A 144,179-nucleotide genomic window follows, 5' to 3' on the forward strand; every position below is an offset into this window, starting at 1 on the left:
GTTGCATTGGAATTCCACCTCTGAGAGTTTGGTGGCCAGTTCGTTTAGCTGAGATGCCAAAGCGGTCAGCGTGAGGTCCTTTTGGACTCTTTGGCTCAATTCCACCAACTTGCCACTACTCTGCTCAGCCATGTTCGTCTAAGTGGATAACTCAATGAAAAACAAAACTGAAAGTAAAGTTAGTGAACTACGACTAAGAAGAACAAAAATTCTACTAATCTAAAAATTCTCAAATAACACCACTCCCTGGCAGTGGCACCCTTTTGATGCTTATTGTGACCAACGACACTATCCTACGGTATGAGTGTCTACGATCGTCAATAATATAGTAACCCAACCAAGGGTTGGGGTCGTGTCCCAAAGGAGCGGTTTTGAGAATCAGTAGCCAATTAGAATTTCGTTTGAATTAGTCGTAGCTAAAAACATTCGCGATTAAATACATTGCAAATTAAAGGGGGTGACATAGAAGTGTCAAATATCAAAAGGGGTTTTGTAACAAGTGATAAAACAACAAATTAAACAAGAAAATCAAATATGGGGAAGGTTCTTGGGATGTGACCGCAATACAAGTTGAGATAAATCATTGGATATATGCTTTCAATGGGAAATTTGCAAGACAATAGTGACTAGGCTAAGCTTTAAATGGAAATAAGTTCCCTCTCGGGAAACTTACCCCGTTTCAAATGCATTCCTCTTGGACACCCATTTGCCGCATAAAGATCAGCCTACGTCTTACCCCACTCACTCTTTCGAGCTGAGTGTTAGGATATGGGACTAGGGCTCACTCTCTCGGGCTGAACCTCATGTCAACCCACTCCTTAGGCCATCAGTCTAGTGGTTTTGGTTTTGCGACCTCCCTCTCGGGAAAGCCAAAAACACATGGGTGGATTTGTATTTGCAACTACAAACCCTTTAGATTAAACCACTACCACTAGGTGAAATCACCATTAAAATACATCTAACCTATTAGCAAGCAAGACCCAACAAGAATATCAACCCATATTTGCTAAATCACACCCCAAGAATGGGGTTTTTTAGCCACACATCAAGAAATAAGAAATTATACCTAACATGAGAAAGAAATCAAATGGGTATAAGAAATTAAACCTTGAATTAAGCTACAGAAGAAGAATAAACAAGACCCACTTCCAACTTGGGGAAGATGAACTCCTTTCTTCAAGTCTCCACAAAACCCTCTCCAAACTTGAGAGAAAAATACTATAGACTAATTCTAATTTTTACTCTAAATTTTTTCTCCCTTTAGATTACAACTCTAACTAGTATTTATAGTTTTCACAGATTGTGCTACGGAGGATCGTTCGGCGACATTAATCGAGATCGCTGATGAACTCGGCGATCCACCCTTTAATCAGCTCATCGCCTTCAGTGTCTTGCCTTCAACATCCTCATATTCTGGATCATTGGGTGGTACAGTACTGCTTCGCGGAACTAATCGGTGACTCGCCGACTGCTCCTTTCCTCGCCTTTTGATCCACTTCCTTCAAGGCTTCGCGTACTAGAACAAAGGGCGGTGCATGTCAATTCGGCGACTCTCCAAGTTGGACTCGGCGATCTGCAGACTTTCATTTCTTGTTCTTTTCAGCCCTTTTTACTCCATTTTGCGCCTAAGTGTCCATGCTTCCAGTAAAACTTCAAATACCTGAAACTTAAGCATTTTAATCAGGTATTGAGATAAAACAAGCATTCGAGGACACTATTTCTATTAAAATAAAGCTCTAAATGAGTCCAATTTGTGGTCTCATCATCGAACCAATGATATACTTCTACTATCCCAAACAACACCAAATCTTCCATAACTGAAATGACCAAGTCTGCCCAAGGATCCTACCCTATCAAGAGGACATTGTAGGATGGGTACATCTAATCCACCACTAAGGATCCACCCATAAAAGTGAAAACACATGTGGGCATATGCAGCGAATCATACTCCAAACTATGTCTTAAACGAAATGGATGGTTACATAAGAATATACGGAATCAAGGTCGAATAACACAAGATACTCATTTCATAGTTATCATATCAATCATTACCATTTAGTTGAGTCCATCTCTTTGATTTTTAGCTACCCATAATCCACCAGTCTAGTTTTATCACGGTTGTTTCCATATTCAAGTTATCATACCCCACATACTCTTCACATTATTCCACTAACGTCAACCCTCTAAATACTAACAGAATATTACAACCACACCAACAAAAGTTTCACTCGTATCAAACTCTTCTTAGCAAACACTTTGTCGCCTTCAAAAATTCCAAACTATGGCTCCCTCTCTTTCATGTAAGCATTTCATGATAAATATGGGTCTCACCCAAGGCTGAGCACTAATTCTAAATTTGATAGTACATTTCCATCGAGATAAAGCTATTAAATCACACACAATATCAACTCCACGTAAATTTTCACATACCATGTTCCAACTACCATTCCACTATTTATTTTTTCATTATGACTCTAGCTCCTTTAAATTTTATCCGAGCGGTGTCCCAACATCTCCTTAGACTTTCCATACAACTACACTACTCACCAAATAGTAACAAACCACAACTTTAGATACCTACAAGTTGTTATTACCATATCGAATCCATTTAACTGAAAAAATCATTATCATATGCCCGCATCCTTGTCATAATCCAACATGAACTCTTATTACTATTATACTTAGTAGCAATTCCCATCATCTTGAAGTCAAACATATCATTGGCATGACACCTTAAACCAAGTTATGCCAATCAAATACGAAGGACTAACTCAATCTTATATGCACTTTCTTACTAAAATCCTCAATTGCCTTCACACAAGTATACTCGTTAGGACTTCTTTTACCCATAAGCTTGGCATTTCAATATTGATCCACTCTCTTGGAGCTTACGGTGAAATCACCAGTCCTCATTTAGAAACCTAGGGATACACTTCACAACCTAACACATTAATACCGTAAGAAACATCCACCACTAAAATCTTCTTTATAAACAATGCTTTACCCAAACGTCTGTGGTAACAACTAGTTGGTTTCTCAAATGTGAATGCAACATCAAATCTTATTATATAAATATGTTATACAACTAATAGCTCTTTAAGTATTTAGTATTCACACTTGACAATCGACGTATTCGTTTCCATATACCACTAGTATCATATCGTGAAAGTCCGTTAGATCCACCACTAGAACACATCATACCTACTGAAAAGATCATACTCAAATAGCCCACACATTTCTATCCGTTGAATAACTGCAAAACATTATCAAATCCATTCCGTCTCTATCCCAAGAGATATGCATTTTTTCTTAGATCAGGTCTATAGCAAAAGTAACACACTCCTTAACTCTAACCAAGTAAGCATCGATACTATTGTGGTAGTCGTATGATGACCCTCTTTGATAAACACTTAATCTTTGAAATCTTGGTAGAGATTCTGACGTCAATTGGCGCAACATCATTCTCATCATTCGCTAAGTAATCCATACATGTTATGACAACTTTACTACCTGCATTTTCCAAAGTTGCAGTGTTCATTATCTAGCCATCTCTTTAATTATTCCACTTTGAATTGTCGAACAACTCTAGATATTGCCTATGCCACACAACTAATGTTCCCGTTTCTGGGTAACTAACCATAAAAAGATAACACGTTCATGAAGTCCCTCAAAACACTGTTCAACCTCATCATTTTTTTTATCCTCAAAGTTCATCATCAAACCATAACCTCACACAATTTCTTTGAATCGCTGAACATTCCAAATCTGACCACTCATCCTTTAAGTATATCACTTCCACCTTAGTACCAGATCTAACATCCAAACCATACACGATACCAACCACTCACATGAGGAACAACGCACGAGTCACCACTATAAGTGAGAGTGAATGGAAAGAAGCAATAAGAATCAAGATCGGACCACGCACGATAGAGATTCAAAAAAGTAAAGATTTTTCCTAAAGGTCACTGTAGCCTCTCAAAGATAAGCAGCAGACGTCTCTGCGTTAATCCTCGAGACTCTATAAGACTTGGCGTGTACACACGTGAAACCTATGAGACTATGGCTTTGATATCATTTTGTCACGACCCTAAAATGGACATGATGGCCCTCGTTTTATCCCACAGAGATAAATCAGCCTAAAACTCAACCATTACGATAAAGTGTGGAAACAAACTATAAATAAACATCTAATACTTTAATATAATGCGGAAATTCATAATCGACTTAAATATACCCCAAAACCTGATTATCATGTGTACAAGCTTCTAATGTGTTATAGCAAAATTGAAAGAAAATACCTGTTTCAAATGACATTATTTCTAGAAGAGAACAAGATCATAAATAAGGAGAAAGAGGGTCTGCTAAGATAACAAGCAGCTACCTCACAAACTTCCACAAGAAGTCTCAGACAAGAAGAGAAGAGAAAATATCACGAAGGTCCGGGCTAGTAACCTACAAAAACGTAGAAGCAAGGGGTGAGTACCAAACCACACGGTACTCTACAAGTAAGCTTCTAAACACAAGCTAAGGGAATAGAATACGGGTACTCCTTACCACCCCAATCAAACCTCCACAACTACAACTTGTATAAAACCAATCCAACCTAACAGTTCACAATTTACATAGCTCACAACTCAACAACACTCTAACAATTACATATCCTCAACAACAAACTCAATATTCATCAATCACAAGTTCCAAAAAAAGGTCACTCACAAGATCAACAACACACAAGGTCAAGTTCACTAATGATAAAAATGTCCAATGCAATGAAATGCAATGTCAAGTATATTATGCATGTCTGACCTAACGATACACACCCGTTGTCCCTCAGTCCTAGACCTATGGAGGACATATTTGTCCATGCATCTGTTGCAGCGTGTGACACATTGCTCTATAATAGAATCCATCACGGCATGCGACATGTCTCTCGATAATAGTATTATTCGTCTCGGCCCGTGACACGTCCCTCAAAATTGTACATCCTCTTTAATTTCTTATTCTTACTCAATTCACTTAACACTTATCACAACCATGTCTCAGAACCAATGCAAATGACATGTTCACATAAATAATGAGGAGATGATCATTTTCATAATAATGCACAATTCACAAAACAACAATCGTGATACAACATCAACAATGAGTCAATAAGTCTTTCAAACCATTCTCAACACATCACACACCAACAATTAATCACATTGCCTTATATTACCCCCTTTTCATCATTAGAATTATTCAATGTGGACAAGTCGACCCATAACCAAGTCCCATTATTCCCCAACACATACAACAAGGAAATACATGATTTTATACACTTAACAAGGGTTTAAAAATCCACTTGCCTCAAACAATTGAGTAATTACTCCGGGACTTGAGTCTTCCTCTTTCGTTGGACTTCCAAATCAATACAATCTATTCAAATAAATAATCAAAATAATATTTCAAAACTAACAACACCCATATTACTATGTGTGTAGTCTAGACCCAAAAGCTCACTCAAATATGTAGTCAAGTTCCTAATCTTGATGTCAATTAACATGTCAACTCTCATATTCTCCAAATTTCAAGCCTAGAGTTAGGACTTAATTCCTTCAAATATCATAAATATAATTGTATTCATATAATACAATACATCTAATATTTAATTACCTATCTTTATATATCAAAACTTAAATCATAATGTGATAACCAAAAATATAAAATTCAATCCCGACTAAGTTTGAACTCAGTAACGCATTGCAAAAACAATTGTGAAAGAACCTAACCTAATTACATTGCTTTAATCACTATATATCCCTCCCACCAATGATTGGCTCTCATGGCCAATCATTAGGCCATCATTACCCATTGAAATTTAATATCCAAACATTATGTCATCACCTACCACGTAATTGACCAAATCAATTCAACCCATCCTAATATCAAATGGTCACTATATTAATTTATGACTCCAAATACTAACATGATGCACAAATTGAGAACCTGCACTTCGAAAGGATAATGATGTTGTGACTCCATTCCAATCAGTTCTTGCATGAAATTGGTGTTATTATTTATAACCTATTAAACCCTTTCTACTTAAATTTAATATATGGGTCAAGTGATATAGGGATTTAAATAATTTACGGACTTAGTTGATTAGTCACAAACTAAATTAATTATCTAAAAATTATCCATTAATTAATTAACTATAGTTAAACGAATAGTTTAAAATTCTCAAATCAACTTCACTGACTGACTATAAATTACTCGGGGAAACTATCGGGAGGGGTAAAATGACAATTTTATAAAAAATTCCAAAAATGACCTTTCAGGTCATTTTACTTTCATTAGACAACAATTATATGATATGTATGCGGCAGAAAAAAGGAGAATACTACAATTTCGCAAAGATAAGGTAGAAACTTAAAGAAATGAAGTATTTTTCACCGTATGTGTTGTTGTTCTTATAATAACATTAAATTATTCTACTATATATATATATATATATATATATATATAAATTAAAGAATTGGTCAAGCTATTTTTCTTTAGAACTAATTTTTGATGTTATATTTTTAATCTCTATAACATTCTACTTATAACAGTGTTGTCATTCACTATAAAAGTACATTTTTTCGTAAAATTATCTATCTATGATACCCTTACTCAAATATTAATTGAGTAAAAATATTTTTTAAGAAATATATATTACGTATAAAGATAAAATATTAAAATATTTATGGTAATCGTTATTAGTATCATGCACACACTAAATTTCAAGCATGAATATTTAACAGAAAAATTGTACTTAAATGGTGTTCACCGTTTATGGTCATAACTTTAAAAGGAAAGGCTACTGGAGAACTTTTTATATTGACACTTTTTTTTCTATTTTGTTGGTTAACTTTGATTACAAAATTGAGTGAAGTAAAAAATAATATTGCTAAAGAAATATCCCTTTCTCCCCATATTTAAACTTTGGATGTAATTTGAAATGTTTCAATGATATTTATTTATTTTGATCTCTAAAGACAAGTAACTCTTTGACAATCTGTATTAATAATTTAAAAGCACTTTTTCTATGCTCTTTCAGTTATAATCATTTACTAAAAAGATTTAATTTAGTAATATTCATTTTACAACATCATGTACTATATGATACGATCCACACGTGCAATGCACATGCCGTGAAACAATGTATGTGTATATATATAAATATATATTCAAGTAACTGAATTGTTGGAAAATTATTCGAACAAGTTTATCCATCGCTAACATTATAATGTTACATTAAAACATGGAAATCGTTCTCTTCTTTTCTTCCTAATCTATCTATACTATCTTAAAAGCACGAACTTCCTAACTTTAATGTTAAATTACTATAATACCCCCAACTTAAGACACCCAACTCATTATATATTCTATATTTAATGTTATATTTATATACACTATATTATATTAAATGCAAACACATTTTCACATTGATGGGTAATGACTTTTCCGAAAGGTTGTGTCTTTTTTTTTATAGAGTTGTGACTTTTTCGATGAGTTATGACATTTCTGAAAAGTTGTGATTTTTCTGAAGGATTGTGACTTATCTGAAAAGACATGATAAGCACCTTTTTCATACTATCCTTTGTTGTCTATAAATAGAGAAGGTTTCTCACACTTTTAAACTACGAATTTTGTAAGTTTTCTATTCTTCTACTTAAAACAAGAAAGATTGTGAGAGTTGTTCGATTATGCAATGACAATATATATTTTTGTGGGTAAATTAGATAGATCAACAAAAATTGATGAAAAAAGGAGAATGAAATAACTCAACTTCAAACGAGAAGAGTATCATGATAATTAATATACACACTCATTTTCATAGCCATAAAATATACTTTTGCAGCAACTCTTCCTTGACAAGAAGTTCAATGCTTGTTCGTTGCACAAACTATAACTTGGTGTTCAGAATCTGAAAAGTCTCGAACTGTTGGAGAAAGAGTATTTGATCAATAACTTTTTTGAAGAATCCAAAATACATTTAATAAGTACTCTTTCATTTTCAATTTATTTGTTGTACTTTTATTTTTATTCAGTTTTATATAGAATGTTCTTTTTTCCTTGGGGGTGAGGACACGTCTTTAAGACTACAAAGTTAAAAGACATTTTTATATATTCTACATATGATCCTTAAATTAAAAGTCTTCTTTATTTTTAAAATTTTCATATAAAATTAAAATTAGACCTATTTATATCTATCTTTTTTATTTTATCTATACTACCTTAAAAGAATGAATTAATAACTTAAATGTTAAATTATTAGAATACCCCCAACTTAAAACACCAAGTGAAGTATATCTTCTATATTTTATATTGTATTATATTTATTTATGTATATTATATTATATTAAAGGCATACAACTTTTCACATTGAAGGGTTGTGACATTTTCGAAGAGTTATAACTTTTCTGATGAGTTGTGACATTTGTGAAGGGTTGTGACTTTTCTATAGGGTTGCGACTTTTCCGAAGAGTTGTGACATTTTCGAAGGATTGCGACTTTTACAAAGAGTTATGACTTTTCCGATGAGTTCTGACCTTTCTGAAGGGTTGTGACTTCTTTTTTATAATGCACCACGAGCAATTTTTCATACACTACCCTTTGTTAGCTGTAAAAAGAGGGCCTTCATCAAATTTTAAACTACATTTAAAAAAATTATTATTATTATTATTCTTAAAACACACAATTTAGTATATCTTCTATATTTTTATGATAAGAAACAATATGCACATACTAATACTACACATTTTAAACTATAAATGGAGGGATTTCCTCACATTTTTAAACTACAGTTTTTTATGTTTTCTATTCTTCTCTTCTTAAAACCTCATGTTTGATTTACAAATGTTGACAATCTCAAAGTTCAGTGAAATTAGAACACTCCATAACATGAATGTTAAATTAATCTAATACTCCAACTAAAACATCTAATTTAGTATATCTTCTATATTTGATATCAATATTAATTTATATTATATTATATTATATTAAAAGTAAGAACATCTACAAAACAATAATAAAAAAGTAATGCACTATGAGGAAGGGAATAGAAAGTTTATTTAAGAGGTGTAACTATGAGATTTAAAGAATGACTAATTTTTTATTTAGCAATATTCATATTATTTTTAAAAATAGTGTGGTACATGGTTTGATTTTTAAAAACGTAGAACTTCACTTCATAAGCCAATGTGCAAAATGTGCCCCACACATGTGATTCAATATGCGCCAAAGACTCGTCTAATGGCTTGACAGGTAAAGTGAGATTCCATGTGCAATCTGGATTTTAGACAAAATGATTGTACCATTAACTGTATGAACAGCATATATCTTTTGGCAATTCTAGTCATTAGCTTATCATCCCTTCTTTTTTTCTGGGAAGAAGTTAGGGATTATATATTACAATATCACTGCACAATAATGATCCGTAAACTATCATAATTGGACATCCCGAAAGAGCAAGAAGGAAAGGAAGCACACACTCTCACCTCTTACGTTGGTTATATCAAAGAAATAATTACAAATTTACAAGTAGAAAACTAAGCTTTTCTCTTTCGCAGTCTTCCCATATCAAAATCCATAAGCCTTGATGAGGACGCCATGGGAGAAGTTACTGACAGACCAATGGATTCGGGAATGTCCAGATCAACTCTCATAGAAGGGCCAGAGATTGCTCGTTTAATGTCAGTCTCACTCAACTGATGGGCTTCAGCTTTCACTTTGGCAATCTGCGTCATGTCAGTAAAGTAAATGAGTAGTATTTAAGCTGTCCGCCGGTCACATTCACAACCCTAGTTACTCAATAAGGTAAAAACCGCTAGCATTAAAAGGTGAAAGCTTTACCAGTTCAACATGGTGACTGGACAAACATGCGCTAGAAATCCTTTTTTGTAGATCCTCTACTTTCTTTGTTTGGTAATCAAGATTCTCCATTTCACTCCCTTTCTCACCCAGTTGCTGGTACATAGCTGCACAAGAAAAAAAGTAAAAATCGACCAACAAAAATTAGTTCAACGGACCAAGAGAAGGAATTTAAGATAAACTCGTCTTAAATCCAAATCAGGCCTTGCAAGAAGCTTGTGCTAGCAAATTACACTCTCTGTTGCCACATCTTAACAACATCGTCTTACCCTCAACAAGAGGACTGATGTACCACCACACAATTATATTAGTCAGTGGCGAAACTAGAAATTTTATTAAGGGTGTCCAAGTATTACATAAGCATAAATAAAATAAAATTGATGAATGAAAGCACTGAAAAATTTAAAATTGAACTACGTAATATTAATATTCCTATTTTAAAAATCAAACCACATAAGATTTAGCTTTAATATTTGTATTTAATTTATTATGAAATGAACAAACAAACCAAAAAAAGGGGGGAGGGGGGAGGGGGGATTCAACTTAAAATGAAATCATTTTTACGTTTTAAGTTTTCACTGATCTCTGGTGACGACGACAATAACGAGACATGAATAATGAAAGCAAAATCAAATGTTGTCTTCTTTTGTTCGCTTTTAGCAGCGTTACTGAAATATTTTAGCAGAATCAAACTCATGGAAAATTCAATTAGCTACTAAGTTCTCGTTTTTATTAGATTTTTAAACTGTAGATTTCTAACTAAGAATTATTTTCATGTATAACATTTGAATTGATTCAAAAATAACAAATTTATGTACTATTATTTAGAAAGTAATTTAATTCAAGTTATTTAACTTAGAGTAATAATAAAATAGGAGTTCTTTTAAAAATGATTATAAAAGCACAGTATGTGCAAGGATTCGAACCCACGCCAGCATTGTGGGCTTTACTGGAAAGCCTCAAACCACTGGGCCGCGCCACCTTGTTGTGTCAAGGGTGTCCAAAGTATTAAATTTAACCGCTTCAAGTTTCATTTTACTCATATATACGCCATAATTTTTCGGTGAAGGGTCTCCAATTGGACACCCTTAGGACAATGTAGCTCCACCACTGATATTAGTGAATCTCATGCAATATTCTTCTTGCAATATATTTTGCATAAAATGACAGGACTTGCACAATTTCTTTGACTTTGACATGTTCTCTAGTTCCATTAATTAGCACAATATCGTCATCAAATAGCATACACTATGTAACCTCATTTTGTGTAGTTGCTTAGCTCATCCAAATTTGACTAAACAAGTATGGGCTCGACACTAATCATTAGGTAATCCCACAGTTAAGGAAAATTCATTTTCATCTCCTACATTATTCCCACGCTAGTAACTACCACTTCATACATGTCCTTTATGAAATTTACTTAAATATAAATTCCTTTCTTCCCCAACACCCACCAAAGGACGTTTCATAGTACTTGATCATATGCTTTCTCTAGGTTGATCAACATAATGTGTAGTTCTTTCTTTATATCAAGAATATAGTCACTGTTGTAGATCTACCAGGCATATATTCAAACTAGTTCGTCACTCTTGTAGTGTTCCCAAGTCTACATTCCATCACTCTTTCTCAGACCTTCATAATAACTCATAAGTATAATACGACAGTTCGCACAACTTTAAATATCTCCTTTGTTTTTATAAATTGAAATCAGGGTATTCTTTTTCCACTCATTGGTATCCTACCATTTGTTATAACATTAAGGGGTCGTTTGGTTTGGGAACAAGTTATCCAAGGATTAGTTATCTTGGGGTTAGCTATCTTGGAATAACTTATCCCACCATGTATATAGGATAACTTATCCATCACTATGATATAAATGGTGGGATATGTTATCCCAAACATGACAACCACACAAGATGCAAAAATTTTATGCCATCACTATTTGTGTGTATCCCTCACACCAAACGACCCCTAAATAGCTTTGGAGAACCATCCAAGTCAAACCACTACAAGAAAATTTAATACCTCTATGGGGTTATCATCTGTAACACAGGCTTTGTTCTCATATTTTTCATGCTATTCTTTACTTGTGACAACCTTATTCTACAAGTGTTCCTATCTTGCACATCCATATCCAAAAGTTTTTTCTTGTGGTTTGAATTGAACAATTAATCAAAATGCCTCTTCATCACTCTCAGTCATGCTAGTTTAACATTTCTTCCCTTCTGCTTGTGTCCTTGGTTATTGTGAGAAATATAGGAAAAGAATATTATTGAATTGTTGTTGTGTCTACATTATTACATTGAGACCCTATTTATAGACCCTAGAATACAATCCTTTACCAAGAAGGATACTATTTAGTATTCCTATTTCTATTTCTATTCCTATTCCTATTCTAATAGGATTGTATAAACCTATTCCTATTCTAACACTCCCCCTCAAGCTAGCGCATACAATTCATGTAGAGATATCTACAAGTTGATCACTCGACTTTACAAAATTGACAATCAATCTCAATGTGCTTGGTCTTATCATGAATTATTGAATTTGATGCATAATGCTGATAAGTGATAAAACTATAGTGTTGAACTTTCCAAAACAAACTTGCAAAGACTGTTTCAGACCATAGAATGATTCACATAATCGACATACAAGGCTACTAAACTCCCCCTGAGCAACAAAGTGCTCAAAATCTAGTATAAAGTATATGGATCATGTTGGAATCAATAGATGAGTCGATATTAAACAAGTCACCGAAAAATTGGTCGGAACATGCTCATATGCCGGAGTATTAGATTTGATGGCTAAAAGTGGTCACAATCTAAGAAATAAAATAATATGGGTAGGGTCGGAATGATGACACGACTCAACTGGAAAAATAGAAATTATATACGAAAGATTGGATTGACTGCACGATCCTATTGAAAAAGAGAAATAACATGAGTAGGGTTGGAATGATGGCACAACCCTACTGGAAAAAAAGAAATTATATGGGTAGGATTGGAATGATGGCACACAACCCTACGCAAATCAGATTTGAGGAGTCACCGGAAAGACAAATGGAACTACGCAAATCAAAATTGAGGAGTCACCAAAAAGACACATGATGCTATGCAACTCAGATATGAGAAAGTAGTTCGGAAAAATCCACGGTACTACACAAATTAAATATGAAAAGTAGCCCGGAGAGATGCATGGTACTACGCAAACCAAATCTGAAAAAAAGTAGTCACCGGAAAGATCGCACGGTAAGAGCAAATTAAATATGAAAAAGTAGTCACCGAAATGATGGCACAGTGCTACACAAATTAAATATGAAAAAAAAAAGTCACCGAAAAGATACACGGTGATCCAACTTTTGCTAACATAATTGTGGGCCAGACGAGCGGCATATATGAGTAATAGCCGGCAGCGGGAATTGAAATTAAAAAAAAAAAAGGGAAAATATAAATAAAAGATTGTCTACACAAAGTTCAAAAAAATATTTTAAAAAATTAAAATACTGCAAAGTGAAATTTAAAAGAAGAACTGAAAGAAACCTCAAACGAGGCAAGCCAGGGCAAGGAGAAGTCATCGAGAAATGCTAAACAGGGCAAGGAAGGGTTGGTTATGGTTTGTCCTGCCCCTTTGCAGTACCCTTGTGACTTCAAGAAGAAGAAAAAAGGAAGTTATGTACACCAGAAAAGGAAAAAGTAGGAAATGAATGGAAATTCTAGACATGCATATCTCTTTTAGCTAGGGAGAAAAAAAGATGGGCTAAATTTGTTATAAAAGAATTTTCAAAAAGGCTGAATAAACAGGGTGAAGACAAAAAGTTGCATGAAGTGGAAAGCTTGACTTTTAGAAATATAGAACTATCTTCCCTGAACAAATACATGTGCAAACATATATATATTTGATACATATTAAAGGATACCAAGAACTCTGTTGCTTTGGCCATTCAAAAGAATAAACCAGAACAAAGCATGAGATATACGTAGGTGATGGCACATATACAACAGAAGAAGTAGGTCACATGAAATAAATGATCGAGAGTGTGAAACCTGTCAAATTTGATAATACCCAGATCTGAGTTGGAATATCATTAAGCTTCTTAGCTAATGTAAGAGAGGACCTCAAGATCTCCCTAGCTTGTACAGTGTCGCGGAGGGCAAGTCCTAGATTCCCCAATACAGTCAAATATTGTGAAACTAGTTGCAGATTCCCCAAAGTATTATGTGTTGTCTGCAAGCCAAACGCTAGTCGATTTCTGCGGTAAGGTAACAAATCAATAAGAATATAGCAACAGCAACTACTACAACTACAGTGCTACAATACAAAGCTAGTTGGTGTCGTCATACAAACCCACACTACCATCTCTTTATCCAAACACATTTTACTCCAATATAAATCAATTTGTGAATTTTCTAACAGTAAAGGTTTTCTAAATTTGATAGTAACATACAAATCTCTAGAAAAAGTAAAATGGATCCTATAAAAATATTAAGGGGAAGAGAGATTTAGAGAGCTAATGTCTTATCCCTTCCATGAAACTAAACTTGCATTGAACCTTGACACAAATGAGTTACAAGAATCACTTATTTATAGATGTCAAAATACTGAACAGAATATAGAAATATGTGAGCATATTTATTTTTAATTTAGAGAATGGTAAACATTTTTGTATATTAAATATAGATCGACTCCGCTCAAAAGTGTGGAGGTCACCCATAATTACAAAAGAAAGCAGAAAAAGCACTCTTGGTCCTTTGTCTTCTCACAAGGAATCTAATACATTAAAAATTGATTCATGATCTTCTAGGTACATCCCTTTACACCAAAAATAAAAAAAGAGCTAAACACTTCATTTCAACTTCTGTATATTACTAGTTTTTTTCTGCAAAACATATCTGGTTCCTATCCCCATATTATCCACCAAATGCAAGTTGGGACAAGCCTCAATCTCACTTTCTGACGGGATAGGTGGCGTTCACTACTCTAGCAAATTAAAATCTCAAGAATTCCTCTTGGCATAACCCATTGGAGTCTCCTCAGATTAGTGAATATCATCTATCACTGTGAAGTCAACTTGCAGTGTAAAAGAGATGATTTATGGTCTCTGCCTCCCCTCCAAACCTGTAGCATCTAGAACATAGTTGGTCTCCTGTATTGATTAGATTGTTTTGTGTCAGAACTGCCCCTTTTGCCAGCAACCATGTGTAATAAGCGACTTTGTGTGGAATTTTCACCTGCCAGATCGATTTCATGCCACACTCCATTCAAATTGTTAGCATAGTCATATTCCCTGTAAACTGATATAACAGTGAAAGCAATATGGTCTTCACGATTAAATGTCCCTTTGAATTGCTTCAAGGTGCTACATAATTCTGCTAGTCTCCTAACTTCACAGTCAAGCAACATTCTCCTCAAAGTAAGATTCCATTGTTGGTTGATCCATACTTCCTCTACTGTTGCTTCCTGCTGCTGGTTTATGCTGTGAATATCAGGATAGAGCACTTTCAGGTGTCTGTTCGTAGCAAGTTATCCTCCCGGAAGGATACCTTCATGCCACTGCCTATCCTGAAACTGGTTTTTATTGTGAATTTTGGCCATAGTGTGATGACCCGCCACATTATCACACTACCTAACTGCTAATTGGCACATATTTTTCAGTGTATGATACTTTTATAGGAAGGAAACTAGCTCTTGGTGGAATATCTAAAGCTATACAAAGTTCCTTGGGAAAGCGCTAAATATTCACAAAAAAAACCTTCCAGATAACCATTGATCAAAATGGAAAATTTCACATTAGAAATGCAAAATTTAATCCAGTTGACCCGTTTATTACCAAACCCCACATCTCTAAGGACTTTTGACAAACACTACCAATTAACATGATCATAATCCTTTTCAATATCCAACTTACATAGTATCCCTGGTCTCCTTGTTTTTGTTCTGGAGTTAACTAGTTCATTGGCCAGCAAAACTGCATCCAGAATCTGTCTCCCTTTAAGAAAACCCATTTGTGCTCATCCACCAATTTTCCAAGGACTCTCTTCAATCTTTCAGTAATCCGCTTGGAAGTAATCTTGTAGACTCCCCCTATGAGACTGAGGCCTGAAATCCTTCAATTCTTCTGCACCATTCTTTTTGGGAATTAAAGCAATGCAAGTTGCATAGAAAGACTTCTCAAAGAGCTCAGTTTGGTGAAAGTTCTAAATGGTTGCCATTATGTCATCTTTGAAAATTTCCCAACATTCTTTGTAAAAACCCATTGTGAAACCATCCAAGCAAGTGCCTTATCAACAGCACAAACACTGATGACTGTAAAAACTTCAGCCTCTTGAGGAAGGTTTTTGCAGCCATTTTTTCTCCTCTTCATTGATTTTCTGGCCCCTGGATAATTGAAACGCCTCTCATGTTTCTGATTCTGTACATAAGTTTTTGTTGTAGTCCACCATAACTTTTTTTGTCTCTAAATCTTGAACCACTTCGGCTTCATTTATTTTCATTAAAATTTAGACGTCTGAATATAAATGCACATCTAAATAATTACGATGTTGTCTCTAGATCTGATCACTGATTGATTAAAACTGTTTGTTTTTCAACATATGAATGTACATAATCTATTTAAATGTACATAATAACTATACACTTCAAATAAAAATTAACTAAATACTAAAAAAGAATTAATAGAATACAATTATTATTTGATTAAAACAAATGGAACACGTATACTTGCTAGTGGTGATGGCAATAGTTATTGTTAGAGGCTAGTAATGGATGGTGGCAGTTGTGACGGTGGAGGTGGTTGGTGTTGTGGTGATGACCATAATGGTGGTAATTGGTAGTGGTGTTGGTGGTTGTAATGAAAAAGTTGGTTGATGTTAGTAGCAGCAGTGTTGATGGTGGTGGCTGAAGAATGTGAGGTGGTTGGTGATGTGTTTGTGGTAGTTGGCGGCGATACTAGTTATGATGATGGAGGTGACTGGTAGTAGAGATTGACCACAGTAGTGGTGGTGGCTTATAGTAGTGATGGAGGTGGTGGTGGCAACCACAAAGAATGTGTGGTGGTAGTTGACAGCATTGCTAGTTGTGATGGCAGATTTGTTGGTAGTACGAATTGACTATAGTGGTTGATAGTGATGGTGGAGGTGGTGGCGGCTACAGAGACAAAAATGGTGGTGAAATGGATATATTCATTAATGATGGAGGAGGTAAGTGTGGTAGCAACTGACAATAGTAGTTAACAACGGTGGTGATTGTGATGACAGAGGTGGTTGGTGGTAGACGACGGTAATGTTGGTTGACAATGGTGGTGGTGGTGGTAGAGCTGGTTAGTGGTGGTGACCAATGATTATGGATAGAATGATAGTGAATATTATCCACACAATAATACCTTTTAATGATTTTAACACTATGTTCTAGTTCTTAATGATTAAGACCTAGTCAGGCCCATTAAGTGGTTAAATTTTAATGAAAACAAATGCACTTAATGATCTATTGTCTGAACCATTCAGATACAGACCTCCATTAATTGCAAACAAATGAGGCCTTCCTCTCCCACTTTTTAACCTGTCAATTGCATTATATCTCTTATAGGCAGTAGCCATTCACTGAAAAAATCTGGTATTTTTGTATCCTTGCTTAGACCACGATACCCTAGATTTCCGTCTCCAACTCGCTTCTTCATTTTTAGCAAGCACCTCCAGTTCTACAAAATTGTTGCACTGATCAACATGTCATCTTCATTTAAATCTGTCATCTTGAATCTAATCCAAATCAGCTATAAGTCATTCAAAAGACTATTTTTCTTGTTAACCAGAACCCCAAAATTTGATCTACTCCATTCTTTGAGCTTATTATTCAGCAACCTTAACTTCTTGCCTAGCTTAAAGTCGAGACAGCCTTGCACCTCAAACTTGGAGAACCATTTCTGCACCTGTTCTTTAAAACCCTTCACCCCTAACCACCAATTCTCAAGTGTGAAATAAGACCTCTTTTGGATCCAATTCCCACACTCCAAAGGAATTGGAGTATGGTCAGAGTTAGCTCTACGCAACAAATTTTGTCTGATGTCACTAAAAGTTTTTTCCCATTCGCTAGTGTTGCAGCACTGTTATGATAACTCCCCTAAAACCATGTAATCTTTCCCCATTCAGATGAGGGCCAAGAAGTTCATGTCGTCAATCCAGTCAGAATTCTCTCATAATATTTGTTATTCTTGTACTGTTTCTTCTTTCCCCCGTGTATCTGTGTATCTGTTGGTGTTGAAATTAAGGCTGGGCACCGGACCGGGTTGTACCGGTACCATTCCGGTTCGTTCTGGTCCAGAAGTATTCGGGACGGAATGGGACACCGTGAGCCGGTACACGGGACGGAACGGTATCACGATTTGATACCGGTGTACCGGTACCGGTATATCCCGGTTTATTCCGGTTCCGGTCCGGTTCCGATTAATTTTTTTTATATATATATATATATATATTTCCAAGTCCAACGGCTGAAAGTCCTCCTAGGGGTCAGCAAAGGCTGAAAAGCCTGCTGCCCCTGAGGCCCTGCCCCCTGCCGATCAGTCCCATCCCCGGTCCCCACTCCCCACTAACCAATGGCAAGCAGCCATGCACTGTCCAAGCCCCCACTCCCAACGGATTTATTTCCAAATTCCAACGAGCAATGACTATAATTCTATATTTTCCAATTCCAAGTTTCCAACACATAATCACAAATTCTAAAAACTATATATACTCCCTCTTTTTATATTTTTAATTACAGTTTATATATTTACAGTATTTAACAATTAAGAATTAATTTCTCTCAACTCTCAATCTTTCTCAAAGTTTCATACTTTCAATATTCAAGTTTCAAATTACAATCATATTATTTTGTAATTGTGAAGATTTCAACAATCATTTGGTGAATTTTGGAGTAGGAATCTTCTTCAAACTTCAAGTTTCGACATCAATTTTTCAATTTTCAATTATAATCATTTGTTCTTTACACAAGCGTTTGGTAACTTCGTTCCACTCTCTAATCTTATATTTATTTTTTGTATTTATTATTTGTAAGTTCTTGTTAAATTTCGTATTTCATAATTTATAATTTTTTATCATGGAGTCTTCTAAAAAAAGTGGAGGTAAAAAAGGTATTATACACGGAGTAAAAAATATGCTTACAAAAAGTAAGAAGGGTTCTAGTTCTTCTAAATCTAATTTTCCTCTTGTTAGAATGAATACTAATGAATTTACTCATGTGAATGAAACTAGTTTTTCTCGTCCCGGTCCTATAGAAATTAATTCGGATACACCTATAATTCCCGAAGAGGTTTATGAAAGACATTATGGTAATTATCAAGAAAATGAAGAAGAAGAAATTGATGAAGAAGATTTAGATGATACACCGACTAGTCCCGACCTCAATAGTACTGAAGTTTCACCTTAGGAGGACAATCCTTCGGTTGGAACTAGTCGTCCCCCTATTGTTCCAACTAGAGGTAAGACCAAGGTACAACGTGTTTTAAAATCACATGTGTGGAAATTTTGTTATTTGAATGAAGAAAAAACTTTTAGTATATGTAATATTTGTAAACAACATTTTAAATATACATCTGGTGGGAGTGGAGGTTCAACGGGGGGATTAAAAAAACATTTGATTAATAAGCATAGTAAAGAGTGGTTTGCATATATATCTTCTCTTGATGTTTGTGAAAATTCTAACATTGAAACATCGGTCAGAGGGTCAAATATGGTTCAAGGTGAATTAAATACTTTGAACCCAAGTGGTCCTCTTACACATCGAACCTATAATAAGGATCGTGATCGTGAAAATTTTGCTAAAATGGTTGTTGTTTGTGGTTTACTTTTTAGTTTTGGAGAACATCCGGGTTTTATTGCATATATTCGTGATACATATAATCCTAGTTTTAAAGGTTTATCAAGAAGCATGGTAAAAAGAGATATTTTTGAATTTCAAGAAAAACATTGTCAATATTTGTGTGCTTATTTTGAAATAATGGATTGTAGAGTTGCTATTACCACTGATATGGGTCGTAGTCCTAATGGTTTTGATTATTTAACTGTTATTGCGCATTGGACTGATTATAATTGGAATTTACAAAAAAGAATTATTGGTTATAAAATTTGTCAAAAGAAAAAAACTGGAATGTATATTGCTACTACTGTGTTGGAAATTTTAGATTTTTTCGGTCTTTGTAATAAAGTCATTAGTATTACTTTAGATAATGCTTCTGCTAATTTAAATGCTATTAATATGCTAGAACCTAGACTTTGTCCTATTAGTAAATATGTTTTTCATGTTAGATGTGTTGCACATATATTAAATTTGGTTGTTAGTGACGGAATTATTTGAAAATAGTTGTGATAAAGTTGATAATGCCTGTTTTTATATTTTTCATATGAATAGTAGTAGTAGAATTAATCAATTTAAAGAGCTTTGTAATGCATGTAAACTTTCGTTTAGAAAAGTTCCGAAGCATGTAAAAACTAGATGGAATTCCTTTTATGAAATGCTTGAAGTTGCTTATACATATAAAGAGCCTATTATTATGCAATTTAATAGTCATAATGCTTATCCTGAAGTTAAACTTAATGATAGTGATTGGGATGAAGTAAATGAACTTAGAATATTTTTGAAATCGTTTTATGATACTGCTAAAAAAATTTCTGGAATGTATTATCCTACTATTTCGGAAATTTTAATACATATATGTGAGATTTCATATATCTTTGCTGAATATAAAACAAATGAATTATTTACCATTGCTATTGACGTTATGATTACAAAATTTAAGAAATATTTTTTTCTTATCCCTAAAATTTATTTAACTGCAATTCTTTTCAACCCCAAATATAAAGAATATGGTGCAAAAGTTTTAGTTGAATGCATTTATCAAAATTTAGATATTGGGTTCAGATAATATTACAAACGATGAAGGTATACCACAATTATTGAACTGGTGGAGGGCTCGTGGAACTCAATTTCCAAAACTTAGTAGGATGGTGAAGGACGTGCTTGCAATTCAAGGATCATCAGTTGCTTCGGAGGCAGCTTTCAGCGCGGCAAGATTTCAAATTAGAGACCACATATATTCGTTAGCAGAAGACAGTTTGGAGATATCGGTGTTGTTTAGAGATTGGATAAATGCTGAGCGGAGAAATCAAGGACTTCCAAAGTTGGATAGTCAATTTGAACTTTTCATAGATTCAGCCATTGGATGTGGTAGTGACGATGGCATGGAACTTCAAGATCGTCAACGAGCTTTACCAAGACCAGTAATTGATTACGGTCAATCTATAGCTGAGTTAGAGAAAGGATTTACGGGACTATACAACTATTAGTATTACATTTGAGGCTTAGTTGAAACAGAACCCTTCCTAGAAGGTGGCTGCGTAAACTATGCACTCTACTAATAGTTGTAAATTGTAATTTGTAATACAAATTTAAATAAATTGAAATATTGGATTGATATTTTTTAATTTGTGACTTTGTGTCATTGTTTTATCCTTATTTTTATTTAATTTTTTACAATTACAAACTTAAGTTATTTAAATTATAAGTTATAAATATAACTTATAAGTTATAACATATTAATAAGTAATAACTTAACTTGCATACTTCAAAAGATTCAAATATTTAAAACTAAGCTCAAAAACATTTTTTTTTTTAAAAACTTTATTAAACTTAACTTGCAAACTTAATAAGTAAAAAATAAAAAATAAAAAATTTAAAATAAACTTAAGTAAAACTACATTATAAATTTCAAAACTATTAATTTAAACTTAGAAAAATAAAAAAACATTAATATTTTTGTATTTCAAAAAACTAAAATAACTAAATTTTTTTTTATCATTTTTCGAAATGTCGTTCCGTTTATCCCATCCCGTTCCATTCCGGTCCGTTCCGGTTCCATCCCGGTATATAGTGGGACGGGACGGAACCGTGTATCCGTACCGGTAATTCCGGTCCGGTTCATCCCGGTACCGGTCAACAAACCGGTCAACCCATCCCGTTTCGGTCCGGTACCGATTCATTCCGGTCCGGTGATTCCGTTCTGGTCCGACGCCCAGTCTTAGTTGAAATCTCCACATGTGACCCAAGGTCCATCCAACATTCCCTTTATTGTAGCAATCACTTCCCAGCATTCAGCTTTATCCCTCCTAGTGTGAGGAGAGTACACACCTGTAAGGGACCAACTGAAAAAATCCTGAATACTGTGTATGTTACTATTTACATTATCCCAATAGATGTTTGGTGGGTTCTCCCTGAGTTGATAGCTCTGAAAACCCAATTTTATCAACTACTATGTATCATGTAAATAGTATCATGCCCATCTATTATCCCAAATACTTTGTATGATACTGGTTACATTACCCCCAAACTTTGTTTCTACCAAGATATACACATCTGCACCCCAGTGATTAATCAGATTTATACCTGAGCGCACCCCCTTCCCCTCTTTTATACTAATTTATCCCCCACATTCCAAGACACAATTTTTATCCTCATTTATGAGTGATGGTTAATTTCCTCCCACTGGTTCTAGGTTCACCATCCTTGAACTTCATGTCGAAGATCAGATTCCCGAGCTCTTTGGAATTGAGTTGTTATTGTTGTTTTTTTTTTAATAAGAGAAAAGGTTTTTTATGGTTATTGTTGTTTTAATATTTTCCCTTCCCTACATGTCTCTCCAAGTATCTCTTTTGATACAGTTTCACGCATGAAGCATAAGCCTCCATATCACACCCTCGGATAGCTGCTCCAAAAGCTAGCCCAAGTTTGATCACATAAAGGTGTACCCAAATGGTAGCCCTTGTCTCTATTATCTCTTCTGAAAGATTCTCTTCTATGCTCAATGGTACAAGTTCATTGCAAGGGAGTAGTTGATTTTCAAAAATTTATAGAAAGGAAGAATCTGCTTTGCTGCTACAAGCAACCTCCCCCTCAATAGTTAGAATACCTTCTCCTTGAGTTGCATCCTTTGTCTGAGCCTCCTCAATCCTCTGATTTGCTATATTTGGAGCTTTTGCTGCCATTTGCTTGTGTTTTCCAAGTACCTAGTTGTGTACCTTGAGCTTGTGTTTCATTCAGATGTACAACAAGATCCGTGTCCCCACTTCCACTAGCCACATGACTTTTGACGTTTTCTATTGCCCCTTCCTTGTAAACCTCGATATCCGAGGTTTTCTCTGCTGCTATACCTTTTCCTCTTACTGAATCTATGTCTCTGGTTTCCTTAGTAGTAGGTCTGACCTCTGTAACATCAAGTTGTATGTCGCTTTCACCTCGATCAACCCTATTCTCCACCTCCGTAGATTTGTAAGTCATCGGCAACCACCCATACTGGAAGCGAGTATATCAAACCATTGTCGATGATCTCCATCTTCGTCAGAATCCTCCATTGGTCCTTTACTCTGATTCTAGCCCTTATCACATGAATTTTTATTTGTCTCTTCTACAGTTTCTAACCAATCCCAACATTCATCACCTATTTTTTCCATCGCATTGTTATTTCAGAGTTCTAATGGAAGCCTTAAAACTCCGATCAGTGTTTTGGGAAGCAAGAAGCGGAAAAAAGCGACGAGTGCTCGCTTCACAGGAGCGATAAGCAAGAAGCGAAGCGCGCGCTTTTTTTAGGTAAAGCGATATTTAGTATAAAAATAAAAAATATTAAATAAACTAGTCACAACTTTACTAGTTACTACAAGCAAAAGAGAAGTGTAACTTAGTAACAAAACAACAAATAAACTAAGTAAGAAAAATAAAGACTATTAAGAGCAGCAACCAGCATACGCACATAACTGATCACAGTCACACTGTATAGAAATTAAAAAAAATAAAATAGAGCAGCAATAGAATTGGAAAAAAACAGAGCAGTAATAGAAATTGAAAATAAACAGAGCAGTAATAGAGATTGAAAAACAGAGCAGCAATAGAGATTGAAAAACAGAGCAGCAACAGAAATTGAAAAAAAAAAAAGCAATAAAAATATAGAAAAAAACACAGCAGCAACCAAAAATAGAAAGAAAAAAAAAACAGTCGCAGCCTCGCAGAGAAGAAGAGAACTTACAGCAGTCGCAGCCTCGCAGAGAAGAAGATAAGAAGAGAACTTACAGCAATCGCAACCTCGCAGCAGTCCAAAGAAAATATTTGAAGTCGCGAAAGGAGGTATTTTAAAGTCACGAAAGAAGATTTCAGAAATTAGAAAAAAAAACCTTCAATATTTTAAAAAAAAACCCTAATTAGCGCTTTTTCAAATTAAGCGCACCTTTTCTCGCTTTTTCTTTTCTTGCGCTTCTCGCTTCAACTGTAGAAGCGATCGCTTTTTGAATGTCGCCTCGCTTCAGGGAAGAAAAGCGCAGGGGTTGCGCTTCGCCTCGCCTTGTGCTTTAAGCACGCTTTTTATAACTGACCCCGATCCAAACCAGTCAAAACCTTTTTTGTCTGGAAAAGGCTCCTACTGCCAGAGATCACCATGCAAGCTTGAAGGTTGACTCTCTTGCAGATCCAGTTACCCATGGTACGGATTTTAGTAAGGAAGAAAAATTATCCGCATCATCTTTGACTCTAGAGATTTGTCCACTCCATACGGTCATAATTACCGGTTGATGCAGAGTTTAAGATTCTAGCACTTCACCTAACCAGTAAAAATTATTTTCTTATCTCTTCTTCATCACGGATTCTATCATAGAGCTTCTAAGTTTCACTACTTCATTAGCGGAATAGACTATTCGGTTGGTGTTAAGAGGGACTTCACAGTACCAGGTTTCCGGAGGAAAGAATGGATTGCAGAACACTGTCAAGGGCAACAGAGGAGTTCTCAGAGTTCATTGATAAATATGTTCTTGTTCATTTTCCAGGAAGGGGCTAGTTTCACATGGGTCAGGGCAGAGGACTAAACATCAAGACTTGATAAATTCTTGGTGCTGACCTCTCACGAGAAATGCTACCAAACATGCTATAAAATACAGCTGCCTAGACAGCGATGATAAAAAGGAAAGGAGATAATGGGTCTCCTTGTCTTAAACCTCTCTGTGAAGAGAAGAAACCTCTAGGAGAGCCATTTATTAGAACTGCGAATTTGATGCAAAACTTCATCCATCTTAACCATCTACCTCCAAAACCCCTTTTAGAAAGAGTCTCCAGCAGGAACTTCCAATTGAGGTGGTCATAAGCTTTTTGAATGTAGACACTACTTCTAGTTCTAGCATCAACACACTCATTAGCCATAAGAATGGCATCCATTATTTATCTCCCTTTTATGAAGACCAACTGTTGGGGGTCCACCAGTTTGTGCATAACATTTTGATCCTCTCTGGGTAGAGTTGAAGCTTTTCTCAAAAACTCATTCTCTCATGAAAGTACTTGACTGTACCAATCACAACTTTTCCAATAACCTCTCAAAAATGGGTATAGAAGGCCATGGTAAAACTTAAGACCATCAGGACCAGGAGCTTTGTCTCTAGCACAAAGCTTGACACTGTCCCATATCTCTTGGTCCTCAAATTCCTTCTGAAGCATGAAATTATCTTCAACATTAATTTTGTGACCCATCCTGCACCCACCTGAAGGTCTCCAAGTTTATCTTTCAGAATATAAGTTCTGATAGAAGTAGCGTTATCAAAGGCGCGCTTTAAGCGTGCTTAAGCCATAAAGCGAGGCTCAAAACGTGTTTGAGCGCTTCGCCTCGCTTTATGTGTGTTTCAGTGTCGTCATCAAGGTTCTAAGACAAACGTTTCCTTGCCAATGAGCCTCTTATGAAGAAGTGAAACTAAATAATTGATATTTCACTTTGTCATAATCTTTTTTCAATTTCTTTGGCCAAATATTTGTCATTCATGTTTATAATTATTAAATATATTAGTCTTGGACTAAATATATATATATATATTCTTTTCTCCCTTTGCGCCTTTTTTCATTAAAGTCCACGCTTTATTTGCGCTTAAAGCCCCCACGGACCTTCGAGCTTTTTTGCGCTTTTCACCTTTGATAATAGTGGATAGAAGACCATAATTTCCTTCTATATGTCTTCTGGATTCCTGACTACTTCACCCCCCACATTTAGCTCGTTAATATTATTGTATCTTCTATGCAAATTGGCAGTTCTATGGAAGAACTTGGTGTTGTTGTCACCCTGTTTCAGCCAATTAACTTTTCATATTTAGCTATATTTTCAAACTCTAACGGAAGTTCAGCTTTTGAGTGGACCTCCTCTTCCCCAAGAGCTCTGTCATCCTGTACTTCCTCAAATTCAACAAGTTGATTAACTATGTTTTGTTTCTATAACGCCAAATTTCCTTGTGCTGATTTGCTCCACTCTCTCAACTTGATTTTAAGTGCTTTCAACTTAAAGGCTAGGATGAAATCTGTTCTTCCTTCACAGTCAAAGGACGTCCACCATTCCTTGACTCTATCCAAGAAACCCTCAATCTGCAGCCACCAATTTTCGAATTTAAAATAGGACCTCATAGGATCCCAATTCCCACATTGTAATAGACTTGGTGAGTGATCAAAGGTGACCTTTTGAAGGATTGATTGCTTGATATTTTTGAGGCCTTCATTCCACTCATCAGACACTAGAAACCTATCCTAAGTTGCTCGGACTCTTCACTTTTGGTGTCACACCCGTGTCGACACGACATGGGTGTGGGTGTGGGATCCGTGTCCGATTTGGTCAACCGATTTTGGGTACTTTGACCAAAATCAATGGGGAAAGCCCGGATAGTTTTAACTTTTAATGATTTCTGTAATCAATACAAAAGCTAAGGTGAAATTGAAGAAATTGGAATGTCTTTTATATAGAAATTGTTATGTCACCCCTTTTCCTTTAATCTCCTTTCAAGATTCTCCTCAAGTTCTCCACATAATATCTCATAATTTAGGTCTTATAACTCTATTTTTAGATATTTTAATTATATTTAAGCGAACCCCGCACCCGTATCCATACACGGATCCATATCCCCCAACCTTAAAAGTTAGATCATGAAGGATCCGACCTATAGATCCGTACCTGTATCGGACACCTGCACCCGAGTCCGAGCAACTTAGACCTATCTAGCCTAACTGCAATGTCATGTTTGTCCCCTTTCCTCCATGTGTAACTTTCTCCTGCTAATTGAAGGTCCAACAAGTTCATATCTTCAATGAAATCAGAGAGGTCAGTCATAGATTTTGTGATTCTTGAACAATTTTTCTTCTCAAAGGGGAATCTAACTGTGTTGAAATCCCCACAAACGACCCAAGGGCCGTTGAACAGACCTCTAGCTGTCCCAACTTCCCACCAAACCTTATTCTCTTTCTTCTTTACTATTTGGAGCATAGATGCCAGTAAATACCCAGTAGAAGTTAAGACTTTTACTTTATGAACTTGCAGGATATAGAGTATGCTCCCACATTGCTAACATCCCCTGTCCAAAATTTCTCATCCCAAGGAATTAGTATACCCCCTCTAGTGCCACTAGCTTCAAGTTGACAAAATCCCACTCCTCTGTTTGCCCAGTAATCTTTAACAATGTTTCTCACATCCTCTTCAATCTTGGTCTCTTGGAAGCAATAAACATCAGCCTTCCACCCTTGGATTAGATTCTTGATTACACACCTCTTATTTGCCTGATTCGGGCCCCTCACATTCCATGAAACTATCTTGACTGACATTTATCACTAGGTATTGTGTAAACCCCCTGCTTCTAGTACCATTACTTCTGACATTGATCCCACATTCTAGGCACTTTAAGTTCTTTTGAACTTTTAACTGCTGAAGTTAATTTCAAGTTCTTCTCCCCCTAGTCAGTGTTATTTTGTCTCATACTATCGATCTTACTGAACAGTCTCGTAGCTTCCTCTTTGCATCCCATACCCTTAATGTCAACTCCGAAATCGTTAGATAATTTTGTGATGTTCTGATAGATCCAAATTGGCATGTCAAAATCTGGATCATCTTCTTCCTCTAGACTACGTTGGTTTAAGGGAACTGCATCTTCAATTATTGTCAAAGAATTGTTCTTTTCGCCTCTCTGTGAATTAAGTTCTTGTGTCCAATAGTTGTCCAAAGGTCGATGAGAATCAGGAAGAACTGGGTACTTATCTGACACTTCCACAGTTTCTCTATCAACATTATCTTCCATATCGTCTTCCTTCTCCATCGAATTTTCTTCCAGATCTGTTCCTTTTGTTTTTATGCACCTTAAAACTGACGGAGGAATAGAAATGGCTTCAAGTTTAGCGATTGGATCATTTAACTGAGTGAAGGAGTTTCCAATGAAAGGCCCACTTAAAATGAATTGGGCCAGTAGATCTGGGGCCAATTTGGTCCCTTTTTACATGTTTGGATTTCTTAGAAGGAGTTGCTGAACGGTGCAAAGGCTCACGTGCTGGTACAGCAGGCTATTTCAAAATTGCTGGATCGTACAAGGAACCCATGTGTCTAGAAACCTCTGTAAAGCCTAAAAGGCTCTCATCCCCTCTATACCCAATCAAATCTTTGGACCTCTGGTTAATAGGGACAACTAGAGTTCTCTCATCGGAGGCCACCCTCGCAGACACCTCCACCCAACTCTGAACTTTGAAAGTCAAACCCTCATGAACAAAGCTGTACTGAATTAGGGACAGAATCGCCATCACCTCTCACCTTTAGCCTCGCCCATTTCAAGTGATTACGAAGCTCTGTCTCTTCTTCAGTACGAATCCAAACATCCACAGAAGTTCCCGATCTCACAGAAGACTTTCTGGGACCAAAGTTGGAGGGGTAAACCCACTACCCTGATCCAAACCTGGTCCGGCTTTTCATGGATGGAGTTCGAAGTCGGCGACCACCATTGAAGATTGATCTTGTGTGTTTTCCTGAACCATTGTCCTCTTACGATATGTTCTGCAACAGTTTTATTGGGGAATTCGAATAAAAATTGATTATTCCCGAAGTCGTATATATTAATGCCATGATGATGTCTCCAGGTACTCCCAACCGTCTACGAATCTCCGACAATGTGATATCCGGGATCTCCTCCGACAGACTTCCCACCGTACTCTTAGCTAGTATGTCATTCTGGGTTTTAGATATGGCATCTGTAATAACAGAAAATTGCCTTTTTGATGTATCTTGGCATCATTAAAGTTTCTTGTAGTCCATGTATTACTTCTGACAGTATCATAATATGAAAAACTCTCCTCTGTTTCCCTGTGTGTTGTATTAACTGTTCTCTGAACCTTAGCATTGATAAAAACTGATATATTTTTTTTGCAATGTCCATCCATTCAGAATTTAGCGACCACTCTAGGATGATGATCGCTGCTCTTCTCCTACCCTGCAAGTTAATGATGCTGATGTATCGACCATATCTGTTGAAATTTCTTGAGCAAAAGAAGTCTGAAAAAAGATCCTTGAGCTTCCACCTGCGAACTGAGTTCTCCTGTCCTTTTGAAGCTTCTTTGAGAGCGTAAACCAGCCATTCCATAGTCTTCTGGCTAATGATCATCCTGGTCATCATGTTAGGACCTCTTTCTACCCAGTCACATACCATGTATCTGCTCTAGAAACCACCCTAGTCTGTTGTAAGACTTGAAGCCTACAGCGAAAAAGATGGTGTCCTCTCCCATGACAGCTCTGGGAGGACAGAAATAGACAGATCGGAAAAGAGATATTGATGGCCTACGCCAAGCCGGAGGAGAGAGAGCGCCGGAAAAGAAAATCTGTTAACCTATGAGGAGATTGGAGTCCCACGCCACGGCACGTGAGGCGCATGATGTCGGATCTGAGGGAGATGGAGGCACATGAGAGCGTGTGATGTGTTTTTCTGGTGATGGGTATTTTTGGGGTGGGGTCGCGATAGGTTAAGGAGGCTGTGATGGAGGCAATTGGAAGAAGGAGAAAGAGATGAATTCCCATGGTCAGAAGGACCACCGGTGGGGTTTTTGGGTAGTGAGATGATTTTAAGAAGTTGCATTGTGGGATTAGTGCCTGGGAGTGAGAACTTCTTTTTGATTTTTCCACGAGCTTTTATGGAAATTAGAAGTATTCGGAACACTAATAAAATGTACTTTGCTAAGCATCTTTACGTTCTTTGTTATTGGTAAGGTAATTTTAAATGAGTAAAATAGCAAAGTGGAAATATGAAAGCTTTTGAACGGATTGGACTACGTATAGTTGAAGAATAAACTCCCATTCCGAGTTTCCATTTAATGCACCACCGAAATTCATCTTAAAGGAAGATCAAAGTGGTTTATAAGATCTTTTGAAGGGATAAAAGACTACAAAATTTGAGAATAAATTCTCATTCCTAGTTTTTTCGTAATGCACCGCCGAAGTTCAGTTTATAGAAGATCAACATCATTTGTTGAGATTCATATTATGTTGCATTTTATCTACTTTTTGGCATACCACTTGCATATGATAGACATTGTTAGCAATGTTATTTTACCAACTGAGCTTCAGGTACGATACTTAAGCATATTGCAGAGAAATACAACACGACTTTGTTTCACGCATTAAATACTCTAGACTCAAAAATCCAAATAAAAAACAAGAGTTCCCAAAATAAACATTTTTGTTTGAAGAGATCTACCTTGCTTCTTGTAGATTTTGCTGCCTCATCAGTAGAAACCCATGAGCAAGGAGGACACTCGTTTTCTCTCGCACTCCCGTGAAAGAATCCATCACTCCTAAAACTGGTCCGATCAGATCAAGGGCCTATTGCAGAACAAAAGTGCTCAGCAAACAGATTTCCAAAGAGAGAGATAAGTATCTCCATAATGGAAGGTACTGTGCCAACCTTTGCTGAGGATTCAGCATCTCCCATGCAGATGTAAGAGATTGCTGCATAAACAAAGCACATGGCTTGCATTGATTTGTTCTCACTTAGCTGCACAGAAAAGAATATACTGATAACAAGGAAAAACAGAAAGAGCAAGAAAACCCAAACTTACTATTATTAACCAACAGATGTAGTAGCATACACGGGCAGCAACATAATTTAGAAGCCAACCTATAGCGGACAAGTTGGGAGAAATATGAACGATTTCATTTTCAAAAATAGATGTATCAAGCAGACGCAGAACTATCCACAGAAGTTAAAGTATAAAAAATGGAATCTGACCAAGCCTCTAAAAAATGTAAAAAGGAGAAAACAAACCAGCAGAAGTGAAGCAGGCAACTTTATTTCAACACTGTTGATCACTTACATGGTGGTATTTCTCCTAGTTCCACAAACACTGGTTAGTATCTATGCAAGACTGAAGGATGAGAGGATTCCTTGAGACTGACGAACAAGAACACAATATAGAAACTTGCACCCAGGATCTGTACCTCAATCCCTTTTACAAAAAAGAGCATCAACTTTCAAGTTCTTCTCATCTCTCCTTCTAGTTTGCGCGTATATATATCAATAGGAGGTCAATCTGATTCATCCTTAAATATCTATCTATTATTAAAAGGAGAGAAAAGGCATCTATATAAGTCAAGTGGCAGCCTAGCAATAGGTCACTTGGCATTGCTTAAGACAATGCTTTAAAGAATTAGGAAATTATTTGAAAAATAAATAAATTTCCTACAAAATGAAGAGTTGGCTATTAATTTGAAGAGATAACGTTCAAAATTAGAAAACACATCAGTTTGGATTAGTTTCTTTCTTTTGTTGATTAAGTCTTATCAAATCAAATAATATTACTCCCTCTATTTCAATCTGTTTGTCTTGTTTTGACTTTGCATGGGATTTAAGAACTAAAAATTGAATCTTGTGGCTTTAAGCTAAAGATAGGTTGAATGAACCAAAATGTCAATCTCGTGTTCTTAGCCATGTCATGGGAAAAGTTGAAATTAAAGAGTCTTCAAAGGAAAGAGGCATTCTCTTTTAAAGAAACTAAAAAGGAAAGTAAGACAAACAAATCAAAAAATAGGGAGTATTATTTTTATAATACCACTACAAATATTTTAAAAGAGAAAATAATTAATTACTAATTGCATTTAATATTAAAATAATAATTATAAAAAATAATAGTAGATTTTCTAAAAGAACTTCATCCATTATTATACTATAAACTATAATAAAGTACTAGAAAACTATTAAGTCTATGCTCAAGATTTTTGCATTGATAAAAGTAATAAATTATTCTACTATATTATAAGAGGGAGTTAGCTAGGTGATGCAGGCAGGAGGCAGGAGGTCAACATGTTTGTCTGTCTACATAGGGATAATTTTGGCATTTTCGATCTTTTGTGCTTTGGTGTTGTGCTCTAAGGATTTATGCTTATACTATTTCCAGTTTAGGCAAAAACATCCTGGCAATTGGTAGTTTTTCTAAAAAATAAATAAATATGGGATTCATTAACTTTTGATTGTCATGTGACTATTTGTTAACATAATTGATGTATTGAAGGGCGCTTTGGTAATTTTTTGTGGTTTCTCCGTTTTAATTTGTTTGTCTTAATTTTAGTTTTTTAAATATTTGATAATTGCGTAGAAAATACTATAAATCACGATAAATTAATAAATTAAATATTTAAAAGGCATAAAAAAATTTGGTTCACTCTTAAAATTCTATTTGTGCCACATAAATTAGGACAAAGAGCACAATATATATAATTTGAAAATTACATAAAGAATACTATAAATTACAATGATTAACAACTAAAAGTTTTAAAAGACATTAAAAATTTGATTGACTCTCGATATTCTATTAGTGCCACATAAATTGGGGAAAGAGGAAATAACCTATTTTATTTGAAAATTGCATAAAAAGTACTAAATATCACAATAATTAAGAACTTAAAAATTTAAAAGACATAAGAAATTTGGTTGACTCTTGAAATTCTATCCGTGCCACAAAATCGGGATAAAGAGAATAACGTATATTATTTAAAAATTATGTAAAAAGTACTATAAATCACTATAATTAACAACTTAAACTATTTAAAATTAATATTGAAATTTAATTTGACTCTCTAAATTCTATGTGTCACATAAATTGAGACAAAAATAACATATATTGGGCCGTGCTAGCACGAACTCCTGTATCTAGTTTTCCTCTATAAAGAAGAGATAGATTGTTGAAGGGAAGAAAAGGATAAGTAAAGATTAAGATAATATAGAATAATTAAACTTTTGCATAAAAAAAGAAGAATTTAATTTGAGAGATTATCAAATATTCTCTTAATCATAGTGTATTCTTATTTTTAAAATCATGTTATGTTTTCGAGTTGTTTGCATCTTATTTGGAGTTCATCAAAATGATATTTTTCATGCATCACAGAGGTAGCTCAAAATTCCAAGCATTTTCCCAAAAGAATTCCAAACATTTTCCCAAAATTCTTTTTTAAACATTTCACAGTACAAAAATTTTCACAATTTAATTAGGTAGCTCAGTATTTTGCTCAAATTATATTATAAACTACCTCTTATGATCAAAATACAATTGTTACAACCATTATATTGTGAGAAATATAGGAAAAGAATATTATTGAATTGTTGTCTCTACATTATTCCAGAGAGACCCTATTTATAGATACTACAATAGACACCTTTTCCAACTAGGACACTACAATACAATCCTTTTCTAAGTAGGGCACTATATACTATTCCTATTACTATTACTATTCTTATTCCTATTCTAAGTAGGATTGTATATACCTATTACTATTCTAACACTCCCCTTCAAGCTAATGCATACAAATCATATGTATCTAGCTTGTTACAAATATAATTAATAAGAGGACCGATAAGGAGCTTAATGAGATATTTGCAAGGTGATCACTCAACTTCACAAAATTAACAGTCAATCTCAATATGCTTAGTCTTCTCATGAAATACTAGATTTGATGCATAATGTCAGTCAATCTCAATGTGCTTCGTCTTCTCATTAAATACTGAATTTGATGCATAATGTCGATAAAACATAGAGTGATTAAATTACAGTGTTGAACTTCCCAAACCAAGCTTGAACGGGCTATTTCAGACCATAGAGTGACTTACGTAATTGACATACAAAGCTGCTAAACCTCCCCTGAGAAACAAAATTTGGTTGTTGCTCCATATAGACTTCTTCACAATGCAATGATCACCGGAAAGTTCTCAAAATTTAGTATAAAGTAAATGGATCAAGATGGAATCAATAGACGAGTCGATATTAAATAAGAAAGTCACCGGAAAACTGGTCGGAACATGCTCATACGCCGGAGGGTTTTAGCTCTAACTAATCAATGAGAGTAAAAATAATCTCATGGAATGTGAGGGGGCTGAATGGGAGTGATAAAAGGGACACTGCTAGGAAACTAATACATCAGTGGGAAGCAGATATTTATGTATTAGTTGAGACAAAGTTGGAGGGTAATATTGATGGATTAATACCGAACATATGGGAAAATAGATGGATGGGAGAAGTTCATAAGGAGGCAATGGGGAGCAGTGGAGGGATTGCAATTTTGTGGGATAAAAGGGTATGGAAGGGGGAACTGGTGGAGATTGGCAGGCAAAGCTTAACTGGGAAATTCACAGGGGTATGAAGACTTCAGTTGGCACATAACTGCAGTATATGCTGATTGTAGTAGAGAGATCAGAAAGGTGTTGTGGGAGGAATTGACAGCCATCAGAGGAAGGTTTGTAGGACCATGGATAGTTTGTGGAGATTTTAATGTTACTAGATACCCATCAGAGAGAACAAACTGCCGCAGACTTAGTGGTGCTATGACAGATTTTTCCTCTTGTATTGAGGAGCTGGAGCTGATTGATCCTCCTTTATTTGGAGGATCTTATACTTGGAGAAGAGGGGACAATCATATGAGTGCTTCAAGAATTGATAGATTTCTTCATTGTGCACAATGGGGGGAAAGCTTCATTCACATCAAACAAAATGTCTTACCAAAAATAACATCTGATCATAATCCTATTATGCTAACATGTGGTGGTTGGGAATGGAAAAAATCTTATTTTAAATTTGAATCTTGGTGGTTGGAGGTAAGGGATTCAAAGACAAGGTAAAGGAATGGTGGGATTCTTTCAACATTGAAGGGAGAGCAGGATATATATTAGCTGAGAAAATGAAATTGTTAAAGGTAAAGATGAAAGAATGGAGCAAAGAAAACAAAGGTAACTGGAAGCAGAGAAAAGAAGACATTTTAAGTCAGATAGCAAATTGGGAGATAATACAGGAACACAGAATGCTTACTGATGATGAAATTTTACAGAAGGTAAATCTGGCCATGGAGTTTGAAGAGATAGCCAAGAAATAGGAGATAGCATGGAAACAAAGATCCAGGGTACAATGGTTGAAACATGGAGACAAGAATACAAAGTTTTTCCACAGAATCGCCATCTCTCATAAGAAGTTCAATACTATGGAACAACTTGATATAGAAGGTAACATTGTGAAAGATCCAGCTATGATCAAGGAGGCTGTCCAAAATTTCTACATAAATTTATACAAGGAAGCTGAACACTGGAGGCCTGATCTGAACATTCAAGATGTTAATATGATAGAGGAACAATTATGGTTGCAAAGACCTTTTGAGGAAGAAGAAATCCTAGAAAGTATTAGGATGTGTGCTAAAGAGAAGGCTCCTGGACCGGATGGCTTTCCAATGATTTTCTTTGAGACTTTTTGGAAGGTTTTGAAGGAGGACATAATTAACACTCTATCACATTTCCACTCCAATCAGAATTTTGAGAAAAGTTTCAATGCAACATTCATTGCTCTAATCCCTAAAAAGGCTGGATCTTCAGAATTAAAAGATTATAGGCCAATCAGTCTTGGTCTACAAAATCATAGCTAAATTACTGGCAGAAAGACTTAAGAGGGTGGTGAGCAAATTGGTCAATAAAAATCAGATGGCTTTCATAAAAGGGAGACAGATCATGGACGCTGCATTGATAGCCATCGAGTGCATAGATTCAAGGATGAAAGGTGGAGTTGCGGGTTTATTATGCAAGTTAGACATCCAGAAAGCATATGATCATGTAAATTGGGCATTTTTATTGAATGTTTTGAGACAAATGGGCTTTGGCAGTAAGTGGCTAAAATGGATAGAAGTGTGCATTAAAACAGTCAGGTTCTCAATACTAGTAAATGGTGAACCTGTTGGCTTCTTTGCATCAGAAAGGGGGCTGCGACAAGGTGATCCACTGTCACCTTTTCTCTTTATTCTAGCAATGGAAGGTTTTGACAGTATGATGAGAATAGCTACACAGAACAGGTGGATCAAGGGTTTCCAAATAGGAGACAGAATAGGGAATGGAAAGGAGATCAGCCATTTGTTATACACAGATGATACTATCATCCTTTGTGAGCCAGAAGCCGAACAGCTGAACTACATCAGATTGATTCTGATCTTATTTGAAGCAGTATCAGGGCTAAGGGTCAATTGGGGGAAAAGCAGCTTGATTGCAGTCAAGGAGGTGCCTCAGATTCAAGGATTGGCAAGCATTCTAGGATGTAAAGTAGAGAAATTGTCGACAACCTACTTGGGAATGCCACTAGGGAGCAAACATAAAGCTTTGGGGATATGGGATGGAATTCTGGAAAAAGCAGAAAAAAAATTATCAAGATGGAAGGCTCAATATCTATCCTTGGGGGGTAGAGTGATCTTGATAAACTCTGTTTTAGATTCACTGCCTACTTATGTTATGTTGTTATTTCCAATTCCTCCAATAGTTATCAAAAAGCTGGACAGACTGAGAAGAAACATCCTCTGGAAAAAAGGCAAAGAGGGAGAGGACAAGGGTTACCATTTAGTGAAATGGAACACTGTGATGCTAAGCAAAGAAAGAGGGGGACTGGGTATTAGAAATTTGAGAATCCAAAACAAGAGCCTTTTGATGTAGTGGTTGTGGAGATATACTAGTGAGGAAGGAACCCTATGGAAGGAGGTGATAGTGGCAAAGTATGGGGAATTGAACCCATGGTGTACAGAGATAGTGTCAGAACCCTATGGATGGGGAGTATGGAGGTCAATCAGAGCTTTATGGAACTCTATGGAAGAAAATGTGTTTCTCAAGGTTGGAAATGGCAACAAGATCAAGTTTTGGAGAGATGGATGGATTGATCAAATTCCTCTAAGTGAGTCATTCCCAGATCTTTTCTCAATCTGCAACAATCCTGAAACCAGAGTATGTGAAAGCTGGACAACTCAAGGTTGGGACCTATCTTTCAGAAGGCTATTGAATGACTGGGAAGTAGATAGAGTGGCTTCTTTCCTGGGAAAATTGGGGGGAACCAATCTAGTAACAAATGCACCAGATAGAGTTATTTGGAAGCACAACAAGGATGGCAAATTCACAGTAAACAGTGCTTACAAGAAGGACATACAAGTTGGGGTTAGAGGCTACCATCATCACTGGAAGAGTATTTGGAGAGGATTGATCCCCACCAAAGTGAAATGCTTCACCTGGTTAGTCATCAAAAGAGCCTGCTTAACTCAAGAAGTACTGCAGAAGAAAGGAAAGCAACTAGTCCCTAGGTGTTTCCTATGCAATTTGACTGGGGAAATAAACAATCACCTATTTTTACATTGCAAATTCACTGCACATATCTGGGGAGCTGTTTCTCAACATCACATGCTATAGCTGGACTATGCCAGAACAGACCTCTGATCTTTTTAAATGTTGGATCAGAAGGGGGGGTAGCAAGACTCAAAAGAAGTGGTAGAAGCTAATACCATCATGCATATGGTGGTTAGTGTGGAAGGAAAGAAATGGGAGATGTTTTGAAGATAGATCTAATTCCATTCACAAAGTAAAATGGAATTGTTTGGTATCTTTACTTTTTTGGTGTAAACAACTCTGCATAGAAGATGTAGATCAAATTATAGAATTAATAGGGAGCTTGTAATTTCGCTTAGGGATGTAAATTTTGAAGGTGGCCAGCATGTCCTTAATGCTGAAGAATACAACTTTACCAATGTTCAAAAAAAAAAAAAGAGTATTAGATTTGATGGTTGAAAGTGGTTACAATCTAAATTGTGAGAAAACTCCTTTGCATTTTATATTTAAAATAAACTACACTGAAGCTTCAAGGAAATGATGATTTGCACTAGCTGATTTATACACTTACGAAAAATAAGGAAGGCTCTTCAAGAAGGATTCAAATTTACACATACCCTTGAAGCTTCAAGGAAATGATAATTTGCCTCATCATAGCAGCCGACACAATGTGCATACTGTCCTCGAAGCATTTCAATAACACACTCACAAGCTTGTAAAATTGTTGGAAAGCGAATATACCAATTTCTCATCTGCACCAATGCCTAAATTAAAATAAAAGATTCTATTAACCTTTCCATCATATAATAAATGCATGGTATCACATAACAGAAAGAAAGAGTGAGAACACAATTAATAATGAGTTCCTGTACTTAAAGAGTCATGGATTGCCAAATTGACAACGGCTGAAAATACCAAAGTGGAATTGGCAAAAGTAAGGGACATATCACTCACCAAACCAGGTTGATTTTTCCGGACAAATGCTTGCTCTTAAAACTCTTAAGAGCCATATGGACATTATTGGAAATCAGTGATTTAAAATCATGTTGATTTGAAGTCCCCAACTCTTATGTAATCTCACTAAAAGAGCAAATCATAGTTCATAAACATATCGGAATTTCCTAAGACGCCCAGTTAGTAAATCACATTTCTCCATGTTCCTTCTATAAATAGATATTTGTGATTATATGTTATTATAAACTTCCAAATACACATAATTTTACAAGGATTCACTAGTCCAATAAATCAACAATAGTAGTAATTAGTTATTCTTTGATAAAATTCTCCTACATGGTAGGGACAATCTCTTCACATTGACCATGAATCTTTTTCCGCAAAATTTAAAATTATGGTCTTTTTTTGTAAAATATAAGCTTATGGTCAAGTTTTACATTTAAAAAATTTTGAAATCACACTTCGGAATCCCAAATCTTGTTTTTTTGAGAATTTGGGATTAGAAATCATGATCCCAAATCGCATGTCCAAATGCCAACTTAGTCAAGAAGTGGTACGCTACATTATATGCCTTCAAGAAACTAATATTCAGCTGTGAAATCCAAAAAACGGTGGGGTTTCTATGACAGGAAGATGGAATAATACAAGGGTTAATACCAAAAGGTAAAGAATACAAAAAGACATAATTATCTACAAACTCCACCCATTCTTCTATACAACAAGGAACTTTATGGGTGCACCAAAAGAAAATAAGTGACAGGAGACTACTCGTCAGCTGAGTAAAACTCAAATCTACCCCCCTCAAAAGCTCTCCTATTTCTCTCCAAATAACCCACATCATCGCAAGAGGAACCATATTCCATACCCTACGTCTTCTCCTCCTTCTCCCGTTCCTCCAACAAAACATCAAATACTTCATAGTTTTTAACATTGCCCAAGAAGTTCCAAACACCTAAACATATCCCACCATAACCTCATAAAGGTGTCCTTAGTATTCATCAAATCATCAAGTTCTCAACATATCTGCTTCTTTTTCCTTATTTGCTGGGCTTAATTCCGTGTTCTTTGTGTTTTGTCTGTAACACCATTTGGTATAGCCGGCTTATAGAAAACTGACGGATTTCTCCTTCTGTTGTTTTTCGAACAAGCAACTGATAACATGTAGAGGAGCAGAGTTGCTATAGCAGCCATTTATATTCTAATTCTCACTGTAGCATTTTAAACCCTCGACATTCTTGACAAAGCCACTCCTCTCCACCCATAGAAACCCATGATTTTACTGGTAAGCCGCTTTAGTAAGCTTACTAGATTATTTACCTTATCAAATTAGTAAGCTGACTAGATTTCATTCTTTAATAAATAATCCATAGAGCTTTAAGATATTGAATGGCAATGAACAGAAATAGACAGAGCTAGAAAGCAAACCTCTTGCGCTTCAACAAATTCAGAACGCGTAAGATCAACTGCTACTTTGTTTTCAAGAAAGTGCATAAGGAGCATCAAATAGACACTGGCAATCCAAATAGCAGAGTGTTGCAAATCCACTTCTGGCTCAAGAACATTGCAGAAACAGTTTTAAAGCAATGTAAGAAAATACCTATAGCATGACACTACAGAAAGCACATGTACCAACAATTTAGATAATCACTGACCATATATAAAATCACTTTTTTCTCCACAAAATTGAAATTTTGCATAGTGAAGTGGACGGTTTGTTAGATGTATATTAATAAGACTACACAAATATACAATTATAATGATGTAGAACAAATAAGGGAAGGAAGGAGATAAGGCCGGGAAGGAATGAGAAAGGGCAGAACAGGCATAGAGAAAGAAAGAAGCATGAGAGGAAAAATTAAAAAAAATGAGAGAGAGAGGGAAAATGAAGAAGGGAGGATAAGGAGATAGAGCAAGATGTCATAATCGTCAAATCAATTTATCAAATATTATGAGTCACTTAAAAACAAACTTCATGAGGGTCGTATTTATAAGATAAATTTTCAACAATTTAGAGCTTACCAGCGGCTGGTAAACATGTTAGATGGGAGGTTGGCCTGGCACCTACAAAAAGACAACCCCAAGCCAGTCTACACACACACACCCCACCCCTTGTTTTTTTTTTTAAAAAAAAAAAGGGTAACAGATTTCAATATAGTCAATAAGTGGTTGTGAGCACAAAGATTGTGCTAAGAACTCAAACTAGTTACAAGAGTCCAAGAAAATTCACCAAAAAAGAACTAGCAATCAAACAGAACAAGGACCCAATGAGATCTACAAGAGACTCTACATCTTGTACAAAAGCTTCTTTACACCGAAAGTAAAAACAAAAAATATACACTTCATCTTGATCACTTATTCAGAGTTAGCTTAACTCTTCAAAGCATCTTGAGTTCCCTTCCCTCCAAATACAATCTAGGACAATGTCCCACCACCTCTTCTGTCCCGATCCTTCACCTGTGCCATTCCAGCATGCCAACATTTCATCAACTCTCCTGGGCATTCTCTGCTCAAGCTTTTCATACTCATGAACAGCTTCCACAATCTGTTGTCACCTGACAATGTAAAAATAAATAGCTAATTCTTTCACTGTCTTTACCACACAACAAGCATTTTGAGCACAGGCGCAGTCCTCTCTTGATCAAATTGTCATGTGTTAAACAGCCTGTTTCACCACTAACCCGTAGAACAATACCACCTTGAATGGTACCTTCATCTTCCGTAGTGCTTCCAATGCCAAGGCCCATAATGTTGTCCAAACCCTGTTTAGAACCTTATAAGCATATTTCACAGCAAAAAAAATCCTCTGATGTTTCTTTCCCATACCAGCCTGTCCTCTTGCCAAATAGTTCCTCTAAAATTTTCAAGATGTTTGAAAAATTCAATCACTCTATTCACCTCCAATCATTTAAAATCTTCTAAAGCTTAAGTTCCAACAAGCTTAAGTTCCAACCCTGGTGACTCCATATCTCAGCTACAGTTGCATCAGGTTGTTGCACTACACTGAAAATGCCTGGAAAAATTTAAAAATATTTTAAGTGGCCCACTCCCAATCTAATCATCATTCCAAAAAAGGAAGTCTTCAACCCATTGCCCACTTTGATGCTGGGTTCTTAAAAAAATTCTGCCAAAGACATCTTATTGATCTACTTACGCTTGCTCCATATGAACTAGCCACATTGCATGTACACCACTGTCCCTACCTCCATATTTTTCATTGATCACCATCCTCCATAATGCTTGGTCCTCCAATGGTAGACATCCCTAGCCATTTCATTAGTACTCTTGTTTTGCTGTCTCAAGTTTCTAATTCCCAGACCCCCACCCACCCTCCGGTTTGTGAGAGTTTTCTGGTTTACTAAATGGTAGCATTTCTTCTCCTTATATACTTGCCATATGAAATTCCTCCTGAAGGCATCAATCCTCTAGTTGACAGAAGGCCTGAGACCGCCTCAACAGTTGCTATAAACCACAGATGTGTGGCTTGCTCCACTTTAACATCATAGAAAATCAGAGAATCATTGGTATACAATGTGTTATTTCCAGACTTCCACCATCATTGTATAACACCCTGAAACCCCTTAACCATACATCCATATTTGCCTTCTTGAGCATACCATTCAACTCCTTTCAATAGCAATAATGAAAGAGAAGGGTGAGAGTAATCCTGCCTTAGCTCGCTTAGCCCTCTCTGAGATAGAAAGGAGCCATCAAGGGACCCTTCTTAAGGGCCCTCAGTTGATTAGTGTTCTTAGCATGACCTCCCTCTCCAAGAATCAGAATAGACTAGCGCCAAATTCCCAGGCTGCCCAGCTCAGAGAGGCCCATAACAAACAAAAAAAAATTCCTTCCAAATAGTCCAATTCCTTTGGATGTGCAACTATCAGGACGGCATTTCAATATGCTCATCTATTACAGAGATTGGAATAATTCAAAACAAAAGAATCAAGGGATACTCTCATATACTCCATCTCACAGAGAGAGGCGTCCATGACTGAAGGTGAAGAAATGCATTTATGATAAGTGAAACTACCAAATGTCTTTGTGTACTCTTTTCTCCTATTATTTAGGGAAGTGGGAAATGCTCTACCATTGGGATCTTACAGTTCCTCAATTTTGCAACATAGTCATTAAAATTATTTTTCTCTTTTAAACTAGTCACTTCAGCACGTCGTAAAAAAGCACCTGGACACAGTTCCCAATACCCTTTCTCTCTCCTACTTCTTAGGAGAGAGAAGCACATCTTTTCCGGTTACTCCCACCGGATTCAACCCTTTTCTTTCAAGCCAACAATAATCATCCACTGTGATTATTGATAAATTACTTTCCAATAGAATGGAGGAAAATCGAATCTATTTCAACACAGGATTTAAGTCTTCCAATATCACCAGATAGGAAAATGACAAAGTTGAATGGTACGAATGGGTAGGAGAAGCAGAAAGATGATGCACAGATCTTCTATGAGTAGGAAGGTGATGGAATGGATCTGCCAATGCTTAAGAGAAGCATCCAAGGAGAAAAAGAAGGTGACAAGAAGATGGAGAATGGTTGAGCATGAGTCGGAGCACTATTGCACAAGAAAGCATAATATACATGGGAGGTTCATAAGCATCATAGCATTATATAGAGGGGGGAGGTCTGGAATTATAGTACCAGAGTTGGCATCGAATGCTGGGTGGTTGGACATTTCTTTGAAGATTGATAGATTCATTAAATGTCAGAAGGTAAAGGTGAAAATACCCAGCACTAGGGTGGTCTTGGATTACCCCTACACTACTGCTATTCAAGATAGTAAATAGCAATCCAAGAATTTACGCAATGCAGAGATCAAAAATATGAGGGGTACAGTAGAAATCCTAGATAAAATAGGAGCGCACGAAGGTGACCTTTTATCTAGATGTCTAGTAGGGTTTTGTAATGAGAAGTCTACAGAGAGGCAAACTCTAGCAAATCTAAGAAGATGGTCGTCTTCTAACTGGAAGAATGTTTTCGGAATGACATATACGAGCTAAATGATGAAAGATTTATGTTTGAGTTCCCAAACAGAAACATGGCAGAACAGATTATCCAGGGCCAGTGGAGATGGAAGACGTGTAGCCTTCATCTCGAATGGTGGACACCAACAACAGGATGTATTTCTAAGTCTGCCTGTTAAAGAAACATGGATCAGAGCGGTGGGAATTACCCTGTACCTATGGTCAAAGAAGGTCTTCCAAGAGATAGGCGAGATCTGTGGAGGTTGGGTGGCTACGGAGGAGGAAACAGAACTGAAAAATCATATGAAGTCGGCGAGGATCCTAGTTGCAAACAATGGTAGAAAAATTCCGAAAGAGGTGGCTGTGTCGCGGAACAGCATAAAATTCTACTTTCAAATCTGGCTGGAATGTTCGCCAAGATTTGAAATTATGCTGAAAAACAATAAGGGGAAAGAAGACACCTTTTACCCAGTCCAACGATTTAACCAAAGGATTTTAGCAGAGAGGATCTGTGATGATGATAGCGAATCCCGTCAACTTAGGGATTTTCCAATACTGCAGCACGTGGCCCCTGCAAATAAAGTCACGATATCAGCTCGTGAGGGGCACATGAGCCATTTAAATGAGGGGCATGTGAGTCATTTAAAGGAAATCCCAAAGGAGGGCTATACGTCTGGGCCAAATAATTCACAGGCTTGGTGCATAGGCCCAGATGTGGCAGCCCAAGTTATTGTTAACAACTTTCAAGGGGAAATAGAAGGCTTGCTGACAGCCCAGAGATCTTTCGATTGCATCGAGAAAATAATAGCACAAAGAGTCTTACACGGTGATTCTCAAGTCACTGAGAACAGTCCAACGTTCACAAGGATGGTGAGAAATACTCAGAGATAATGGGGGATAAAGACACCTTGATGGAGACTGAAGACACTGATAAACAGGTGGAAAGCAATCACGCAACAGATGAGAGCGATCATGACAACAATGGGGTAATATTACAAAATCCTATTACAGAGATAGTCAACTGGGAAATTGATGAAGCAGAGCTTATTATGTCGCAACAACAGTCTATGCGAGCCTCAATATAAGTGAATCTGTCTGGTCCCATGGCAGATAAAAGATGCTACTTTAGAGACAAAAACGCCTACAAAATATTACTCAGTAAAGAGTAGAGCTTTACAAAGCAACCAGCAGAGTAGTTGATAGCAAGCTACTGCCACAAGTAAACTAGAATCTATCTCTTACCAAAAGAATAAGCCTAACAGCACCAACTAAAAAATAGATAATCTATAGCTAACAATAATTTCATGTCTATCTAAAATAAAGAAAATAATATCAAAGACAGAAAATAGTGAAAATGACAATAGACAAGATTTTATTTCTAACTAAAAGAAACAAAACCAAAGATAGAAAATATGATAATATGGCATCTCATGATCTAGCATCACTTAAGGAAGATAAAAATAAATGCATAAGGAAGAAACAAGAGCCCTTACCTCTCATTCCATCAAGAATCCCATACTTTTTCAGCTCCTCTACATGAATATAACAATTCAGAATTCAGATATGAGAATAGAATCTTAGCATGATGGGATAAAAATAAATTGCTAGAAGGCATTCTCTAGCTAATGGACTGATTCGTGAATTTTTGCAAAATTTTCAAGACCAATACGAAATTTTATAGTCTCTACCAACAAGGAACTTACAATGTTGGTATTTAACAAAAAGGTAACTAGTAATTTCCAGTTCCTATCCTATACATGACATCTAGTTAGGCCCAGGTCAAGGAAAATAAATTTACAGTAAACCTCAAGCACAAACTGCTATGACTAGAGAACACAGACAAACATAAACAATAGTTGTTTCAGTTCATGGAGCAAGAATGAGTTCACTTCATGCAGTCTAACCTAAAATGTAATTCACCAGAGGAATGCTCATTTAGATTAATTCAATATTGTTGATACTTTCTCTAGGACACACTTCTATCTTATATTATAGAAGATCCTCAAGTAACACAGTTCCAGTGTTTATTTAACAAAATAAGATGGTCAATAAGAACCACGGAATTACAAACAATTTCTAGATTTAAGGAACACTAAGTTGACGGTTTAATTTAGCAAATACGGTGAGTTGTGACGTGATTGTATTAACCCGTGATTTACTTGACTGCAATTTCCATGGTCGAAGTTTGGTTGCATGCTAAAGAATAAAGGTTGACTTAATCCACCAAATATGGGAACATGCATGAGAGATCCATTACCCCGAAATTTAAGGTTATAACCCAAAGCTGCCAAGTGTGATGATATCCATAGACCGATTAGGAAACCAACAATCAGTACTAACTTACAGAACACTGACAAATGAGAAAGTGTGAAGATATAGGGTGTGTTTGGTATGAAGGAATATATTTTCCACAGAAAATGTTCTCTAGGAAAATAAGTGGGTTTCTTACTTATTTTTTTGTGTTCGGTACATATGTAAAAATATTATCCTAAAAGTATTTGTAAATACAACATAGGCAAATACTATGAAACGTGAGGTGGGGTAGGGGTGTGGGGTGGTGTTGATGGGGGCTAGGGGGTGGGGATGAAAATGAGGTGTATTGGAGGGTGAGGAGGACATAATCAATGTGGAATGTCACTTGTGGAACTTTTTTTCTCTACTTCCACTAGAAAAGTAAGTTTCCCCATTTTAAAGAAACTTATTTTTCTAAAGAAAATATTTTCAAAAATTGACTAACCGAACATGCAAAAATTGGAAAACATTATCTGGAAAATGTTTTCCACCATACAGAACACACACATAGAGCCTACTGTACCCTATTTCATAGAACCAACCTTGAACAGTTTGCAGGCCAGACTGGATCCTCTTCAAGCACTCCTTAAAAAGTCCTTTTGGACGGTTAAAAACGGTTACTGTAAGGTCTATCAATGCATAAATAGCACCTTTAGGTAGCCACTCTCCATCAACAGGAGGTGGTGCCAATTCAAGCTTGTCTTCCCAAGTTCGTCTCGCACTTCCAAAGTATATTGGTTCAGAAAATTCTTTGTCATTTCCTGTTAAGTTACTAAGTTGCTCCTCAAGGTGAGCTTGTTTTGCAGAAAGAGCAGATCTGTCTCTGTAATTTAAATCAGAACGAGAGAGACTTTCATTCACTGCATCAAGCTCCTTACTCAGTTCGTTGATCTGTTGCCTCCTCTGTAAATCAGACTTCATGGCAGCATCCAATTTGTCAACATGTTGACCAGCATTCTTGTAGTCGCATATCCGAAGTAGATAAAATACATGCAACAGCTCGTTGTAAAATAGTAAACCAAGGCATTGCTGTCTCTTTTGGATTTGAATGAAAAAATAGAACATCAGTTGACATCACAAGCCACATTTTTAAAAAAATCAGCATTTATAAAAAAAATGATATGAAAGTCTAAGCGATATATCCATTCAAGATACATCAAAATGGTTCAAAAGAGGAGATATTGTAGTAAAGAAGGGACAATATGTTCCTAACTTCCTATTTTCTGCAAAAGGACTCCACAGCATATAATATTGAGAAAGAGGTAAAGCACTGGACTCACTTTTTCCAATTCAATAGATTCCCATATTACATTGCATCTGTTGAGAGCATCTCGAGCGGAACTTTCATTCTCCCATTGCATGAGGTGCACATGCAAGATCGAAGTTGCAAAAAACATCTAACAACACCAACAAGAGAAATAATGAACATCACAAATAACTAAATAACCAGATCATAAGGATATAGTTAATGACTCTCAGATTAACAAACCAAACAAAAGCCAGAAATCACTTATATCAGAATTATTGGTGTCTGTCTTTGTAAACTAGAACATAACCATGGAACAACTACAAACAGACACACCTGGCACTAGGATCATGATGACACTGGAAGGAATCTAATTGGATTCATGCTAACAGCCATCAGTTTGTCTCCCAACACCAATATTTTTAGTTCTTTTTTAATAGACCGAATGAACTGAGAGACCTGTCTTGGCTCTGTTTGTCACCTGGACCCTTCTATTCACGGATTTGCCAACTCAACACTTAAAGTTATTAAAACGCGTTATTTTAAACCCCTCTAATCATGTGTCTCAATCACGCTGATGTGGATAACACATCACTCTCTACATCAGATAAAATTGTTACTTCGGTTTAAATTGCCACATCATTTTTATTATTACAAATACTATTTTTCTAAAAGGAAAATCTCAAACTCATCTCCAAAATTAGTCTATTTATGGTGATTCTCTTCCCTATCTTTCTTGATTTCTTCAATTAACTAGAATAGTTTGTTTGTCTTTCCAAGACTTCCATTTTGTTTTCTCTTCTAAGGTTTTTCATCTATTTTGCTATTTAGTTCTAATCTTTTCTTTGTTTTTCCCCCTTTTCTCCTGTTAAAGAGGAGACAAGCAAAGCCTTGTTAAGGTATTTTATTATAAATTTTGTTATTTAATGGTGGTGAGAAAGTGACTAAAATGGAGAATGAGAAAGAAAAGAAGGGGGCCAGAAGATGGGTCACTACAGAGAAAACCATCCAAAATCCTATAGTTAAAATTGCCTTCAATTTTGAAAGCATCAGACATATGTGTTTCAAAATCCCATCTAAAATCCACCTCCATTTCACAAACATGAACCTCCCACTCTTTTGCTCTTTTTCTTCCGCACAAATCTGAATAAACACCCTTTTCCCCAATCATTCCAGAACTCTCAGATGTACAATTTTGAATTCAAACGTCGCAATCAAAGAGAAATTTGTATACAAACAAACCATACTATAATGAGGGAGAAAGAAATAGAGAGGCTGAGAGGTGTTGTGAGGGATTGTGTGAGCAAGCATATGTATTCTTCAACCATTTTCTTTGTTGATGAAGTAGTTGCAACTATCTCTGACCCAACTGAAGATTATAGGAAGAGTATGGAAAGAGGAAGAAGGGTGTGAGTGTGTGTGTGTGTGGTGGTGGTGGTGGGAGGGGGGAAGGGGGAAAGAGGGGATGATTCACAATGGGAAAATTATGAGGAAGAAGCAGATATAGGGATGGAGAATTTTCTTTCTTTTCTTTTAATTGTTATATTTTTACTTTTAATTTTAATATTTTTTAAATTAGAATTATTGCCTTCACTTACTTTGAAACGTGTGTTACCATGCATTTTATCTGATTCAGCAAAATAAATGTTGCATAAGCTTGGTCAATGGTCAGAGGGGTTTAAATTAATGTGTTTTAATAACTTTAAGTGTTCAGTCGGCAAAGTCGTGAGTAGAAGGGTCCATATGACAAACGGAGCCAAGTATAAGAGTATTCCAAGTCACTCCGCCTTTTGAATTTTTACAACCCACATTTGGACATTAGAGCACCTCAATTGGAACTAAAAAGGACAAAAAATATATAATAAAAAATTTAAGATGGGTTACTCATGTAATAGCAGGAAACCACATATATCCAAAGCCTACAAGAATTAAAGAAAAAAAGACATTTGACCATCTCTAACAAGCAGTATGGGAGTGCATGGGGAAGAAAAGGAGAAAATAAATTAATTGGGGAGTTGGAGGTTAATTTGAGAATTAGAGGAAGAAAAGAGAATGCGATAGAGAAACTTGTGATTAAGACATTTTGTAGAATATAACTGATGTAAAGCTAATACTTCTCATTAACTAGATCAGTTCTTTGGTGAACATATATGCTATGACCAATGAAATTGATCGAAATTTCCATGTCACACAATCCTTCAAAAAAAAACCTTTTGAGGTGTGGGATATGCACTACATTTGACCAATTCATATTATGATCCATTAACCACAACATCACCAAGAAGCATTGGTTGGTCAGGGTTTTAGTCTCAATTTTTGGTTACATGTCTATGCATGTGTGTATGCATGCACGTAGATATGCACCTATTTAAGTAAAGTAATAGGTTATCAAGATATACTTGTGGAATAAGAAAGTTAATTGCAGAAATTTTTCATATTTGTTTTAGCTCGATGACTTCAAGTTTATACACAAACATACATCTCATACTCTATCTATGCGAGTTGTATGTGAGCACCCATATCCCTACCGCCATAAGCACATCTCAAATCAAAATATTTAGGAAATGACGAACCATAAAGGTCTTTTTTTCTTGGACAAGTTATGCAGGCATTATATTGCAAGGATTATAATCCATGAATCATATTATTGGATTATTATATTGTTATTGCATATTTGATTCATTGTACTTTTTTTGGCAAGTAATTTGACTCATTGTACTTAAATATGGATACAGTAAAACCTCGCTAAATTAATAAAGGTGGAACCATGAAATATTATTATTTTGTAAAGGTATTATTTAATCTATAAAAGAGGGTTTTGAGATTCAATGAAAGAAATCATTTATCATTGTATCTTACTAATTTATGTATCGTATTTATTGAATTCTCATAAAAAATAAATTTATTATACATAAAGTACAATGAATACATCAAAATCATTGTATCTTACTAAATAATGTATCATATTTATTGAATTCACATAAGAAATAAATTCATTATACATAAAGTATAATGTATAAGTATGATTTATTGTACTATATTTTTTTGTTAAGTGATTCATTAGAAAAATTAATGTTTGAAGAAACGAGTGCTTTGTTTCTAGCTAAAAGCCTCGGGTGTCTTGCCGCCTTTCTGCACTATTTTCTTTTCAAAACACTGTTTCCTCAAACTCTCTTGATCACTGCTGTATTAATTTGATTTCTGATTATTTTGAAGCATCTTTTTTTTTTTTTGAGAATTGGTAACATGATTATTTTGAAGCTTTATCAATATATAATTCCAGTAACTTGAATGCATAAGCTCATCTTACAGGTAAAGGGGATATATGCATAATCCCACAACTTTAACACTGAACTTGGTACATTCTTATCTACACTTTTGTCAAAAGCCAAGTTTCAAATCTCTCGTTAAACGACCAAAATATGCCTTGTGGCTGATGTACAAGTGAATATACTCAGTAGACATGGGGATCACAGGCTTCGATTTTTGCATCGCTGAAGCATATAAGGGAACACAAACACTTTTAACGCAAATACAATAATCCAATACCAAAGTATAGCAATTAAGAAACTTTAAAAGAAAAAAAAAGAACAGAAATCAAATAAGAGTATATAAAAAATATTGAATTTGCAGCTCCAAAAAACTGTAACTAGGCAACATGAAACTACTTTTATCGAAGATGTTGTGCAGGCTATTTCTAACCTGTAACTCCGGATAGCACATTTGAGTTGCACACATTAGACCGTTATCCAGTGCGGAAATTGAACCATGATGATCCCCTTCAATTGTAAGAGCATTTGCTAGCTGAGAATTGAAGTTGCAGTACCATAACCTCCCGGAAAATCTTCAAGAAAATAATGCAATTTAATCACAATTAGCACGTGCAAAGTCAAATTTAACACCGACTTAGAACTCAATGGTGAACCTTTTTAGAGCTGAATACACTTATTAAACTATTGGTGATCATATCTAATTATACTTGGCATAAACATGACGGGCATATCAATAAAATAACCAAGAACTTTAAGTGCCCATCAAAAAAAGGAGGAAATCAGTAATGTTGGCATTTGGCAAGTAGAAACGATACTTAAATTGCTTGAGAGTAGAAAAGATACTTCTATTACTTATCTGATATTACAAGAAAGGCGCTTAGATTGTTGTAACATCCCTATCCTCCAACCCTTCATTTTGAGTATTTGAATCTTGTTCCTTGATGTGAAACTTTCCATAAGTCCATATAGTGTTCTGGTACTTGTCAGGATGGTTTAGATTGGGATCCAAGAGGCTCAGATGAGATTTGAACTCAAAAATCAAATTCAGCAGTTGCAGATTTTATTTTATTTTATTTTTGTTGTGTCACAATTGCAGTTAGTGAGGCTCGCTTTTCCGACATATTAGGATATGGTGAAAGTTCATTTTGCGATGAGCCTATCATGATTGAGGAGCCACAAAAGCACCAAGGTATCACAATTGCGATCGATGGATCCCTGATTCCCTGTAGTATAAAAGGGGAGCTAAGCTACGAGCAGAGGGATTTTTGGGTTGCATTCAGCATATATCCCCAAGATGACGATCTACACCAAATCTTGGTGATTGTACACGATTATATGCTAGATTTGAGTCTTTAAACATGGAATTTGAAGTGTAAGATTGAGGATACAGGACATGAACTCTAGAATCATTAACTTTGGGATTTGAGCATGTAAATGGACATGAAATGAAAATCTAAGCAAAAACTTGGAATTCTTAGCTAGTGGGTTTTGACCGTGGGGCTCGAGTTTGACTTTTTAGAGTTGACTTTTGTTGAATTTGACCTAGACCAACTATTAACTTATGGGATTGAGTTCCTAGCCTCTTTTGATGTTGTTAAGTATTCTTTTGGCAAGAGTTGAGCCGTTTGGATGTGTCCAGGCATGGAAAGGCATTAGGAAAAGGCATAAATTCCCCCTCAAACTTATACCGAAAAGTCAGTTACACGCTTCAACTATTATGACGACCTATTACACACCGAAACAACTAAAAAGTGAATTTATTTACTACCTACAACTGACGTGTCAAAAAAAGAAAAAAATGAAAAGCGCGTTAAATAAAAAAAAAGTAAAAAAAATGAAATGAAATCCTCTCTCCTCCCCCCCCCCCCCACCCCAATCAAATTCTATTTTAATGATAATTTGATTTCACCATTTTTATTATATTTGATATTTCACTTCAATTTTCTTGGTGGTTGATAAAATTGATGATTTGTGGTTGGTGTGGAGCTTGCAAACCTTAAAAAGAAGGTTGCAGCTTAAGAATTTTTTAACTAAAGACAATTTTAAAAGTTGTAATTTTACCTATGCTACTTGAAGAGAGAACTCTGTTTATTTTGTTTTTATTTTCTTTTCCATTTTTGCTTTGTTTTAGATTTTGTGGGAAGTTATTTTTGTGTGTTTATGATGGTGAACACAGAACGATTTGTTTCAAGGAAATCTTTCTCGGTTATTTCATATTATCTTGTTGCACTAAAAAAAAAAAGATTTTTATGGTGAAATATAGAGATTTGGTACTAATATGGCAATGTTAGTGGTTCCATGGTGGTGTTCATGGAAGAAGAAATAATTGAATGACATGGAGAATTTTATTTGAAATCTGACATGGCATCTGATGTGGCAGTAGATGGCATTAATATGGCGCAAGTGTGATACACTTTCCATTGTGAGAGTGGTACTATACATGGCAGGTAGTAAATAAATTCACTTTTTAATAGTAAAGGTGTGTAATAGGTTCTCATAATAGTTGAAGCGTGTAACTGACTTTTCGGTACAAGTTTGAGGGGGAATTTATGCCTTTTCCCAAAGGCATTCTTTAGGGGGTTAACACTGGCTTGATTAAGCCTTTTTATCTCAATAGGGGAATTTTTCCCAAACTTTATGTGTGTTATGTTCTTTGTATTGAGAGGGTAGAGTAAATATGGCGTGACAAGCATATATACAACTACCCGGCAATTGAAGGGATTTATTTGGTGCAAGAAATATTGGAGAAGAATATTATTGAATTGTGGATCCTTCGGGGTGGCCCAGTGGTTTGGGCTTGGGACTTCTATGTTGGAGGTCTCAAGTTCGAAAACCCTTGCCAGGGAAAGCAAGGGGTTTGCCTTCTGGGTCAAGCTCGTCGCACCGGACTTGCCTAGTGCAGGTTACCTCTCATGTGTGGTTTGCGAGCTATTGCATAGGAGCAGGGGTTTTACCCCGTGCACACCCAAAGGATAGCAGCTACGAGTTTCCCTTGTTATCAAAAAGAGAATACTATTGAATTGTGTATTTACATTATTACATTGAGATCCTATTTATAGACACAACATTAGGACTCCTTTTCCAACTAGGACACTACATTAAAAACCTTTTCAAAGTATGATCTATATGCTATTCTTGTTCCTATTCATATTCTAACACTCCTCTCAAGCTTGGTGCATACAAGTCATATGTACCAAGCTTGTTACAGATGCAATTAATACAAGCACGGGTTATGGGCTTGGTGAAGATATCTACAAGTTAATCACTCCACTTCACAAATTTTGTAACAATATCTCCCGAGAGTATCTTTTCTCTAACAAATTGACAGTCAATCTCATTGTGCTTAGCCCTTTCATGATATACGGGATTTGATGCAGAATGTCAATATAACACAGAATGATCAGCTCCACTATGAGTCATGCCAAACTCTGGAATTACTATGTTGAACTTCCCAAACAAAACTCAAGAAAATTGTTTCAGACCATAGAGTGACTTGTGCAATCAACATACAAGGCTACTAGACTCCTCCTGAGAAACAAAACAGGTGGTTGCTTCATATAGACTTCTTTCTCGAGATCACTGTGGAGAAAAACATTCTTAGTGTCCAACTAATCAAAAAACCAATGGCGATTGGCAGCCATGAATGTGGACAAATGTTATTTTAGCCACGGGAGAGAAATTATCACAATAATCTAGCCTAAATATTTGAGTATACTCTTTTGACAAAAGTGAACCTCAAAAGAGAAAACACTACTGGAAACTCAAGATATGCCAGAAACAATGTAACTTTTGCGGAAAGTGCTCAATATCTTGTATAAAATATATGGATCATCTTGAAATCAAGTAGTTGATATTGAACAAGAAATTCACCGAAAAACTAGTATAACACATATAGGTAGTCTCGAAATCAAGAGATGAGTAGATCTTGAAAAGAAAGCTGCCAAAAACTAGCCGGAACAAGCTCACGTGCCAACGCGTGGTCAGATCACGTTGAAGGTGATGATATCCTGGGTGGCGCATGGAGGTGTGTGGGAGGTCGATTCACAACGACGCCAGTTGTGGTTTGGTCGCAGGGAGACACTGTAACACCCCACTATTTGAAAGAGCTAGAATTAGAAAGAACCACTTTCGGAAAGAATGAAAATCTGAAATTTGGCAAGTTATGTTGAGTATGAGTTTTGGGTCAACTTCAAACGACCATAACTCTTAGTACATGATGAGTTAGGTGGGCTACAAGATATCAAATTAAAGGCCTTTGAATTATCTTTCCAACGCCACCGAGTTTGCTAATTTTCGAGCTCGTATGAGGGAGATACACCCATTTAAAGTCGGGTTGTCCAGTTAAGGAAAGTTAACCGGATTTAAGAGGGGTATTTTGGTCATTTCCCTAACCGGATTTTAGTAATTTATTTGGGGTCTAAACTGATTTGGTTCAGTTTACACAATTACAAAATTACGCTAGGGCTTTGAGAGAGGAGAAAAGAGGAGAAAACCCAAGGTTTCATCACGTTTGTGAGTTTTCGCTTTTGGATTTCGCCAAGGGTTAATCCCTAAGAGGTATGTGAGATCACATAGCGTTGGGTTGTTCACCCACGTGCCAATCATGATTAACTTCAGCGTATTTACGTTCTTGAAATTTGAGTATATGAGTTCTTGATGAATTTTGTTGAAGTTTCGTTTGAATCTTGATGGTTGGGTTTTGGAGGAGTTCTTAAGATGATTTGATGAGATGTATGGTTGGTTTTTAGTAGATTCTTGTATACTTTGGTTGGGTATTCGAATCTAAGTGTTTGGGGAAGAAACCAATTGAATCTAGACGATTAAGGGTCAAAATACGAACAAGAAAATTTGTGGGTTTTCTGGGTAGGGGGCTAGCGCACCGCGCCACTCAGTGCGCCAGAGAGGAGTGCCTGTAGTTTGGCCTCTGGGGCGCCGCGCCACTCAGTGCGCCCCAAGCCAGCTTTTGTAGTTCAGGGTCTGGCGCCATACGCCACTCAGTACGCCAGGGTTGCCAGGTCCTCTACCCTTTCCCTCTTCTTTCCGTTTGAGTTCCCTCGAATCGTACCTATGTTTTCTAGTTGTTTTCTACACTTTAAGGTACGTTTAAACATCGAGAGATCATCCATAACATGAGATCATAACCTTGAATCCATAATTCAAATTCAAGGTAGAGCTAAGAGTCAAGTCAATAGAGTTCTTAGAGTCTTTCAAAAGTCTTATACAATCGTTTTAAACTTGTTTTAAAGACTTAAGCATTGAGTTTGAGAAAGAGTAGAGTCGAGTTCATTTCTTTAAAATGATGTATGGGGACTAAGTACTCCCAAAGAGTAAATGTTTTCACATTTAAGATAAGAGGAAACACCAATTTCCAAATGAGTTTTCATGAGCAATTTTGAGTTCCATCTCTTTTAAGAGATAAGCTTTTTGAGTAATAACCTCAAACCACAAAGAAAGAGTTGCATTTTTAAACATATGAGTTGAGTATATTTTGGGAGTAATATTGAGCAGCGATATGGGGACGAATTCATAATAACTCAAGTCTCCATAAACCATGTGGCCATCATGGGTAGAAAGGGTCATACTTTTTAGATGATTCCTTATGCTTTTTAGCATAGACTAGTGGATCTACTTAGTTGAGGCGTTTTATATCCCGGCAAGCTATAGGACAGTTTTGGCAGCGTGGGCAAGACGTTGTATCATCACATAGCTCGTAGTGATGGTTGCTGGTTAGAGAATCTCCCAAATAGAGTTTATTTTTGTATTCTTATATACATATGAGATATTATTGTATTTTCCAATACTTTGAGATGTTATTTGCTGTTTCAAATGTTTTATATAAACTGCATATTTATTGTTGTTTATTTTTGCATTGAGTTGAGTATCCATGAGGCGAGGTAAGTGTTTCTTTCAGATTTCAGTTCAAGCTTATCGCATGCTTAGTTTCCCCTCGCATGATTGTAAATTCAATGTACTGACGTCATTTGGCCTGCATCGTCTTATGATGAGATACAGGTAACTAGGATCAACATCCAGCGCTTCGTTGGTCCAGTTGAGCTTCTGAGTCACTTGGTGAGCCTCCTTGTTTTTCGGAGGATCTCTTTTAGTATGCTTCGTTATTTCAGTTGTTAGGATGATCGAGGGTTTTGTCCCGACCTATGTTGCGCGGACTCTTCATATTTGCAGGCGAACCCGTCTCGACGCGACACTGGTGCGGGTGCGGGGTGCGTATCAGATTCGGTCAGTCTGATCCGAACACTTTGACCGAAGCCGAGAAAAGATTTGGGGAAGAAAAAATCAGTTTCCGACGACGTAAAGAGGACAAAGCTTGAAAAAGTACAGAGAAGAGAAGAAAGAAGAGAAAATCAGTTTCCGGCGACATAACGAGGACAAAGCTTGAAAAAGTACAGAGAAGAGAAGAAAGAAGAGAAAATCAATTTCCAACGACGGCGATGTAAAGAGGACAAAGCTGAAAAAGTACAGAGAAGAGAAGAAAGAAGAGTTTTTTCTTGAAAAAGTAAAGGAAATATAGAGCTTTTTTTTATCTTTCTTGAAAATATATGTACACAATACATACACCCCTCTTGAAAAAAAGAAAGCTCAAAAAGTCTTCCAAGTAGAGTACCGTCAGAAAGATGACATCCCATCAGCCATCAACTAGTCCAAAAATCTTTTCATTCTCACCAACTTACATGTCTAAAGAAAATAGGAAAAGAGACGTTAGAAAAAAGTTTTTTTTCAGTTGAAAATACCATATATATATATATATATATATATATATAAAGAGAATGAAATGAAGAAATATTACAATTTACATGTATAAAGAAAATAGGAAAAGAGACGTTAGAAAAGGAGAGAAGGGAACAATATTTTGAAAGATAATATTTTGTCCATATAAATAGGACGAGTTTATCACAAAATATCTCTCAAAGTTAGAATATCTTCATAACTATATTTTTATAATATTGAAAAAATTTAGCCATATCCCCGCACCCGTATCCATACTCGGATTCGCACCCAAGTCCGAGCTACTTAGGTCCCGACATCCCTCATAGTTTTAGAGGCTTCATAGATGGATAGTTATAGTTCGTTAGTCTTTCCATTTTCAGTTGTTTATGTTAAGATTGGAGTTGCCACTTTGGCTAGTTGAATGTTTATTTCTAAAACATTCCAAGTTTATTTTGAGATATTGAGTAAAGTTGCATTGTTTTCTCTTACTAATGCTTAGTCTTCCGCTGAGAGTCTAGCCAGGCCAAGGATTCACTTGGGGCCAGCAATGGTTCTCAAGTGTCAGTCCCGCCCAAGGTGTAGGCTCAGGGCATGACAGACACTATACCCTTGATGGTGTTGGTTTTCGCAGAACACAAACAAAAGGTGAGGTGAAACTACGTAAGTGAAGTTTGAGGAGTCCCCAAAAAGATGCACAAAAGTATGCAAATTAGATTTGAGGAGTCACCGGAAAGATGTACGATGCTATGCAAATTAGATATGAGAAATTAGTCATCGAAAAGATCCACGGCACTACACAAAACGAATATGAGAAACTAGTCACTAGAGAGTTGCACAGTCCTGCACAACTCAGATCTAAGAAGCCACACGAAAGAAGTAAGGTGGCCACCTTTATTGTCATGAATGCTTCTCAAATCAGCCTTTCACAGCATGATCCTTTTTCATGCACATAGTATTGCCCCAACTTTTGCTAACATAATCATTGGTCAGACGGGCGGCTATATAAGTTATAAATTATAACCATCTGCCAATTGCGTAAGTTTTTTTAATTTCTCTACCAAGATTGTAGAGCCTCTGATTAGACCTTTATTTATGGACACTACTTTAGACTCTTTTTCCAACTAGGACACTCCATCGTAATCCTTTTCCAAGTAGGATTCTATATGTTATTCTCGTTCCTTTTTACATTATAATACTTGGAATGCTAGAGTGTACCTTTACGACTCATACATGTATTATAATGACATGATTTATCTCTATATTTGTTGAAGTTATAACTTAACTTCTACATGCTATACATTGTATTTCTTTCTCTGCTCCTTATCTTGATATGATACTATTGTAGAGTTGTGATATGGAGATTTGGGATTGTGTGAGTTAGATATTGACATAGTAATGGGGATCGTGGGAGTCCAATTTGATACAGAGATGTGGGGACTATTGAGTTCGTGAGATTATTGGTATGAACAATGTGTACGTGTGGATATGACTTTGTCCTTCATAAGTCACAACTTGGTACATCCCTTGCGGTGTGCACGCTGGTTACTCTGAAAGTTGATTCCGTTGAGTTGGTTTATACAAGTGTTAAAGATTGAATCCTTAGTGCATTTCTTAACTTCTACTTGATTTTAATTGATTATTTGAGTTGCACATGTCTATCTTTTATGCATTGTGATGGTCGTTTATTGATATTAACAGCTTACTAAATGCATGTCTTTTGTTCCATTTCCTTCTCCTTTTTCTCTCTTTCAATATTTTGTACTTGTTGAAGGTATTGGTTTACTATTAGTAACGTTCGACACTACTTTATTAGGAGCGGTCTATGATACTTGTTGAGTACATTTGATGTACTCATACTTTACTTATGTACTTTTTCTGTAGGTTCAAATCTTAGTACTCGTGGAATCCGTGAGTGAGTTACTAGCTCACAACCACTAGGCCTTGTTCTGTTGTAGCCATGACATCTTTCTTATTCTAGTCAATTGTATTTTCATTCAATCAAACTATTCTTGTTCTGAACATAGTTGTATTTTCATTCCTAGTTAGCATAGCTAGTCATTGGGATGAATTTTGGGTTACATTTCGGCATTGTACTAGATTCTTATCTCTAGCTTGATATTTAATTATTTATTACTATTAGACTTTAATGTTCTGCATTGGTTTAATTTAATTTCTTATAAAATGCCTTAGTTTGCCTGACTTGGGATAGGAAGGTGTCATCACAGCTTATGGGGATTTGGGTCGTGACAATAGCTTACCACAAAATTCCAAGTGACCATTAATTAAAAATTATGATAGTTAAGGCCATAACGCAACAAGCAGATTACATAGTTGTAAGTGTGCCCCAATTTTTGTTTTGTTTTATTTGGTAAACCTCACCCAATAGTTTTTTCCACTCCCCCTTTGTGACTGGAACTCTCAATTTCTAGGTTAGAAATGGAGGACTCTACATAAATCCAACTTGTACTAGTTTATGCCCATAAATGTGCTATAACTGACATTGTCAATAGTAACACAAGGTGCAAAAGAAGGCATACCCATCTTCAGAAGTTGAAATAAGTTCTAAACCCTTGTTCAGTATCTGCTTTTGTGAAGGAATAGCCCCGACTAGCTGGTAACACTGGCTCAACAAGCTATATGCTCTGCATTTGAGCTCAAAGCATGAGGGAATGGACTTCAAGAGCAATTGCTGAAGCATGTAAGCAAGTATTAGTAAAAAGAATTGTAAATCCCTGCCCAATTCTTGTTGTTGCTAAGCAGATGACTTACAGAGCGTTCGAGGTGGGATTTGGCATGGTTGACATTATTGGAGTGGTTGAGAAGGAGAGTAGCAATGCGGAGGCGTGTTTTAATCTCGATAATAGGAAGGAAAGAAACTTGGCTTTGACATATAGCTTCCAAGCATTTCACAGCTTTTCCAATTTCTCCCTTCTTCTCCTCATAATCTGCCAGTCCCCAAAGTCCCTCCGCCACTGCTTCCATTGTTTCCGAATTCCGACTTCCTTCACCAGCCTTAATAAGCGCAGCGGGAACCTTAATAAGCTCAGCGGGGAAGCTTTTTCATAGTTTAAATATAAATTGGGGATTTTACTATCTGGATCAACCCATTTGGCGGCCCTTAAGAGTGATTTGAAGGAAATTAATTGGGGAGAGGTTTGACTTGGTGTGTTAAAAATAGAGAAAATGTCACAAATGGGTCCTAATTATTAGACTAAGTTTAAAATAGTCCATTAATTATATATTTATCGAATTTAGTTATTTAATTATATAAAATGTTATCAAGTTGGTCTTTTAACTATATATTTTCTGAATTTAGTCTTTTAACTATCTCAAATGTTATCAGGTTTGGCCATTTAACTATACATTTATCGATTTTAGTCTGTTAACTATACACCTACCAATTTTAGGCTTTTTTAAAAAGAATTCAAAAACTTATCAGATTTGATCTATGTCTATCTTTTATACAAATAGCTTAGGTTAATATTTACGAAACTCTCATGTCTTCGTAAAATTAAATGTTTAACCCATTTTTTCAATTGTTTCTCTTTCACTTTTACTTTTTCTTCAAATTATTCTTATGAAAAGAACTTAATCTCAATGATCCAAAATAAAATGCTCTTTTCTTTAGCGGTTAACGGTTCATAATGAGTGTGAATTTTTTTAATTCTTTTCATACAAAAAAATAAATGATTTGATCTTGTTACTCAAATTTCTCTAATGAACAAAATAATAAATCGATCTATTTTAAAATAAAACAAATCTTAAAAAAAAGTTGCAAAACTACCATATTATAAATTTCAACTTCTAAAAAATTAAAAAATTACCTTCATTAAAATCGTTGGAGTACAAAACTTGGAAGCAAAATATGTGAGTAAAGAACTTTTAATCTTATTATCATTGCGGAAAATTCATTTCTATCAAATATAAATAAATCTCTATATATCTAACAAGTAATTATTATTTTTTCTTTTTATAATAAATTTTAGCATTTTTAAGTCATTAGCAACAATAATATACTTCATTTCATTCTCCATTGAATAAAATCAGGACTTATATCCTCTTTTCTCGTGAATTTTATTTTGAATCTTGAGATTAATGTTCTTTTCTTAAGAGTGATTTGAAGGAAAGTAGCTCGAAAATGAGTTGAAGATTTAATTTCACTGAGACATGAGTTTTGTTCATATAAACCTAAACTATTTTTACAAAAAATAGTAAGAGACCAAACATGATAAAAAAATTAATACTTAAAGTACTAAAACTAGTAAGTGTATAGTTAAAAGACTAAACATGATAAATATATAGTTAAGGGATCAAACTTGATACCATTTTGAATAATTAAAGGACTAAATCTAATAAATGTATAATTAAGGGACTATTTTAGACCTAGTCCAATAGTTCATGGACCATTTGTGACATTTTCTCATTAAAAATGTATGAACGATTTGATAGAAGGTATAAAAATAATACTTACTATGGTGTAAAAAGATATAAAGTCACCACTGAAGTTGTCCCGAATTTTCAAAAAGACACATTAACTTTGCAACTGTTCTATTACCCCACTAAACAATTTTGAACAGATATTATTATATCATTTTTCGATCAGCCCTAGATTTTAAGAAGCAAGTGTGTTCACACACTAATCATTACATGACACGTGTTAATTTAATTAAAAATGTATTTTTTTTTCATTTTAAGTTCTCTCTCTCTCTCTCTCTCTCTTTGACTTATTTGAATTTTAATTTTATCTTAAATTTCACTTCATCATCCACCTCTTACTTTCAAGTGATTCATCCCTTCATTTTCTTTCTTTTTCTTCACCTCCCACCCTCACTCCATCCCCACGTCAAGTTGAACCACACTCCCATTTTTTTTCTTCTTCTTCTCCGGTCAAATTCTTTATAAAATTCATACTATTATTTAGACTTTATTGAATTTTTGATAACAAAATTAATTATTTTCTAAGAAAATTTAAAATTTTGAAGGTATCATCAACTACTCCATTTCATATAACTTCAAAATTAGAAATGACAATTTTAAAAGAACCAATGAATTCCCCAAAAATTGAAAGAACTTACTTGAAATTGGATAAAGAAAATTATATGATACCTTCCTAATCATCTTGAAATCTAATGGGTTTATCAAATTGTTCGAAATGTAAGAAAATATTTAGATAAAGTTTTAAAATTAAAGAGAATAAAACTAATAGTAGTAAAACAAGGAAGGTGAAATTGTGGTAAAAAATGTGACATTGAAAGTGAGAAGCCTCAATGGAAATGACAATGGATTTTTGAAGAAGAAAGAAAAAAAAAGAGGAAAAATAAAAAGGAAAAAAAGTTAAAATAATAAGAAAAATAAGAAATACTAATAAATTATTTGTAAAAATAAAATTATATTAGTTATTTTAGGTTGCTCATTCTCTTTGAGAGAGTGCACACCACTCTCTATGTCAGGTGGACGAAAAATGATATAATAATAACTGTTCAAAATTTTTTAGTGGTGTAATATGACGGTTGCAAAGTTAAGGTGTCTTTTTGAAAATTCGGAACAACTTCAGTGGTGACTTTATGTCCTTTCTCCAAGGATTAATAATGCATGGATTAGTAGTGCAACAATTAGTTTTTATCAAGTGTTTGGTTCATTGTTTCCCACATAATTTGTGTTTTCTTTAAAACTCTACAATAACTTCTTTATTATTAACTCTAGAGTTATTATGGGATTTCCTATTTCATGTAATTGGGTCAAGATAGATAATTATCGGATATTTTTTTTTTTTGTGGTCTTCTAATTAGCTAGGAGAAGAATAATTTTGTCGCCATGTTTGTTGTTTTCTCACTTGAATTATTGCGAATGATATTTTACAAAAGTCTTCTTTAATATTATACTCATGAATTTTTATAAGATTTTCTATTTCATTTAATTAGTCAAAGTTAAATAATAATATATATTAAAAATATATTATTAATTTGAGGTGTGATGTATCATTACGGAGATCCTTTATAGTGTGGTGTACTTATATTGTTTTGGTGGTCAAATATATCGTAAGCTTCACATATATTTATAAAACCTCAAAATTCAGAAAAGGAAAGAACACCAAAGAGGGCTATTGGTTCAATTCCACGAGATCAATCTACAGTTCGTAGGAAGCCCTACGGGTCGTAGACCAGTCTCATAGGAAGTGGGGAAAAATTATTATGGAAATCAAGCCCCAGTAACACATTCTACGATTGATCAGGATGGTTTGTCGAATGGACTACAAACCATAGGAATATCCTATAGAAAGGTTCCAGACTTAGTGAATTTTTATTTGAAAGCTGAGATCTAAGAATGGGGTCTACGGACCATAGAAAGTTTGACGGTCCGTAGAAATGGGTTGTTGGATTTGTCAAGATTTTAGGCCCAGTCACTTGACCTACGGTTGACCAGTACAATCCATAGGTCGCAATCGTAGGATTGACCGATAGTTATTTTAATTGGGTCTTTTCCTATGCACCTACTTCCAATATTGTATCGTTATGCCTATATATAAGCCCCTATAACTGATTTTAGTCCTAATTATACTTATTCTCCTTCATTACCCCAAAATCCCCAAAATTTCTCTTATAGGTTTTCTCTCCAAGGCTCTCAAGGATTCTAGGGGTCTTCAAGTTCAAGTCTTCTTTCTTCATCATTTACTTAGAACTTCAAGGCTGAGGTATGTAGGGAGTTCATCAATGGGTTTCATTCACCCATTGAGTCCCACGTTTTCTCTGAATTCTCCAATTCGAATTCCATAAATTGGTTAGGTTTTCATTAAATTCCTCATGGGTTCAATTTGTATGGATTGAATTGCTTGATGTTGATCATATTATGAATGTTTAGACACAATTACATATTTTTCAACTAATTTCATATGAACCATGTATTGATCATGATTTTGACTATGAACCCTAATTTGCATGAATTTATAAAGAAGCTATGAAACTATGAATGATGTTTTCATGAACTTATGCATGATTCATAAAAGGAAATGTTTATGATTTAGGTTTCTTTAAGATTGAAATCAAGTCAATTGTGAAATTTTTTCTCACATTAAGGGATCATGGTTTTCTCACTCACACACGATTCAAGATTTAAGGAGCTATTCTATGATGTTTTTAGCTTGGATTAGTACCTTAATTGTAATTTTTTATGGATGATGTTATGTTTATAATTATGACAAATTCCGTTGAAATTTTACTTAGCATCGAGAGGCTATTGAGATGGAGGCTCTCCCGTTAGTAGAGGTCAGGTCTCTAGTAGCAATCTAAGTGTCTCTAACTACATTCCCTCATAGGTTGTCTTAAGTGACATAGCTAGTGGATCAACCTAAGCTAGAGTTTAAGGTCCTTGCCTTGGCAAGTAAGGTCATTTTTTTTCGGTGTGGGAGCAAGACACCAGATTCCACATTATAGCTCACGTGGTCTACGTCGATTAGCAGTAAATATCCCAGAAAAAGAACTAAGTTACTATCAAAGGTTTTATGAAGCTTTCCTCATGATTTTAGATTTATTGACCATGTTTATGATTATGATTCTTCTTTAAGGATTTTACGATGTTTAGTTTGGTCATTCACATCATGTTTTCGATTATGTCCCCTTATGATCATATTTCATGTTTTATTGCATGTCATGTACTAATGCATACTTGTGCCTACATTGTTTCACTAATGTAGGGCTTGGCGACTCCTCTCCCTCCGTTCATGGCTAGTTGATCCCTCTAGAGATTTGAAGACTTGGTGAGTCATCATACTCCAAGGAGTGTGTTGCATTTATTGCTTTCTTATGTCATTTACTTTCGAATGTTGTACGTGGTGTGCAGGTTACGTCCTGACCACTTCATTGATGTTGTAGATGGGCTTGTCAAGATTATGTTATACTTCCTCTATAAATGTCAAACTATTTCTTACTATGAAACTCTCTACTTTCGTCTAGTATTTTTTGTTGAATGTATGTCAAGTGGCTTGTGTAGGACCTCTCAGGGTCTTATACACTATGTCACGTCTAAGGTGTACTTTGGGTCGTCATAAACTTGGTATTTAGAGCACAGGGTCTTAGAAAAGACCCTAGGATGTCTGACAAGACGCATTGAGTAGAGTCTTGTTCATAAGTGTGAAGCGCCCTCATTTATGAATAGGAGGCTACAAAGTGTTTAGGAAACTCCACTTCTGACAAGATGCATTGAAGATCCTTCTTCTAAATTGTATTCGATCCTTTTTAGGATATGGCCCTAGAAGAGCTTATGTGAGAAGGAATACAGGCAATGACAATGTGGAGCCCAAGGTTCCTCAAGTTCTAGTTGATCCTTTGGCTGAGCAAGTCATTTATGCCGAATTTTGAGCCGCTTTCCAAGTGTTGGCTCAAGCCATGACTGCCCAAGCCATGACGGCCCAAGCCAATAGAAAGGATAATTCTCCCGTGAACCCAAATGTGGGAACAACGGTGGCAAGGATAAGAGACTTCCCTAGGATGAATCCTTCGAAATCCATAGTTCTAAGGTTGATAAGGATTCTCGAGAGTTCATTGTTGAGATTTACAAGGTAGTAGGTATTATGGGATTGTCTACGATTGAGAAGGCGGAGTTGGCCGCTTATCAACTTAAGGGTATTGCTCAAGTGTGGTTTGAACATAAAAAAGTGAGAGGGCGATTAATGCAGGTCCTCTTGATTGAGAGAAATTCAAGGGTGATTTTCTTGAAATGAGAGAAACAAAAGTGTTTGAGTTCATTAACCTCCGACTAGGCAATATGAGTGTGGAGGATTATGCTTTGAATTTACTCAATTGGCTAAGTATGCTCCAATTATCATTGTTGATTCTAGGGCAAGGATGAGTAAGTTTGTGTCAGGCGTGTCTGACTTGGTTGTCAAATAATATCGTACCACCATGTTGATCAAGGAAATGGATATTTCTCAGTTGATGATACATGCCCAACAAATCGAAGAGGAAAAGCTCAAGCCTCAAGGAAAGGGCAAAAGAGTCAAAAAGGGAAAATAGCAGTGATAATGACTTTTCTTGTCATGACCCAGGGGTACCCCCTAGATATAAGCCACTTAGCATATCATAATATAAAGCATTAGAACAATAAGAGTAAAAACACATTTAAAGTCCAAAGTTGTCATAAAGGAAAGCGGAAGTCTAGACTTATCTCAACACAGTCATCTATTACAATACTTGAATCAAATAGGGTCACAACCCATACAACATAGTCCGAAAAGGAAATACAAGAAATGAACTACACAGAGATAACATCCGTCCTCGAATCATGAGGACTCACCGACAAGCTAGGAGAATAAGCAAATCCAAGCTTTAGCCACAGTGATGACCACATTGAGAACTAGACCTTACCATATGCTTTTCTTTTAAGTTTGTGTGCATTCTTCATAGAAGACCTAGTGTAAGTAGATTCAAGAAGCCTCTCAATCAAGTTAATTTCTCTACTGTGGATATATGATTGCAGCTGTTATGTTTATGTGGCAAGTGTTTCAATACTTAAGTAGTTACATAACCTTGAGGAGAAAAGCTTCGTGCTTTTTTTTTCCTTTTTTTTTTTTTAAAAAAAAAAATGGTGACATTCTATATAATGTCAGGTGTCTGAGAAATATTGGAGAAAAATATTATTGAATTGTGTATCTACATTATTACATTGAGATACTATTTATAAGCACTACATTAGACTCCTTTTCTGTAATTCATAAGATATGGAGAATGAATTGTTACTTTCTATTCATCAAGACAAGTTATTTATACAAATACATAGATTTTACGAAAGGAAACTAATCAAACTAAATTAAGGAAATCAACTAAGAATTTGCTCCGATAATAGAGTTAACTATATATGGAAGATATAATATTTATAGCTACTATATTTTGTAACACTCCCCCTCAAGTTGGAGCATAGATGTTGGTCATGCCCAGCTTGTCACAAAGATAATCAACCCGAGCTCCATTAAATGCCTTTGTGAACAAATTGGCTAGTTGCTCTTATGTCTTTACATAACTGGTGGAAATCAAGTTATCTTGGATCTTCTCACGTATAAAATGACAATCTACCTCAATATGTTTTGTTCTTTCATGATACACGAGATTTGAGGCAATATGAAGTGCAACTTGATTATCACACCAGAGTTTTGCTGGTGTAGAACATCTCCAACTAGTTTCTGTCAATATGTGACGTATCCATATAATCTCACATGTGGATTGCGCCATAGCTCTATACTCGGATTCTGCACTGGATCGGGATACAAGACATTGTTTCTTACTTCTCCATGACACCAAATTACCACTAACAAAGACACAATAGCCAGTAGTAGATCGTTTATTGGTTTTACATCCAACCCAATCAACATCATCAAAGCACTCAATGTGAGTATGTTTGTGGTTACCATATAAAATGCCAAGTCCAGGGGCTTTTTTCAAGTAACATAAGATCTGTTCTAACTTCCAAGGCTTCCCAATGTTTGACTGTTGGTGCAACTATGAATTGGCTAACAACACTTATGCAAAAGCAATATCTGGACGAGTTATAGTGAGATAGTATAATTTCCCTACAAACCTCCTATATCTCTCTAGATCATCAAAGGGACTGCCATCATCTCTAGTTAGATGCACATTAGGGACCATTGGAGTACTACAAGGTTTGGCTACTGACTTTCCAATTTCTGCAAGTAGGCCAAGGACATACTTTTTCTCAGATAGAAAGATTCCCTTCTTGCTTCTAATCATTTCTACTCCCAAGAAATATTTTAGTTGTCCCAGGTCTTTCATTTGGAGTTTAGTATGCAAGAATGACATGAGTAAAGAGATGCATGTACAATCACTTCCTGTGATAACAATGTTATTAACATATACTACAAGAAGATTAATGCCAATTGCTGATTGTATATGAAAGAATGAGTGGTCACACATGTTTTTTTCAGCCCAAATTCCTAAACTGCTTCACTGAATTTGCCAAAACAAGCACGAGGGCTTTGTTTCAAACCACATAAGGATTTCTTCTGGTGACAAACTTTCCCTTACTCCCCTGAGCAACCAATCCGGGTGGTTGCTCTATATATATTTCTTCTTGGAGATCGCCATTAAGAAATGCATTCTTGATATCTAGCTGGTGCAATGGTCAATTCTTAGTTCGACTAAGGAAATAAATAAGCAAACAAAAGTAAGTTTAGCTTCGAGAGAAAATGTGTCTGAATAATTCACCCCATAAGTCTGAGCATATCCTTTAGCCACTAGTCGAGCCTTAAGTCTAGCCACTGGATTAACTTCGACCGTAAAGACTCATTTGCATCCCACTGCCTTATTTCCTTTTGGTAAACCCACCAAGTCCCAAGTGTGATTCTCATCTAGTGCATGTATCTCCTCAAGCATTGCGTTGTACCATCCCGTGTGACTCAAGACTTCCTTAATTGTCTTGGGAATAATGACAGAGTCTAGAGAAATAATCAAAGATCTAGACGTATAGGATTAATGACCATAGAAATCAAAATTAGCAATAGAATATGTGGATTGTAACAACGTGTACGTTTGCGAATAGTAATAAGGAGGTCAAGATCTTCTGGAGGATCAGACAGATGAGGATTTGATGACAAAGGGACTGGTGTAGAACATGTTTCATAGGCCTCTCTCCTTCTCGAGTAAGCTTGTACAATTGGTGGTTTTGCTACCGTAGATGGGGCAAGAGCTGACGATACAAAAGTCGATTGGTCCTTAATAGACGAACTAAGAGATGGAGGGAAAGTATCTGATTCTTCTATCATAACACAGGTGATCTCATAGACTAACCACTCATATTCCTCTTGACTTGTAGAAATGGGAGGTGGATAAAAGAATAGTGTAGTCTCTTAAAATACCTCATCTGTTGATACCAAATATTTGCCAAGTTCAGTAGAATAACATTGATACCCTTCTAAAGATGAGAGTAGCCCTGAAAACCACACTTAATGCCTTCGAATATGGTCAAATATCTTGAACATAACATGTTCTTCCAAACACCTTAGGTTCAACCGAAAATAGCGTCTTGTTTGGAAAAAGAACACGGTAAGGCATATTACCAACAAGAACAGTAGATGACATATGATTAATCAAAAAATAAGTTGTAGAGATCGCATCCACCCAAACCTGTTTAGGAAACTTCATTTGGAACAAAAGTGCTCGAGTTGTCTCAAGTAGATGCATATTCTTCCTCTCAGTAACTCCATTTTGAGAGGGTGTATCAACACATAAAGACTAGTGGAGAATACCATGTTATCGCATAGATGATTGAAATAATTCTGACATGTAATCTTTAGCGTTGTTACTCCTTAGAACACATACCGAAGTATTGAATTGGGTTTTGACTTTAGCACAATAGGCACAAAAGTGAGTAAACACTTCCAAGCAACTTTTCATAAAATAAATCCAAGTCATTCGAGAGAAATCATCCACAAAAGTGACAAAATAATTATGATTGTTTTAGAAACGATAGGACACAATCCCCAAACATCGGAATGAGCTAACTGAAAAGTTGACTCAACCCGCTTATTAACCCTTGGACTTAATGAGTTGCAATGATGTTTCGCAAAATGACATGACTCATATTCCAATGAAGAAATGTTTTGAAAATGAGGACAGAGCTTCTTCAACAAAGCTAGAGAAGGATGTCCTATTAGACAATGTGCTTCAAATGGAGAAACAACACCAGAATAGGCAATAATCTGAGACTTCCATTCATCAAGGATGTAGAGATCATCAGATACACGTCCTTTACCAATAACCTGATTTGTAGTAAGATCATGAAACAAACAATGATCGGAAAAAATGATATATAACAATTAAGGTCTCTAGTAACTTTGCTTATAGAAATTAAATTGAAGGCCAACTTTGGTAGACTTAATACAAAGGACAAGGTAATAGTGGGGGTTGGTTTAACAGTCCCATATCCAACACTGTTACAAGTTGATGCATCAACTACAATAACCGGAGAGGGTGCTTTGTGTGGCCGAAAGCTAGTAAATATATTAGGATTACTTGTCATGTGATTTGATGCACCTGAATCAATCACCCATTTATTTGAAGAGGTGATAAGACATATTTTATCTGATTCAGTAAAGGCATTAATTAAAGTGGATTCCTTCAATAATTTCTGATATCGAGAGAATTCAACAAAGTCCTTTACCGAAATCAAAACCATTTTGTCTGATCTTTGAGTTCCATGAGTACAGCCAGTCATAATCCCAAAAAATACTCATTGTACCAAAATGAGTTGATGGAGAAACCAACAAGTCCAGAACAAGATTATATCCAAAAATGAATCAGACAATACAATTAGCAAATTGACTAACCAGATTTGACCGAGACTCTCCAAGACCACTATGGCCGGAAAATCATAAATGAAAAGGGTGTTGACGGGAAAAGACAAAGCAATACTAGAGAAGCCAATATATTTACTGGAAAGCAACCGAAATAATTGAAGGGTGGATAGGTCGTCTTCTTTGATACTTACGTTTGAAAGTTTCGAGTTCAGACAAATAACCTTATCAAAACAGCTCCAAAATGACTCAAACTTCATATTTGAGTTCACAATAAGATCTCCAACAAAAAACCTATAGCACCATCTTGAATTTTAGAATTTTAAAGCACCAACTTCACTCGAAAATGGCAGACAATCAAAGTTCAAATTTTGGAATTCAATCTGGACATAGGTGCAAGAAAATGGATTCAACACACTTAGACAATCACCTTCTCAATCGCAGAAATGATGTCCAGATTCAAAGTTGAAACAGAAAGATAGAACTCTCAACTACTTCCGCAAAGCCACAATAGTTACCGGCGAAGTCATAATGACTTCTAGCAAAGCCACAATCCCAGCTTAAAAATTTGCTCTGATACCATGTAAAGAAATGTCAGCTGAGCCTAACTCAAGCCCAAAATCTAGCTCATAAGGAGAGGATGACCCAAGTCCATATAAGGAGACCACCAGTTCGTTCCCCCAACCAATGTGAGACTTTTACCCACTCTAACACCCCCTTCACGCCCAGACCAAACTAGCGCGTGGACTGGGAGCATAAACGAGGATGGACCTAGCTTTGATACCATGTAATTCATAAGATATGGAGAATGAATTGTTACTTGCTATTCATCAAGACAAGATATTTATACAAATAAATATGTTTCTACGAAAGGAAACTAATCAAACTAAATAAACTAAAATTATGCCCATATAATTGAGTTAGCTATATATGGAAGATAAAATATTTATAGCTTCTATATTCTATAACATTTTCCAACAAGGACATTATATTACAATCCTTGTCCAAGTAGGTAACTATATATTATTCTTATTCTTATTCTAAGTAGGATTTTATATACTATTCTTGTTCCTATTCCTATTCTAACACTCCCCTTCAAGCTAGTGCATACAAGTCATATGTACGAAGCTTGTTACAAATGTAGTTAATACGAGGAAAGGTGAGGGGCTTAGTGAAAATATCTACAAGTTGATCACTCGACTTCACAAAATTGATAGTCTATTTCAATGTGCGTAGTCTTCTCGTGAAATATTGGATTTAATACAAAATGTCGATAGAACATAGAGTGTCGATAGAACATAAAGTGTCGATACAACACAAAAAGAAGGTTGTTACGACTATTTGATTGGACCAGTTTAAAGAGCAAGTAATGGCAAACCAGACAATACAAAAAGGAGAAGGAAACTTGGCAGACATGCTAATAAAAGATCACTGATACAACAAAGAGAGTGGAAGAGGATGCAATTCCTCTAAATATGCAGATTCCAATCGAGAATATTTTGTTAGGAGAAAGAAGTGCAGACGAAGTCCCTACAGAGGAGTGGATTCAGTAGTATATAATCCAACTGAGTACAAAGCATGGGGTAGACTTTAAAGGTCATGAAGAAAAAGTGAAGGAGTTATTCTTGAAGGTGGACAACAACAAGTCACTAAACAAAGGGACATATGGTACTGTAAAGAAGAAGGGGATGTATGAATTAAAAGGGCTTGAATTAGGTAGTCATTTTTGGAGCTATGGTTCTAGAAGTAAAGGGGGATATCTGGAATGTGACGGGATTAAACTGCGGCAGGAAGAGGTCTCTCATAGGGAAAACAAGGAAGGAGTGAAATGTAGATGTTGTTTGTCTACAAGAGACCAAACTGAGCGAGGACATCACAGAAGTTGTTAGAGATATTTGGGGGAATAAGTGGGTAGATTATGTTCATCTGGAAGCTAGCGGGACTAGAGGAGGTATTGTGATAATGTGGGATAAAAGGGACTGGGAAGGGAAATTGAGCAGCGTGGGAATGTACTCCGTTTCTTGTAGTCTTGTAGGGAAAACACAAGATTTCAAATGGCACCTAACATGCATATATGCTCCAAATCATAGACAAGAAAGGGAGGAAACTTGGGGGGAAATAGGGGCGACTAGGGGTCTCTTTTCAGGTCCTTGTATTTTATGTGGGGACTTCAACACAACTAGGCATCCATTAGAAAAGAAGAATTGCAGAAGAATTAACAACACCATGTCTGACTTATCGGAGTTCATTGAGGACATGGAACTTGTAAATTTGGATTTGAAAGGGGGAAAGTATACATGGAAGAAAGGAGATAGGCATGACAACGCAACAAGATTAGATAGAATACTCATCTCAGATGAAATGGATGATAGCTTCAAATACCTTAAGCATTACGTTCTATAGAGAATTACTTAAGATCACACTCCCATTATGTTGCAATGTGGAGAGTGGAAAGCATCAAAGTCTTAGTTCAAGTTCGAGAACTGGCGGTTGCAAACAGAAGGCTTTAAGGAAAGGGTAAAGGAGTGGTGGGATTCTTTCAAGTATGAGGGCAGCCCTGACTATATCCTAATGGAAAAACTTGAAAGCTCTAAAGGTAAAATTGAAGGAGTGGAGTAAGACGAGGCAGGGGAACTTGGGGGCTCAAAAACTAAATGTTCTATCACAACTACAAGCAATAGAAAGGACTCAGGAATGCAGAGTCTTGAAGGAGGAAGAGATAACATCCAGGATAGCACTCACAGTAGAATTTGAAGATATAGCTCAAAAAGAAGAGATTGTGAAACGACCCCAAAAATGCTTGAAAATGTGCTTCGAAAATACCTATAATTGTAATTTCCATATATCTCAAAATCTGTGCATGATTTCGGAAATTCGACTTCATATTCTTATTCATGGGGTCAAATTGAGTGGGAAATGGGTCTAACCCAAATTTTAGAGCAACTGTATCAAAATTCGAAAATCGCAAAAAAAAATGCGATTTGGAGGGTCAACTTTAAAGGGGCATATCTCTTAGCACACAAGGAACTGGAAGGGCCACAACCTATTAAATTAAAGCTCTTTGAGTTAGCTTTCCAACGCACTTGGTTTCACCTCATTCCGAGTTAGGATGAGGGAGTTATGACCATTTTCGTAAAACTTGTCTGTGCTGATTTGCAATTTCCAGTGAGCTATTTTTTTTGAGGCGGGTTGGGGACGTTTTTTATAAAAAGGGGATATGTCCCATTCTTAGTCATTTTTTTTAACTTCAAAAACACTCTCTAAGCCCTCTCCAAAATTCCACCAAGATCCTCAACCAAATTCAAACATCTCAAGCTCTAATTCCGGATTCAAGACTCAATCTCAAGCTTCAATTCTCCATTCCAATCTTCATCAAGGATTCTCCAAAGTTGAGGTATGTGGGTTTGATTGTGGAAACCTTCCTTTCCACAAGTCCAACCATTTATCCTCTATTTCTACTTCAAGTTTATGGGTCCTTATGATTATTTATGAACTCTTGAAGTATGGAATTACTACTACACACCCTATTATGGTCTATTTTGCATATTATCATGAAATTGAATTATTATGTGATGTTTATGGTTTTCATGTTGCCATGATCAAATTATGAAGGTTGATATATATATATATATATGTATGTTGTTGGTGGGCTGATTTATATGGATTTTGGAATTGGTTGGACTTAATACTCTTGAAATACATGATTTTATTTACATGAACTACTCCCACCATGTGTTTGATAAAATGCCCATTTATAGAATTCTTAGGAAATGGAAGGTCCAATTTACGTCCTATGAGTCGGATGGTTATATAATTACTGAAATGATAATGAAATGGACACATGCATATGATTTTCTCTATATAAGTGTTGTGAGTCGACCAAGCCTAGCTCGGGGAGTTGTAGGCCCGGGTAACCACATTGAGGGGTTTGTACCTCTTTCGCCTCTCTAAAGGGGTGGTAGGCCTTGGAAATACTATATTGATGGTCACTCGCCACACATGTACTACGCCCCACTAAATATGACTTTTATGTAAGCATCATTATACATATCATTTCATTAATATGCTATCTATCGGGTATGATTATGCATTTTGCCTATGATGTCCATCTATTGTTGCATTGCATTGCATCCCATATACTTAGTACATTCAAATGTACTAATGCATACTCTATACCTACATGATGTCACCATGTAGGGACCGGAGCACCGCTTGACCATCCTCCTCCGCGTGGCTAATACGATTTTCTATCGAGGTTATTGGTGAGTCCTCCATTCCGGGGACGTTGCTTATGATCTCTTGCTATGTATAAGACTTTTCCTTTTTTGTTATGTATTGACTATGAGGGTGAGCCCGGTAGTTTGTCTTGGCCCCCGCTAAGTACCTATGTTTAGAGGTGGTGTTGGACAAGTTGTGTATTATGCTTGAGCTTGACTCATCTATGGTATTTATATATCATTCCCTTTTTTTTTCTTGCTCCCTTAGTCCCGATTTCCCCTTGATTATGCTTAATGCTTATGGTCATTTTAATTGCTTCCGCGACCAAGGATGTGTAATGATACGCTATGAGGCTTGTTTGGGGTTCCTTCGGGTTCCCCATTCGCCGGTCACGTCTAGGCCCTAGGCTTGGGTCGCTTCCGCGACCAAGGATGTGTAATGATACGCTATGAGGCTTGTTTGGGGTTCCTTCGGGTTCCCCATTCGTCGGTCACGTCTAGGCCCTAGGCTTGGGTCGTGACAGATTGCATGGAGATAGTGGTCTAGGGCAACTTGGCTAAAAGAGGGGGATAAAAACACAAGTTTTTTCCACAAAACTACAAATATCCACCGGAGATTTAACACTATAGATAAGTTGAAAGTTGGGGATGGGGGTAATGGTGGAGGACCCAAGAGAGGTGAAGAAAGTAATAGTCTCATACTATGAAAGATTGTACACAAAAACTGAGGAATGGAGACCACAACTTGAAATGGAGAACTGTCCTAGGGTAAGTGCTGAGGATAATCTAGCATTGATGCATCTGTTTGGTTCCCAAGAAGTTTTTGAAAGTATCAAAGCATGTGCTGGAGATAAGGCCCTCGGACTTGATGGTTATTCTATGGAGTTCTTCAAACAATGCTAGGAAATAATAAAAGTGGACCTAGTAGCTACAATGCAGAATTTCCATGAGAAAGTTTTTTTTTTGAAAAAAGCCTGAATGCTACATTTGTCATGCCCCATACTTGAGGGGCACAATTGGCTCCTAATTCCAAAACTCAGGCCCGAGCCGATCCTGCTGAACCATTTGCTACTAGCGCATGGCAGCCACACACAATCAAGAAAACAAGCAAGTATATCTCGGCTTAAAACTAAGCCCTCGGCCGGCAAGGCCCCTGTTAACTGATTTATAAAAGAAACAGCTACTCCCAGGAGATCATATAAATAAATAGCTAACTAGCACATAAGTCCTGATTGGGCCGTCGAGGCCACCATGATATCTATACCAAAACAAAAAGCAGGTATATATCAATACAATACATCAAACAGCTCACAAGCTTCAACAAACCAACAACATAGGCCAGTATGGCCATAACGTACCTATACACCCCACACATTTGTCTGCAACCTCTAAGAGTAGTAAATATTAGCGGGACAGGGCTCCAACCTACCCATAAAGATATACAACAAAAAGTAACAAACCTCTCACTCTGGCAGCTCCAGAGGAAAGGGGCTAGCCAACCGGATAAAAGTCAATCCTATTGTTGAGGAGGTCTACTCGGTCATTTGTCAAGACCTGCATGCATGAATGTAGCGCCCCCAAGGCAATGGGGCATCAGTATAAAATAATGTACAAAGTATGAAAGGCAATTGATTATGATAAGGTATCCTGATATACTGGAATAATCTGATAAATAAATCAAGGATAAGATAAGTGTACTGACCTGCTCCTAAATCTAAACTTATAAAAAATCATAAAAAAACAACCTAACCAAACCCCCATAAGCTCGGCAAGTACAAACAGCACACAAAACCACTTACTCAGGCCCCTATAAGCCCGGAAGGTGCCACTCAACCTATATACCCCTATCGTTAATCCCCTAGCCCCGTAGGTAGTCACATAGCCCATTTAGGCATTAATATAGCCCCGTAGGCAGAACATAGCTCTCTTAGGCATCAACATAGTTTATAGACAACTCATAGCCCTCTTAGGCAACAACATGGCCCTGTAGGAAGCACATATCCTTCTTAGGCATCAATATAGCCCTGTAGGCAACTCATATCCTTTCTAGGTATCAATATAGCCCCGTAGGCAACTCATAATCCTTTTAGGCGTCCATATAGCCCTATAGGAAGAACATAGCCCTTCTAGGCATAAATCACATTCCTGCAGCTAACCACAATAGCCCCAAGGGCAACAATAACAATCCAATCACTAAAAGCAAGTAATTTAGTTATAAGCAACCTATACAAATAGCATCTAAGTCGTGTCCAACATAGAGACGCTACTAACTGAATAAGAATCCCGATAAGGGAGGATTATATCAACTCGAGCAGCCAACAATAAACAACCACGGCTACAAGTACATCAAGGATAACAACCCAAATACATTGCTTCTAAGCTTTAAGGAACATGTCGTAAGTAGGGAATAACCTTAACATACCTTTTTCGCTGAATTCACGTGTCCTAATAACTTTAATCACAACCCCCTTGATACTACAACAAGGAAGGATCATAATCAACAGAAAAGAATAGAAGATACAACGAAAATCCGATAAAAGATATGTATTTCCGTCGCAAATTATTATTTGCGACTTATCAAAGCTAGAGTCGATGAAAAAAGGGTCTTACCTTGATTATAAGTTTGTAATACACCTCAAAACTTTAAAATATGCCCAAACCCCTATTGTCCACACACCAAAGTACGATATGCTAGAAAATGGATAAAACAAATTATACCATGTTGATGAGCTCAACGCGTAGAACAACTTTTGTCAAGGACTTAAGTCACGAAAATCAGTAACTTGCCTTGCTCTAGAAGTGAGTTTTGTAGGTTTTGTGAGTTTTTTGGTTCTTTACTAAGGAAAATGAAGGAAAAATGAAGAAAAATCGAAGAAGATGATATATATAAAGTTCCACCAACCTAGGGGACCCATCTCACCTGCCTGCTTGTGCAGTCTTGCGAAAATGTGAATATCTCTTTATTATGAAGTCGTATGAACAAACGGGTTGATGCATTGGAAACTAGACTCGTAGAACTTCAATTTAATAGGTCGTGGGGACCATAACTCTTAATAGAGTGGGAGAAAACGTTCGAGATATTTGACCCAAATTTCAGACAAATCTTTAAAAAGGAATTTATGGTAACTTTCGCCAACTTTTATTTTGCCACTTACCTAACTTCAAAACTTGAGATACAACACTTGAACACTAAAAATATCACATAACACATCATTCTTAATTTATTACCCACCTTCCTGGTCTTTCCACGAAGATACGAGTCAATTTATATGTTTTGAAAAGTCGGGGTGTTAGATCCATCCCCCCTTAGAAACATTCGTCCTCGAATGAAAAATCTGAGTCACGTGGTTCAGTCCTTAGGAGTTACCAAAATTTAGGCAGTGTATCCTTTGTAGATGTCACTATCCAAGAACTTGAAATACAAAATTTCTAATCTAGGCGTCTCACATGATGACATAAATTCCTAAGCACTATAGCTCCACCATAACAGTGCGAGCAGATATACAACGACAACCACAATAATAATAAGCAATAGTATATATATATAAAAAATCAAATAGGTATCTTACCTTACTTCCCTAATATAAACTAATATGCCATCACCCTAGGGTATGAAACAAGTGAGGATATTGGACCTTATGCCATCCTCAGCTTCCCAGGTCACCTCTTCTCTATTCTTGTTTCTCCACAATACTTTAACCGAAGCCACTTCTTTGGTCCTCAATTTATGGACCTGCCGATCTAAAATGGCAAATGGAGTTTCCTCGTAGGACAACTCCTCTGTGATCTGAACATCCTCAACTGGGACAACTCGAGAAAGGTCTCCTACGCACTTTCGTAGCATCGATACATGGAAAACTGGATGAACAGATTTTAGCCCCGAAGGCAATTCTAACTCATAAGACACTCGTCCTTCCCTTCGAAGGATCTAGTATGACCCAATGCATCTTGGACTAAGCTTTTCCTTTTTGCCAAATCGCATAACACCCTTCATAGGTGAGAATTTTAAGAATACCCAGTCATCGACACAAAACTCTAAGTCCTTTCGTCGCACATCTGAGTATGACTTCTGTCGGCTTTGAGCAGTTAGCAACCTCTCCCGAATGAGCTTAACTTGCTAAACTGTATGTTCTACTAAGTCGGGTCCAATCAACCCTGACTCACCTACCTCGAACCATCCAATGGGGGATCTACATTTTCACCCATACAAAGCCTTATAAGGTGCCATCCCGATGCTGGAGTGATAACTATTATTGTATGCGAACTCTATAAGAGGCAAGTGGTCATCCCAACTTCCCTTGAAGTCTAGCGCTCACGCCCGTAACATATCTTCGAGTGTCAAAATTGTGCGCTTAGCCTGGCCATCTGTCTGAGGATGAAAGTTTGTACTAAGATTAACATGTGTCCCCAGTCCTTTCAGGAAGGACTTCCAGAAGTTGGCGATAAATTGTGCTCTTCTATCAGAGATAATAGATACTGGGACACCATGTAGCCTAACAATCTCCCTAATATAGAGCCCTGTGTAATCTTCGGCCGTAAAAGTAGCCCTGATTTTGTTAGTCTATTAACAATTACCCAAATAGAGTCAAACTTGTGACGTGATCAAGGTAACCCTGTAATAAAATCCATATTAATTGCTTCCCATTTCCACAAAGGAATGGCTATCTCCTGAGCTTTTGGTGCTCAACCTTCACCAGTTGGCAGTTAGGACATTGTGCCAGAAACTCAGCAACATCCTTCTTCATCCCGTGCCACCAATAGATCTCCTTAATATCATGGTACATTTTTGTCGAACCAGGGTGACTAGAATAACGGGAATGATGTGCCACTTCCATAATCCGATGCGGAAGCCCTGCAACATTCGATACACATAATCGACCACTATATCTAAGGACTCCATCTCCTGCTATATCAAATGCTAAAGTCTGTTGATTCGGAGCCTTGGCTCTGAGCTGCTCTAAGCTAGGATCCTCTTGTTGCCGTGATTTTACTTCTATAACTAGAAATGATACGTCTGTGTCCTAAATTGTTACCCCACTATCTTCTGCCTCTAACAATCTGACTCCCAAGCTAGCTAATTGATGAATCTCTCGCGCTAGCTCATGCTTCTCAACATCTAAATATGATAAACTACCCATAGATCTTCGACTGAAGGCATCAACTACCACATTCGCCTTTCCTAGATGATATAAAATGTCCACGTCGTAGTCTTCGAGTAACTCAAGCCATCGACGTTGTCACAGATTTAACTTCTTCTGTCTAAAGATATATTGAAGACTTTTATGATCTGTGAAGATGTCAACTTGAACGCCATACAAATAGTGTCTCCAGATCTTTAGCGCATGCACAACTGCAGCCAACTCTAAATCGTGGGTCGGATAGTTATTTTCATGCTTTCGCAACTGCCTTGAAGCATATGCGATAACCTTACCATGTTGCATTAGAACACATCCCAACCCAACACCAGAAGCATCACAATACACCGCATAGCCTTTTGAATCATCTGGCAATGCAAGAATTGGTGCTGATGTCAACTTGTCCTTCAGCTCTTTGAAACTATGGTCGCAAGCCTCAGTCCACTGGAACTTAGCTACTATTTTAGTCAACTTCGTTAATCGGGCTGAAATTGAAGAAAACCCCTATACAAACCTTCTGTAGTACCAGCTAACCCTAAGAAACTACGAACCTCAGTCAGAGTCATGGGTCTGGGCCAAGTCTTTACGGTCTCAATCTTTTGTGTATCAACTGCAATGCATGTATCTGATACAATATGGCCTAAGAAACCTATAGAGTCCAACCAGAACTCACACTTAGAAAACTTTGCATAAAGTTCTCGGTCTTGAAGAACCTGAAGGACTGCTCGTAGATGATTTGTATGCTCATCTTTTGAACGTGAATACACCAAAATATCATTAATAAATACAATCACAAACAAGTCTAGATACGGCCTAAATATACTATTCATCAGGTCCATGAACACTGTTGGGGCATTAGTTAATCCAAAAGACATTACCAAGAACTCAAAGTGTCCATATCTAGTTCTAAAAGCTGTCTTTGGAACGTCTTTCTCCCGAACTCGTATCTGGTGGTACCCTGATCTTAAATTAATCTTTGAGAAACACTTAGCACCTTGTAAGTGATCAAACAAGTCATCTATCCTCGGAAGGGGATACTTATTATTTATAGTTGCCTTATTCAGCTGTCGGTAATCAATACATATTCTTAGTGAGCGATCTTTCTTCCTTACGAACAACACTGGTGCACCCCATGGTAAAACACTAGGCTTAATAAAGCCTTTATCCAGCAAGTCTTTCAGCTGATCCTTCAACTCCTTGAGCTCAGCAGGAGCCATTCTATAAGGAGGGATAGATATGGATTGTGTACTTGGTAGCATATCGATAGCAAAATCAATTTCTCGTTCAGGAGGGATACTTGGGAGTTCATCTGGAAATACATCTAGAAACTCATTAACTACTGAAATAGACTGAAGAGTCGGTGGTTCTGCATCTATATCATGAACGTGAACAAGATGATAAATACAACCCATGGTAATTATCTTCCTTGCCTTAAGATAGGAAATAAACCTACCTTTCGGTGTTGCTATACCACCTTTCCATTCCCGAACTGCCTCTCCTGGAAAGTGAAATCTAACAATCTTTGTGCGGCACTCAACATTAGCATAACAAGATGCTAACCATTCCATGCCCATAATGACGGCAAAATCGACCATCTCTAACTCTACGAGATCTACAGAGGTCTGATGGTTGATAATTTCTACCGTGCAACCTCGATAGACTTTTCTGGCAACAATAGACTCACCAACTGGTGTAGATACAATAAAGGGTCAATCTAATGACTCTGCTACTATACATAACCTCCCCGCAATAAATGGAGTAACATAAGACAATGTAGATCCAGGATCTATCAAAGCATAAACACAATGGGAGCAAACAATCAATGTACCTGTCACAACATCTGGTGATGACTTTGAGTATTGTCGGCTAGTTAATGAATATGTACGGTTCTGTCCACTACCAGAACTAGATGCTCCCTCTCTACCTCCGCCTCTACCTCTACGTGCTGAAGTCTGGGGTTCGGAAAACTCACTTTTAAAGCTGATTAAAATAATATTGAGATGCTAGGCGGCAATGTAATATTTTCCGAACACAAATCAACCCCTAAAATATGTTGGATAAACAAGAAAAATATAGACTACTATGCTGGTATGAATTTGAGAGGAATAAAAGTGAGGGAAAGTGAAGAGTTGGAAATTTAAACCTTTAGCCTATTTTTTTTTAAAAATATCTAGATTTCGCCATTCGGTGATGTTAGTTGTGCTCGCCAACCCACTCGGTGATACACCGATTGTTCACTTACCTCGCCAAGTTTTACAGGCCGTCCAGTTAATGTGGGGGTCCAAATGGCGGTCTTCGTCGGGATCGCCGACTCGCCAATGATTTCCTGGGTTCGCCGAGTTTAACAGACTCAATTTTGAAGTTGTCTTGAGTCAAATGACGGATTATGTCAGGCTCACCGACCTATTCGGTGATGCGCCGACTGGACCTTGTAGCTCGCCAACTTGCAATTTTCAAACACTCTCTACACTTTAACCTGCAAAATTAACACCATTATTTCTAAAACAAAATTAAAGCAATAAAGGGTTTTGGTATGCCTCCCAAACAGCGTCGTGGCACGACGCAAGTCGTCATCTAAATTCCACTTTTGGGGTTAGCCATGGTATCACTTGGCAACCCCATGTTTTGCTGCGGGTAGAGCTGAGGCATCACATGATCCATAAGCTTCTCGAGCAGCTGGATAGATCTGGAATGAGAATCATTCATATGTTTCATCACTTCAATGGTCTCCTTTATCTCTTCTAGCACTCTATCATGCTCATTCACCTTGCAAGTCTCTATATATTCTCTCCTCCTGTATCGCTATCTTCTCATCATCTGTCTCTGCATCTGACTCACCATCTGCTGTGTTTCATCCCTGGGAACATCTCTAGTGGTAGCCAGAGGCATCTCTGAAGTCTCAGGAGGGTTCAAGTCATCTGTAGTCCCTATTAATGAATTGAAGTCGGTAGACTTCAAATAGTCTACGTCATTCCTCAATTCTGCTACCTCGGCTTTCGAAGCCGGAACCTTGGTGTTTCCCCCAGCTTGCTCTCACAAGCTTCAACTCTCGTAGTCAGAGTGTCAATAGAAGTCTGCAGAGGGGTCAGTGCAGCTACAATCGCAGCCTCAATCATCAAGGGGACAGACCTCTCTAATCGGGTGGCCCTCACGTCAGCTGAGTGGGCTAGATTCCCCATCTTCAGGATCATTTCCTGAGTGATCATGGTATGTTGGGAGAAAGAGGAGATTTCGAGAGATTGTGAAGATGAGGAGGGACAGAAGTACCTGAAGGTCCGGAGGTCTGAGTAGACAAAAATGCCTCTGTAGATATTGACTCAATGTCCACCTCCGAGGATATGTCCACCGGAGCTGCCTTCCTCCTGTCAGCCTTCTCTCTAGTAGATTCGGCCGAATAAGTATCCCATCCCTAGGATTGATGACCTGTTTGACCAACTTCAGGGTGCTAGTCATTTCTTAAAGATAAACCTAAGATCAGGTTATCATCAGCTTAAAGTCAGAGATAGTGACATTCCGAAGACAGCCTTCAGAACTCGGTATGGTCATTATGAATTTGTAGTCATATCATTTGGACTAACCAATGCTCCTGTAGCTTTTATGGACTTGATTAACAGAGTGTTCAAGCAGTACTTGGACTTGTTCATTATCGTCTTTATTGATGATATCCTCATTTACTCTAGGAATGAGGAAGAACACTCGAGTCATTTGAGAGTTGCTCTGCAAACTCTCAAAGATCGCTAGTTATTTGCAAAATTTAACAAGTGCGAGTTTTGGTTACAATCAGTTGCCTTCCTTGGGCATATTGTGTCTAGTGATGGAATTCGAGTAGATTCCGAGAAGATAGAAGCAGTGAGACAATGGCCTAGACCTACCTCTGCTACGGATATAAGAACTGTCTTGGGTCTAGCGGGTTATTATAGACGGTTCGTGGAAGGATTTTCATCCATAGCCTCACCATTGACTAGGTTGACTAAAAAAAAGGTTAAGTTCCAGTGGTCAGATGATTGTGAGAAAAGCTTTGCAGAACTGAAAACTAGGTTGACAACAACTCCTATCTTGACTCTACCAGAGGGTTTAGATGGTTATGTGATCTATTGCGATGAATCCAGGGTTGGCCTAGGTTGTGTATTGATGCAGTGAGGTAAGGTTATAGCTTATGCTTCTAGATAGCTTAAGGTACGTGAGAAGAATTATCCGACTCATGACCTCGAGCTTGCAGCAGTGATGTTTGCACTCAAGATTTGGAGACACTACTTGTATGTTGTTCATGTAGATGTGTTCACAGACCATAAGAGCCTCCAGTATGTATTCACCCAGAAAGAGTTGAATCTTCGCCAGAAAAGGTGGCTTGAGTTCGTCAAAGATTATGATATGAGCGTGCATTACCATCTGGGTAAGGCGAATGTAGTAGCAGATGCTCTTAGAAGATTATCTATGGGTAGTGTAGCACATGTTGAGGAAGAAAGAAAAGAGCTAGCAAAGGATGTTCACAGACTTGCTCGCCTAGGAGTTCATCTTATGAGCATATCAGATGGTGGTGTAACAGTTCAGAATAGGGCAGAATCTTCTTTGGTAGTAGAGGTTAAGGAAAAGCAAGACAGTAATCCAATCTTGCTTGAACTTAAGGGTGCAGTCCACAATTAGAGAGTGGAGGTTTTCTCCCAAGGGGGAGATGGTGTGCTTCACTACCAGGGTCGATTATGTGTTCCTAATGTGGGCGAGTTGAGACAACATATTCTTGCAGAGGCCTATAACTCCAAATATTTTATCCATCCAGGCGCCACTAAGATGTACCGTGATATGCGGGAAGTCTATCGGTGGAATGGTATGAAAAGAGATATAGCAGACTTTGTGGCTAAATGCCCCAATTGCCAGCAAGTCAAGGTAGAACATCAGAAACCAGGAGGCATGACTCAAGAGATTGACATTCCTACTTGGAAGTGGGAAGTGATAAACATGGACTTCATCACAGGTTTACCTCGTACTCGCAGACAGCATGACTCCATTTGGGTGATTGTTGATAGGGTTACTATGTCTTCTCGCTTTTTGGCGGTCAAGACTACAAATTCGGCAGAGGATTACGCCAAGCTTTACATTAATGAGATTGTGAGGTTGCATGGGGTTCCTTTGTCTATCATCTCAGATAGAGGTCCTTAGTTTACCTCTCATTTCTGGAAGTCATTTCAGAAGGGTCTTGGTACTCATGTTAACCTTAGCACATCATTTCATCCACAGATGGATGGTCAGGCAGAGCGTACCATTCAGACCTTAGAGGACATGTTGAGAGCTTGTGTGATCGACTTCAAGGGTAGTTGGGACGATCACCTTCCTCTTATTGAGTTCGCCTGCAACAATAGTTACTATTCCAGCATTCAGATGGCCCCTTATGAGGCATTGTATGGGCGTAGATGTAGATCTCTAGTTGGTTGGTTTGAAGTAGGTGAAGTAGCCTTGATAGGACCAGATTCAGTCCTTGATGCTATGCAGAAAGTGCAACTCATTAGAGATAGACTTAAGACTGCCCAGAGTCACCAGAAGTCTTATGCATATGTGAGAAGAAGGGAACTAGAGTTCCAAGTTGTTGATAGGGTTTTCCTGAAAGTGTCACCTATGAAGGAGGTGATGAGATTTGGCAAGAAAGGGAAGCTCAATCCCAGATATGTATGCCCTTACCGGATCTTGAAAAGGATTGGTAAAGTGGCTTATGAGTTAGAGTTGTTAGCAGATTTGGTAACAGTGTATCCAGTCTTTCACATTTCACTTTTGAAGAAGTGTGTGGGTGATCCTGCATCCGTAATTCCATTAGAGATTGTGGTTGTAAAAGATAGTCTTTTTTATGAGGATGTACCAGTTGAGATTCTTGATTGTCATGTTAGAAGGCTGAGAAACAAAAAAGTCGCTTCAATCAAGGTTTGGTGGAGGAGTCAGTCCGTAGAGGGAGCCACTTGGGAAGCAGAAGCGGCCATGAAAGTCAAGTATCCTCACCTCTTTCCTTCTAATTTCACTCCAGCTTGAGGTAATAGTTCCTCTTCAGTTTTTCAGTCATTCATGCTTAAATTCAGTCTTAGAATCATGTTCCTTCAGTTTGAACTTGCATTTTCAGCGTATTTGCATGTTCTTGGAACTCAGTTCAGTCAAAAATTCAGTTCTCAGTGTTTAGTGGTAGGGATTGCAGCCCTTTCCCTCTATTTCAGCTACTTTAGTCTTCATTTGAGGACAAATGTTCTTAAGGGGGAGATAATGTAACACCCCGTATCCTAGATAGACCAAACTGCAGATTTGAGAAGTTGCAGGGGCAACTCACGGTTGCCATCCACGGACCGTAGGTCAGACCACGTCCCGTGCTGGTGGTCCGTGGTTCACCACTGCAACCCCTCCCCAAACCCAGCTTAGAAAATCAGCTATGTCTTGACCCACAGACATACCCACGGTACATAGGTCAGACCACGGTCCGTGGTCTATGTCCATGGATTGAGGTCCCCTTTACCCAGCCTCTGATGCAAGTGACGACCGACCAGCACAGACCGTCATTCGATCCACAGCCCGTAGATCCCGTCCGTCGATCACTCTGACAGCAGTTAAGTCAGGGGTCTTTTGGTCTTTCCTATTTCGTTGGACCCCTAAGCTACGTCGTTTAGACCCTAAATTATGAGGTTTTAGTCAGTTTAAGCCTAGAAACATAACTAGAACTTACCTAAGTCAAATCATTAATCCAAACTTGGAAAATTAGAACGCTAAGAGGAGAAAGAAGTCAAGAACCATAGTTCAAGAACGCAACAAGTTTTCTTCAGTTCCAGCCTAGAAATCAAAGGATTTTTCCATGAAATTCGTCACTAGGTATGTGGGATTTTACTAGTGGGTTCCTTTCATCCATTAGGTCCCTAATTTTCAGTCAGTTTCTTGATTCTCTTATTATGACTAGACCTAGGGTTTCTATAATTTCAACAGATCATCATGAATTAGTTATTTAAATGTTCCAAATCAGATTAGTATGTTAATATCTAATTTATTCCATGAATTTCAGAACCGTAGCTATGTAATTCTTTAGTTCTTGAATTATACATGGTAGGTCAGATATTTCAGTTATTCAGTTATACATGCCTCAATTATTAATACATCAATATCAGTTTAGTTGTTGCATACTCAGTTTGCATGTTTAGTTCGAGCTATCTAGTAACTTACAGAAATTCATTCATAATGTTTTAATTACTTAATCCATTGGGAGTAGCATAATGCCGAGTTGGACTAGGGTTCAGTGTACCGAAATTCTCCCAGAACTACTAGCTACGTAGGTTGAAAGTCCCCTCTGGGGGCATCATTTCAGTGATCATACTAGCATCCTCTATACCTCTGGCAGGGTATATTGGGTCCTCTCAATGGGGCGTATACATCAGACTCCACATTTAGCTCATCTGGTTTTATTATCGGTTATTAGTAGTCCCCATAGTTCAGTCAGACCCTATTGCATTGACCATTTATCAGTATATCCAGTATTCAGTTTTAGCATGTTATAAATTGGTCACTGTTTCCAGTTAGTTCAGTATTCAGTATTTATATCATGTTCAGATTATATCATTGCTTTATTGCTTTGTTCAGTTATATGTTATTTCAGCTTTACTCTATCCTCCATGCTCATTACCTTTCAAGTACTGACGCATACTCTGCGCTACATCTTCTCATGATGTAGGTTCAGGTTCTCAACATCTAGATCACGCTTAGATCAGTTCCCGATCTCCAGTTCAGCAGAATCAGAGGTGAGTCCTCATTCTCCGAGGACAATAGTCATGAGACTCTTTTCAGTATTATTTTTAGTCCTTTAGTTTCAGTTTTGCTAGACTTAGTTGGGGCCTGTCCCAACATTTCTAGTAAGTTAGAGGCTATTTTCAGACATAGTTAGATTCAACTTAGTATTGAGTTAATATCATCTTTGTATTAAACTCATCAGTTATCATTTATCTCAGTATATGGGTATTCCCTATCATTTCATTTTTATTTATGATTTAGCTTCCGCATAAGTTTTTTTATCTTTAGTATGCCCATGATCAGGACAACAAGGTTAGCTTGAGATCACTTGTGGTCCTAGGTCCCGTGTTCGCGTCTCGGGGGTAGTCTTGGGGAGTGATAGAGGAAATAAGACTTTGTTTTGGAAGGAAAACTGGACTGGTCATGGGTCCTTGAAAAATATATTCCCTGGGCTGTTTTCCATTTGCCAGAATCCTAATAGCAAAATACAAGAGGTTTGGTCTCCACAAGGATGGAATTTGCTCTTTAGGAGATTTCTTAATGATTGGGAAATAGAGTGGGTATCAGATATGCTATCTTTGATTGGAGATTTTCCTGGCACAAATCTGGAAACAGATAAATTGCTATGGAGGCATCATACTAATGGTCAATTCTCTGTGAACAGAATGTATAAAATGGATCTAGCCACAATTGCAAGGAAGAAATTAGGGCCATGTAGTGTTATATGGAAGAGTGTATCCCCTACTAAGGTGAAGTGTTTCACTTGGTTGGTAACTAGAGGAGCTTGCCTGACACATGATAAACTTCAAAAGAGGGGAAGAATTATTGCCTCAAGATGTTATCTTTGTAAAGAGGCTCTAGAAACCAACAATCATTTGTTCCTCCACTGCAAAGTAACAACACAGGTATGGGCTCTATTCACCAATTTAGCTGGCCTAAATTGGATTATGCCATAACATACAACAGACCTACTAAGTTGTTGGGTCAGAAGGGGAGGTAGTAAGAGCCAGAAGAGGTGGTGAAGAACAATACATGCTTGTATCTGGTGGATCATTTGGAAGGAGAGAAATCAGAGAATTTTTGTATGGAAAGAGTGCACTATAGAGAAGATTAAGTAGAAAGTAATTACCACTTCAGGTTTTTGGTGTAAAGAAATGAACATAGAAGAAGAAATTCAAGTAGTGGATTTCATAGGAGCTTTGTAAGTAGTCTTGTTTTCTTTTCTTTTTTTGTTGTTATTTTTATGTGACTAACACTTTTGGAGGTGGCCAGCATAACCCTTAATGCTTAGGAATACAAAGTTACCAGTTTAAAAAAAACATAGAGTGACCAGCTCCACTACGAGTCATGCCAAATTCTTGAATTACTTGTTGAATTTCTCAAACCAACCTTGAGAAGACTATTTCAGATCATAAAATGATCCTAAGTTGCTCTGACTCTTCACTTTTGGTGCCACACTCATTCACATGACATGGTTGTGGGATCCATGTCCGATTTGGTCAAGCGATTTTGGGTAAATTGACCAAAATCGATGGGAAAGGCTAGATAGTTTTAATGATTTCTATAATCAATAGAAATTCTAAGGTGAAATTGAAGAAAATGAAATGCCTATTATATAAAAATTTCCATGTCACTCCTTTTTATTTAATCCTTCCAGGATTCTCCTCAAGTTCTCCACATACTATCTCATAATTTAGGTTTTATAACTCTATTGTTTAGATATTTTAATTATTTTTAGGCGAGTAACCGCACATGTGTCCATATCCCTGAATCTTAAAAGTTAGATCATGAAGTATCCGACCTTTAGATCTGCACCTGTATCAAACACCTGCACTTGAGTTCGAGCAACTTAGGAGTGATGTGCACAATCGACATACAAGGCTATAGACTCCCTCTGAGCAACAAAATTAGGTGGTTTCTCCATATAGACTTCAACCTCAAGATCACCGTGGAAATAAACATTCTTAATGTCCAATTGATTGAAAGGCCAATGACGAACAACAACCATAACTAGAATAGGGCAGACATATATTATTTTGGCCATGGGAGAGAGAGTATCACTACAAGTGGAAAAATGCATGGAACTATGCAAATCAAGTCTGAGGAGTCATCAGAAAGTCACACGGTGATACGTAACTTAGATATGAGAAAGTAGTCACTAGAAGATGCAAGGTGCTACACAAATCAATTATGCAAAAGTAGTCACTGGAAAGTTGGCATGGTGCTACACAAATCAGATATGAGAAAGTAGCCACCGGAAGGATGGCACGGTGCCACAAAAATTAGATATGAGAAAGTAGTCACCGGAAGGATGATGCGTGGCTACATAACTAGGACACTATATTACAATCCTTGTCCAAATAGGATTTTGTATACTATTCCTATTCTTATTATAAGTAGGAATATATATATATACCATTATTGTTCGTGTTCCTATTCTAACAAGGTGTACTATACCAAGACTTATAGTACTATAAAGTTCGACGATTACAAAATATAGAAGCCTTAATTCCTATGATGCTTCTTATCTATTGTCTAAAACATCAAAAATATTTTTTGTTTGTACTAAATATTCTTGTTTACACAAAAAATAATAAAGAGCTAGGCATTTCATCTTCATCCTCTGAGTGTTGCACGGCTTGTCCTTAAAACACCTCTGATTTCTCTCTTTACATTTAGTCCACCAAATATATACTGGGACAACCCTCCATCTCTCCTTCTGATTGGTCAAATACCATTCTCTCCCCCAACTGTCAAGAAACCCCTTTGTGTTTCCTGGCATCACCCACTTGATTCCCCTTGGGTTAGTGAAAATTCTCCAGATATATTGTGTCCATTTGCAGTGTAAAAAACGACAGTTGGCTGTCTCTGCTTGTTCCTTACACAAACAACATCTGGAACATAAGTTAAATCCCTAGTTTCAACGTTTCCCATGTCAATACTACTTCATTGGCCACCAGCCAATTAAAGCAAGCTACTTTCAATTGATTCTTTACTTTCTAGATCATTTTCCATTGCCAACAACACACTTGATTATTTAGTTTGCTCAAAATCTAGTAAGCTTCCACCACTTTAAATTTCGTTGAGAGTTTCCTTGCCATACCAAAGTATTTGCATTTTTAGAGATTCCCTGAAGTTGATTAAGGGTATGGTGAAACTCTATTTCTCTTCATTTGCTAGTCATTTTGACATTTTCTAAAAGTCAGGTTCCACCCTCGATTAGACCAAGCTTCAGCCACTGTTGCTTCCTGTTGTTGGCATAGAGTGTAAATGTTTGGGAACAATTGTGGTAATGCACCATCTTAAACCCAGTTGTCTTTCTAGAAGGAAATCTTCAAATCATTTCCCACTTTTAGTCTTGTATTGTTCCTCATATTTTTCCATAGATTCCTGATGGATCTCCAAACACTGCAACCATAGGGAGTGGTTACTGAGTTTGTGGTTGTAAAGTACAGAGCCAATGAATCAATTTCATTGTTCTATTATTCCAAGAATAAGACCTATTTATAGGTGTGTAAGTAAATCTATCTAAGGAAATAAAAAAAAAAATATCCCTAAATATCTCTAAGAGCCCTAAAGATCTCTACCTATTATTATGCTATGAATAGTATGAGTATATATGACTACATACATTTTGTAACACTCCCCCTCAAGTTGGAGCATATATATTAATCATGCTCAACTTGTTACAAAGATATTCCATCCCAGTTCCATTCAAAGCCTTTGTGAATATATCACCCAATTGCTCTCCTGTCTTCACAAAGCCAGTAGAAATCACGTTCTCTTGAATCTTCTCACCAACAAAGACACAATAGCTAGTAGTAGATCTTCTATCAATCCTTGATCCTACCCAATCTGCATCTGCAAAGCATTCAACACGAGTATGTCTGTGGTCGCTATACAATATGCCAAGGCCAGGGGCTCCTTTCAAGTAACACAAAATTTGTTCCAAGGCAGCCCAATGTTTGACGGTTGGTACACACATGAATTGACTAACAATACTGACTGCATAGGTAATATCTGGCCGAGTCACAGTAAGGTAATTTAGTTTCCCAACAAACCTTCTGTATCTTTCTGGATCATCAAAAGGGTTCGCATCATCCTTAGTAAGATGTTCATTAGGAACCATTGGTGTGCCACACGGTTTTGCTCCCAACTTACCAGTTTCTGCCAGTAGGTCAAGTACATACTTTCTTTGAGAAAAGAAAATCCTTTTCTTGCTTCTAGCTACTTCTACACCCAAGAAGTATTTTAGATGTCCCAAATCTTTGGTATGAAACTTGGCATGTAAAACCTACTTGAGAGAAAATATTCCAGTATAATCATCTCCTGTAATAACAATATCGTCAACATAAACAACTAGAAGAATAATACATTAATTGTCTATAAAAGACTGAGTGATCACACTTGCTCATCTTCAACCTAAATTCTTGAACTACATCTCTAAATTTTTCAAACCAGGCACGAAGACTCTATTTTCGACCATCTAGAGATTTTCTTAGATGACAAACTTTTCCATACTCCCCCTGAGCATCAAACCCAGGTGGTTGCTCCATATACACCTCTTCATGGAGATCACCACGAAGGAAAGCATTCTTGATATCCAGTTGATGCAAAGGCCAATGCTGAGAAGTAGCCAAGGAAATAAACAAACGAACATAGGCGAGCTTAGCTACGGGGGAAAAAGTGTCTGAATAATATACCCCATAAGTCTGAGCATAGCCTTTAGCCATAAGTCTAGCCTTAAGTCTTGCGATAGAACCATCAGGATTGACTTTGATGGTAAAAACCCATTTGCATCCTATTGCTTTCTTTCCTTTGGGTAAATCCACCAAATCCCAAGTATGATTTTCATCAAGAGCATCTATCTCTTCAAGCATTGCATCACGCCATCCAGGATTAGTTAAGGCTTCTTTCACTGTTTTAGGATTAGAGATAGAGTCTAGAGAGCCAATCAAACAACTAGATGCAGGAGATAAGTGGTCAAAAGAAACAAAGTTAGCAATCGAAATTGTGGATTTACACTAACGTTTACCTTTCCGAAGAGCAATAGGAAGGTCAAGATTTTCTGAAGAATCAAGTGGAGAATGAACTAATGATGAATGAGCTGATCTAGGATAAGTATCATCATTACCTCTCTTCCTTAAGTAAACTTGACCAATTGGCAATCTTGTTGGAACGGATGAAGCAGGTTTCGAAGGCGTAATAGTTGACTGATTCTCAATGAATGGACTAGAAGATGGAAGAACAACATCATCTGATTATTTTGTTACAACATGAGTGACCTGATAGATCAACCACTCATCTTCCTCCACCTCACTTGTGGAAATGGGAGGTGCATAGAAGAATGGTGTATCCTCTGAAAATACCACATCAGTTGACACTAGGTATTTTCCAAGCTCAACAGAATAACATTGATACCCTTTCTGAAGTCGAGAATAGCCTAAGAAATCACATTTTAATGCCTTCGGATCCAATTTAGTAACAGGTGGTCGAACATAACATGTGCTTTGCTTCTAAACACCTTAGGTTCCACCAAAAATAGTGATTTATTTGGAAAAAGAACACTACAAGGCATATTACCCGCCAACACAGTCGACGACATACGATTGATCAAAAAACAAGTTGTAGTGACTGCATCAGCCCAAAATTGTTTGGGGACTTTCAATCGGAACAAAAGTGCCCGAGCTGTCTCAAGTAGATCCCTATTCTTCCTCTCAGCAACTCCATTTTTGAGAAGGTGTATCAACATATGAAGACTGATGAAGAATATCGTGCTTTCTCATGTAAGACCGAAATAATCCTGACATATATTCTTTAGCATTATCACTCCTTAGGATCCTAGTTGATGCACTAAATTGAGTTTTGACTTCAGCACAAAAGGCAGTAAAGTGAGTAAACACTTCGGATCGACTCTTCATAAAGTAAATCCAAGTAATTTGAGAAAATCGTCCACAAAAGTAACAAAATATTTATGTCCAGTTTTAGAAACAACATGAAATGGTCCCTAAACATTTGAATGTACTAACTCAAAAGCAGACCCAACTTGTTTATTAACCCTTGGACCTAGTGAGATACGATGGTGGTTTGCAAATATACATGACTAACATTCCAATGAGGAAATATGCTGAAACTGAGGACAAAGCTTTTTCAATAGAGGTAGAGAAAGTTGTCCTAATCGACAATGTGCTTCAAATGGAGATACAACACTTGAACAAGCAACAAATCGAGATTCACATTCATCAAGCATATATAGATCATCATATACATTTCCTTTACCAATAACCTTATTTGTAGTAAGACCACAAAACAAACAATGATCAGGAAAGAAAGTGATATAACAATGAAGGTCTCTAGTAACTTTACTAATAGAAATTAAATTAAAGGCTAATATTGGTAGACTTAATACATATGACAAGGTAATGGAGGAGGTAGGTTTAACAGTTCCAGATCCAATAATGTTACAGGTTGATCCATCAGCTACTGTAACTGGAGAGGGTACTTTGTGTGGCTGAAAACTAGAAAAAATATTTGGATTACCTGTCATATGATTGGTGGCACCTGAATCAATCACCCATTTATTTGAAGAGGTGATAAGACATGCTTTATCTGACTTGGGAAAAGCATTAACTGAAGTGGATTCCTTTAATAATTTCTTATATCAAGAGAATTTAGCAAACTCCTCAACTGAAATCAAAACCATTTTGTCAGAAAATGGACTAGAAGCAGCAACAACCTCACCTTAATCAGTCATTTTTTTCCAACTAAAATGCTCACTGTATCAAATCAAATTGATGTTGAAACCAATAGAACATTCCAAGTAGGCTATATCTGAAAGTCACACTATACCCAAAAGGAAAGACAAACAGTAGCTAACGGGCAGACAAAATCTTAAGGTTGACAACCAAACTTGCAATTGCACTTCAATTTTTTTTTTCCAAATGAGCAGTAGATAACCTCCAAAATAATATCAAGTTCACAAATTGTGGAGCAATCATTCAACTCATTGTTGCACTTTGCAGACAGCCTCCAACATATATCAGAATGAAAGACTAAATACTAATAAACAGAGAAGTGTCAAACCTGACCAATGAGAGTGCACAAATTCTATTTCAAGGATTCTCTTCTCCAACATATGGTCCGATGATTAGAGGACCACCACAAATCGTCCAGAAATGTCAAGCTGAAATCGTAACAAAAAACCAGACCAAGATAGATCCACGTACGCACCTTCACGTGCTTCAAGATTTGCAATGTCTCAAGTAGCTTTCCTGGCACGTGAATCTCACGCTCTTCTCCTCTGACCACTGGATTCTGATGTTTTGTATATTAGAGGAGTTCTGATTTAACTCAGACAAAGCAGGATAACCCGCTCTGATACCATGTAAAGTACATAGCCAATGAATCAATTTCATTGTTCTATTATTCCAAGAATAAGAGCTATTTATAGGTGTACAAGTAAATCTATCTAAGGAAATAAAATCAGAAAATATCCCTAAATATCTCTAAGATCTCTAAAGATCTCTACCTATGATTATGCTATGAATATTATGAGTAGATATGACTATGTACATTTTGTAACAGTGGTCTAACTACCCTCTTCCCCATATTTCTTCCAAATAACTTTCTTCCACAAATTTTCTTCTTATGAAGCATATCTTCAAAGCCATTTCTCTGTCTTGCTTCTTATCATGATATCCCATTTAACTAAATGAAACTTCTTTTCATTACTGTAAAAAAAGAAGATAAATATTTCATCTTCTTTTCACATTTCTCTATCACACCACTCCATATTCCCATAGGAAACAGGTGGCTAGGGTGAAGCATGTGCCCCTCTAAGGATATCAAGCTTTGTTAATTAATGATATTTGAAAATGTGTGTCTGTCTTCATGTGGACAAAATTGGACCTGCAATTCCCAATGATCTCTGAAATGAGTGCCTTTTAATTTTCTCTTGTAGGATAAAAAGGACAGGAGAATCCAAGAACTGTCTATGGAGTTGGAGCGTCAGGATAAATTATGTGACCTTTATAGAGAGCAGCTAGTTACTTTTTTGGAAAATGTTGAGCAGCAGATGGAGCTTTTGTCGAAGAAAATTCAAGTTGTTAACAATGTAAAAGAAATAGAAGCAGAAGTTCAAAAGCCACCACATAACCAGTAGCCATGTCTAAGTACGTCTTAGATGTTTATGTGTTGGTTTTTTTTCCTAGCTTGACAAACATTTGATTTAGCCTAATTTGTCAATACCGAAAAATTAGGAAAACAAGGAGAAACTGGAAAAGAAAAGTTTTGTTGGAATCTTAAGTTGCATTTTGTTCAGCTAATGTTACTGCCATTTATTTCACAATATTGTATAGCTTCTTTCTTGTCAGTTCAATTTTATGCAGTATTTGGTGGAAGCTGGTTAGTGTTGTGGTATCTGCCTACTAAGAATTTTCACTTCTCTTTACTTGTTCAGAAATTGCAGAAGCAACAACTTAGTTAATTCTCGTACGAAGAACTGTAGGACGATTCATCAAGCAAAGAATGGGAAATTGTTTGACACATAGTTCCATAAGTTGCAGTGCATCAGACCGTTTTGGAGATTGTAGACGGAAAAATAATTACTCACGCATGGTGTTTATACCAAACAATATTAGTTTACCATGGTTGTTGATAAAAACAAGGAGACAATGTGTAAACACCAAGTGTGAATAATTTTTTTTAAATTGATTCTGAGAGTAGGTAGGTACATGTAAAGTTAGTCATTTGATGGGTTAATAAAGGTAGTTTGTGGCCTTCTTGTAAATAGCTTAGTGTACATATTTGAATGCTATGAGTAGGAATCATGTATCAAAGTGAATCTGAGCAGTTACAGTGTAGGATCTGAATAATTCATATGAAAAAATAATCGTGCTCACGAGTAACATGAGACAACATTGCATAGACATAACATATCATGATTCATTTAGACATGGATATTACAACAAAATATAGGATTTATGTTTGTAAATGTGCAGCTAAAACTTTTTACGTAGCTCGTATCTACTGCATTTATTGATGCACTTTTTGTTACAAAATATCTGGTGAATTTGAGAAAAAAGTTTTAGTGCAGAACATAAAATTCATTGCATAATGTTTTAGAATACCTCTGATTTGCTAAATTGCAAAATTATGTCTTTAATTACAATCATACACTTCAACGGGATTTTCTTATTTCAACTAATAGGCATCTACTACTTTTCTATTTTATGTTTCTTATCTTATATATAATAACTTGTTCTTGTCGGTGGGTTATTTATTTCATGATTCTTCAATGTAAATCTGACTTTTGACAAGAGGCACCTACATTAGGCGCTCCTTCCCACAAACAATTACTAGGAAGCAGGGGAAAATCAAGCCCTAGAGCTTCCTCACTCAGGTGGCTCTGGTGTTTCTTAGGCAACAGCTGCGCAACCCTCCCATGGCCGCTATGGCCACTGGACGGCCTCCTCCGGCTGTCCAGCCCGCCCCACCACCAAAACCACCGCATATGCTACCCTTGTCGATTCCAACAATCTAAACCCCAAATGATCTGTCCTAGTTAACTAAAAAACAATCGTAAAATCAGTCGAAATTGTTCATGGAGAACCTACTATCACATTTTCAGTGAAGGAAAGGAAAGACTTTACGATCGAAGAGGGATTGCATCAAGCAGTGGTGTTTAGATTATCCCATTGTGCGCCAAATTTGAAGGTATTACGGTTGATTTTGTTGAAACATCTTGGTACCCGGGCAATTGTTTAATTGGCTTACTTGATCCAAGACAAATTTTGTTGAGGTTTGATCAATATGAAGATTTTTTACTAGGTTTATCTCGCTCAATTAATGGTATTCTCTACACTGGAGAAGAGCACCAATATAGGGTATTTCCATGATCCATTGGATATAATCCTAAGGAAGAAACGACTTTAGTTGTGGTTTAAATATCTTGACCTGACCTGATTTATCTCCTGATTTGTTTGCAAATAGGTCTCTTCTGTCTATAGCATCGGCAGTTGGGAAACCAATAGTTATAAATAAATCTACTCAAATCAAGTCAGGACATAGCACAATTAGGGTAAAGGTTATACATTGATATAATGGAAAAACTTCTAAATCGTATAAGGTTATAATTTGTGGATGGAATATCTGGTCAGTTGATCGAGATTTGTCAGGAGATCGTTTACGATAATCTGCCTTTGTATTGTAATTATTGTAAGTACCAATGTCATGATGAAGGTAGTTATTGTTTGATCTCGAAAAGAAATCAAAATAACAAACAAATTGATGATTCCATTAAAGCTATTTTACAAGGTACTAGGCACTACTAATGAGAGTGAAAAATATCAATGTGATGCAAGGGAAACATTAAATAAAAAAATAAGGGTTATGTCGATCAAAGTAAAGCTATTGCTTTAGATTGACAATTGATTGCTTCCACTTCTCAGAAATTTTTTTGCAGACTAAATAGATGTTGATACAAGTAATATTGGTCATCAAACAACTACTAGAACCAAAGGTATTTTAGATGTTTCAAATAATCAAGAATTAGCTCTAAGTCTTATATCTATAGAGATATTACAGCTACAAAAAAAAATGTGGATGCTACATGCGATATCAATAACCAACAGGCTGCTATTAATGAGGTGCAATCAAGAGAATTTGGGTTGAATTTGATGTCTAATGCAACTAAAAAGGAAGGTGGAACACCAAAAGTTGGGGTTGATGCATCGCGAGTAGATTCAGGACAAAAAATAATTGATACAACTGATGTTGAAGATGCTGAAAATTTTGAGCAACATGTTTTGGAAGATGAAAACGAGAAAACAACTAAAAAGTAGACATTAATTGCACACAAAAATTCAACTAGTAGTCAGACCCTTTCCTCGACTAGCTGAAATAATTCTCCAGGTAATGGAAAGGCTGCGACTGAGAATTTTCAGGACTGTGAGAAGATGCAAGATATTAGTAATGCCTCAAAAAACCTATTATGTTCGAATAGCTTTGATACTTTATTGAAGGCTACTTGAAAAGATGTAATATTATGGCTCCAACATTATATATTTCTAATCCTAAAGTAGCTAAGATTATTCAAGAAAATCAGGATGCCATGCTACTCAAATTCAATCCAACGATTAAGCCACTCATGGTCACATTGAACACCTCAGCTCATAAGATCCCTTCCCAATATTTGGAGTCGCTTAATGAATCTGATTAGCTAGTAAGGTCAAAAGAGAATGACAACGATTTGGTTAAAGAAGAGCAGGTTTCACCACTTTCTTTGAATAGAAAATTAAGCCCAGAAGCTCCTTTATTTGTGCCTAAATGTGTGATTGTAAAGAAGAATGAGTCAAGGACCTTAGCGTCAAATACAATTGATTTGGCCGAGGATTCTTTTGTTGAAGATGAGGAAGATAATATGTTGGACATATGCTTTGATAGAGTAGCTAGGGAAGGGGATTATATCACCTAGGCAACAAAGAAGCGAAAAAAACAAAAGCAAAAAATGACACGTGAAAGACAACATAGTTGGGACGATAAAGTGGCTGAGGAGTTTGTTCCAAGTCACCTACCGATGCGACAAACAAATTAGAACCATATGACAGTATCAATATGTCCAACACGATCCAATAAATCTATAAAGAAGTTATGAATTATCAAGTGTTGTTGGATTGGTTTGAAGAAGAAAGCAAGAGAAAACCACTTTAAGTTAGCATTGAAATTCAATCCACTGATTGAGGAGGAGAGCTGTAGGTATGGTCACATGTTAGGCAATATTAGATTTTCTCTAGGCGCACAATAGCAAGCCAACATTTTTTACCAGAAGTAGCTATGACACGACATTGAGAAACAACCCCTGGAAGACACTACATTACTCCTGCGACTGGCATACCTAGGAATCTTCTGTTGATCACGTTTGGGAGCAATCTACCTCCAGAATTTAAGACTATATCTGAGGAAGATGATACAAGTATCTTGGAGGAGGAGGTGCATTTCGGCGACTACAATTTTCAGATGTTGAAGCTTTCACTCATCCAACTCCAACAACTGGGAAAGAGTGGGGAAATCAGGGTAAGTCTCTAAACTATGCTCCTCTGATATTGAAGAATGGGGTTTTAACTATGCAAATTGAGGATGATGATATTAAGGAACAGGTTAAACATGGGAATATTCATGGCTACGTACTAGGGGATACACCTTAGATTAATCAATTGAAGAACTATCCATCTAGAGTTTGGAAGGCAAAACCTCAGGTTCATTTACATGATGATGGATATTACATCTTTAAATTTCAGACTAAGCTTGAAAAGGAGAGAGTACTTACTGAGGGACCTTTCTATATTAACAATATACCATTAGTCCTTAAGCAATGAGAATTGGATTTTGAACTAGATAAGGAGGTTCTTAGCTTAATCCCTCTATGGGTCAAATTTCCTAGGCTACATGTGGGTTACTGGTCAGTAGAAGAATTAAGTAAAGTTGATGGTGCAATGGGTCAACCTTTACACACAGGCAATTTCACAGCTAATGTAGAGAAGATATCATTTGCTAACATTTTAATTGAAGTAGATGTGTTAGAGCCTTTTCCTGATATGATAGTGATTGAAACTCCTTCTGGGCCATGGGATCAACCAGTTGAGTGTGATTGGAGACCAAAATATTGCAATGAATGTCTGAAATTTGGACATAATGATGTGGAATGCTGGTATAATAAAGAGGACAATAAAGAGGCTAAAGCAGAGTATACTAAGTATGGGAAAGAAAAGGCTATGATAGATCCTATAGTGATAAAGAGAAATACAAGGAAGCAAAGGAAATAACAATAGATTTAACAAGTTGTTAAGCTATATCTGGAGAGGGACAAGAGAAACACCTCTATGAGATATATTTAATGCAGTACAGTCGAGCTACAACAACCACATGATGTGTTGAAGAAGGCATGCATAATAAGTGATGACCCACCTCAAAAGTGTGGTAAGAAAATCATGGTCTCTGAAGATGAAATAGGTGCTGCCAACCTCATGCCATTTGTTCCACCATGATTTTGTCAACTTAGAATATTAGGGGCCTGAATCAGGCCCATAAATAGAAAGAGGTGAAGCTCTTTCTGGCAAAGCATAAAATTGAAGTATTTGGATGCCTAGAGAAAAAATTAAAATAATCCAAAGCTATGAATGTATCGAAGAAGATTGCTAAAGATGAAAAGCTTGCTTCAATTATAGTGAAATGCCAAATGGAAGAATTTGGTTGATATGGAAAGAGTATCTTAGTGTTACTATTCTTGAGGTGAAGGATCAATATATTCATTGTGATGTTGAGGACCCTAGAACTCATGCTCACATTTACCTCACTAAAATTATTGGTATGAATGGGCAGGTTCAAAGGGAGATATTGTGGGATAATATGGACCAGGTTGATTTGCAAAATAATTATCTTTGGGTGTTGTGTGGTGATTTCAACAATGTGCTGAGCTAGGAGATAGAATGGGATCACATGTGAGTCCTAGTGAGGTACAAATATTCCAAGGTATGTTGGATACATTGCAACTAACACCACTTAAAAGTACAAGGATGCATTTTACTTAGTGTAACAAACAAGAAGTAGGAGAAAGGTGTATAGTAAAATAAATTAATTGGGCTTTAGGAGACCTAAACTGGTTGCAACATTATGTCAAGTGGAAGCATATTATCTAAAAATCTCTCAATTTCTAACCACTCCCCCTTATAGATTAAGTGTTTCTCCTATACTAATCTATATCCCAGACCATTTAAGTTTTATCCTAATGTCATGGGGCATCATGGGTTTTAATGCACTCTGAAACAAGTATGGGAGGTGGAGGGGTCTACACAGCCCATGATGAATGTATGGGGAAAACTAAAGCAGTTAAAGGTTAAATTGAAAGATATTAATATATATATGGCTGCATACTTTCAGAAATTACATATAGCTAGAGAAAAACTTGATATTATCCAGAAGCAGATTCAACCAGGAGAAGCAACTGTTATTAGAAATTGAGAAATGGAGTAGGGTGGAGGGGCAGGTGTTGAGGAAAAAATCTAGAGCTACTTGGGTTGAGTGTGGGGATGCTAATTCCAAATACTTTCATGCTCAATGGAAGATTAGATCTAGTCATAATGCCATTACTTATATATATACTGAGAAAAATACCAAGCTTACAGATCCTGAGGAAATTGAAGCTGAATTTATTGGTGTGTTCATTGGCTTGATGGGTGCAAGTACTAGTGAATTGCCTTATTTGAATATTGAGGTTGTTAAGAAAGGAGAATGCTCAACTCTACAACAACAAAAAAAGCTGATTAGATAGGTGACATATGAGGAAATCATTGAAGTTGTTAAGTCTATGCCAAAAGAAAAAAACTCTGGGGTGGATGGGTTTCCTATTGAGTTCTCTATGGGAAACTAGGACATAGTCAAAGGAGATGTCCCGAAAGCTATTTAGCAATTCTTTATCACTGGTACTCTCTTACCTTCTATAAATACTTCCGCCATAACTTTAGTACCTAAAGTTCCATCTCCTACTAAAGTTAAATATGACAAAGCTAGATCATGTTGTACCTCTTTGTATAAAATCATCTCTAAGGTTCTCGGTGTTAAACTGATGAATTTGATAGTTGGGTGATATACCGTGAGTTTATGGTATTTTTAATGCATTATACTTGAAGTTTATGTGAGTCTTGGGCATTATGTTATTAGATATGATGATATTTTGATGTGATTTTTGCAGGAAATAAGTTTGGAGCGGTTGAGTGAGAAAAGAGCTGAAGTAGCACAAGTGGCAGTTGACAGAGCCCAACCACGGGCTGCCATCCAGTCGACGAGCCGTAGGTTGAGTGGCGTAGGTGTGTGTTCAAAGATCTGACTAAGTGTAGAACCACGGAGGCAAATGACGCCCCGTAGCTTGTGTGACAGACCGTCGATCATTGTCCGTCGTTTGATTCAGAGAGTTGAAGTTCCACTACTTGAACCACGGAGGAGCATGACGGACCGTGAATGAACCTATAGTCCTTAGGTACTGACCGTCGATTAAAAACCATAAATTTTTGGCCAACTGCTGATCCACGGTCCGTAGGTGGCTGTCGTGGATTAAAACTGTGTCCAAACCGCAATTTCCTATTTTTTCTTTTCCTACTTGGTTTAGGATTTCTTTTTTATAAATATAAGTTGTATGTTTCATTTTTTTGGTTGTTAGACAATTTGTGATATTTTGTTTTGGCTTTGAGGATTATTTTGCAAACATCTTTGGCAATTAATTCTTGAAGTTTGGTTTATGATATTTGGTTTTATTTTCAATTCAAGATTTCGTTATTCAACTATTCTAATTGTATGTTTATGATTTCTTTTGTTAAACCTAACATGAATTGTGAACTTTCAAGCATGAGCAACTAAATTCACAACTAGGGTTGTGGGAACCATGAGCAATTAACAATGTGTGACTAATAACTAAGTAATTTTAGAATAGTGTTTATGCATGTATTATACATCCTTTCATTTTGAATGCTTTTTAATGGTGGCCAACATTATAACTCACCTCGTTCCTAATTCCGGACCAAGGAAGTAGTGAATGATAAAAGGATTTAACAACGATGATTCACACGTGTTTAGCCGCTATATAATAGCCTGACCCTACTATTGTGAAGGCTAATCCGGGGTTAAGGACAAGGGTTAGTAAAGCATACACCTATAGACGGACCAAGTTGCGTGGTGAAATTCCCTATTTGGAGGACCAATAACTTAGGGATACTGTAGACACGTAATTTTTGACCGAACTTAAGTTTACCACCATTTTTAGAGCTTAAATAGTTTATAAATCTAAATTAAATATTTTAATTTTTATCTTATATTATTAAGTTTATTTTAAAAGGATTGAAAACAACAAAAATAGAGTCATACTTTAAGGTACATTTTGTTTTAATTTATTCAAAGTATTAGTAAATAAAGTAGTGATTTTAATATTTTCTTAATTATATTTTTTGATCTAGGTATTTAATTTTTCTATATTTTTATTAATTCCAAAATAATTAGTTAATATTATTATTATTATTATTATTATTATTATTATTATTTATTAACGACAATTTTTTTAAAAAAAATAATAATAACCTACCCATTACCCTCACCCCCACTTAACCACAACCCCACTACCACATTTCCACTCACCTCACACTACCCACAACACTCCACATACACTACTATACCTATATACTACGCTCACCAATCCAAAACACAAGACATACACAAACAGACGCACAACACAAAAAAATAAATCATTATGCACACACACGCACAAAATCAAGAGAAGAGACGAAAAAATCCAAAAGAAAAAATACACACATCTTTGTTTTATTCTTCTTTCAAAAGTTTACCAAGACATTGATATCTTTTCGTACTTTTTCTTTATTTGCATACCAACACAATAAAAATATCACTCCATACAATCTGTTAGGAATCTTCTTTTGAACTGCAGTAAATTTAATTTTACTGCCAATGTTTTAAGTAAGACTTAGTCAATTAGTTGTTAGTCATGCTTTCCTATTATTTAGGAGTTGTTAAGTGAACTGCTAGATCGTGTGTTATTATTCTTTTACTTTCATTCTAGGCTCTTATTTATCTAATCTGAAGCATTAATGAAATCCTTCTTCTTTTGCTTCCATTTTTTTCTCTCTCTTGTCTTTTTTGTTTTAGGTGCAGTCTTTGATTTCCCTTTGTGTTGTTTAGCTTAAACAGGTTTTTAAAACCTTCAATTGGTATCAGGAGCTTTATTTCTTAAGGGACCTGCGTGTGTGGGCACCAATTAGATTTTGTGAATACCATGAACGGAGAAGCAAGTTTTTCTTTAATGGCACCACCAACTTTTGGTGGAGAAAGTTATTGAATCTGGGCAGTTAGAATGCAGACATATCTGGAAGCTTTAGATCTCTAAGAGGCTGTAGAAGATGAATACATCATTGCTTCCTTGCTAAACAATCCCACAATGGCGCAAATTAAAAATCACCAAAAAAGGAAAATTAGAAAATCAAAGGCAAAGGCATGTTATTTGTTGCAGTTTCATCCACTGTCTTCACTCGCATCATGTCTCTAAAGTCGGAAAAGAGGTATGGGATTATCTTAAGACTGAGTATGAAGGAGATGAGATAATTCGAGGGATGCAAGTGCTGAATTTTGGTACGTGAGTTTGCGTTGCAAAATATGAAGGACAGTGAAACCATAAAGGAATACACTGACCGACTTCTTAACATTGCCAAGCACGTCAGATTGTTGGGTTCCACTTTTAATGATTCAAGGATCGTTGAGAAAATCCTTGTAACGGTACCTAAATGATTTGAGGCGACCATTACAACCTTAGAAAATACTAAGGACTTGTCCAGTATTACACTAACAAAGCTCTTAAGTCCCTTTTAAGCACAAAAGCAACAACGTGTTATAAGACAAGAAGGAGCTGTTGAAGGAGATTTACCTGCCAAGCATCAAGATGATGGACGATATAAGAAAAAGAAGAACAAGAAGTACCAACCAACAGATGGAGAATGTGCAACACGCAAGAACAAAAACAAAACATGTAGCTTCAAAGGAAACTACCCTCGTTGTAAACATTGCGGCAAGATCAGACACGCACCTTTCAAGTGTTGGAGAAGGCCTGAAGCTAAGTGCAGTAAGTGCAATCATTTTGGGCATGAAGCAATCATTTGTAAGAACAAAACTCAGCAACATGATGTAGATGCTCGAGTTGTAAATGAACAAGAGGAGGATCAACTATTTGTTGCATCATGTTTTGCAAGCAATGTTTCTAGCAAGTCGTGGTTGATTGATAGCGGATGCACAAATCACGTCACTCATGATAAAGAACTATTCAAAGAATTGAATCCTACTCGAGTTGCAAATGTTCGAATAGACCATAGTGGTCTCATTCCAGTAAAAGGAATGGGAACTATTGCAGTTGAGACACAAGCAGGTACAAAAACAATACCAGATGTATGTTGCATGAGAAGGAGTTGCCTAAGAAATTTTGGGCAGAGGCAGCAAATACCGCAGTTTTTATGCAAAATCTACTTCCAACGAAAGCTTTGAATGATAAAACACCATTTGAATCTTGGTACGGGTTTAAGCCTTCACTAAATTTTCTTAAAGTGTTTGGTTGTGTCTGTTTTGTTCATATTCCTCAGGTTAAACGTGACAAGAAGGCAATCATAGGCATCCATATGGGTTACAGTGGAGTTTCTAAAGCCTACAAGGTCTATCATCCTCAAACAGGAAAGATGACGATTACAAGAGATGTTCATTTTAGTAAGAATGAATAGTGGGACTGGAAGAACTCTCAGAAATCAGGAAAACTCTCTCTAGAAGCAAACATCAGTCCTCTTGAAGGGAAAAAACAGAACACTGGCAACAAGAACTAGAAGATGATCATCTAGTCAAGGGGAGAAGATTGTTGTCAGATATCTATCAGAGGTGTAATGTCTCCATCTATGAACCTACTGGTCCCGTAGAAGCTTTTCAAGACCTAAAATGGAAGAAAGCAATGGAGGAGGAGATTTTCATATTTGAGAAAAATAAAACTTGGGTCTTGGTCGACAAACCTGAAGATAGAAAAGTCATTGGTGTGAGATAGGTCTTCAAAACAAAGTTAAATGCAGATAGTTCCATCAACAAATACAAGGCGAGGCTTGTAGTTAAATAGTATGCACAAATTTATGGTGTTGATTACTATGACACTTTTTCTCCTATTGCAAGATTAGACACAATCAGATTGCTACTGACAATAGCAGCACAAATGGAATGGAAGGTGTTCCAACTCAATGTTAAATTAGCCTTCTTAAATGGCATACTGGAGGAGGAAATATATGTCAAGCAACTATCAGGATTTGTGAAACACAGTGATGAAGACAAAGTCTATCTGCTAAAAAAGGCTCTGCCTAAAGCAAGCACCAAGAGCTTGGTATAGCAGGATAGATGATCATCTGTTAAGCTTGGGCTTTGAAAAAAGTTTATCTGAATCCACTATGTATGTAAAACATAAAGACACTAATATACTTATTATGTCGCTTTGTGTTGATGATCTTCTGGTAACAGGAAATAATATAAGGCTGGTTGAGGAGTTTAAAAAAGAAATTATGCAAGTTTTTGAAATGACAGATCTTGGTCTTATGACCTATTTTCTTGGAATGGAGATCAAGCAAAAGTGAAGTGTTCATTTTCCAGAAGAAATACACAAAGGAAATTTTGAAGAAATTTCAAATGGAGGAATGCAAGTCGATGAGCACTCCGATGAATAAAAAAGGGAAGCTCCGTAAAGAAGATGGAGCCGACAAAGTTGATGAAGGTTATTATAGAAGCTTGATTGGATGCTTAATGTATCTCACTGCAACAAGGCCTGATATTTTATTTGTTGTAAGTATCTTATCTCGTTTTATGCATTGTGCAAGTGAAATGCATTTAAGAGCAGCAAAAACGATATTAAGATATATCAAAGGTACTATTGACTATGGTGTAAAGTTTGAGAAGTGTCCAAGCTTCAAGTTACTTAGATTCTCAGATAGTGATTGGGCTGGATCCACAGATGATATGAGAAGTACCTCTAGCCATTGTTTCAGCCTAGGTTCAGGAATATTCTCATGGTCATGTAAGAAATAGGAAATTGTTGCACAATCAACTGCAGAAGTTGAATTCATTGCAGCAACAAGAGCAGTAAACCAAGTCTTATGGCTTAGAAAGATCATGTATGATTTACATTTGGAACAGAAGGAAAGTACTATCATTCTTGTCCACAACCAGACAGCTATTGCAATCTCAAACAATTCGGTGTTTCACAAGAAGACCAAGCATTTCAACATCAAGTTCTATTTCCTGAGAGAAGTGCAGCAAAGGGGAAAAGTGACTCTAGGCTACTGCAAATTTGAAAACCAGCTAGCAGATCTGTTTACTAAGCCTTTACCGATCAGCAAACTCAAGCTTCTTAGACAGAAAATTGGAGTTTACAGTATCCAAAGCAAGGAGGAGTGTTAGGAATCTGCTTTTAAACTACAGTAAATTTAATTTTACTGCCTATGTTTTAAATAAGACTTAGTCAATTAGTTGTTAGTCATGCTTTCCTATTATTTAGGAGTTGTTAAGTGAACTGCTAGATCGTGTGTTATTATTTTTTTAATTTTCATTCTAGGCTCTTATATATATAATCTGAAGCATTAATAAAATCCTTCTTCTTCTGCTTCCATTTTTTTTTCTCTCGTCTTTTTGTTTTAGGCGCAGTCTTTGATTTTCCTTTGTGTTGTTTAGCTTAAACAGGTTTTTAAAAGCTTCACAATCTACAAAAGATTTGTGGATGTTTTAATTGAGCTTCGATCAAGGTTTTGCGGTACTTATTTTCTTCATTTTTGAAGTGTAACTTTACCTTAAATTTTTAATTTATATATGGAATTTGATGTAACTTTATGATAAGTTTTCTTATATTTTGTTACATTCATAATTTGATTGAAATGATTATTGACATCTTGAGTTATATTTATGTTATTTCTTAGTGCAAATACCTAAAAGATGAATAAAATCCTATCATTATGTAAGAATTTCTTGTTGTTTAATTTTGTCGTGCCTAAGCTATTGTTTTTATAGCATTGTCATAGCTTAATCTTTATATCAATTGCCTATTTTAATTTACGTATTTTTTAATAAATGAGTCATTACCCAATAAGCAAACAAATATGTTATGTTATTAAATTAGAATTTACTCTATTTTGGATTAGTTGAATTCTTTGTTATGAGGACTAATTTAATTAAAAATATCATCGACTAGTATAATACTGGTATAAAATACTAGTTTTCTAGAATTCACAAAAATAAGAGTAAGCATCTCTAATACTAGATGAACTTTAGGCATGTTAAAAATATTTGTTTCAATTAAGAATGTGGTTACACATCTTTTTCTAAGACACTTATAAAAAATCAAAGATGCGGTAACGCACCTTGTACAAAATATAATTAAGTTTTAATAATATAAAATTAAGACTTTTAGACAAAATTAATAGGTGCAATGCGAAGAAGGCAGTTATGCCTGTAAATGTCAAGATCAAGAATACGGTTACGCATCAAGGTTGAGACTAAACAAAAGTTCAACAATAGAAAAATGCAAGCAAACCGTAGCATGCAACCATATATCCAAAATAGTTTAAGATAAGTATAAGTCAATAAAAGCGATCGTTCTAGAACCACAGGACTCGAGAGATTCCTAATACCTTCCCCTCGGTCAACATAATTCCTTACCTAAATTCCTAGTTTGCAGACCAAACAAAGAGTCATTTTTTTATTAGGGATTAAACAAAAAGGTGACTTGGAACACCACAACTCAATTCCAAGTGTTTACTCTGAAAAATAAAAATAATCCCTATTCAATACCATCACTTAAATTGGAAAAACCCTTCCATCAGTCCCAAAAAGGGTGTGACAACTCTGACGACTCTGCTGGGGAAACCCCAGAATTCAAGCATTGTTACATTGACTTTACTTGATTTTTATTATTATATTTTGGATATATTGTGTAAGATGACCTAATGTGCTACTTGCTGCTCATTTATTGTTTTGATATAGTTGAAGTGTTACAAATTGTCTTTTCTTGCGCATCTCATTCGAGTCTCTAAAAAAAATAGGCTAGCAGGGAAAGCATTTATGCATCTCACTTTCTTTTGAGATGAAGTTGGAGTGTCTTGACACCCAATGAAGGATTTTTAGTAACACATCTTAGGTGGGGTTGGACCAACAATGAAGTCGGAATAGCGCTGCTACCGATAAATTGTCACTCCCTGACTCAAGTTGTCCACTCGGGTAAGTCAGTCTAAATACTTACCTTCTTCAGGTCTAAACCTAGTAAAACTAGAAAATAGATAGAGTTATCCCTTAAAGACTCTGTTTATTTGCATCATTTGCATTTGACTTAATGAGCCTCTAAAGTAGAGATGGGTCAGTCTAGGACATGAGTCCCTCTTTTTGTCCAACATATGCATTCTATGTGCTTTTTTATAATATGTTTTGAATTTTTTTTGTAATATTGACCAATTTTATAGTGATCGGTGAAACGAAAAAAAGTGTTGACATTCAATTTTTACATTAAAATAGAGGGAAACACAAAAATAAAAATATTTTTATTTTAGAAGTTCTCATGCATTTCTAAAAAATGAAGATTAAAAAAAAAGAATTCACTTCTTATTAAAACTAAAAAATAAAGCTTCTTTTGTAGTTCTTAAAAAAGAAAATTCAAAATATTTTGGTTTCATAATAATTTGAAAAATATTTGTCTAGAAAATTTTCCATAGCACAAAAAAATAATTAAAAAAAATTAATTGTCCAATCTGGATGAACTACACACACCTAATTGTCACCCCAACGAGATATGTAGGCAACCCTCTTTGGATTCGGTGATCTTTATTCAATTTTTTGTTAAAAAAAAGTCCTTTTTTAAAAAATTTAAAAAAAAAGGAAAAACAAGAATCTTTAAAGTGTATCAAAAATAAGTTTTTCTTAATTCTCTTTTAATAATTCAAAAAAAAATAAAGGATTTTATCTCAAAGCTCTAAAAAAAAGCTTAGTTATTGAGTTTTAGAAATAAATTTTGCAAAGATCTTAATCATTTTCTCAAGCATGTTATGTACGCAATCCAAATGAAATTGATCAATGCATCATTTTTTAAATAGATAAAAATATAAACAAATAATCAAATAATAATAAAGCAATGAATATAGTTGAGCGAGTGATAATTAAACATTAGGTTCTCTAAGCTCATTCTTTATATAAAAAGACATTTGTATGCATGATGTGCTACATGTGGTTATAACTGAAGAAGGTTTAACCCTAACAAACATTATTATCCATGCACAATTAAATTAAGGTGGTTGGTTTGTGGTTAAGCTGGAAACCCATCCCTACAATACAAGGTCAAAAGGGAAAAAGAAAATGACTCACAAAGACGGAAATCGATCGGACAATGATGAGGTCTAGAACCAGATGATGTCACAAGAAACAGTGTCAATTGAAGTGGTAAGGATACTAAGACAACAAATGGCGAAGATGTACGAAGCTTGGATGAGTGGACAAGCTCCACCGTCTTCAATTCGTGACTATCTAAATACAAATATGTCATCCCCTATCCAAGTATCGATAAGTGATCTAATTTATCTACCTGGATTCGGTCCATATGCTAACGCATCCAACATAGCTGAAACTTCTACGATGCGCCCTTTAAGTACATCTATGACGAGTAATCCACTCTTCGTGCCAACTGCGCCGACCAATAGCGTCCCGCAAACTATAATGGAGCAAAAATCCAACAGTTATCCTCCACCTAAAGTTCATTATAATCAAGATTATACCCCTGAATTGACTTTTAAAATTCCAGGCTCTAACCCTCACACTCATCTGTATAGTTCCCTTGTTGAAGCTGAAAAAGTTGTTAAGAACGAGGAACATAAAGAAATGACTAGAAAAATGAAGAGTTTGGAACAGATTATAAGAGATATGCAAGGATTGGGAGGTCACCAAAGTGTCTCATTCCATGATTTGTGCATGTTTCCCCACGTTCATCTACCCATCGATTTTAAAACTCCAAAGTTCGAGAAATATAATGGACATGGAGATCTTGTAGTTCATTTAAAGAGATATTGTAATCAACTGAGAGGGCTAGAAGCAAAGAAGAATTGCTCATGGCTTATTTTGGGGAAAGTTTGATGGGTATCGCGTCAGAATGGTTCATAGATCAAGATACTTCTAACTAAAATACATGGGATGATTTGGTTCGATGTTTTGTTCAACAATTTCAATATAACATTGACATAGTGCCAGATCGTACTTCACTTACCAACATGAGGAAAAAACCACTAATTTTTTTGAGAATATGCTGTTAGGTTGAGAGAGCAAGCTGCTAGGGTTAAGCCACCAATGAAAGAGTCTAAAATGATTGATGTTTTTCTCCAAGCGCAAGAACCCGACTACTTTCATTATTTACTTTCCGTTGTTGGAAAAACATTCGCCGAAGTTATTAAGATTGGTGAATAGGTGGAAAATGGTATCAAGTCTAGAAAAATTATAAGTCAAGCTTCCTTGAAAGCCACAACACAGGAGATTAAAAATGGATCAGGAAATCTTGGGGGAAAGAAAATAAGGGAGGATGTAGCCAATGTTGTGTCAGGCACACAAAAAGGTCCACGGGGTCCACTTTATCAATATGCACCACCTCAATTTCATCACCATCTCCCCATGCAAGACACATAATACTCTATTGTCCCACCTCAATATGCAGTCTATGGTGTATAACCATATGCATGTCCACCAAACTATCCTCAATGGCGAGCGCCAACATATCAAAATATTCATCCTTTTTCTCAAACTTTTTGTACACCTTATAATCCCCATCCAAGACAGGGATTTGAAGGAGGTCAAAGACCTGTGAACAATTTCACATCTATTGGAGAGTCTTACACGAATTTATTTGAGAAATTGAAACATTTGAATATGATAGAGCCAATTCCTTAAAATTTTGCAGATCCACATTCAAAAGGTTTCAATCCTGTAGCACGATGTGCATACCATTTTGATGCCCTAGGGCATAGTACTGAAGATTGTCGAACTTTGAAAAGTGAGGTGAAAAAGATGATCCAAGCAAAGATGATTGTGGTCCAAAATGATAATTCCCCAAATGTTACTCAGAATCCTCTACCAACACCTAATGATGTACACTTTATTGAGATGATGGGTGATGACAATTCTCTCAAATTTGATGAAAAAACAATTGAAATTGGTGGAGCTTTTACGAAGGCTAATGTGCAAAGCAGTGGCTAAGAAGTCAAGCTTGGTGATTGGGAGACACTCTGATTTTCTCTAAAAAGAGAGTATGGATAGTTTAGTTTGTCATCATTTCTGCTATGCAATTCTTTTTTAATTTTAATTTAGTAAGTCAGACCTTTCTATCATTTCTCTTCCGTGTTTATTTGTTGAGTCTTGTCCTAGTTTTGGTTATTATAGAGTTGTAACCTAAAATTTAGTTTGTTGTCTTGTCACCAAGTCCTTTTATCTTAATATAATATTTTTCTTGTGTCACTTTGATCCGTTCTATTTGGGTTTCCATACATGCATCTCTTTTCAATTCAATTTTTGTGACATGATATGCAAGAGGATTTGGTCAGATCTTAAGGTTCTATCCAGTCATGGAATGAATACACCAAAGAAGTAAAAAAAGAACGAGGAAATGAATAAAGGACTTAAACACATTGATATGTCCTTTATTATCAAAAAATGGTTAAAAAATAAATTTCATTTAAATTAATGTATGCCATTTGTTGTCAAGAAGGTATTAGTCAAATGGAGATTTCAAGCCGACAAATATGAAACAAAAATGATAAACATATCCATCAGTGCATACATTGCAAAGAGATAATGTATGATTTTCACTTCACATCTTAAAGGGAATGCTTGTATTTGACATCATATATATATATATATATATATATATATATATATATATATATATATATATATATAAGAGAACCTTAGATCCGCCTACATGGCGCCACCACAAACCAGGACTCCCTTTTAATTTATTTTATTTCCAAAACTAGCCTTCTCCTTTCATGAAAAGTTGTGACTTTTATGAAGAGACAATAGTTATGACTTTTATGAAAGTTACGAATTTTATGAAAAGTTGAGACTTTTATGAAAAGTTGTGACTTTTATGAAAAGTTGCGACTTTTATGAAAAGCTGCTACTTTTATAAAAAGTTGTGACCTTTCCTATAAGACACAATAAGTATTTGTTCGCACGACCTTTTGTTGTCTATAAATAGAGGAATTTCCTCTCATTTTAAAACAACGAAAATTTTGAAGTTCTTCTTCTTCTTCTGGACAATTAAATAATTGTGTACTTTGCTCCTATTAAATGACTCACTGACACCATTTTTTTTGTATCAATACACTGGTGAATAGAATCGTTCTTTCCTGAGAGGACCTATTCCTTTAAACCTCGGGTACTAGGGGGGAATAATTTCATTAAGGGGATATTGTGCATTCAGTGGACTCGATTTTTCCATTATGTTTCATTCTATTATTACAAATCCTGATATGTTTTTACAGTCATTAATTTATGCTTATATTATTAATTGTTATTTTTGAGTACATGCTTTAATTTTGTTGTTTATGTTTCTGTAGTGTTATTGTTATAAGTATTTGTTAGTACATATTAAATAACAAACATTAATTGAGTATTCAAGCAAGTTTTCTCTACTAGATTTGTTGAAGGTACGATAAGAAAAACCCTTACAAATCTGTTGAAGGTACGATAAAAAAAAACCCTTACAAATCTCTAATTTGTTCATCAACAACGTCATTTCTTCACATACAAGGATGCAATTTTGTGTTCTTTAGAAAATCCTCTGAGAGTTAATAACTTTCCATGCCCATATTTTTTTGTTTTTATGGTTTTGTTATCTATTTTTACTAAATTTTATCACTGGATAGGGAAAATGTGTAAGTACCCCCTATTACCCCTCCCCCCGAACTTATTTTATAAATAATTTTCTATCCCTTTTCAACCTACGTGGCACTATCTTCTGGGCCCAGCGCGTGTTGATAATTTTTTCAAGCTATCTGGTTGATAGTGCCACGTAGGCCGAAAAGGGGTAGAAAATTACTTATAAAATAAGTTCAAGGGTAATAGGACCTTAATATAGTATAAGTGTGTCTCTGAGATTTCGGGCATAGGTTGGGGGGGTACTTATGCATTTTCCCCACTGGATATTATGAGTATTTTAAGGATTGTAAGTTGATTGAAGTGTTAGTCAATTTTTTGAGGTTTGTTATTTTAAAACATGAGAACTTTTCTGGTTAGAATGATTTGTTATCATCATTGGATATCTCATAGTTTACTTCCTTTAATATATGTTTTTTCTTGCTGTTTTGTTGTCTCCTTAAAATTGTATTGATTATTTTTTGTTTAGTATGTATATGATCTCACTTGGACAAAACTTTCGTCCTTTTAATGTTTTTCTTTTTTCCCTTCTCATTAAGCCCTACTAAATATTTTTGGTGTGAGTTATGACTATTTTCAGCATGCTTAATTTGAAGAATATTAAACAAAATCTGCTCTAAATAAAAGTAATATCTTAAGCTACAGAAGATAACATAGATTTGTAGTCCTTCATGTCCCAAATTATTGGTGAGCATTTGAGTTATCTAGGTTAGACTCATTTTTAATTTTTTAATGTTCGACAATATTTCTGTAACATGAGTCTAGAATCCAAGATTTTTCTAAAAGGATCAACAATATTATTTTGCTGTTGTTTCAAATTTAATTTTCTCCTTCTATAAATTTTGTTAGAGTAACATAGTAACAATAACGAAATGTGGTGAACGTTTGACCTCAGACAAGTAGATTGTCTCTAAGAAAATTTATTTATGTTGTTGTAGTGTACAATTTTAACGATCTTAACTTATTTATAACTAATATTGATTATTGAAAACTTTTATATAATTTGTTTGTAACAAGGAGTTATTCTAACCATAAAATTATCAATTCTATATTTTTCATGTACAAACAAATATTTAAAATATCTTTAATCGCTACATTAAAACATCACTCAGTTTTAACAAGACAATTATATCATCAAACATATATTATGATAAATTATGTAAAAGATAAAAATGGTTAGATATCTAGATATTTTTAATCAATCATTATATATTTAAAATTCTTGAGATATGTGATAATGTCAAATCATTTAATTTATGTTGAAATGTTCTTAAAACCTACTAAAACTTAGTTTTTTTTTTCTTATAACAGTCGATTATTGATAAGGCTGTTCAAAACCTTAGAAAGATTATTTATGCCCGCGCGAAGCGCGGGTAAATTACCTAGTTTGTAATAATTGATATGACGAAGACATTTCATTCTACTATCCAAACACCGTGTAATCCTTTGCTACCCCTTTTGAGCCTTAATTTTATTTTTTTTCATACCCTTCTTTTGGAATCAAAATACAGTCAAAAAAGAAAGAAAAAAAGAGTCACAAAAAAAGGCAAGAAAAAAAGTGAAAAAGGGTTAAAAAAATCAATAAGAACAAAAGAACAATCTTCCTGAGCTACGTTTGACATGATTCTTGCTTTGACAAGATACGTAGGCAGCCTTATTTTGAGTTTCGGTCCGACCTAGAAAAAAGTCTAGAAAGTCCTCATCACAAAAATTGGGGCAAAAAAAATAAAAATAAAATAATAATAATAATAATTATTATTATTATTATTATTATATTTTACTTTTGAAAAAATAGAGTTGATTCTGAAGTTGTAAGTCTTAACCCTGTTACCGCATTATCTTTGAGCCTTCATGCTAATCTTTTCATTGTAACCCTGTCCAAAAGATACGTTACAATCCAAATAAAGACCTTCTGATCAATTTTTAACAATGACAATTCAAGCAAGCTTTCATTGTTGATTATCGTATGAGGAAAAATGTCATGTCCCTCGCATAAGGAGTTAAAAATAAGGGAATCTTATCGATGAAAATCATCAAAAGCACTATAAGACATCATTTGTGTTGAGAGAAAGGGAAACATGTGAGAGTCTTAATGGTGAAAATCCTCAGGGCACTATAAGACGATGGTGAGTGAGAGACATACCAAATGAGAGAGATTGTTGGTGAAAAACCTTTCGAGGCCCACAAGTCGAATGTGAGGCATGAATCTAGTGCAAAAATGGATTATAAAAGTCTGACTTCGAAAGAATGAAAGTTTGAAAAAGATAAAGTTTAGATTGATTGGACAGATCAAGCCATTTAATCTCACATGCATGTCATGTTCAATAGAATTGACTAACACTCTCAAAGGAGTCCCTTTTTATTTTCATTTTCATTTTGAATCAAAAGGGTCAAATATTATTATTATTATTTTTATCGCTCAATTCAATTTGCATTTTTTTCCCTTGAGTTAGTCTTCATTAAAACAAGTAGAAAATGATTTCGAAATTGCTACCATCTCTTCAATTGCACAAAGCAAAGTTTGGTCAGCACATCAAATATGACATGGTTCAAGAAATAGTGATATGCATAGTAACTTGTCAACAATTGACAAATTTTGAGAATGTATATGAATACAAGATTCAATAATTGTTGGAGGGTGGAAACAATATGACAAATCTAAATTTTGAAGTTCTGAACAACTAGAGATGTTTTCAAGATTATCAAGGTAATCTGACTAGCAGACGAAAGCAGTCTATCTCAAGCTGAAATTAGCTTAAAACATGTCAACAACAGGCACAATTATCCTCAAAGCCAATGCCACGAATCGAGCGCCATTAAAAAAAATTGAAGACTCAGATTTCTAAACATTATTGCAAAAAAAATATTGCATGCATTTTTTCTCCTAGGATAAACATTTCCTAGTTTGAGACATTTACTTCTCATTTTCTCCTAGGATAAACACTTCCTAGTCGGAGACCATTATTATTATTATTTCTTCTTTCTATCCTAGAATAAACATTTTCTAGTTAGAGACAGTTATTTTTCATTTTTCTCCTAGGATAAACATTTCCTAATCTAAGAAATTTAAAAAATAATATATATATATATATATATATATATGTTATGGTAATTGTATTTGATGATTTAGAGTAGCAGGACCCTCCTAAACAATGGGATTAGAGTAGCAAGACCATCCTAAACAATGAGAATTAGAGTAGCACAACCCTCATAAACAATGGAATTAGTGTAACAAGACCCTCCTAAACAATGAGAATTAGAGTAGTAGGACTCTCCTAAACAATGGGAATTAGAGTATCAGGACCCTCCTAAACAATGAGAATTGGTATAGCAGGACCGTCCTAAACAATGGTAATTAGAGTAGCAGGACCGTCCTAAACAATGGGAATTAGAGTAGCAAGACCGTCCTAAACAATGGGAATTATAGTAGCAAGATCCTCTTAAACAATGGGAATTAGTGTAGCAGGACCCTCCTAAACAATGGGAATTAGAGTAGCAGGACCCTCCTAAACAATGAGAATTAGTGTAGCAGGACCCTCCTAAACAATGGGAATTAGAGTAGCAGAACCCTCCTAAAAAATGGGATTAGAGTAGCAGGACCCTCCAAAACAATGGGAATTAGAGTAGCAGGACCCTCCTAAACAATGGGAATTATTGTAGCATGACCCTCCTAAACAATGGGAATTAGTGTAGCAGGATCCTCCTAAATAATGGGAATTAGAGTAGTAGGACCCACCTAAACAATGGGAATTAAGGTAGCAGGACCAACCTAAACCATGGGAATTAGAGTAGCAGGACTCTCCTAAACAATTGGAATTAGAGTAGCAGGACCCTCCTAAACAATGGGAATTAGAGTAGTAGGACCGTCCTAAACAATGGGATTAGAGTAGCAAGACCCTCTTAAACAATGGGAATTAGAGTATCAGGACCCTCCTAAACAATGAGATTACAGTAGCAGGACCCTCATAAATAATGAGATTTAGATTAGGAGGACCCTCCTATATAATTGGATTTAGATTATCAGGACCCTTCTACATAATGGGATTAGCAAGACTCTCATATGTAATGAGATTTAGATTAGCAAGACCCTCCTACATAATGGGATTTAGATTAGCAGGACCCTCCTACATAATGGGATTTAGATTGGTAGGATCCTCCTACATAATGGGATTAGAAGGACCTTCCTACATAATGGGATTAGGAGGACCCTCCTACATAATGGGATTAGCAGGACCCTCCTACATAATGGGATTTAGATTAGCAGGACCCTCCTAAATAATGGGATTAGCAGGACCCTCCTACATAATGGGATTAGCAGGACCCTCCTACATAATGGGATTAGCAGGACCCTCACACATAATGAGATTAGCAGGACTCTCATATATAATGGGATTTAGATTAGCAGGACTCTCCTACATAATGAAATTTAGTTTAGAAGGACCCTCCTACATAATAGGATTAGCAGGACCCTCCTACATAATGGAATTTAGTTATTTTCTCCTAGGATAAGCACTTCCTAATCTAAGACGTTATTATTTTTATTTTCTCCTAGGATAAACCTTTCCTAATCTGAGACGTTATTTTTTATTTTCTCCTAGGATAAACACCTCCTAGTCTGAGATGTTTTTTTTACTCTCTCCTAAGTAAACACTTCATAGTCTGAGATTGCTATTTTATTTTCTCCTAGGATAAAGAATTCCTAGTTTGAGATGTTATTGCTTTTATTTTCTCCTAGGATAAACACTTCCTAGTCTGAGACTGTTATTTTTATTTTCTCCTAGGATAAACACTTCCTAGTCTGAGACTGTTATTTTTATTTTCTCCAAGGATAAACACTTCCTAGTTTGAGACCGTTATTTTTATTTTCTCCTAGGATATACACTTCCTAGTCTGAGAAGTTATATTTATTTTCTCCTAGGATAAACACTTCCTAGTCCGAGAAGTTATTTTTATTTTCTCCTAGGATAAAAACTTCCTAGTCTGAGACTGTTATTTTTCTATTTCTCCTAGAATAAACACTTCCTAGTCTAAGACCGTTATTTTTTATTTTCTCCTAGGATAATCACTTCCTAGTCTAAGATGTTATTTTTCATTTTTCTCGTACGATAAACACTTTCTAGTCTGAGACCGTTATTTTTTATTTTCTCCTAGGATAAACACTTTCTAGTCTGAGACCGTTCTTTTTATTTTCTCCTAGGATAAACACTTCCTAGTCTAAGACCGTTATTTTTTATTTTCTCCTAGGATAAGCACTTCCTAGTTTGAGTTTATTTTTGAAAATTTACATCTGCTAATAACTCACAAAAATTTTCCAATGAAAACTGAGGCAAAAATTTGTTTATTTCTTTTGTTTGTGATGGTTTACAGGTTTCATCAAGAGAAACATGGATTTGACATTCAAGAACAAAGTTTCAACTCTTTTCCGAATGATCAATCCCATGATAGCCAAAATTGGTTTCTTCAATGCATGTAGCACCCTGACTTCCTGACATCAATTTATATTCAGCATCAAGAAAACATGCAGTCATTAAAGAACATTTTCAAATTGTCATTTTGAAGAGTGTCAAAAGTTCGCTCTAAGTGAAAAGTTAAGCCTCGAGTCCAATTCAAGATCAAGATACTCACCCAAAAAATAAGGTGATATCTGAAAGTCAAGGCTCAAGAAAAGGTGAATAGAGAGTAGTTTGTACTTTTATTTTCCTTTTGAATATTAGCTTTCATTTTTTTTTATGTAAGGATAAGAGCCACGACCTGGAGCCTCGATGGAACCTCACTTAACATCAAACTCATCACCTCATCTCCTTGAACTACACGTAACCTGATTCCCTTATAACCCGGGATATGTAGGATGTCCAAAACCAAGATTCGGTTGCACAAATTTTTTCTTCAAATACAAGTCCGGTCGAAATTTGTCACGTTATCTACTTCTTTGCCTGAAAACTCTTCGTGTTTCGAGTCAAAGAGGGGCAAACTGTAGACACGTAATTTTTTACCGAACTTAAGTTTACCACCATTTTTAGAGCTTAAATAGTTTATAAATCTAAATTAAATATTTTGATTCTTACCTTATTTTATTAAGTTTATTTTAAAATATTTGTAAACAACAAAAATATAGTAAAACTTTAAGGTACATTTTGTTTTAATTATTCAAAATTTTAGTAAATAAATTAGTGATTTTAATATTTTCTTAATTATATTTTTTGATCTAGCTATTTACTTTTTCTTTATTTTTATTAATTCCAAAATAATTTGTTAATATTATTATTATTATTATTATTATTATTATTATTATTATTTATTAACAACAAAAAATTAAAAAAAATAAAAATAATAACCTACCCATTACCCTCACCCCCACTTAACCACAACCCCACTACCACAATTCCACTCACCTCACACTACCCACAACACTCCACATACACTACTATACCTATATATTACCCTCACCAATCCAAAACACAAGACATACACAAACAGACACAAAACACACAAACAAAAAAGAAAAATGATTCTGCACACACACGCACAAAATCAAGAGAAGAGACGAAAAAAGCCCAAAAATAAAAAACACACACATCTTTGTTTTATTCTTCTTTCAAAAGTTTACCAAGACATTGATATCTTTTCTTACTTTTTCTTTATTTTCATACCAACACAATACATATATCACTCAATATAATCTACAAAAGATTTGTGGGTGTTTTAATCGAGCTTCGATCAAGGTTTTGCGGTATTTATTTTCTTCATTTTGAGGTATAACTTTTCCTTAAATCTTTAATTTATAAATGGAATTTGATGTAACTTTTTGATAAGTTTTCTTATATTGTGTTACATTCATAATTTGATTGAAATGATTATTAACATCTTGAGTTATATTTATGTTATTTCTTAGTGCAAATACCTAAAAGATGAATAAAATCCTATCATTATGTAAGAATTTTTTGTTGTTTAATTTTGTCATGCCTAAGTAATTGTTTTTATTGTCATAGCTTAATGTTTATATCAATTGCCTATTTTAGTTTATGTATTTTTGAATAAATGAGTCATTACCCAATAAGCAAACAAATATGTTATGTTGTTAAACTGGAATTTACTCTATTTTGGATTGGTTGAATTCTTTGTTATGAGGACTAATTTAATTAAAAATATCATCGATTAATATAATATTGGAATAAAAGATTAGTTGTCTAGAATTCACAAAAATAAAAGTAAGCATCTCTAACACTAGATGAACTCTAGGCACATTAATAATATTTGTTTCAATTAAAAATGTGGTTACACATCTTTTTCTGAGACACTTATAAAAAATCAAGGATGTGGTGACGCACCTTGTACAAAAATATAATTAACTTTTATTAATTTAAAACTAAGACTTTTAGACAAAATTAATAGGTGCAATGGGAAGAAGGCAGTTATGCCTGTAAATGTCAAGATCAAGAATGCGGTTACGCATCAAGGTTGAGACTAAACAAAAGTTTAACAATATAAAAATGCAAGCAAATCGTAGCATGCAACCATATATCTAAAATAGTTTAAGATAAGTATAAGCCAATAAAAGCGACCGTGCTAGAACCACGGGACTCGAGGGATGCCTAATACCTTCCCCTCGGTTAACAAAATTTCTTACCCGAATTTCTAGTTCGCAGACCAAACAAAGAGTCATTTTCTTTTGATTAGGAATTAAACAAAAAGGTGACTTGGAACACCACAACTCAATTCCAAGTGGCGACTCTGCAAAAATAAAAATAATCCATAATCAATACCATCACTTAAATTGGAAAAACCCTTTCGTTAGTCCAAAAAGGGGTGTGACAGATACCTAACTTATCAACCTTGAATGTGAACACTAGGATTGAGTTACTATTGTTAGGAACACTGCGTTAAGAGCTCGTGGGGAACCCTTATGCCCTAGTTTTTGTCTCATATTAATATCTCAAACTGTGAATCCAGTTTACTGGTTACTGAGTGATGCAAATCAACAAAGTGTTATTTTGTTTAGAAATCCCCCCAATTGTTACCTTTCTTGGAAATAATCTAACTAAGCATAGATAATTGTAAGTTAGCCTAAGTCTGAACCATATTCCTCATTGGATCGACCCTAACCTCAAAGTTAGGTTCTTTATTTGACAATGAATGCTTATACTTCTTTCGGGAGGTGTAATTTCCGCGTATCAAATTTTGGCGAGACTGCCAGAGAATACGGCTTTTAGATTAGACTAACTTTGTTAATGAACTTTAATTAATTATCTCCTGAATTTTACTTTTTCTTGTTTTATTTTTGTTCTCTACATGTTTATACTTTAGTTTATGCCAAGTACACGGAGTTAAAGCAATCCCTTGACTCCCTACGATCCAGAACTACAAAGAACTTTGACAAGAATGGTTGGAAGATGCTTAAATCTGGAAGTACACAATGATCCAATTGGAGAAGACCAAGGGGATAGAGTTGGTGTGCAACTTCCCAGAGTAGTGAATGCTCCTAGCCATATTGTAAATGCGGGAAAAGTGCATAACCAGCAGGCACCAAGAGGTTGTGATAACTAGAGGGTTGACTATGATTCAGTGGAGTCAACTTGTGTTATTGTTCTCCCTCCACTACCTCCTAGACATTCTTTTGTGGTGACCAGTTGTTTGATTCAAATGCTTACATCGAGAGGGTTATTTGCTAAATTACCTTCGGAGGATCCATATGCCCACATGACTAAAGTTAAGAGCTGTAGGAGTAGTGTGGGATGACCAAATTTGGATATGGATGTAATAGGTTTGAGAGTATTCCCACTTTGTTGACAAGTGATTCTACTGTGTGGCTTTCTGAGTTGCCATACAATTCAATACATACTTGGGACCAGCTGCGTAAGGTGTTCATGGAGAAATACTTTTCGGTGTCTAAGAAGTTGAATCTCAAGGATAAATCAAATAACTTAGTGGCATTACTTGGAGAGTCGGTGAGTAGATTTTGGGACAGATTTACTGGATTCATTAGGAGTGTTCCCAACCACCGCTTAGATGATGAGTCACTGAAAGAGTATTTCTACAGAGGGCAATATGAAAATGGGAAGGCTGTGCTAGATACTATTGCTGGAGGATCTTATAGAGCGTGCACATTTGAAGAGATTGCTGAAAAACTTGAGAAGATCTCCAAGAACAACAAGAAATGGAGCACTAGAAAAGAAAATAATGACAGGAGTACATTCGCAGTCCAAACAGCACCAAGTCAATGCAATGATGATATTAGTGAAGAGATGGCACAATTAAGAACAGAAGCCGACTTGGTATTGAAACATGTGAGCGGTAGCGCATAAAAAGTGAATGTTGTGAATTACCAACCAAGGGCTCCACCTACCGATGGGTATTATTATGAGAAAGATGTAAATTTGGTGAATGATCAGACCATGGGTTTCTGGACTAACGCCCAAGGATCCAATTCAGAAAATTAGTGTCAATGTCAAGGAAACCAAGGTCAGAACTATGGCAACTACAATCGTGATGGGAACTATGTTTGTGATGGGAACTTCAATCAAGGTAACAACTACAACCTGAATAGTTATGGAAACATGAATGAGAAGAGTGGATCTTATGTTCCACTTGATAATAGAGATGCCGGATTGAGTATGACTCTGTCATAACCCGAGCCTACACCCCAGACGTGACATGACGTACAAGACTCTGTAGAGCCTCATACAAGCCTCATAACATTCATAACATAAGACATATGAAAAATGGTACGAAATTTAAAACTCGTTTAATCCATACAATCGAAAACTTCATTTAAAACAACGGAAGTCTAGACATAGTCTCACATGGCCAATCTACCACTATCGAAGTCTCTACATAGGGTCACAGCCCTTACAATAGGAAATCTGAAAGTCTAATACAATAAAAGGAATGAAACAAAAACATACACTTGTCCTCGGATCCATGAGGACATACCACAAGCTTTGGAAGGAATCAATCCAAGCTTTGAACTAGAAGGAATCACCTCAAATGTCGAAACCTACACTTTGTAGTAAAATAGAAGAAATATGGGTTAACACACAAAAAATGTACCAAGTATGATAGCCATGAAAAAATCATGCTTAAAAAGGACATTTTGATTGAAAACCATGCTATATGCCAATTTTGAGAAACATCATGAACTTTAGTATAAAAGGCATAAGATACAATCATATTCAACATATAAGCCATTGCAACACATTAGAACCATCATCTTAAGTAAACCTAAGTTATACTTGTGCAATGTATGAATGGCATCCCATAATACCATTCATACTAAGTACCACTTTGAGGCCACCATTACATGCTTACCATTCTTCATTCTCATCTTTCAATCAATAATCATAGATAAGGAACATTCACATTTCATAAGTCATGACAAGGAAAGTAACTCATAATAACATTTCCAAGTTAAGCATTCATCATTACATTAAGCCTTTAAGTCAACATTCTCATTAGCTTTATTATGAGCACATTCATTTCATTAAACATTAAGACATTAGAGAATCACACCATAGCCCTCTCAAAGCCTAATCGTGCAATGCATGGATGGAATCCCATACTACCACCCACACTTCATAGAACCTCTTGAGTAACCATAGTACGTATCTCACATGATGGAAATAAGCCCTAACCGACATAGACCATGAGAGCAAACCATGGAATCTGGTGTCATGTCCCACACCAAAAATAGTTGGTCTACTTGCTTAAGGTAGGACCGGTAACATTTTAGCTTAGGTGGATCCACTAACTAATAACCTATATGGGCACATAGTTATGGGATAAGGAAGATGTTCATTGAAACCCGGCCTAACATGGGGAGAGCTTCCATCTTACTATATACACTCGGTACTAAGCTTACATTCCCATAGAGTAGTTCATTCTCATTAACATTATTATACTTAAGAGGGCTACCACCATTAGGTCTACCGACCCAAAGTACATTATTACACATGAAAGGGCCACCACCATTAGGTCTACCAATTCAAGGTACATTATTAGGATAGCTCATTGAATCCTCAAGAAAGGGCCACCACCATTAGGTCTACTGAATCAAGGTTCATCATTACATTAGTAGTTCATAGACTCATCATGAAGGGCTACCACCATTAGGTCTACCGATTCAAGACATAGCCTTAGAATATTTCATTAATAATTTATGAAAGAGCTGCCACTATTAGGTCTATCGATTCAATGTTCATTAAGTCAAGATACATTAGTTACACAAGGAGAGGATGCCCTAAGCCTACCAATTGAAGATGTATCATTACATTGAAGAAAACTTTCACATATATCATCATCATTCATAAGTGTATAATTGAGAATAACCTTTCAATAATAACACAATTACATTCTAGACATGATCACATTACTTTCATAAACATAGAAACCTTGCTTTTCAATAAAGCACATGCATAATTCTCATAGTCATGTATAGGTTCTTCATTCATAGTCCTTCAAGAACCCTAGATCACAATTCATGATTCAAATCTTGTATCACTATTCTATGCATGGATATTCACATATTTCAATTAGATTAACTACTACCTGCATAATTTGATCACAATCCACCCACATCAATCATCACCTACACTTTGAGATCCAATTTGACAAAATAGGGGAATTCATGGATTCATAGGTAATTCATCATAAAAACAGTAGTAATTCATAAAATTGATCATAATATAAGACAATAAACACATTAAAATCGTTTTGAAAGTGAATCCATGCCATAGATTGAAAACCCTAGGTTTTGGAGAATTTCAACTTTGAGAAATAGAGTTTTGAAGGGCTTTATGGATGGAAAGTATCCATAAATCAAGACTACCATACCTTAATGGAGTTTTCCCCTTAATTTGTGAAGAAATACCTTTGGTCTTCAAGCCCTAGCCTCCACTTCTTCTTCTTCTTCTTCTTATTTTTCTTTGGAAACTTCTAAAGAGAGAAATTTTTGAGAAGATGAACTCTTTTGGGTATTTGGGAATAATGGAGTAAATGGGGTGTTTAAAGATTTAAAATCATTTATATATATGAAATAAACCATTTAAAATCTACCCCATAAAATAACTAATTAATTAAGAAATTACCAATTGACCCTCGACTAGGCAGCCCACTCCCAGGCACCACGAGAGGACCTTATGAGCTGTGGTCCTACCCGTGGTCCTGGGGCAGTGGCTAAGGCTTGGGGTCTTAGCCTCTAAAAATTGAAGGCATGACCACGAGACCTCCCACGATCTGTGGTCAAGACCACGAGTCGTGGTGAAGGTCGTGCTCTTGAGACAGTAGCTAGGCTTCAAAGCCTTGCCTCCCACACGCCTAAGGGGTCTTCACAAGCCCCTTCATGATCCGTCAAGGGCACCACAGCTTGTGGTGGTGCTCGTGGTCCCTTGACCAGTAGCTCATCCAACTTGGCACATCTCCCATGAGGCTAAAGCAACCTCACGATCCTTCCCACGGTCCGTGGTCATGACCACGAGCCGTGAAGTGGCTCGTGAAGGGGAGCCTTGGCTTGGGCGCTTTTGGGGGCACACTGCCTCACCCACCATGGGTGGCACCACGACTCGTGGTGGCTACCACGGGTCGTGAAGACCCTCGTGGTCATGGTAGGCAGTGGCTAGGTGAGTTTTAGGTAGCCTTGGCCCCCTAGCCATGGTCTTCACTCAAAACCCTTGGCCTTGCCCTTAACCAAACCTTAAATGGTCTTCTAACTATGGGGTCTAACACGTACCTTGAGGTTTACCCTCACGTTTATGCTCTAGTTCAACCTACTAATTTCTGAGGTGTTACAAACTCCATTGAAGATATGATGTAGAAGATGATGAAATGGTTCGATGCAACTGATGACAATGTGAAGGAGATGCGTAGTGACTTATCTAGTATCGGTCAAAATGTTGATTCCCATGCAGTGTCGATTAAGCAACTTGAGCAATAATTGGGTTAGTTGTCCACAATGGTAAATCCACGTCAGCCAGGAACACTTCCTAGCAACACTGTCTTGAGTCCAAAAAATGATGGTCATTGAATGGAAGTCACCACTCGAGGAGGAAAACAGACTATAGAACCTTTCATGCCGACTGAAGTGGAAAGTGCAGAAAAAGGTGAGGATGACGTTGAGGTAGTTGAGGAGCTGAAAGATGATACTGAAAAGGAATCTGAGGTGATGCAAAAAGTGATCCCCATTCCAAGGCCTCCACCTCCCTTCCCACAAAGGTTGGTGAAAAAGACTGAAGAGGGTAAATACTGTAGGTTCATAGCTATGTTGAATTAGTTATCCAAAAATGTTCCATTGATAGAGGCACTTGAAATATGCGAAGTTCATGAAGGATCTGATGACTAAAAAGAGGGCTATCAGTTTTGAAATTGAAGACAAGTTGCAGCATTGTAGTACCATTGCTACTAGGTAACTGGTGCAGAAGAAAAAAGATCCTGGAGCTTTCACCATCCCATGTTCTATCGGTATACTGTACTTTGCGAAGGCCCTGTGAGACTTGGGTGCTAGCATTAACTTGATGTCATTGTCAATTTATAAAAAGTTGGGGCTAGGGACTCCCAAGCTAACAACAATGTGATTGCTGATGGCAGATACAACTGTGAAGAGACCGATTGGAGTGCTCTAAGATGTTCTTGTTAAAGTTGAGACATTCATCTCTCTGGTGGACTTTGTGATACTTGATTGTGAGGTAGATTTTGTGGTCCCTATCATCTTAAGGAGACCATTCCTTATGACTGGGCGTGATTTGGTTGATATGAAAATAAGGCAGATGAAGTTTCGATTGAACAATGAAAAGGTAACTTTTAACATCTGTCGTTCTATGAAGCATGGAAGCAATTTTAAGTCGATATCAGTAGTAAATCAGATTGAGGAGAAAGAACTAGAGGTACCTATTGAAGAGGGGTTAGGTGTTGAGGCACTAGAAGCTATGATAATGAACTTTGATGGAGATGGTATTGATGAGTATGATGAACTAGTCGTTGCACTTAGTTGATTCAAGTTTCGTCACAAACCAAGGAAGTGGGACTTAAACATGAAAAATCAAGACACTCCCCTGGTAAAACCGTCCATTGATGACCCTCCAACATTGGAGCTTAAGGTTTTTTCCTTCTCACATGAGGTATGTATTTTTGGGCCAGAATAGTACTTTGCCGGTGATAGTTGCTGCTGACTTAAGTGAAGGGAAAATAGAGGCTTTGATATCAGTATTGAAGTAGTTCAAAAGGGCCATAGGATGGACTATTTGGGATATTGTTGGTATTTCACCAGGCATTTGTAATCACAAAATTCAATGTATGCCGGACAACAAGCCAAGTATTGAACACCAACGAAGACTAAACCCCCATATGCAAAAGGTTGTGAAAAAGGAAATCATCAAATGGTTAGATGCTGGAGTGGTATATCCTATTGCTGATAGTAGTTGGGTTTTGCCCAGTACAATGTGTGCCCAAGAAGGGAGGAATCACTGTGGTTCCAATGCAAAGAATGAACTTGTTGCAATGAGGCCGGTGACTAGTCGGAGAGTGTGTATAGATTATTGCAAGTTGAATGCATGGACATAGAAAGACCACTTCCCAATGCCATTCATGGATCAAATACTAGATTGTCTTGCTGGAAAGGGTTGGTATTATTTTGGAGATGGGTATTCGGGCTACAATCAGATTTTCATAGCCCCGAAGGACCAAGAGAAAACACTTTCACATGCCCTTATGGGACTTTTGCATTCAAGAGAATGTCGTTTGGTTTATGTAACGTTCTGGAGATCTTCCAGTGTTGCATGATGTCTATATTTTCTGATATGGTGGAGGACACGATAGAGGTATTTATGGATGACTTCTCTGTAGTTGGTGATTCATTTGATGTTTTTTAACCCATTTGACTAAGGTGTTGAAACGGTGTGAAGAGTTAAATCTTGTGCTCAATTAGGAAAAATGTCACTTCATGGTGAAAAAGGATATATATAGTTCTAGGTCATCGGATTTCACAAAAAGGAATTGAGGTTGATCGAGCTAAAGTTGAGGTAATAGAAAAACTTCCACCACCCATATTTGTAAAGGGTGTAAGGAGTTTTCTAGGACATGCATGTTTCTACAGGAGGTTCGTAAAGTATTTCTCAAAAATTGCACACCAATTATGCAAACTACTCGAAAAGAGGTCCAACTTTGATTTTGATGATGCTTGTCCGAGAGCATTTGGGGAGTTGAAAGAGAAGATGATTTCCACACCAGTAATTATCTCATCGGATTGGGGACAACCTTTTGAGGTAATATGTGATGCGAGTGGGGTGTCACTTGGCGTAGTATTAGGGAAAAAGCGAGAGAAAATTCTTTATCATATTTACTATGCGAGCAAAGATTTGAATGTTGCTCAAAAGAGCTATACTGTTGTTGAATAAGAACTGGTTGATGTGGTTTTCGCATTTGAGAAGTTTAGATCCTATTTGGTTGGCACTAAAGTTATTGTGCATACTGATCATTCTGCATTGGAGCATCTTATGGATAAGAAGGATGCAAAACCAAGACTGATTAGATGGGTACTATTGTTGCAAGAGTTTGACTTTGAGGTGAAAGATAGAAAGGGAACAAAAAATCAGGTCGTCGATCAATTGTCCATATTAGAGGAGGAAGTTATGATCAAGCTTGAAGATGAAGTAGAGATTAATGATTGTAACGACCCGTAAAATGAATAGGTGAAACTAGAGCCTAACGATTGTGTGTTTGAGTTGTAATGGGGTTTCATGTGGTGGAGTGTTGTCCCAAGCTTAGGTTGAGGGGTTGATGGGTTTAGGGGTTAAACATCAAGGTACGACTCCCCAAGGACCACCCTAGGGGTCTGTGAGGAGGACCCTAAAGCCTACCCCCCAAGAACCTAAGAAACCAAAAATTTGCCCAAGTGTTATGACCTATGGAAGGGGACCTACGCCTCGTGGATGGCCTTCGTAGGTCAAGGACCCCAAAACCAAGTTGCAGCCATGGACCATGGAATGACAGCACGGTCTGTGGGTGGGGGTCCGTAGGTCAGACTTGTAATTCTGTCAAGGGTTCGGCCAAGTAAGGGTTAAATTGGTAAATTCATGTTGAGGTCTTTTAACTTGGGGTATGGTTATTATTGGTTTATTAATGTATTTTAAGGGTTTTTTAAGTATTAAACTGTATTTTCAACTCATTATTTCAAAACCCAAACTACAAACCTCCCCTCGCCTCCAAAAGTTCGCTCTCTATAAACCTCCATGGGAGGTGAATGAAGCAAGCTTTGAAGGTCAAGTTTCCATCCTTTTCAAGTAATTTTCGTGGAGTTCTTCTATAGAAAGGTATGGTAGTATTCATCCTTGACTTAGTTTCTTTCAAGGAGCCAATTTCAAAGTTGATTTCAAATCTCCAAAGCTCCCCTAAAACCCTAGTTTTCAATGTTGGCATGGTTTCGAATCCAAACGATTTTCAAAGGCTTTATTGAATTAAATTATGAATGAATTGTGGTTTTAAAGATGAATTAAAATGATTTCTCCCTTGAACCCATGTTTTCCCCATAATTCTTAAGATGTGAATTGTGATTGGGAATCGATTGATCATGAAAGTATGTTGAATTGTTTATGTTTATATTGAATTAGTGATTGAATCATGTCAATTTCCTTATATATTGTAGTATCTTAGATTTATGGATTGATGTTGGTTTATAGTCATGAAAGGGAAGTTCATGAAGGATTATGTATGATTATGATGTGAAGTGTATGTGTGTGATCTCAATGAAAGTGTTATGATCATGTTTAGAATGTAATTGTGTTATGATTGAATGTTATTTCTCAATTAACACCTATGAATGATGAGGCTATATGTGAAAGGTTATTCTCACATACACACACTCATAAAGAATGCATGAATGAAGTTTATATGGTAATGTTAATGATGATGGGTTGGTTGAAAGGTTATTCTCAATTGTACTCTAATAAATGATAAGGACATGTTGTCAAAGGACTTTCTCAAAATATGGGATTCTTAGTTGAAAGGCTATTCTCATTTTTGAATCTCTAAGTTATCCAATGAATGAATAATGGGTTTGAGATGGATACTCAACCGTGAGTTGAGGCGGGGTATCTAGTAGCAATCTCTTATCCCATAATAATGAATTAATGTAATGAATGTCAAGTAGTCTGTGGGGAATAATGCTAAGCACCGAGTGGATATGGATTAAGATGGAAGCCCTCACATGAGTTGAGGCAGGGTTTCTAGTAGCAATCTCATGAGATGGATGCCCTCACGTAAGTTGAGGCGGGGTATCTAGTAGCAATCTCCCTATCCCATAACTATATGCCCACATACGATATTAGCTAGTGGATCCACCAAAGCTAAAAAGTAATAGTCCTACCTTACGCAAGTAGGAATCCCTTATCCGGTGAGGGATTCCATGAATTGCTCACCTAGTCTTTGTCGGTTAAGGCTTACCTCTACAAAGAATGTTAATGAACTATGGCTTCTCAAGAATGCACTACTTAGTGTGGGTAGTAGTATGGGATGCCATCCATGCATTGCACAAGTAGGCTTTAAGAGAGGTTATGGTGTGTTCTTTTATAATGTTAAATGAAACGAATGGGCTTTTATGATGATGTAATGAGAATGTTGGTTTAATGTCTAATGAATGAAGGTTCTCTAAATGAAGCTAACGAAGAATGTTGACTTATATGCTTAAATGAGATGAAGCATGCTATACTTGGATTGTATTATGAGTTACTTCCTTGTCATGACTTATTGAATATGAATGTGCCATGTCTATGGTGGCTCCAAAGGAGTACTTACTGTGAGTAGTAGTATGGGATGCTACCCATGTATTGCACAAGTATGACTTAGGGCTGTCCTAGATGTTGGTCCTAATGTGTTGGTATGACTTATGAAATGTTTATATCTCTTATGTAGGAGTACTGGGTAAGGATGGAAATGATGAATGGTAAGTTCACTTTTGGTGGCCTTAATGTGGTACTTGGTGTGGATGGTGGTATGGGACGCTATTTATGCATTGCACAAAGTATAGCTTGAGAGTTACTTGAGGTGAAAGCTTAATGTGAAGGAATGGTTTATGTGTTGATTATGTTCTAATGTGATGAAATGACTTGTATGTTGGTGTTGTTTGTATATTATGCCTCTTGTACTCATGTTCATGAAGGTTTTCTCAAATTGGCAAAAAGCATGATTTCCAAAGAAAATATCTGTTTTAAGCATGGTTTTTGCATGGCTATCATACTTAATACTTTATGTGCTAACCCATATTTCTCCATTTTTACCAAAGTGTAGGGTTGTGGAGATTTGGTGTTCTATACTTGAAGGATAGGTTTCTAAGGAGCTTGGAGATGAAGACTTAGTGAGTCCTCATAGCTTCGAGGACAAAACCCACTATGTTTCCTTTATGTCTTTTATTGTATGTTTAGAGTCTTTGTATGGGCTATGTCCCAAAGTTGTAATCAAAGTATTAGATGGTTTTAGACATAGTATAGAAAGTCTTCCGCTTGTTTTTATGAAAACGAATTTCGATTGTAAAGAAAAGTTTTAATTCCGCCTTATTTTCCTATACTCTTATGTTCATGAATGCTATAAGGCTTGTATGAGACCCTTCAGGGTCGAGTACGTCGTGTCTCATCTAGGGGCTAGCCTTGGGTCATGACAAACATGCTATCAGAGCACAAGGTTTTGGAACGGTTTTAGGATGTCTCAAACCACATGTAGTAGAGTCTTGTTCATAGTGTGAAGCGCGCTACATTTATGAATAGGATGCTATTAGATGTTAGGAAAGTCTCACTTCTTCATTCTTCAAGTCGTGCCATAGAGTTTAACTCTATAATGTCTCTCTCTTATTCCTTACCCGATGGTCTATAGGGTATGACCACTTGAAAGGCTTATGCTAGAAGGAGTGAGGGAGAAAGGTTGGTTGTAATGCCAATTATGGCTATGTGACTTGATGGATTTGAGGTGATAGATTATGATGTTATGAATGGGTTTCTTTATGGTTATGTCTAGTTGATGGTAGAACCCAGCTTAGTCATGATGATTTTTGAGGTATGTTGAAAGAGTTGATGAAATGTGGTGTTTTAGGAATGCCTAGGTGGGTGTTGAGGGAGTAGAGTTCTTTGAGAGGAGTAGAAGTGTAGTTCACCTTGGTTTAGAATCATCTTGTGTGATGAGTGTGAAGGTTTAGTGATGTTTTGCTCCAACCTTAGAATTAAAAAAAGAGCTAGTGTCCTTGATGTTCATAAGTTAGGCTTTCTTGATAATCTCACCTTAAGAGGTGTAGTGAGTTTAAGGAGTTTAGACTCGGTGTGGTAGACTCATATGAGACCTTGAGTGGTGTTGGTAAGGTTGTTTGTGAGCAAAGAGTTGCTTAATAAGGACCTTCTTAGTTTAAAAGCAATAGTATCTTGATAGTTCCTTATGGCTATGAATGTTGTATTGAGGTTCCTATGTTGTTTTTCATGTTAGCCTTAGTTGGGTTTACTCCTAAGTGGGGGATAGTATGTTGAATAGTAAGGTTGTTGAGAGTTCTGATATCCTTATCTCTTCCCTTCTATTCTTATTCAAGCTTGAGACCAAGGGTTCCTTGTAGCTTGTTTCATGTTTTGGAGTCATGTGTGACTATGTGTTTCCATGGTCTCCTTATGTTATGCATGTTCTTGATGAATTCATGTTTAAATGAGCAAATGTGTTTTTATGATTTATGTTCCTCATGTTGATGTGCATTTAGTATGAGTTGTCTATATGCTTCATGAGATGAATTGTTGAACATGCCTAAGTGTGCTTTTATGGAGAAATTGCATAATGTTCTTAATGATGTTATGATGAGCATGATTTGAGTTGGATAAGGTAGTTCCTCCAATGAAATGAGAAATGTTGAAGTTATGATGAATAAGGAGTTTATAGATGTAGTTCCTACTTTCTTGTGTTGCATTGAGCTTATTGATGTGGAGTCGATGTTTACTCCAAGTTTTGTGCATTGTTTATAATGTTGCATGCATGATGGGATGCTAATCTTGAGTTGTTAACCCCTTAATGTGTTTAAAGTGTCATCCGAGGACGAATGTTCCCAAGTGGGGGATAATGTAACGACCCGTAAAATGAATAGGTGAAACTAGAGCCTAACGATTGTGTGTTTGAGTTGTAATGGGGTTTCATGTGGTGGAGTGTTGTCCCGAGCTTAGGTTGAGGCATTTAGGGGTTAAACGTCAGGGTACGACTCCCCAAGGACCACCCTAGGGGTCCTTGAGGAGGACCCTAAAGCCTAACCCTCAAGACCCCAAGAAACCAAAAATTCGCCCAAGTATTATGACCTACGGAAGGGGACCTACGCCTCGTAGGTCCATCCACACCCCGTGGATGGCCTCCGTAGGTCAAGGCCCCCAAAACCAAGTTGCAGCCATTGACCACGACATGACAGCACAGTCCCTGACCATACCCAAGGTCCATGGGTGGGGGTCCGTAGGTCAGACCTGCAATTTTGTCAAGGGTTCTGCCAAGTGAGGGTTAAATTGGTAAATTCATGTTGAGGTCTTTTAAGTTGGGGGACGGTTGTTATTGGTTTATTAATATATTTTAAGGGTTTTTAAAGTATTAAACTCTATTTTCAACTCATTATTTCAAAACCCAAAATACAAACGTCCCTTCTCCTCCAAACATTCTCTCTTTAGAAACCTCCATGGGAGGTGAAGGAAGCAAGCTTTGAAGGTCAAGTTTCCAACATTTTCAAGTGTTTTTCGTAGAGTTCTTCTATATAAAGGTATGGTAGTATTCATCCTTGACTTAGTTTCTTTCAAGGAGCCAATTTCAAAGTTGATTTCAAATATCCAAAGTTCCCCTAAAACCCTAGCTTTCAATCTTGGCATGGGTTCGATTCCAAACGATTTTCAAAGGCTTTATTACATTAAATTATGAAGGAGTTGTGGATATAAGGATGAATTAAGATGATTTATCCCTTGAACCTATGTTTTACCCCAAATTCTTAAGATGTGAATTGTGATTGGGAATCGATTGATCATGAAAGTATGTTGAATTGTTTATGTTTATATTGAATTAGTGATTGAATCATGTCAATTTACTTATCTATTGTAGTATCTTAGATTTATGGATTGATGTTGGATTATAGTCTTGAAAGGCAAGTTCATGAAGGATTATGTATGATTATGATGTGAAGCGTATGTGTGTGATCTCAATGAAAGTGTTATGATCATATTTAGAATGTAATTGTGTTATGATTGAATGTTATTTCTCAATTAACAACTATGAATGATGAGGCTATTTGTGAAAGGTTATTCTCACATACACACACTCATGAAGAATGAATGAATGAAGTTTCTGTGGTAATGTTAATGATGATGGGTTGATTGAAAGGCTATTCTCAATTGTACTCTAATGAATGATAATGAAATGTTGTGAAAGGACTTTCTCACAATATGGTATTCTTAGTTGAAAGGCTATTCTCATCTTTGAATCTATAAGTTATCCAATAAATGAATGATGGGTTTGAGATGGATACTAAATCGTGAATGAGGTGGGGTATCTAGTAGAAATCTCTTATCCCATAATAATGAACTAATGGAATGAATGTCAAGTACTCCGTGGGGAATAATGCTAAGCACCGAGTTGATATGGATTGAGATGGAAGCCCTCACGTGAGTTTGAGCGGGGTTTGTAGTAGCAATCTCTTGAGATGGATACCTTCACATTAGTTGAGGCGGAGTATCTAGCAGGAATCTCCCTATCCCATAACTATGTACCCACATAGGATATTAGCTAGTGTATCCACCTAAGCTAAAAAGTAATGGTCCTACCTTAGGCAAGTAGGAATCTCTTATCCAGTGAAGGTGACACCGGGATTCCATGAATTACTCAAATGGTCTATGTCGGTTAAGGCTTACCCCCACAAAGAATGTTAATGAACTATGGCTTCTCAAGAATGCACTACTTAGTATGGGTGGTAGTATGGGATGCCATCCATGCATTGCATAAGTAGGCTTTGAGAGAGGTTATGGTGTGTTCCTTTATAATGTTAAATGAAATGAATGGGATCTTATGATGATATAATGAGAATGTTTGTTTAATGTCTAATGAATGAAGGTGCTCTAAATGAAGCTAACTAAGAATGTTGACTTATATGCTTAAATGAGATGTTGCATGCTATACTTGGATTGTATTGTGAGTTACTTACTTGTCATGACTTATTGAATATGAATGTGTCTTGTCTATGGTGGATCCAAAGGAGTACTTACTGTGAGTAGTAGTATGAGATGCTACTTATGCATTGCACAAGTTTGACTTAGGGTTGTCCTTGATGTAGGTCCTAATGTGTTGGTATAACTTATGAAATATTTTTGTCTCTTATGTATGAGTATTGGGTAAGGATGGAAAGTATGAATGGTAAGTTCACTTTTGGTTGGCTTGATGTGGTACTTGGTGTAGATGGTGGTATGGAACGCTATTCATGCATTGCACAAAGTATAGCTTGAGGGTTACTTGAGGTTAAAGCTTAATGTGAAGGAATGGTTTATGTGTTGATTATGTTCTAATGTGATGAAATGACTTATATGTTGGTTATGTTTGTATATTATGCCTCTTGTACTCATTTTCATGAAGGTTTTCTCAAATTCGCAAAAAGCATGATTTCCAAAGAAAAATGTTCATTTTAAGCATGGTTTTTGCATGGCTATCATACTTAGTACTTTATGTGCTAATCCATTTTTACCAAAGTGTAGGGTTGTGGAGATTTGGTGTTCTATACTTGAAGGATAGGTTTCTAAGGAGCTTGGAGATGAAGACTTGGTAAGTCCTCATAGCTTCGAGGACAAACCCCACTATGTTCTCTTTTTGTCTTTCATTGTATGTTTATAGTCTTTGTATGGGCTATGTCCCAAAGTTGTACTCAAAGTATTAAATGGTTTGAGACATAGTATAGAAAGTCTTCCGCTTGTTTTTATGAAAAAAGATTTCTATTGTAAAGAAAAGTTTTAATTCTGCCTTATTTTCCTATACTCTTATGTTCATGAATGCTATGAGGCTTGTATGAGACCCTTCGGGGTCGAGTACACCGTATCGCATCTAGGGACTAGCCTTGGGTCATGACAATGATGCATTTCCTGATGAACATGTATTGGTTGCTTCTTATGACCTCATTCCTTGGTTTGCAGACTTTGCTAATTACTTGGCAAGTGATTTGGTGCCTTTGGATCTGTCATTTCTCCAAAGGAGAAAATTCATGTCTGATGTGAAGAAATTCTTTTTGGGAAGAGCCTTACTTATTTCGTGTTTGCACTGATGGGATTATTCGTTGCTGTGTGTCCGAGGTTGAGATGATGAGCATACTAGAGGCATGTCATTCATTGCCATTCGGTGGGCACCATAGTGGTATCCGCACTGCCCATAAAATTCTGTAGTGTGGGTATTACTGGCTTACCATCCACAAAGATGCTCATGATTTCACCAAGTCTTGTGATCACTGTCAACGAGAAGGAGGAATTTCAACGAAGCAAGGACTACCAATGAACCCGATATCGGTGATTGAGCTATTTGATGTTTGGGGTCTTGACTTCATGGGTCCACTTGTGAGTTCAAATGGGATGAAGTATATTCTTGTAGCAGTTGACAATGTATCTAAATGGGTGGAAGCAGTTGCGTTTTCAAACAATGAAGGAAAGAGTGTCACCGCATTCCTGAAAAAGAATATTGTCTCCAGATTTGGTACACCAAGGGCAATTATCAGCGATGGAGGTTCTCACTTTTGTAATAAGTTGTTCAAGGTGTTGCTTGAGAAGTATGGTGTTCATCATAGTGTAGCAACTCCTTATCATCCGCAGTCTAGGGGGAAAGTTGAAGTGTCAAATTGAGAGATAAAGAAAATCCTTGTGAAGAGTGTGAATACCAACATAACTGATTAGTCAAGAAGGCTTGATAATGCTCTATGGGCTTATTACACTGCATTCAAAACTCCCATAGGTATGCCCCCATACCAACTTGTATATGAGAAGTCTTGTCATTTGCCTGTAGAGTTAGAGCACAAAGTGATGTGGACACTCAAGAAGCTAAATTTGGATTGGGGAAACCACATCAAGTCAAATAATGAATGAGATGAATGAGCTCGATGAGTTTTGCCTAAAAGCACATGAAAGTTCGTCCTTGTACAAGGAAAAGATGAAGAAGTACCATGATCAAGAGATCAACAAATGAGAATTTTCTCTCGATGATTTGGTACTCTTGTTTATCTCAAGGTTCCACTTGTTCCCTATCAAGCTCAAGTCCAAGTCGACCAAGACTTTCAAAGTAACTCAAGTATTTCCACATGGAGTGGTTGAACTCAAGAATAAGGAGGGAATGAGGTTCAAGATGAACGGTCAGTGGATAAAGATCTACTTGGGGCAGTCCGAGAATGTCAATGAGGTGATAGAGAAGTGGGGTCTTGATGAAGTCTGAGTAATCAAGGTGTCTGCGTCGTGCCGCAACGTTAAATCAAGCGCTATTTGGGAGGTAACCGAAGATGTAATATCTAGCCAATCTTAGGATTTTTTTTGTTTAGTTTCACTTATTGTCTGCTTTCTTTTCTTAGTTAGAAGTGTAGTATTTCTTTTAGTGTTTAGAGATTGGCTAGAATAGGATAGAATAGGGTCCGTGTCCAAATAGAGTCTAGAAAATGTAAAAAGGAAGTTCTAATGTTTGCTACATGTGCAGGGAGGCAACAATAAGTATTGTTGCAGTCATCTACGGTCCCCATTTATGGTAGGTCTTTCAATCGACGAACCGTAGATGGGGGCCATCGATGGACCGACGACTGACTCACGAACCGTCGACGGAATTTCCTGGATCCAACTTAGGGTTACAGTCGACCAGACCCGGACCCCTTCTTCTTTTAAAACTCTTCATTTTTAAACATTCCCCATTTCCCTTTTTTTCCCAAATCATTACAACTCTCCAAATAACCACACATACAGATTCCCACCCCCCCATTTCACCAAATGACTCCTTTAATTACTCCATTTCCTTCCCCCTTAGAATCCCTCACTTAATCCTCCAGATTTTCTTCCTTTCTCTTTTCCCTATCTTTCCTAAAATCTTTTTCTTCTCTATCTCTCTCCCTCCTACAAGAAGCAAGGTCCAGGTTTGGTGTGAAGGTTTGATACAGACACTGATCGACGGTCCGTCACTCAAGTTACGGGGCGTCATTTGCCTCCGTGGTCGCACACTTAGTCAGACTTCTTTGAATACACACCTACCCTACTCAATCTAAGGCTCATCGACTGGATGACGACTTATGGTTGGGCGCCATCAACTACCACTTCTTCTACTTCAGCCTCTTTCTCACTCAATCGCTCCAAACCTATTTCCTGCAAAAATCACAAAAAAAATACCATAATGGTTGCATGTTGCTAAGTGCATCATAGATGCGGGAGTACTGATCGATGACCTCGATCCACAGACCGTGTATCAACCTACATATCGTTGATTGAGGACCGTCGTTTGAAGTGATATCCCAGTAGCCCCAGTTGAGAACCATGACATGGACTACGGTCCATTGATCAATCGACGGACCGTTCTGTATGACCATGGTTCCAACTTCAGTTACTTAAAATTAGGCTTCGTGACCTACGGAGGGGACCAATGGTCCATCGTTCAATCGACGGCCTATAGGTACCCACGTAGGTACCAAAAATAGCCACTGCCTCAATTTTTTTTATATTTGTCTAAGTCTAAATCTTGTTCTAAAAATTTTTCTTGGTTCTTTTTGAGTTCTTTGATTACTAACTAGTCTTCCACGGGTTAAATGGCACCAAAACAAGCACCCGTCTACTCGAGGAGAGGCAAGTTCAAGTCTATCGCACCATCCCGCTGACTGTTCGATGAGACTAGTGGGAATGAGTATGTCTCGGAGACCACCAGAGGCTACCCCATTACCCATGTTACCACGAGGCACATGTCTAGGCAGGTCATCTCATTAGTTGATGAGGTTGAGATCACTACCTCCAGTCTGAAAAGGGGGCCAGCCTGCAGGAGAGTTGCAGTCTGGCTTCAAGTCGTAATCCGCCTAAAGTTCCAGCGGCACACCAGCTTCAACCTTTGATACCACTAGCATGGTTAAAGCTCATGACCCCCTGGTATTAGAGTTGAGCCGGTACACATATCTACCGAGCTAAACAGGTGGTGCGTAACAGGGCAGTTTCAGATCTACTTTGACGGGAAGGCTCTCAATGAACACCGAAAGGTTGCATGTCCTATTACTGAGGAGTGTCGCGTGTTGACTGGGAGCCTCCACATTGTGCCCACTATTTATGAACTTTTCAAGCAACATCGGTGTGACTGGATGGCAGAAAACCCGGGCAGATACAACGAAGAGATGGTGAGGGAATTATATGCTTCCTATGCGGCTACGGTGACTAATATTTTACCACCACAAGCCAAGCTTTTGACTCAGCCACCTCTATTGTCTACTATGATGATGGGTCTATCTGTGGATATTTGAGAGTCCACCATTTGCCATTTTTTGTACGGCCCATCACATGCTAAACCTATTAATACAGTAAAGTATGATTATTGCATGTGGATAGTACATTGTCGAGCTTTACGAGACTCCAATCAGAGGGAGTCGCTAATGCGTTGGATGACTCAACATTTTGCTGATGAGGGAGAAGGCATCAAGTGGGTGCAAAATATGCAGTTGCCTATCCAAAAGGCAACTTTGTGTTTTGGGGCCAAATTTTGGTGGTCCATCATCCAACATATGTTTTCACCCACACAAGCGGACAATGTTGTTACTTGGGACCGCGGTGATGCTTGTTGCACTACTGGCAAAGTTTGAGATTGACTTTGCCAGGATTATTATTGTAGAGATTCATGAGAGGGCTTTCCGGTGGACCACCACCTTGCCCTTTCAGTGCTTGATCATTTGTCTGTGCAAAGAGGATATTGTGCCAATATAGCACTATGATAGGTTGGTCGAGGTGACCAAAACAATTGATGTTGGGCTGATCTAGGATGATACAAACCCATATGCTCCGCGTAAAAGTACACCAATTTTAGTACCTCCATTAGGTGCCGATCTTGTTAGAGATGTTGAGTATTTTTTAGGTAGATCAGGCTTCTGATGCTACTATGCCTACCACTACGGCCGAGGTACGGGATCCCTCTTCCACCTCAACTAGTCAAGCTGCAAGCTCTTCCGAGCTACTACCCTTGCGGGGTCCATTTTGATACTTGTGGTCTGAGTCCAGAAATTAGAGACTCAGATGGCCACACTGTTGCAACATAAGAGACCATGGATGCAGAGGTTCGTGGAGGAATCAGAGGCCCGCATGGAGAGGATAATGGATGCGAAGATCCAGGTGGTCCACATTCCAGACTGAGTTGTTTAGGCTCTGATCTGAGGTTGATGCTCTTCTTGCTACTGCTGAGGCTTTCCACGAGCCCACACCTGAGGTAGAGGCCGATGACGTGGTGTTGAGCGCATTATTTGATGATGAGATACTGAACCTGACCCTTCCCATGTAGTTGGGAAGCACACTCACTCTTCTGACCATAGTACTGATGCTGATGAGGCCCGACGGGAAAGAAAGAGAGAAAAACAGCAGTTGGAGGCAGCCTAAAGACAGTTTCTCTTCAAGGAGGAGCTATGACAGCGGAGAGCTTGTGAGATAGACGTTGGTCCATCTGGTTCAAGGGGCACTACTGATGGTTCTCCTACTACTATTGAGGGCGTCACTCGTGATGATCCACCGGGTTCTGAGAAATCGGACGCACTCGCTTCTTGATGGTCTTCGGCACTTATGCGCCACAGGTTTGCTTCACCCTTTGTTTTCCATTTTGTGCATTAAGGGAAATTGCACCATATTTTTGTGGGGGTGGAGTAAATGGATTGTGACTGGTAGGGTGAACTCTAAGTAGCCCAACTCATAACCCTCCCTTGGGGTTTTCTTGCATGTGTTCTTTTTCCCCAAGGGACTGTTTACATTTCTATTGAACCGACAGGTTTAGGATTGTATAAGTGTAGAAGTAGACTAAAAGAATGAAATCATGATGAAAATTGATACCTTTCCAAAACTTTGAAAATTATGCTATATTTGTAGGCTTAATGAGTTGAATGTGTTGGATCTTCATATAACATGATAGGAACCGATATGATACAATGACTTACGCTATAACTTGAACTAGATACTTCAGTGATTCAATAATGGAACGATGTGTCATGTGTGATTTTGCATATTCATATAGTAAGTGTCAATCTAGAACTTGCCACGTTGGTCCTGCTGAGATAATCTAGGCTAGAAACTGGGAAATGATCATAAGTTGTTGTTGATAATAAGTCCACTTAAGCCTAAAAGAAACCAACCAAAAGAAATAAATGCCCCCTTCGATCCAAATGTTTGAGACTTATGAATACCACTTCTTTCAATACACCTAACTCACCTTCCCTAAAATATGTTTTGGCTCTGGTCCCTCCTTGTACATTGTGCACCTTAACTTAGGTCAAAAGCCTAAGTTGAGGGTGTCCAATTCAGTAGTTTCCTTAATCTCAGCCCTGGTTCTACTTAGGACATCGTGTACCTCAACTCATGCAAAATATATAAGTTGAGGGTGGCTATAAGGAAAGGAACTAAAATAAAAGGGTATGAAAAGAGTTGTTTGTAGAAGAAGGAAAAGATGAAAAGATAAGTAAAGGGTGTGAATAAATCCAAAATAAACAAAAGAGTGATAATGCTAAATAAGAAAAAAAGAAGAAGAAGAAGAATGAAAAAGTTAAAGTCACATTTGTGCTGAAGTAAGTCAAGGAAAAGAGCAGAAAAACAAAATGATGTCAAAATTGGTTGGGGAAAGAGGTAAATGGCCAACGTAATGTCAAGGAGGGCAGAAAAGTCACTAAAATATGCAAATGTACCACACCTGACCCTCAGCCTACTTTACAAGTTAAGAAAGCCCTATAGTGATCCTGGTTAACTAGTCAGGAAAGTCAATGCAGTGAAAATAAGGGCAAGCCTATGGTATTGAGCACTAACTATAGTTGAATTCACTTCTGATTGTGAGTGTTTACTAAATCCTTAAGCTAAACATATCAAATTTTGTGAGATAAAAAGGATTTCTTTGTGGTAAGGGCACTAGTTACATTGTTGGAAAGTTTGTATTTTGGTGATTGTTGAATGTGTGTGTGGTGATATCTATTGGTCTTTCTATGTCATGTTTTGATATGTATGAGTTAGCTTATGGAGTCTAAATGAGAATAGTTGCACTAAGTCAAAGAGTTTATAGAGAAAGCTAGATGATTACTTGAGTTTGTGTGTTTGCTTGTACAAGAGTGTCGTTTAGAGTTTAAGTGTGCCGCTTGAGGACAAACAATAATTTTAAGTTGAGGGTGTTGATATATCGTGAGTTTACGGTGTTTTTAATGCATTATACTTGAAGTTTGTGTGAGTTTTGGGAATTTTGTTATTAGATATGATGGTGTTTTGATGTGATTTTTGCAAGAAATAGGTTTGGAGTGGTTGAGTGAGAAAAGAGTTGAAGTAGCAGAAGTGGCAGTTGATGGAGCCCAACTATGGTCCATCATCCAGTCGACAAACTGTAGATTGAGTGGCATAGGTGTCTGTTCAAGGAAGTTTGACTAAGTGTGGAATCACGGAGGCAAATGACGCCCCGTAGCTTGAGTGACGGACTGTCGATCACTATCCGCCGCTTGATTCAGAGAGTTGAAGTTTCACTACTTGAACCACGGAGGAACATGACGGACCATGAATGAACATATAGTCCGTAGGTGCGGACCATCGATTGAAGACCAAAAATTTTGTGCCAACTATTGAACCATAGAGAAGAACCACAGACCGTTGGCTAATCCACAGTCTGTAAGTGGCTGTCGTCAATTGAAATCGTCCAAACCGCAATTTCCTATTTTTTTATTTTTCTACTTGGTTTAGGATTTCTTTTCTATAAATATAAGTTGTATGTTTCGTTTTTTGGTTGTTACACATTTTGGGATATTTTGTTTTGGCTTTGAGGATTATTTTGCAAACATCTTTGGCAATTAATTCTTGCAGCTTTGTTTATGATATTTACTTTTGATTTTCAATTGAAAATTTCGGTATTCAACTATTATAATTGTAAGTTTATGATTTCTTTTGTTAACCCTAACATGAATTGTGAACTTTCAAGCATGAGTAGCTAAATCCACAACTAGAGTTGTGAGAACCATGAGCAATTAACAATGTATGACTAATAACTAAATAATTCTAGAATAGTGTTTATGCATGTATTGACAATCCTTTTGTTTTGACTGCTTTTTAACGGTGTCCAATGTTAGAACTCGCCTCGTTCCTACTTGTCGAACCAACGAAGAAATGAATGAGAAAATGATTTAACAACACATATTTAGATGTGTTTAGCCGCTATCTAATAGCTTGGCCCTAATATTGTGAAGGCTAATCCGGGGTTAAGGGTAAGGGTTAGTAAAGCATACACCCGTAGACGGACCA

At 36.6% G+C, this 144,179-nt stretch overlaps 1 protein-coding gene across 1 annotated transcript; it reads right to left on the bottom strand.

Moving 5' to 3' along the window:
• Positions 1-9,320: 9,320 nt before the first annotated feature.
• LOC125837486 (sister chromatid cohesion protein SCC4) lies at positions 9,321-59,830 on the bottom strand. The gene is made up of 13 exons (XM_049516590.1): positions 59,585-59,830; positions 59,353-59,504; positions 50,520-50,661; positions 46,852-46,968; positions 46,114-46,606; positions 44,773-44,811; positions 39,732-39,853; positions 37,970-38,116; positions 30,657-30,746; positions 30,450-30,574; positions 13,941-14,146; positions 9,880-10,004; positions 9,321-9,764 (listed from the first exon to the last, which is right to left on the bottom strand). Exons 1-13 carry the CDS (start codon positions 59,795-59,797, stop codon positions 9,576-9,578), a joined length of 2,160 nt encoding a protein of 719 aa, XP_049372547.1. The 5' UTR covers positions 59,798-59,830; the 3' UTR covers positions 9,321-9,575.
• Positions 59,831-144,179: the final 84,349 nt, after the last annotated feature.

Source organism: Solanum verrucosum, unplaced genomic scaffold (genome assembly GCF_900185275.1).
Source record: "Solanum verrucosum unplaced genomic scaffold, falcon-dt-bn FXZP01000092.1, whole genome shotgun sequence".
In the NCBI taxonomy this organism is placed as follows: Eukaryota; Viridiplantae; Streptophyta; class Magnoliopsida; order Solanales; family Solanaceae; genus Solanum; species Solanum verrucosum.

Excerpts from the sequence above, each read along its gene's own strand:
- LOC125837486 (XM_049516590.1), bottom strand. The coding sequence starts at position 59,797 with ATGGAAGCAGTGGCGGAGGGACTTTGGGGACTGGCAGATTATGAGGAG. Across the intron at positions 30,747-37,969 it reads ATTTCCTTGAAGCTTCAAGG|CTAAGTGAGAACAAATCAAT; the intron begins GTATGTGTAAAT and ends TTTTCTGTGCAG. Across the intron at positions 9,765-9,879 it reads CCAGTCACCATGTTGAACTG|ATTGCCAAAGTGAAAGCTGA; the intron begins GTAAAGCTTTCA and ends GACATGACGCAG.